The sequence below is a fragment of the Mercurialis annua genome, linkage group LG5, assembly GCF_937616625.2.
Source record: "Mercurialis annua linkage group LG5, ddMerAnnu1.2, whole genome shotgun sequence".
Lineage (NCBI taxonomy): Eukaryota > Viridiplantae > Streptophyta > Magnoliopsida > Malpighiales > Euphorbiaceae > Mercurialis > Mercurialis annua.
The window spans coordinates 2260218-2401688 of NC_065574.1; the positions used below are offsets into that span (position 1 = coordinate 2260218).

The 141471-nt window shown below is 30.9% G+C and overlaps 17 protein-coding genes, 1 long non-coding RNA gene and 1 other non-coding gene across 28 annotated transcripts; 7 read left to right on the forward strand and 12 right to left on the reverse strand.

Annotated features, from left to right (window-relative positions):
• Nucleotides 1-690: 690 nt before the first annotated feature.
• On the reverse strand, nucleotides 691-3766 carry LOC126682639 (protein NRT1/ PTR FAMILY 1.2). The gene is made up of 4 exons (XM_050378375.2): nucleotides 3437-3766; nucleotides 3031-3248; nucleotides 1795-2345; nucleotides 691-1709 (listed from the first exon to the last, which is right to left on the reverse strand). The coding sequence occupies exons 1-4, from the start codon at nucleotides 3549-3551 to the stop codon at nucleotides 782-784; spliced, it is 1812 nt and encodes a 603-aa protein (XP_050234332.1). The 5' UTR covers nucleotides 3552-3766; the 3' UTR covers nucleotides 691-781.
• Nucleotides 3767-12275: 8509 nt separating this feature from the next.
• LOC126682547 (uncharacterized) lies at nucleotides 12276-13430 on the reverse strand. 2 transcript variants are annotated; one of them, XR_008790753.1, is made up of 3 exons: nucleotides 13042-13368; nucleotides 12653-12782; nucleotides 12276-12560 (listed from the first exon to the last, which is right to left on the reverse strand). It is a non-coding gene; the product is annotated as an uncharacterized LOC126682547 (long non-coding RNA). The 2 variants fall into 2 exon arrangements; XR_007641463.2 differs by having other exon boundaries at nucleotides 12653-13430.
• A 4607-nt stretch (nucleotides 13431-18037) lies between these two features.
• LOC126681174 (probable inactive nicotinamidase At3g16190) lies at nucleotides 18038-26524 on the reverse strand. 3 transcript variants are annotated; one of them, XM_056105772.1, is made up of 5 exons: nucleotides 26242-26524; nucleotides 26033-26146; nucleotides 25162-25396; nucleotides 24967-25083; nucleotides 18038-18393 (listed from the first exon to the last, which is right to left on the reverse strand). In XM_056105772.1, the coding sequence occupies exons 1-5, from the start codon at nucleotides 26461-26463 to the stop codon at nucleotides 18320-18322; spliced, it is 762 nt and encodes a 253-aa protein (XP_055961747.1). In that variant the 5' UTR covers nucleotides 26464-26524; the 3' UTR covers nucleotides 18038-18319. The 3 variants fall into 3 exon arrangements, with proteins under 3 accessions (XP_055961747.1, XP_050232564.1, XP_050232562.1); XM_050376607.2 differs by lacking the exons at nucleotides 24967-25083; nucleotides 25162-25396; nucleotides 26033-26146; nucleotides 26242-26524 and adding exons at nucleotides 19335-19451; nucleotides 19531-19765; nucleotides 19927-20037; nucleotides 20134-20333; XM_050376605.1 differs by lacking the exon at nucleotides 18038-18393 and adding an exon at nucleotides 23178-23528.
• Nucleotides 26525-30473: 3949 nt separating this feature from the next.
• Nucleotides 30474-34891, reverse strand: LOC126683317 (transcription factor bHLH68-like). 2 transcript variants are annotated; one of them, XM_050379170.1, is made up of 9 exons: nucleotides 34472-34890; nucleotides 33811-34102; nucleotides 33628-33711; nucleotides 33397-33462; nucleotides 32874-32939; nucleotides 32376-32435; nucleotides 31632-31676; nucleotides 31337-31381; nucleotides 30474-30854 (listed from the first exon to the last, which is right to left on the reverse strand). In XM_050379170.1, exons 1-9 carry the CDS (start codon nucleotides 34663-34665, stop codon nucleotides 30720-30722), a joined length of 987 nt encoding a protein of 328 aa, XP_050235127.1. In that variant the 5' UTR covers nucleotides 34666-34890; the 3' UTR covers nucleotides 30474-30719. The 2 variants fall into 2 exon arrangements, with proteins under 2 accessions (XP_050235127.1, XP_050235128.1); XM_050379171.1 differs by lacking the exon at nucleotides 32376-32435 and having other exon boundaries at nucleotides 34472-34891.
• A 3230-nt stretch (nucleotides 34892-38121) lies between these two features.
• LOC126683169 (peroxisome biogenesis protein 2) lies at nucleotides 38122-42417 on the reverse strand. Its single transcript, XM_050379003.2, has 8 exons — nucleotides 42039-42417; nucleotides 41696-41809; nucleotides 41189-41342; nucleotides 40367-40503; nucleotides 40174-40274; nucleotides 39810-39927; nucleotides 38644-38810; nucleotides 38122-38435 (listed from the first exon to the last, which is right to left on the reverse strand). Exons 1-8 carry the CDS (start codon nucleotides 42153-42155, stop codon nucleotides 38312-38314), a joined length of 1032 nt encoding a protein of 343 aa, XP_050234960.1. The 5' UTR covers nucleotides 42156-42417; the 3' UTR covers nucleotides 38122-38311.
• A 2567-nt stretch (nucleotides 42418-44984) lies between these two features.
• On the reverse strand, nucleotides 44985-45863 carry LOC126679786 (protein THYLAKOID ASSEMBLY 8, chloroplastic). The gene has a single exon (XM_050374766.1). The coding sequence runs from the start codon at nucleotides 45788-45790 to the stop codon at nucleotides 45092-45094; it is 699 nt and encodes a 232-aa protein (XP_050230723.1). The 5' UTR covers nucleotides 45791-45863; the 3' UTR covers nucleotides 44985-45091.
• Nucleotides 45864-46277: 414 nt separating this feature from the next.
• On the reverse strand, nucleotides 46278-46359 carry TRNAS-CGA (transfer RNA serine (anticodon CGA)). Its single transcript has one exon. It is a non-coding gene; the product is annotated as a tRNA-Ser (tRNA).
• Nucleotides 46360-58815: 12456 nt separating this feature from the next.
• On the forward strand, nucleotides 58816-61526 carry LOC126680985 (auxin-responsive protein IAA27-like). Its single transcript, XM_050376322.2, has 5 exons — nucleotides 58816-59406; nucleotides 60424-60653; nucleotides 60788-60929; nucleotides 61032-61093; nucleotides 61241-61526. The coding sequence occupies exons 1-5, from the start codon at nucleotides 58817-58819 to the stop codon at nucleotides 61276-61278; spliced, it is 1062 nt and encodes a 353-aa protein (XP_050232279.1). The 5' UTR covers nucleotide 58816; the 3' UTR covers nucleotides 61279-61526.
• A 397-nt stretch (nucleotides 61527-61923) lies between these two features.
• LOC126680984 (uncharacterized) lies at nucleotides 61924-65043 on the reverse strand. The gene is made up of 4 exons (XM_050376321.2): nucleotides 64600-65043; nucleotides 63226-63670; nucleotides 63013-63128; nucleotides 61924-62511 (listed from the first exon to the last, which is right to left on the reverse strand). Exons 1-4 carry the CDS (start codon nucleotides 64994-64996, stop codon nucleotides 62090-62092), a joined length of 1380 nt encoding a protein of 459 aa, XP_050232278.1. The 5' UTR covers nucleotides 64997-65043; the 3' UTR covers nucleotides 61924-62089.
• A 1197-nt stretch (nucleotides 65044-66240) lies between these two features.
• LOC126680172 (protein JINGUBANG-like) lies at nucleotides 66241-69636 on the forward strand. Its single transcript, XM_050375228.2, has 2 exons — nucleotides 66241-66839; nucleotides 68187-69636. The coding sequence occupies exons 1-2, from the start codon at nucleotides 66369-66371 to the stop codon at nucleotides 68916-68918; spliced, it is 1203 nt and encodes a 400-aa protein (XP_050231185.1). The 5' UTR covers nucleotides 66241-66368; the 3' UTR covers nucleotides 68919-69636.
• Nucleotides 69637-71429: 1793 nt separating this feature from the next.
• On the forward strand, nucleotides 71430-76970 carry LOC126682607 (uncharacterized). The gene is made up of 14 exons (XM_050378340.2): nucleotides 71430-71539; nucleotides 71760-71829; nucleotides 71929-72073; nucleotides 72240-72439; nucleotides 73012-73049; nucleotides 73129-73208; nucleotides 73391-73458; nucleotides 73977-74271; nucleotides 75240-75352; nucleotides 75439-75504; nucleotides 75722-75812; nucleotides 75987-76054; nucleotides 76477-76514; nucleotides 76635-76970. The coding sequence occupies exons 1-14, from the start codon at nucleotides 71502-71504 to the stop codon at nucleotides 76816-76818; spliced, it is 1494 nt and encodes a 497-aa protein (XP_050234297.1). The 5' UTR covers nucleotides 71430-71501; the 3' UTR covers nucleotides 76819-76970.
• A 4274-nt stretch (nucleotides 76971-81244) lies between these two features.
• On the forward strand, nucleotides 81245-83617 carry LOC126680443 (aquaporin TIP2-1). The gene is made up of 3 exons (XM_050375562.2): nucleotides 81245-81447; nucleotides 81551-81801; nucleotides 83024-83617. Exons 1-3 carry the CDS (start codon nucleotides 81321-81323, stop codon nucleotides 83390-83392), a joined length of 747 nt encoding a protein of 248 aa, XP_050231519.1. The 5' UTR covers nucleotides 81245-81320; the 3' UTR covers nucleotides 83393-83617.
• Nucleotides 83618-84041: 424 nt separating this feature from the next.
• LOC126680444 (photosynthetic NDH subunit of subcomplex B 3, chloroplastic) lies at nucleotides 84042-85991 on the reverse strand. The gene is made up of 6 exons (XM_050375564.2): nucleotides 85650-85991; nucleotides 85432-85542; nucleotides 85256-85312; nucleotides 84770-84832; nucleotides 84605-84667; nucleotides 84042-84332 (listed from the first exon to the last, which is right to left on the reverse strand). The coding sequence occupies exons 1-6, from the start codon at nucleotides 85875-85877 to the stop codon at nucleotides 84237-84239; spliced, it is 618 nt and encodes a 205-aa protein (XP_050231521.1). The 5' UTR covers nucleotides 85878-85991; the 3' UTR covers nucleotides 84042-84236.
• Nucleotides 85992-86953: 962 nt separating this feature from the next.
• LOC126680442 (tRNAse Z TRZ4, mitochondrial) lies at nucleotides 86954-93354 on the forward strand. 2 transcript variants are annotated; one of them, XM_050375560.2, is made up of 12 exons: nucleotides 86954-87384; nucleotides 88048-88137; nucleotides 88975-89019; nucleotides 89163-89217; nucleotides 89399-89442; nucleotides 89562-89939; nucleotides 90032-90300; nucleotides 90380-90527; nucleotides 90640-90690; nucleotides 90829-91232; nucleotides 91333-91978; nucleotides 92854-93354. In XM_050375560.2, exons 1-12 carry the CDS (start codon nucleotides 87013-87015, stop codon nucleotides 93163-93165), a joined length of 2814 nt encoding a protein of 937 aa, XP_050231517.1. In that variant the 5' UTR covers nucleotides 86954-87012; the 3' UTR covers nucleotides 93166-93354. The 2 variants fall into 2 exon arrangements, with proteins under 2 accessions (XP_050231517.1, XP_050231518.1); XM_050375561.2 differs by lacking the exon at nucleotides 86954-87384 and having other exon boundaries at nucleotides 88045-88132.
• Nucleotides 93355-94655: 1301 nt separating this feature from the next.
• LOC126680581 (protein MODIFIED TRANSPORT TO THE VACUOLE 1) lies at nucleotides 94656-99839 on the forward strand. Of its 3 annotated transcripts, XM_050375726.1 has the most exons (6): nucleotides 94656-95264; nucleotides 96029-96778; nucleotides 97032-97187; nucleotides 97751-98716; nucleotides 99445-99535; nucleotides 99750-99839. In XM_050375726.1, the coding sequence occupies exons 1-5, from the start codon at nucleotides 95058-95060 to the stop codon at nucleotides 99484-99486; spliced, it is 2121 nt and encodes a 706-aa protein (XP_050231683.1). In that variant the 5' UTR covers nucleotides 94656-95057; the 3' UTR covers nucleotides 99487-99535; nucleotides 99750-99839. The 3 variants fall into 3 exon arrangements, with proteins under 3 accessions (XP_050231683.1, XP_050231682.1, XP_050231684.1); XM_050375725.1 differs by having other exon boundaries at nucleotides 99445-99839; XM_050375727.2 differs by having other exon boundaries at nucleotides 95187-95278; nucleotides 99445-99839.
• A 404-nt stretch (nucleotides 99840-100243) lies between these two features.
• On the reverse strand, nucleotides 100244-105316 carry LOC126680583 (uncharacterized). Of its 3 annotated transcripts, none has more exons than XM_050375729.2 (14): nucleotides 105019-105307; nucleotides 104051-104459; nucleotides 103703-103794; nucleotides 103295-103453; nucleotides 102868-103204; nucleotides 102445-102563; nucleotides 102281-102353; nucleotides 101950-102206; nucleotides 101814-101870; nucleotides 101571-101739; nucleotides 101155-101253; nucleotides 100897-101067; nucleotides 100661-100720; nucleotides 100244-100573 (listed from the first exon to the last, which is right to left on the reverse strand). In XM_050375729.2, the coding sequence occupies exons 1-14, from the start codon at nucleotides 105060-105062 to the stop codon at nucleotides 100427-100429; spliced, it is 2193 nt and encodes a 730-aa protein (XP_050231686.1). In that variant the 5' UTR covers nucleotides 105063-105307; the 3' UTR covers nucleotides 100244-100426. The 3 variants fall into 3 exon arrangements, with proteins under 3 accessions (XP_050231686.1, XP_050231685.1, XP_050231687.1); XM_050375728.1 differs by having other exon boundaries at nucleotides 101155-101259; nucleotides 105019-105305; XM_050375730.2 differs by lacking the exons at nucleotides 100244-100573; nucleotides 100661-100720 and having other exon boundaries at nucleotides 100895-101033; nucleotides 101155-101259; nucleotides 105019-105316.
• A 353-nt stretch (nucleotides 105317-105669) lies between these two features.
• Nucleotides 105670-108484, reverse strand: LOC126680040 (uncharacterized). Its single transcript, XM_050375076.2, has 4 exons — nucleotides 108131-108484; nucleotides 107283-107371; nucleotides 107024-107121; nucleotides 105670-105904 (listed from the first exon to the last, which is right to left on the reverse strand). The coding sequence occupies exons 1-4, from the start codon at nucleotides 108138-108140 to the stop codon at nucleotides 105778-105780; spliced, it is 324 nt and encodes a 107-aa protein (XP_050231033.1). The 5' UTR covers nucleotides 108141-108484; the 3' UTR covers nucleotides 105670-105777.
• Nucleotides 108485-111289: 2805 nt separating this feature from the next.
• LOC126680390 (uncharacterized) lies at nucleotides 111290-114499 on the reverse strand. Its single transcript, XM_050375516.1, has 9 exons — nucleotides 114272-114499; nucleotides 113652-113728; nucleotides 113115-113343; nucleotides 112830-112984; nucleotides 112647-112692; nucleotides 112471-112562; nucleotides 112221-112317; nucleotides 111747-111803; nucleotides 111290-111636 (listed from the first exon to the last, which is right to left on the reverse strand). The coding sequence occupies exons 1-9, from the start codon at nucleotides 114419-114421 to the stop codon at nucleotides 111526-111528; spliced, it is 1014 nt and encodes a 337-aa protein (XP_050231473.1). The 5' UTR covers nucleotides 114422-114499; the 3' UTR covers nucleotides 111290-111525.
• Nucleotides 114500-130575: 16076 nt separating this feature from the next.
• LOC126680045 (ethylene-responsive transcription factor TINY) lies at nucleotides 130576-131604 on the forward strand. Its single transcript, XM_050375080.1, has one exon. It carries the CDS (start codon nucleotides 130704-130706, stop codon nucleotides 131388-131390), a length of 687 nt encoding a protein of 228 aa, XP_050231037.1. The 5' UTR covers nucleotides 130576-130703; the 3' UTR covers nucleotides 131391-131604.
• Nucleotides 131605-141471: the final 9867 nt, after the last annotated feature.

A 141471-nucleotide genomic window follows, 5' to 3' on the forward strand; every position in this document is an offset into this window, starting at 1 on the left:
TAAGTTTTAACACTTAATGTATCATTAATTTTACCCTAAAAGATAAATTTATTTAACTAAAACGTCATTAATTTGATAATAAGAAAAATGATTCAAATGTTTTGCCAACTAACTAATACACAATATTATTTCTCTGCAAAGAATGTCCATTATATCTAATATAAATAATTGAAAATATTATAGTATTAATGGTGTCTAAATTTTTATTTCTTTTAAATTAATATTTTAATTTTTAAAATATACATCAGATAACAATAAGCCAATATTTGTTTAAGTTCCACTGTCATATTAGCAAAAAGTAATTTTAATGTGCAAATGATAGTAATTATTTTTTAATCCTTTTTTATGAATATTATTTTTTAATCCTTAGTAAGTAATTTGGTGATTGAAAAGTGATTTAAAACATTCATTTGATATACTTTTTAAAAGTTTAATTATTAACATAAAAAAAATTCAAAAAAAGTTCAAATACCATTGCTATAATTAACTTTTACAAAACAATCATAGTATTAGTTAGGGAAAAAACAGTATATAGAAAAAGGCAATACATATTACAATATTCAACCACAATTCTCAAGTCAAGACACTGAATTTCAGTGAAGAAGAAAAAAACTATGCTACAAATTTGTATATGTTGGGGGTAATATGCTATAACTTAGTAATAATATAATATAACATGAGACTCAAGGCTATGCAAAAATGAAATTTTAATGCTTCTCACTATCACACAAAACAAATCACATAATCAAATGAAACCACCAAAACAAAACAAAACAATCCTCTAAACTCTTGAATCTTCTTCTTTAATCAAACTTCTTAAATTAAACATTTCTTCCTCTTTCTTGAATCCATTTCCTTCATCACTAACTTTGGTTATTTGCTCTTTACATGGTCCATAACCCCAACTACATATTACAAAATATATCAAATTCACACCACTCATTATAGCAAGAAGAAAATAATATTTGTCATAATGACCTTGGTTTATATTACTTGGAACCCAGCTCTGTTTGCTTCCTTTTGAAGTTAGGTTATTCACAATACTTAAAATGACTGTGGCCAGCAAGTTTGCAACTGCCATTCCGAGTCCGAAAAGAGCTCCAGCGATGCTAGACATGCTCTTCGGTAACTCGGTGTAATAGAATTCCGTTTGGCCGATTGCGTTCATCGCCTCTGCCAAACCGTTCAAGCAATACTGTGGTGCAAGCCAGAATGCTGACATGTGGACTACAGCATTGGCGTTGTTTAAGTATCCTTGTTCGATGGCTTTTCTTCGTCGGACGTTCTCGACGATACCTGCAACCACCATTCCCAAGCACGAAAGAACTAGGCCGAATCCCATCCTTAGTTTAACACTGAATCGAACTGGTTTACCCTTAATTTTTGATGCCAACGGAAGGATTGCACGGTCATAAAGTATAATCCATACTGCCATAGAGATAACTACAAATGTAGAAAAAGAGCCCGCTGGGACTTGGAAATTTGAGGTTAGGCTTCGATCCATGGAACTCGCTTGAAGTACTTGAAACGTACCTTGGCTAACATTTATCGACATCATAATCCCCGTAGACCATATTGGGATAACCCTAATAAGAGCTTTGAGCTCTTCTACTTGCTCGATTGTGCAAAGACTCCACGGGTTTGATGCCGATCCATCTGGGGCTAAATCTTGTTCTGGGTTTTTAACGATGCAAGCCTTATTCAAAAACCTAATACCATATAATTATTCAAAGATATAAATCATAGTGCTCATTCATTAGATGATTGAAACATCATTTAATGATAGGTTCATACCTGAGATTCTCCGTTGGTGCAATGTACTCGGAATCCTTCCTCCGATGATATTTAGCTTCTGAATTTGTAGGAGGGAATGGAACGTTTCTGTTTCTGTAAGAAACCACAAGAACTTGTACAAATCCAGCAAGCAGACTCTTGCTTGCTTTCTGCTTAAGGTAAAGCGGAGAAGCAACAAAGAACAAGAAAAGCGATAGGAATACGAGAATTGCAGGAACTCCGAAGCCAACTCGCCAACCATGATGGTCTTGAATATATACAATCCCTGTCAAAGCAATCAGAACAGCAATGGCGGTTGATGCGTAGTACCAACCAAAGTAGCTTTCGAGAACCCTCTCGTTATTCGGATTAGCTTTGTTATCCAATTGATCAGCCCCAAATGCTAAAGAGCAAGGCCTAATGCCGCCAGCTCCGATAGATATGAAGGCCATTGAAGATAAGAGCATTGTCATTTGTCCTGATGTCGGGGATGTACAGCTTTGTGTCATTATATCACAAGTCGGAGGCTTTGCTTTCGGAATCATGGTTGTTAACCATAACAGGATTGTCCCCTGCATCAAATTTCATGTCCTTTCATTAACTAATTATCGTCACAAAATAAATCAGTTCATTATAAACTATACTGCATATAGCTATTTTAGATTGGAAACGAAAACGTCAAAATTGGAAGCTAAAATTCGATAATTTTGACAAGAAAAGCATTTACAGAAATGAAAAGAAAGCTCCCATACATAATTAGACTTGGAAAGTTCCCGTGCAACATAGCATACAGCTCATCAACTTTAGCTACTTCTATAAAGATACTGCATACTATTTCATAAACCTAAGCAAATTAAAGAAAAACACAATCTAATACAATTATGTTTGTTCCTCTAATCTACTATAATTAAACTTAGGATTAAGTTCTTTTATGTAAAAACAAAGTTCAAGGAACAGGATTTTTTAAAAAACAACAGGATTGAATTTTTTGTGGTCCTGTTTAAGACAGTCACTTTCAGTGTTAAAAGTCTTCAAGAAATTGACAACCAACTAGTTTAAGAATATGCAAAACTAGACAACACACACCACTAAATTATGCTCTAATTTCAAAAGTAAACTAATAAATTAACAATCAAGAGATACTAAACCCAATTTTAAGGTGGCTTCAAAACTGAGTAAAGCTATCATTTTCACTACTCAAATCACCATCATATTGAAAAATCAAAATTGACCCAAGAAAATGAAAATCATAATTACCAAGAGACTGAAGATTGAACCAAGGCCAATTGTGAAATAACGACCCAAATATGAATCAGAAATGAAAGCACCCAACAAAGGCATGAAATTGGTAGCAGCATTCCAAAGAAAGATTATATTAGCACTCTTAGCAACTCCTAAACCATAATCTTTCATCAAATAAAATATCATATTTGGTAAAAGTCCATAGCTTGAAACCTTCTCAAATGCCTCATTTGCTGCATTAAAACAAGAAAGTAATCAACACCCAATTGAAATCAAGATCCAAATCACATCCCCATCAAGTAAAAAATGTAATTCAACTCAAAAAAATGTAAAAAAGATTGAATCTTGATTTTCTTGAAAGAAAATCAAGAAACTTCAAGAAAATACATTTTGAGTGGATATAAACAAAAATTTTACATACCTATAATGAAGGGGAGAGTAATGAGGCCACCTTTTCTTGGTTTGGGAATGTGATGGGTAGTGACATTATTGGGTTGAGTTTGAGCTAAAGCAGTTTCTTCCATTTTCTTCTCCATTAGCTGCACTGCTATAGCTTTTCTTTTTTGTGTTTCTTTCTGAAACTAAAAAGAAACTGAAAAGAAATGAGAGAGAAGAAAAAGAAAAAAAGACTTACAAAATCTTTTGGCTAAAGAGTGACATAGTTTATATGGGGATTTATATTTGAATATAGAAAGAAAAATCTTTGTGTAGTAGTAGTAGTACTGTTACTACCTGTGACAGCTGATAAATGTAGGCAAGAAAAAAATGAATTATATAATGATTACATCATGTATAAATAAGGGTGTAATCAAGTTGGGCTATTTGCAAGTTACTCGAGATCAACTCGAATTTCGTTAAAAGAATTCAAGTCGAACTCGAGTTTCAGCTACTCAAACTTCATCTCGAGCTGACCTCAAGTATCAATTGAGAAAGTTTGCGAGTACATCATATATAAATAGTGGCATACATGAGTTTGGTTAGATGCAAATTACTCAAGATCGATTCAATATTTTTAAAAAATATAAATCGAGCTCGATCTTAAACTATTCAAACTTCATCTCGAACCGAGTTTAAATATCAATTAAGAAGGCTCATGCGGCTCGCGAGCTTAAAAGAGCTTCATATATATATATAAAATAACAATTTATTTGTTATTGTATTGGTTTCTTATAGTTTTAAATTTGAATATATATTATTTCGAATACTGTATTTTATAGCAAAAATTTAAGATATTGTCAAATTTTATAATTTTTAATTATTATTATTATTAATTGATTTGGATATGGCTCGAGCTCGAACTTCAAAATTTAAGCCCGTCAAGTTCGAGCTCGAGTTTGGCCTAACTCAAACTCGGCCCACCCGTTTATAGCGCAATGTATAAAAAATAGAATTACTTAAAAAACATCTTTCATCTTTTAGCGATTTAATCACACTTTTTAAATGTTGTATAGAAAAGTTCATTTTTTTTTTGTATTTTTAACATTTATGATATAAAATTATTTTTCGGAATGCTTCAATAGTAAAACAAATAAAAACAACATCGTATGGTGAAGACAAAACGGTGTTGGACGAAACATTATTAAACTTAACAAGCATATAATCAGGAATGCTATGTTAAATATTGTGTTTAAATCGCTTCATACAATAAATAAAAGTTCAACACGGTTTTCGAATTTATACGATGGGATCAATTAATTCATACTTAGCAATTTAATCAATTAATTCATACTTAGCAATTTATAAAAGGTCAGGGAGTGCAACTTTTTTTTTGTTCAAAAAATATAGAAGATAAAATAATTGAAGTGGAATGGAAGGAACAAACACACCATGATCCTTAGCTTGTTTCTGCTTTTCTTTCTTGCCTGTTACACTTTTCTTTTTCACTTTTTTTATAATTTTTAAATTGGAAAAAATTATTACTTTTTCATATTAAAATAAGCTCTGAAATTAGGGAAAAGTAGGAGTACACTGACAATACCATTTTGAGGGGAGATAAGATGTGGTGGGGACCATAGTAAGTAAAAATGGAGCCCACAGATTTAGGTTTTCTTCTTAAAGATGTAAAAACTCTCTCAAATCAAAATTTTATACACAAAACAAAACAGAAGAAGTGAGCAGTTAAAAAGGAAAGAGTTGAAATTATGATTTCTGTAGTTTCAGAGAATTTGTGGAAAATGGGGCTCTTGCACGTGGATTGCCCTATTTTTCTTTATTATTTTTATCTACTTTTTACATTTTTTTACTATAATTTAATGATTTTAAAGACCGTTTGATTTGTTTTAAGAAGAGAAAAAGGTCATTTATACCTTTAAAGTTTAACTCGAAAATCAAATAAGACATTAACGTTTAAAAAAGTTTTAAATATGCTCCTAACGTCTTAGAAAGTGAACAATCAGGCCTCCGATTTTGACAATCAGGTCCCCAACGTCTCATTTATGAATCAAAATCGGGACCTGATTGTTTATTTTTTAAGATGTTGGCGGCATATTTGAAAAATTTCAAACGTTAGGGGTTCACTTGATCCTATAGTCAAAGTTTAGAGGCATAAATGACCCTTTTTTCTTTTAAGAAAAAGTAGTTTTGTCAAACTTCGGGGAGTTGAAATTGAAATTATAGTTAGTGTTTAAAAAATAAATATAATGCTTATAAGTCTTTTTTTTGGAAATTTTTCCTTCTTTTGTTTATTTGAATATGAAATTAGGAATGACAAATCAATTGTGGCACTTTTCGGCATGATATATTTAAAACCGAACTTAATTGATTGTTGGACTATCCTTGTTTGCTCCAAATTGAATTAGCATAAGTTTTATACATCAATTCCCAATTTGATTAAAGTTTTTTATGAATATTTAAACCTGGACGATGAGTATGGAATAAAGGTCGGGTATTGGTTTGAATTTCAAATTTTACATGAGATTTGTTGGAAACATTTGACCGAGCTACTAAAACTCCCATTAAGTGGAAAGTTCGGACTGTGGGATGTCATTATCAAGTGGTCGAACTCCGCCTCAAAGGAGTGTTCGGACTCCGCCAAGAATTTTCCTGTCATACGAAAAAAAAAATCATTGTCCTGATGGAACCTTTTATTTCCTATAGAATAAATCCATACTATCGAAAGAATGCATAAAAATTAGGATAATAGTAACACTTTTGCGGCTGGAATATTCTTTTTTATTTTAATTTTTTATATACAAATATATATTGTATTAATGGACTAATTCCACTCTTGTAATTTTTTGATGTATAGAAGAGATTACCAAAAAACAAAAGTTTTTTTTTTTCCTACTTTTCTTTTAACAAGCCGTTTTATTCTCATTGAACTCATTTTAAAGAAGAAAAAATGAACCTTTTTCACTTCCTGTTTAGACTACTTTAAGAGAAATAGTTTGTTGTTTTGAAATAAAGTCGGTTCTTGGTTTGCACATTGTTCAGTTATTTATTGGAAGTGAGATATGGTTCGTGAATCGTAAAACTGTTACTAAGTCTTTGGCTTTCTTGATTCCCGATCGCTGAGTCCTTCTTTTTGGGTTTCATAAATCATTATTAAACTCCACCTCTTTCTTTTTCTAATCATTGCTTATTCAATCATTCATTAAACTTAAGGTCTAATGTTTTAAAAAACCCCGACCTTTTAGCCCCTTTTCAATCATACTCTGACGTTGAAAATTTGTCAATTTTACCCTATTTTGCATTTTTGTGTTTCAATTGTACCCAGAAAAATTAAATTAACGTCTTTTTCGTTTGGAAATTTGTTTAAAACATTCTCCATGTCTAGCATATATTAATTGTACGGTTTTAAAATTTATTTAAATTTAGTTAAATTAATTAAGAATTTAAGTTAGTGTTAATATGATTATGGATTTTAGTTAGTTTTTAAAAATAAAGGACTTATTTATACTTTTTTGAATAAAAAAGAATTTAATTTCATGTTTAAATTTAGTTGATTGAATGATTTCATCATTTAAGTTATAAAAGTAACAAAAATTAAAAAATTGGGGTACAATTGAAAACGGAAAATTTAAAAGTGGGTAAAATTGACAAATTTTCAACGTCGGGGTGGAATTGAAAAACAAAATTAAAGGTGAGGGTTTTTTGAGTGATTAGGCCTAAATTTAATTCGAGTTTATAGATTATTTAAACCACTAGTAACTACGTTTTTCTCTTTTAAGTTGATAGTAGTAGGAGTAGTAGTAGTACCTTAGAACAAATACTAATTTTTAAAATTTAATATAAATAAAATATGACAAATTATAAAATAATATAATTATCAGGAAAAATAGAATACTGATTTTTAATTTTGTGTTGGAAAAATAGAATACTGATAATATTTTTTATATACAATTAATATGTTTTAAAATTCGTGATTAAATTAAAAAAATAAATATTATTCATAAATTTAGTTAACATTAAATTTGTTTAAGGTATGAACAGTTCACTTCAGCAACATTGGAAGACAAATGTTATGTTTGATGTAATTCATTGACTGTAATGAAGGTGTTTTGTGGGTTTTTGTTCCTTTCACCTGCTCATCATGATTGTCCATTAATATATGCATGAACCTGATTTAGTACGATAAACTATTATTCAAATAATATAAGCACTTAGTTATTTTACAAGCACCTTTTTTTCCAATTATATATATAAACAAACTAATCTTCATCAAAAAAATTACGAAATTAAATTTGTTTTTTGTAATTTAAAAATATTTAAAAACATTATAACCAAATTATCAATCACATTATTTGCGAATAAATTCATTATGCCACCAAATAATAATTTTAATTCTTATATAACACCATTTAATAATGTAAGTAATATTTGGTTGTCTTAATTTACTCATGGTGTAATGAATATATTATATTTAAAAATTCTTTTCTTCTTAGAAACTTAAATAAATGTGTATATTATTTTGTTAAAAAAAAATAAGATTGAGTCAACTTAATCCGATGTTCACATTAATATCTTCATTCCATTCCATTCTGTTTTTTGAATTTGTTAGAAACACAAAAAGTGGATAAGAATATTGATGGGGGACTAATAAATAATAAAATATAAAATGGAGTGGGTTTAAACTTTAAAGTTCAAACTCCACGCCCGTTTTCACATCAATCTAGCAATGTAGAAGTACTACCGGATAATCCTAAAAAAAAAAAAAAATACTACAGGATAACCCATTGGTTGAAATCACAGACACAGTAGGCTAGAATAGTATTGTGGTGAATACGTAGAGATAAACCAATGAGTATAGGTATTTAATTATTTGTTTTTTTACCTTATATATATACAATAAGATCTTTATTTTAATATTAAAAATTACAAATATATATACAAATTATTGAGTAGAGTTCGAGTCCCAAATATTATGATGAGTTCAAACTCCTAAAACAAAACTTGATTGAATTTGAATTTGAGTCGAGTTTCAAATTTCAATTTTTATAGTTGAACCGAGCTCAAATTTAGCAGTATTTCAACTCGACTTAACTTTATAACACTCTAGGTGGTCATGTCAAAGATAAACATCAAAAACATTACTGGAAAAGGATCATGAATATTCACTGTGACACTTAAATCAGTATAAAAAAGAGCAAAAGAAAGAAAATAAAAAGATAATAGCTAAAAAAGAGAGTCGTATAAAAACTAGAGTGACATATATATAATTCTCTTTAACTTATATTGATGTTAAAATGTATTTCTACTTTATACTTTCTAGGAGGACGTGTCAATAAGTGTGATGCATATTTTTCAAAAAAGATGATAGCCACTATTTTTTTTTTTTGGGTTAATTCCATATAAAATCATCATTTTTTACATATTTTTTCATTTTAATCACGTCCTTTAAAAAATGTCAAATAAAATCACAACCTTTATTTTTTTGCAAATCTATCACGAATGTGAAAATCCGGTGTATGTTTGTTAACTCGACAACCGGAATCAACAAGAAAATAGTAAGAAGAATGTATTTTGTGTGTTAATAGGGCATTTTTCAGATTAAACTATTTATTTGGGAGGAAAAAGACATCAAATTTTACTCATCGATGATAGATTTGCAAAAAAATAAAAGGTGGTAATTTTATTTGAAACTTTTTAAATGACGTGATTAAAATGAAAAAACGTATAAAGGTGGTGATTTTATATGGAATTAACCCATTTTTTATTTAGTCTTTATTCAAGCTACTCCGAGCTCAGATCTTTGATTCATTCTAATCCGATCTAGTCTTAGCTCGTGTCTCGATCTTTCGATGATTCAAGCTACTTTTAATTCACTTTTTGGCATGTCCTTATTTAAAGTTAGATCGATAATTAATCTAATGTTAATTTGAGTTAGTTTTAGCTCGATTTTCTGATATATCTGTTGTCTGATTATATATGTTGGATTTGTTTTACCTTGATTTGATAATTTTTTAGGGCTTTATTGCACCGTTATCACCATATCCGTGATAAAAAAAAACCTAACCAAACTATTTGGTTAAATTAAAAACCGACCACCTATTCAGTCCAATTGGACCTTAAAATTTGAAATCTGGTCCATCCTAGACTTGTGGACCCGGACTGAACCGGCGGTTCAGCCAATTAGACCACACACTGTGTCTAAAAGTTTATTTATATATGTTATTAACTCAACCGACTAAATAGACGGTTTTATCGGTTGAACTGGTTGAAGTGGAAACCAATGGTCTCACCGGTTCAGTTTTTAAAACATTGCAACACAATACACCCACTTCTACTAAAATCTAACAATGTAGAAGTACATGATAACACATTGATTGAGTGATAGTAGAGTAAGAATTCTTTTATAGTGAAGTAGGCAAGATGTTACCTCAATAGTCACCTCACTTGGAATAAAAATTGGAAAATAGTCAAAAAAGAAGGGGACCCAAAATAGCTTGTAATTGTTGATTGAGAAGTATGAAGACAAGGGTAAAACGATACATGACCATGTCCCTAGCTACATGTATTTAAGCCTTTTGCGTGTTGCAGAGTGGACCTATTTCCACATTACATATTTTAGACTATAGTCTACTTTTAATAATAATGCTCTTTATTTCTTATATTATATATATATATATTATTTTGGATGAATTGATATTTATATCTCTATGTTATAATTATATTATATGCATTTCCATGTGAATAAAAGTGAAGGAGCTCGTGCAATCTCTCAAAAACCACTCAGAGAAAATTAGGTATTTACCTAAAATAAGAAAATAATAGGAAAAATTACCTCAGCATTGAAAAGATTTTAAAAATACATCAAGATTTTAATTTATTTAAATTTTTACTCTCCGTGTCTAAATATTTATCATTTTACTCTGAATCCACAAATTGACACAACCCTCACTCAAACAGACAGAGCCTTTTCTCTCTCTAAAACTGAAGCAATCCCTTTCTCTCTCACCAAACCATACACAATAACATATTCATGTTGAAAAGATCGAAAGTCTCCGAGTCAAGCTGGAATCCAGATCTGCGACGGTTGCGGTGCGAAGAGCTTGATGGAGGTGAAAACGAATTCTGGTTCAGTTGTGATGATGGTGGGTATAGAGAGAAGTTGAAGCGTAGGAGAGGTGAGGATTTTGTGTTGTTGAGCGAAGGCGAGAGCGGAAATGATTTTAAAGGGGAAGAGGATAGATTAACATGGTTTTGTTGATAGGGAAAATTAGTAAAGAGTGTATAGAGAGAACATTTCGGAGAAGAAAAATGACATGGACGACGGAGAGTAAACAAATTTGCTCATTTTTTATGTTCTGGTTCTGGACAATATTTGTAAGCTTAGTTAGAATAGTCTGGTTTCAGGGGCATCTGGTCTTGATGGATACTAAATTTTGGTGTTTTGGTATTTATTTTATTTCTTGTTATTTAGAGATAAATTATGATCATGTAACATAATTATTTGAAAATATATTTATTTATAATTTTAAAAAACTAAACCTTGATAGCAAATTGTATCTTTTTGTAATTATTTTTTGCAGCTGAAAAACTTAACTTTAGACGCAGTGGAGATTATTACAATGTTGTCAATTCTGCAACCTTTACTGAGGAAGTCATTTTGTTTTAAAATCTATCTTTTTAATTGACACTTAAGATCAATTAATTTTTTATTGTAATATTATCATGATTTTATTATTTACATACTTTTATCATAACCTTACAATTACATTATTATATAATTATCATTATATTATTATAATTTTATCATAATATTATCATTAATTTTTATCATGTAAACTTATCATAACATTATCATAAGTATTATCATTACATTATCATAACATTATCACTACATTATCATACATATTTATCATAATATTATCATAAATAATATTATCACAGTCTTCTCGTAACCTTATCATTACATTATCATTATATTATTATAAAATATTATCATAACTTTATCATAATATTATGATTATATTATCATAACCTTATCATAAGTATTATCATTATATTATCAATAACCTTATCATAAGTATTATCATTATATTATCATAATATTATCATAACTTTGTCATAAGTATTAGCATTATATTATTATAATATTATCATATTATTATCATAATTTATGCGGAATTAAATATTATTATCATACGCTTATTATAATATTATCATAGATCTATCATAATATTATCATAGGCTTATCATAATATCATCATAGTCTTTTCATAGTCTTATCATTGATTTATCATAATATTATCATAGATTTATCATAATATTATCATAGATTTATCATAGATTTATAATATTACCATTACCTCATTTTAACCTTATCATAGGTTTATCATAATATTATCATTACCGTATCATAATATTATCATAACCTTTTTATAATTATATTTTTTTTATCATAACTATATCATAATATTGTCATAATTTCACCATAATTATGTTCTTATCATAATGTTTGAATAACCTTATTATAATTTTTTTATAAATTATCTACGTAATTTATACAAAATTAGATGATATTTTTATAAACAATATCGTAATAATATCGCAACCTTATTAAAGTATTATCATAATCTAATCATAATATTATCATAATCTAATCATAATATTATCATAATAAATTTTCATAATTTTTTCGTAATTTTTACATAAATTATTTTATAAGGGTTATTAGTCAAATGATCTTCATTTCAATATAAAGTCTTTAATTTAATTACCACTACCACTAGGAAATCCAAGATCTGAATTTGCCATTTTAGTATTTAAAAATAAAAAAGGAAATGACATTTCTTTTGCCAAATAACCAGCAGCCTCCAAACCAAAAAGTATTCACTAATAATATCATCTTTAACTAACTTTATCATAATATTCTAGTACAAGCCATGTCTCATATATAGCACCTACGACTGTGCTCAAAAGATGTAAAAAATGAATTCGGTTAGAGCCTTCTTTCCCTGGCATGCTTCCTATATTTATGCACTCTCACTTCTGGACTCTAATCTCCACTTGCATTGGTAGCTAACTAGCTGTTAATAGTTATCAATGTCTTAAGGGCAACAAACCATTCTTCAGCCTCATCTTTGTCTTAATCTGTTCATGAACTTGTCAAACCAGAAAACAAGTTACTTTTATAGAGATGTTAATCTGAGTTCTCGTATCATGATTCTTTAATTTGAATTTGCAACAAAAATACCTTGTCTGCAGAGGGAAGCTTCTCAAAACATTTATCATATCTTTTCACATTCTCTTTGGCAGTATCTGGATAGCTACATAAAAAGTTGCCGTGATTGCAATGTAGGATATGGCAAACTCCAATCTATGGACTTCATGGAATTAGAGGGACCACAAGGTATAATAACAACCCATTTGCAAACAATGATCCTTAATCAGTTGGTGAGTTTATGGGAATCATAAATTGTAATAAAAAGAGAATTCCAATCCTTCAAAAGAGATACGAACATTTTTCTTGAATAGTTGAGGAACAAGTGCCTCAAGAAAGCCTAGACCTTAAAATTTCCATAACTACGATTCTTAAAATAAAATCAAAATCAACATAGAAAATAAAATGAAACTCCACTTTACCGTTCACAGTTGCCGCCGAAGATCGCCTCCACTTCACCGCCGAATATCGCCTCCACTGTCGTCAGCGGAGATCACCTCTACCTCTCCTCCTCCTCTTCTAAACTCTCTTATATTGCTGGCCTAATCGAATCTATTACTTATCCATTGTTTCTCGTTCCACCGCCGCCACAATCGTTCCCCGTTCCGCCGCAGCCACCGTCTGCTGCCAAGACTGAACAAATCAAACTTAGATTTAAATATTCACCTAATTGAGAGAAACAGGAGAAATTGTGAAAGAGACAGAAAAGAGTATAAAAATAAACGTACAGAGTATTAGTTTTAAATTAGACAAGTAAAACAACAATTGTAATAAATTTCAGAGTAAAAATATAAAACTTAGAAAACCGGGAGTATTTTTCTTAACTTTTAAGCGGTGAGGTAAAATTTACAAATATTTTAAAAATAGGAGTACATTTCCTAATTTTCTCCAATTTGTTGCCCTATATTGGTTAGGCCCATGAATCTCTACCTTTTTCTTTTTTTAATTGTCCTACATTTTGAAGAAACTTTACACTTTATTGTTTGGCTTGTAAATTTAGTTATCCCCTTACATAATTGTATGTTATTGTTAAAATTAAAATAATAATTTCTACTATTAAATATTATATACCGGCTTGACTATAATTATTTTATAGATAATATCATGGTATGCAATGACAGAATCAGCCGGGACAAAATAGAAAATCATCTTCTAATCGTCGAGTTAACTAAGAAAGTCTATCTACCACTTTCAACTAGCATTTAAAAATTGAATCGGTGGATTAACCAGTGTGGTCATTGGTTGTTAATTCAACCCTTTGTTAAATCAATCGAGTAAAACTATATATAAAAAACATATTTAGGTTATATTGTTTGTGTCTCTTTCAGTACATTTTATGGTTCAATATTAAAAAAATTTAGGTCAAATGGAAAATAAAATACAAGTTTTTTGCGTGTGTTTAATATTTACATCAAACTTTTTAATTTTTGTAATGTTAATCCAATTTTATTTTTCATTGTAGTTCTTTCTAATTTTTTTCTAATCAATTTAATTGTCCTAATTTTTGGTCAAATTTATATACTAACTCCACAATTAGCAACTCATTTTTTAAAGTTTAACTTTTAATCTAAAAGATCAAGTAACATTTAAATATAACATTAAATTTTCTAATTTTCAGTGATCGGAGTAAAAAAAGGCAAATTTGAAGCTAAAAATTATCAGAAAGGCCAAATAGTGCAATTAAATATTGTGCTGAGATGAAAGTTTTAAAAAAATTAAATTAATTAAAAATGGATAAAATTACAATGAAATCGTTAAATTGGAATAGTATTAAAAAATTAAAAAAAATCGGTTTAAATTGTAACCACTTGCAAAAGTTTATTTATTTATTTACAATTAGGCCAAAAAAATTAGCCTAAGTCGTTCAATATTGAAAAATTTAAAATAAAATTGTCCAATATCAAAAAATCGGCCAATTGATTTTTCAAAATTTGTCGGTTCGGTCCAAATTTTTCGGTCCAACTGGTTGAACCAAAATTATATTTTTAAAGAATTAGTTGGACCGAATTTTAGTCTAACCGTCGGAACCAATACGATTTTTCAATTCTTACTTTCAACATCATTTTTATTTTTAACCGTCTCGTTTCGCTTTTTTTTGTTTCCCTTCATTCTGTAGTTGTTTCCTTCTAATATTCCGTTTTTCTTTTTTAATGATTTTCCGTCATTTGATTAAATATAGGATTGATTAACATATCCATAGCTTGGTAGTTAGTAGATCAGCTTGTTAGTTAGATTTCTTAATTTGATTAAATTAATAAAATTAAGCACAAACTTTAGTACTAAGAAGATGGATCATAGGTCAAATTATGTATAATGGGGACATGAAACAAGAATGGACTTGCATAACATGGCAGCCATGTTAGTGAAAAAACACAGGACCTATAGTTGTAATCATTGGTTTTCATGGAAGTTGTTGCAAATACATTGATCTTGTTTCTGCTTCCATGCCTAAATTAATAATATAAAACTAGTTAACAAAAAATAATACATTCCATGCCAGACAGACAATTCACCTATCTGGCTTGCACTATATGATTGTTCCTTAGTTTAACAATATCTTGAATTTAGAGCTTAAAGATGAATTCCAACAATGTTGAGGATGTTTCTCGTACATCTTCCATCATTTTTTTTCCTTCTATAATTGGAGACGAGAGAGCGTTTATGGGAAAATTTGAAACCACGACCTCACAGTTTGCTTACTTGCTACTCAACGCTTATACCATTTAAAATATAATCCATTGGTTACATGTTGCATAATTGGACTCCATAAAATTTAAAACAATTAAATTTGTAAGGAAATCTTTATTTCAGTGACTGAATCCAATGTTTTAAAAATAGAACCAATGTGATGACTAGTTACAAGTTCAATTTGTTCAACTAGCGTGGCCACCGGTTATGGATTCAATCGTTGACGATACAGTCTGGTTTTTCCAGTTGAACCGACATTTAAGTCTGTTTGTTCGGGTTCAGCTAATAATTCGGTCTGATTTGTTTATGGTTCAATCTGGTCCAATTCGATTGAACTAGATTTTTAATTTTTTTAGGTTAGTCGGATCGAACAGCTGGCATGTTATCAGTTCAACTGATTGGTCCGGTTTACTAATCACCCGCTGAATCATCCCTGAGCTCATCAATCGCTACTCATTCAGTTTCTATTTTTCACCTATCAATTACCAAAATTTAACTACTGTATCTATTATTCTACTAAAATCTTAAAACACATTATGTTTCCAACTCAAGTAGTCTAAATAGTTATAATTTCATCTTTATAAAAAAAAAAACGGCTGTTCATCCAGCTCCTTTAATAAATAGATAAAAGTTGATGGAAGCTTTGAAAGTGTGCCAATTCCAAGAAAAATTATGATGGAGTCAATTTGTAATTTTGTAGTAATACTACAAGAAATCCCAAAGACAGAATTTTCTACCATTTTAAAGCAAGTTATGTGCATCAACAGTTTGTTTTCATAGTAATATATGGAGTGTCCTAAAACTCAGAAATTAGAGCATGCCTGTGTCAGTTGTTTGCTTGCATGCTACAGCAATTTTCGTGTTATTGAATCGTCACTTAGATCTTGCAATTTGTAAGGATATCTTTTTTTATTCATTATGTATAATACTATGCCTAAAATGTTATAGGATAGAAGCACAATGGACGAAACCAAGATTCAAATTCAGAAAGGTCGAAATTTTCATGTTCGGCGGTGGACAACAACGGTTTAAGTGAAGTTTCAAAAAATGCAACCAACACTTGTAGGGGCGGTTATAACCGCCTATTTCTGTATCATAGCATTAATAGTTTTAAAAATTTATCCGGAGACCAAATAAATTTATTCTCGTCTATTTTATACATACAAATTTCATTAATTCAGTTATCAGTCTAGTGCTTCTTTAAATAATACAAATATGTTTTTTGTATAAATAATCTTCAAATGTAAATTATTTTAAAATTAATGTTTCAATAATAAATTAAACTCTGAATTAGTGAAGCAGGCTAGTAATTAGACTTGATGATTTCTTGAACTTTTTGTCATTGGGGATGGAAATGCCAGCGGGAGAAATTTAACTTAACCATTTAAGTTATAACTCATTGGTACATTCATGAACTTTAAATCATCTATAATAGCTGCAATTGATTAACATTAGTCAATTGAAAGATGCACTTCTAAAATAAATTCCCATAATTAATATATAGACTAATTATTTGCATATGATTATTGTAATATTGGAGTATTTTTCATCCATAATCCTTATCTTTTCTCTCCTATAAAATCTTTTTTATTTTAATTCGTAACAGAAAAAATTCCTTGATTTTTAATTGAATTTTTATAAAAATCTTTCTGATTTTATATACACACACTGTCCATAAATAACATGTCTGTACAGGTTACACAAAAAAATGAAAAATAAAAAACATGTAGCATAATTAGACACATCATTGACACCTGGCAGACAATTTATCAAAACTATTATTTTCAGGTCACTAGCGGTTCAAACAAATAAACATAAATCTGAAGTCTTAAAAATATTGAAAAATTGATCAAATCAGCTTAAATATTTGTTGAAGACAAGAGTCAATAAATCAATAATTCAAAATGCATGCATTCATGTCAGGTATCTGTGCATCAAAATGCTGTTTGCCTCATACAATCCGAAGTTTCAACTCCTAAAAACAGATAAGTTTTAGGGATCATAAATACAATCTAGCACAAAATGTTTGTTCGATGTTAGGTCATCGAGAATGGTTTTCATATTATCCTGAGTTGATTCGGATTTGAGTTGACGGAATATACTTATGACTTCAACTTCTGTTTATTAATGAATGTTTTCACTGTCTTGCATAGAGGAATTTATACAAAATGTTTTTAATTCTTTTTCTCTCTCTTTAATTGGTTGATTATTCTCCATTAAAGTATTGCTAATATCAAGCATCGAAGTAGTTCTACGGACAAAAACCTAGACCCTTCTCGTTTTTACATTTTGCAGTTTATACACAAATCAAAATCATTGACATTTATCACCAATGTCGACATCAGAATTCCTATCACAATGGTTTCGTTATTTTTATGTCAGCGAATATGACTGCTCATATGATGGCTAGAGAGCCAAATTCTATATTTGATGTCGACTATTGGATCTGAATATTCCGGCCTTTACGTACTTTGTATTCCGTTTGCTTTTAATTAATACAAAGGTTTATTCTAAAAAAAAAGTGCTACCTCAGTTTTCTTAATGGGCTTCATCATATCCCATAAATTGTTGGTTTCCAGCAGACTGGCCTCTCAAACAATTAAACATGACAGTGCTTAGTGAAGCCTAGAGTGCTTGCATTCGGTAATTATCATGATCAAAATACATGGGACTTGATCAGGAAAAAAATGTTAAAATCATTCAGAACTTAAGCGGAAAGTGCAGTTACAATTGCAAGAAACCAAGTGTATATTCATAGTCGGAGTAAACAAAACAGCGAGTATTACTTTTTTCAGCATCAACCATATTAAACATAGTACTAAATGCGAAGTGCAATTATTTCATTGCATTTTATTAATCGGCAATGATAAATTAGAAGAATTACATAGAGATGGTCACCTATGATGATTTAATAATCAGATCAAGCACATTACGGCCAGGAGCATAAGACAGATAGTGATTGATGAAAGGATCATAAGAGAGGCAGACCTTGTTTAGTCTTCAGGTAGATGATCAGGCATCAGTGTTGCACCACTCCTGTAATGTTGGGGTCGCGACTCCAATATTTTTCATGTCAATAATATTGGCTGGAATGTGAATAGAAATCCACGCTAGTTAAATGCTGATTTTTAACTCAATAGGTTCTTTGCATATAAATTAACAATCACAGATTTTCCGAACAATCAATATAAATGCAAATAGCAATAAGGCTTCTAGTCCTTCTGCAGTATGCTAAAAACAGGATATTACATGTACAAAGGTTATGGTGTTATGATATTGGAGTTTAAAGTTCCATCTCATTGAGGTATACTTCGTTTCTGACAGAAGATATGTTTTATTGCTATATTCAGAATTCAGATAATACCATGGCTTGATAGCTCAATCCAGTTACAGTCACAAATCCTTTCATCCACTTTTTCCGTAAAATAGTATGTCTTACTATTGTTTTTATCCTTGTACAACAACACAATCTTTTTACTCTATGTGCCGCAGACACGAGGAGTATTTGTGACATGCAGTTTGAACTTAAATTTCTCAATCTATGTGATGCAAACACAAGGACTATTTCTAATATTGCATGCTAAAATAAAATGATTGTGGGTACAGTTTTGTCTATAGCAGTGTTCTAAAAAACGAACTGGTGGCCAAACTAGCAGTGATTCTCAGCTCAACAAACATGGCGGCTTTTATATTATAAATGTTTTTCTAGGTTATTTCATAAATAAAAACAGAAACCAAGCCGTCCATTCTTTCTACTATAATCTACAAGTTAAACAGACAGGGATTGCTTTACTTTGTCATTATTTTGATTATAAAAGGAATTTGAATTCATTCTCTTGCACTAAGCTATATGTTTGTTTTCTAATAAGGATTTCCCAACTCTTCTTTCACCTAACAATGTAATTTTTACTATTTACCATTATCATCATGTCTAGAATTCTTGAAAAGTTTTGTGTCTATTAAATTAAAGCATGCAATCTTTTCTAGAACAAGCGGTGCTAATCTCAAGCAATTATAGAATACATACCAGCATGTATATCAGGTGTAGCAGCCGCCGTGGCATCAGCAACAACAATAACATCCTGGTAATCTAGTGCCACAGCATCAAACACAGTCTGCCTAATGCAATTTGGAGTTTGAACACCTAGACATCAAGCAATAACTCAATCACACATACATCACGAATGCCTAATGGAACTCTGGAGTCCTAAAATTGCACTTACCAGCAAACACCAAACTCTTAATTCCCTCGGTCTGAAGAAGCGAATGAAGATTAGTGTTCATAAATGCACTAAACCGTGTCTTGGCCAGCTTATAATCCTCTTCTTTGATCACAAGGCCATCAACCAGCTCTGCACCCGGGGTTCCTTTAGCCGCAGGAGGCAGTTTCCCGGCAGAGAAATAATGCCGGCGGAAAAGCTCAACATCTCTCCCAAGCGGGTCATTTTCGCGAACAACCTAAACATAAAACTTCCCATCAAACTCACCTCCAATGGAATACACAAGGCACCATGAAATTATGAATTATGTTAACCAACCTAAATTCATCAGTAAACAGTTCTAATTTCAAGTTTACCAGGAAACAAACAGAAATTGCATAAAGGGGAGTAGAGAAGTACCCAGATGACAAGGATATCACGCTGTCGAGCAACTTCAACAGTCTTGATCACATTTGGGATAATTGCTTTACCTCCATTAACTCTGGTCAGCCCATTAAGTATAAAATCATTCTAAAACAAACCAAAATCATTACAGAACAAACATGAAAGTTTTATAAACCCAGAAAGATAAAGATAAAGATAAAGATAAAGATAAAAAGAAAGCACCTGCATGTCAATGACTAAGAGAGCAGTTTTGTTAAACTTATCTGCCATGTTAAAGCTTCCAAAAGCTACGATCTTTTTGTTCTTGGAAGATTGTTGGGAGGTGATTTCTTGTGAAGAGTGATTGGTTAATAAAGGGTGAAGAAAGTGAGTGGGTGACTCTCAACATCATGCTCACCTTCTTTCGCTAACAGCAAGCTCCAGTATCTCTGTCTCTTCGCTCAAAAATGTGTTTAGTGTTAAAAACATGTTACTGCATCTCTCAAAATAAAGGCACAAAGTACAAAAAAATCCTTGACTTTTTCTTAAAAGCATAGATTATCCCTTTTACTTTTTTTGAGTACAATTAAGCCCTCATATTTTTAATATTGAACAATGAAACTCTTGTTTTAAAATCGAACAAATAAACCCTTTTAGTTTACTTTTGTCCAAAATAAAATTGTCCACTCCCACTTTATCTTTATCACACACAACACAATTAATACTATAAATTTTATAAGTTTTTCTCTATTTTTTTTAAATTGCACTCTATACTATAAAAAACAAAAAAATATACAAATTACTATCTCTTTAAAATTATTTACAAAAATATTATCTTTTCTCTTCATCTCCTTCATCTCTTATTTTTTTTAAACCCTAATTTTTTCTCTTTCTCCATTATTATCCACCACTACCATCAACTTTCACTTTATAAATCTTGCTGTCGCTGCCGCTCGCCACCTCCTCAACACTGCTGCCACCACTCGCTACTCCTCCATACCGTTGTCGCCTGTTGCTCCTCCACGTTGTCGCCAGGCCCGTGTCTTTTCACGCCGCCGCTCGTCGGCCTCCACAACGCCACCGCTTGTCATATTCTCATATCTAAATTTTTTAAAAGAAAAACATATACAATTCGTATATAATTTGTATCATATGAGGATTATAAACAATAAAATTATATATACATATATATTATCTAATTTGTATTCAAAATTTATACTGAATGTATACGAAATTGTATTTTTGTATACAAAAAGATAGTAATTTTGTAAATATTTTTAAAAAGATAAAATTTTCTCTAAATAGAACTTTGAGGTAGTATTTTTATTAATATTTTCTATTTTTTTGGTATTTGTGTAAAAACCTCTTTTTCTTAATTTTTTTAGTGTTTGGGTTAAATTTGTACCTTAAAATTTGAAGTTAGGCAGACTTCACCCAAGAGTCGAATTTCACTTGATTGAAGTTTGGCTCTTAATTGATGGTACCTTAGTTTATCACTCATGAGTTGCAAGATTTAAAATTCATATCTAAGGTTAAAATTTTAGCACTTAGGTGAAATTCGTACCTAAAATTTGAAATTCATACCGAAAATTTAAAGTTTGGCACCTAGGTGAAAATTTTGCGTTTTGGTAAAGTTCGGCACTTAGGTTAAATTCAATATGGTTCAGCACTTGGGTGAGGCTCGGAACTTGGGTGAAGTTCGGCGTTTTAGGAAATTCGGAAAAATAAATAAAATTCGGTACAAGAACCAAGTCATCCATAATTGGCCAATTTTTTCTTAATTGTCGAACCAAAGTCATGAACCACTCGGCATTGGTTCGACCAAGTAATGTCAAACCATTTAGCATGGGTTTTATCGGCAGATAGTGGACTAGTTAATGCTAATAAAACCAATGAGGTTTGTATACTTTTTTCCATGCTTTGCCGAACAAGACATTTAAGTGAATAATAAGACATATAGTGGACTTAAAGTGTGGACATAGAGTGGACTTATGTCAATTTGTTTGCCGAATTATGAAGTGTCTTAGTTCTGCAAAAAATTATTAGTTCGGCACCAAAAATAAGTTCGGCAATTACCCGATGGCTATAGGTTCGGCAAAGTGAAAATTTATTAGATCGGCAATTTCTTGGCATCACTGGTTCAACAATATTGACAATTGGTTCGGCAGAAATAATTGAGTTCGGTAATTACTTTCTCGGACAAAATGACCGATTATTAACTAGGGAAATCACAAATATATAGTACTATTTAAATAAGAAATAACAAAAATACACAACAGCCAAATAATTTATATTGATACCACAAAAAGATAAAAATTTACATATTCTAATCAAACAACTAAATAGGAGACACATGTCACACTCAAAGCAAAAAAGGGTCAAAAAACGTGTCATAACTGGTCAAAAACGCGTCTGACACGCACGTCAGTTACGCGTCAACGCGTATCAGCATGTCAAAATATTTAAATATGTGTCATCTACGTATCGGCTATGTATTGGAAATGTAGCATTAACATATCTTCTTATATTTCTAAAACATATTCAAAAAATGGTTTAAAACTGAGAAAAACATGTCTTTCTTTTATAAGTTTAGGCTTTAAAAAATAAAATGGCTATTTTTGTATTATTTTGTTGTGATTTAGTTGGTGCAAAGAGTTTTGATTGTTAATTAGTCGATTTTGATGATATTTTGAATTATAAAGGTTTGTTTCTTTAGTTATTGAGAAATTATTGCCGCCAATTGAATTACATCTATGATGTATCAATGGTGTATTTGCGATATATTAACGATGTATCAAATATGTATCTACAATGTATTGGTCATTTTGAAACAATCTAACTACATCCTCCAAAAAAATTCAGATATTTCTTAAAAACAAATCATATACATCCTCCGAAAATAAGAGGATACAATTAACTTTTAGCAAAGAGAAAAATATTATCGAAATCCTCAACTACAAAAAAAGAAAAAAAAGCCAGCAACCGAAAACAGAATTATAAAAATCACAAAATGCATACAAAATATATAAACAATACATATTTGAAATACTATTGAAAATGTATTTGTATCTACGATGTATCAGTGGTGTATTCATAATGTATCCAATGTGTATATATGTGATATACACGAAAAAGAATGAAAACAATAGTAATATAATACGTTCATTAAACAATATCAAATTTTTTATTTTGCATAATAAATGAAATTTTAGAAATAATTTAATTATATCCCAAAGACATGTGACAGTGCAGAGTGCTGCTTTCAGTAATTAACAAGATCAGAATCATGAAACAATTGTCAATAACATTCATAACTTAAACAGAACTGCAGCTGTGATTGCAAGAAACCACTGTACTAAAAGTGAAGTGCAGTTATTTCATTGCATTTTATTTATCGACAATGATAAAGCAATTTGATGAACCACAGAGACATGACATGATCACATATGATGAGTTAATAATCAGTTCAACCACAAAGCTGCACGAGCACGCACGAGCAAGAGACCAGTAGCCATTGATTAAAGGATCATAAGAGAGGCAGACCTTGTTTAGTCATCAGGCATATCAGTCATCAGTGTTGCACCACTCCTGTAATGTTGGGGTTGCGACTCCAATATTTTTCATGTCAATAATATTGGCTGGAACGTGAATAGAAATCCATGCTAGTCAATAAGGCATCTAGTCCTTCTGTAGTAGACTAAAAACAGAATACTACATGTACAATTCATTTTTTTTAAATCTATATTCCGAGCTTAGCAATCAGAAATGTTCTCAAATTTACCAAGAGGACAGTCTCAACAAAGGTTATGGTGCTATGATGGAATTTTAAGTTCCATCTCATCGAGGTACACTTCATTTCAGACAGAAAATGTGTTCTATTACTATCTTCAGAATTCAGATAATACCATGGCTCGATACCTCAAACCAGCTACAGTTACAAAAAAATTTATCCAATTTTCCCATAAAAGATTATGTCTTACTATTGTCTTTTATCCTTGTAGAACAACACAATCTGCTTACTCTATGTGTCACAAACACGAGGATATTTGTGACATATAATTTGAACTTAATGTGATGCAAACACAAATATCCAATATTGCATGCTAAAACAGAATGACTCTGGGTACAGTTTTGTCTATAGCAGTGTTTTAAAAGCTAAACCGGTAGTCGAACTAGTATGTATGGCCATTGACTCCCGGTTCAACAAACAAGTTGGCTTTTATTATGAGAAATGTTTTTCTAGTTTATTTCATATATAAAAACAGAAACCAAAACATCCATTCTTTTGATTATATTTCATAAAATTTTCCACCAAAGCTTGTTACTCTAATCTAATCGAACCATCCATTTCTCGATCTAACAAAGCAGCAACAGAAGGAAGAAGGGAGAACGGGAGAGACCGTGTGTCGTGTATGACAAGTCAATTCTTTGTGAATTGCAGGCTACCTGGGTTCTTGCTGGATTCATTTCCTAGTTTGTGTTTTGTTTGATTCTTATGATTTGGAACATTTTTTTTTATTTTGTTAAACTGACAGGTTATTTTAACCCGCCGTTTATTTCCAGGGTTTTGGATCCAAAATGGTTGGACCAGCCTGTCCAATCCGTTATTTAAAACATTGGCCTGTAGATACCTGACTGAAGTGAAGTTAAACTCTAATGATGAAAGAATAAAATCTTCTAGTTACTTCACTGCATATTGAAATCCATCAACTGATTTTGACAAAAACATAAGGAATGGGTAAATTGCACAAAGTTCCTAATGCAGTAAAACATTGATTTTAAACTACAAATGAATAACCCTAACGGTCATAGATTTCGGACTCTGAAAATGAATGGGAGCCAACTTAAATAATATAACCAACCTTGAAGTAATAAGATACCAAATATTTAGCAAAATGAACATAAGCTTTATGCATAAGGATTTCCCAATTCTTCTATAACCTAACAATATCTTTTTAACTATTTATCATAATCATCAAGTAAAATTCATCAAAATGTTTGTCTCAATTAAATTAAAGCATTTTATCCTTTTCTAGAACAAGCAGTGCTAAACTCGGGCAGTTATAGAATACATACCAGAATGTATCTCAGGTGTAGCAGCCGCAGTGGCATCAACAACAACAATAACATCTTGGTAATCTAGTGCCACAGCATCAAACACAGTCTGCCTAATGCAATTTGGAGTTTGAACGCCTGCACATCAAGCAATAACTCAATTACACATATATCACCATGCCTCGTGGAACTCTCAAGTCCTGAAATTGCGCTTACCAGCAAACACCAAATTCTTAATTCCCTCGGTCTGAAGAAGCGAATGAAGATTAGTGTTCATAAATGCACTAAATCGTGTCTTCACCAGCTTATAATCCTCTTCTTTGATCGCAAGGCCATCAACCAGCTCTGCCCCGGTGGTTCCTTTAGCCACAGGAGGCACTTTCCCGGCAGAGTAATAATGCCGGCGGTAAAGCTCAACATCTCTTCCTTGTGGGTCATGTTCGCGAACAACCTAAACACAATGCATACACGAGGCACTATGAAACAAGTTCACCAACTTAAATTCATCAGTAATAGTCCTGATTACATTTAATAAAAGAAATAATCTGAAGCAAGCACTAGTTCGTGGTTCCTAAAATTGTTTACTCATAGTCATATGACAGCTAGGACTACAATAATCTTGCAATGGTTTCACAATTAATAAACTTCAATGACATTTGCACAAATAAAGACAGCCAAATTTTTTTTTCATATATATTTCTTTTTTTTTTAGGTGAAGAGGACTCATTCCCCTAAGCCGAAGGATCTGGAACGCCGGCAAGCCCACGTACATGGCAATTACGAGCTATAATGGCCAGCAGCCAAGTCCCAACCACTCCATGCATTAGAAAGGGTGTAGCTGGGAGTTGAACCCGCGACCATGGTGCCCAGATGACTGAGACTTAGACCACTAGAAGACCAAACCCGTGTGGGCTTCTTTAATATTTTCTTAGGATACATCAACCAAAATTGGATAATTTTTTTAAAAAATTCGAATCCAACTGTATCAGAAACCCTCCAGACTATTCCCATAAAACTTCAAATTTTGCAAGAAAACAACTTTACCAGGAAACAAACAGAAATTGCATAAAGAGAAGTAGAGAAGTACCCAGATGACAAGGATATCACGTTGCCTAGCAACTTCAACAGTCTTGATCACATTTGGGATAATTGCTTTACCTCCATTAACTCTCATCAAGCCATCTTCAAGTACAAAATCATTCTAAAACAAAACCAAAATCTTTCATTTTAATGAAGAACTATACTTAAAACATGAAATATTAAAAACCCAGAAAGAAAAAGATAAAAAGGAAGCACCTGCATGTCAATGACTAAGAGAGCAGTTTGCTTGAACTTATCTGCCATGTTAGAGTTTGCAGATTTAGCAAAAGCTGCGATATTTTTGTTCTTCGAAGGTTGTCCGGTACTGGGTTTAAGATTGACGGGAGCCCAGACAGGTGAATTCGTCGGAAAAGAAGTTTTGTTGAGTGATTGATTGGTAAAGGGTGAAGACAGTGAGTTAGTGACTCTCAAGATCATGGTCAACTTGTTGAGCTCAAGTTTCCGTCTCTATCTCTGCTGAAAAATGCGTTTGGTGTCTTTCGGTAGAGGTGGCCAGGGCCGGGTCAACCCGTGAACCGGCCCGGAACCGGCCCGGTCAAACCCGGCCCGGAACCGGTCAAACCCGGAACCGGACTAAAACCGGCCCGGAACCGTACAAAAGGCGGTTCCGGGCCGGTTCCAAATTTGTTGAACCGTGAACCGGCGGTTCCGGGTCGGAACCGGTGGTTTAAGGGTCGAACCCGTTAATAAAAAATATAAATTATATATTTAAAATATATATTATATCTTTATTATATAATATATTTACTTTTATAATAAAATATATGTTATATTTGTTTTAGTTAAATTTTTGGTTAATATTATAATTTAAAAAAAAAATCTTTATTTTCTTGTAATACTATCTCTGTGTGAGTTATTTTATTGTTAAAATACATTTTTAGTAATTAAATTTTAATTTTAATTTTAATTTTTTTTTAAACCGTCCTAAACCGGAACCGGAACCGGAACCGTCCGGTTCCGAACCGTCATGGAACCGTCTCTTAGGCGGTTCCGGGCCGGTTCCACTTTTTCTTGAACCGTGACTCGGCGGTTCCGAACCGGAACCGTCGGGTTATGAACCGTGGCCACCTCTATCTTTCGGTCTTTTAAGTTTGAGCAGTAACATAATATTGGTAGTTCCTTTAACAATTAATTAGGTACTCCCTTTTAAATAATTTGATATTTTATTTTTGATTATATTAATAAATTTAATATTTTATTTTTCATATAACTTAATTAACATATTAGGTTTGATGATTTACATTGGCAGTCAACGGGCAAGTGACACTTTAGATTTAGAAGGCCGATGTAAGAAAAATTTCATAATGTTAAATATTTTCGTCGAAAAAAAAATTCATGAGAATCTATATTCAAAACCGAATCAAATGTAAGAGTCCAATATATACATTTAGCTTTTAATAATGATATGATTTTATATGTACTTTTCAAGAGAAAACTATCTAATTTTTAAATTAATAAATGAACTCATTTTTTGTTAACAATAGTCTTAATTATTGAGATTGCATTTCTATTGAAAAGCAAATAATACATACTCCTTTTATTCCATTTAAAAAGTTGTTTTGTCATATCTTTTATGAATAGGAAGAGGGAATGAGGATTTCATCGTGAATTTAGCGGGTCAACAATTTATTGCCAAGAGATATGCAAGAGTAAAAATTGATGACGTGAGAGCAATGATAATCATCAAGGAGTAATTGATGACCTCGTTATATTGTTCTTGTCATGAAGTTATGTTGTTATCAGTTGTGTCGTTCGTGATGATAGATATCACTTTCTTCAAGTAAGTAAGTGAGTTTGCTCGGATCATAAAATACTATGCATTTGAATTCTCAGGAATTAGAGTAACTCTTAGTTGGTTAAAAGAAAGTTCTAATATGGCCATCAACGCTAACACTAACCTGATTAGCGCCATTAGAAGCATTCTGAAGAAAGATTGGCAAGTTAGTATTCGTCATGTTCATAGAGAAGGGAATCGCTGTGCGGATTGGATGGCTAGCTACGGCTTTAGCCACGGGTTAGGTCTCTCGATTCATGACAATTTGGTTCATGGTGTGTCGAGTATCCTTATGGAGGATATTGCGGGTGTTTCGTTGCCTCGCATGTTCAGACCCTCTAGTTAGCCTCTAGGCCTTGGCCTATCTTCCTTTTCAAAAAAAAAAAAAAAAAGTTCTAATATCAAATTGTAAACTACAGAAGTAGGAAATTCGGGTTTTCATATGAAGATATTTTGATTGTGAGGATTGTATTTTATTAGCAAAATTGTTTATTAATTTGTCTTTTGTCTTTATAATGTGATATGTGACTCATACATAGTCAGAATTAGCATAAAGCATCTGTTTTTAACTGATCATCGGAATAGCTTACTAATGTAAGTATTTAAGAGTTGTCCGAATGAGATTTGATAAAAAAAAATTAGCAGATATACAACTATTATTATGTTAGTTGTTAGCGTGAGTTATCGAAAATTAATTAGTACCATTATTATTTTTTAAACAGACAAACCACAGTCTGCAAAATTAGAAGGTCGAATCTCAAGATGCAAGTCTAACGACCTAGCCACTAGGCCAAGTTCTCATCTGCGAATGAGATTTGATAATTAAGAAAGAAACAACACTCTTAAAAATATTTCAAAAAATATGGTAAATGGACTTATAGGGCCTATAAATATTGATTTATGTCCAAAGACATCATATTCCAAAACTTAAAGCCCACACCGTAGACTGAAAACACAAATAGGTTTTTTCTTTATGAACTGAAAATACAAATAATAGAAGTAAATTATATATGATAAAATAATTATGTCACGGTGACGACAGCCGACACGTGTCAAAGAGAGAGGCAAAGGGGTGTGAGGCTCCATGTCACTTGAGTGCACATTAAAAAATGGGGTCCATATTTGCATATTCGGGTCAGGCAGGGATGGCTGGCAGTGAATTATTTCAGTTTATTTAATTATTTTCAGTTAGATATGGTTAAAGAACAAGTATGGATTGCTATTTTCAAAAGGAATGTTCTCACAATTCTTTAATTTTTTATTTGAAGATTTTTTATGAATAAAAACTTGTGATTCGAAATAAAATAGTCGATTTTCAATCATTTTAACAAATTGGAGATGATATTTTTTATTTTTAAATCAATTATAAAATTAGTTTATTTTGGTTTTTAATTTTTTTTCATTTTATATAATTTTATCTTTAATCGACATAAAAACGAAAAATATTGTCCTCAATTTATTAAAGTAGTTGAAAGTGAGTTATTTGATTCCGTGTCACAAATTTAAAAACCGGATTGATATTTTACTCTAATTTTATTATATACAATATAATAATAATAAATATAATGAGAATAGTCTTTCTGCTATGCTAGAGATTCATTTTATTTGGCACAGTTTTTTTAAAATTAATTTTCTATTTTCTGACAAAAAAATGCATTTTATTTTTCAAAAAAATATATTAAATCGCAAATAAAAATTGTAATTAGTGCTCTGAAAAGCTGCTAAACAAGGCCTACATCATTTTCATACAGTTGTGTCCATAACAGTCCATAAACCAGGGGAAAATATTCATAGAAGTGTATTGTGTATATATTATGTATTTCTGTTTTTTTATTGGAAACTACTCTTATGATAATTTAGTTAATCTTAATTAGTTATATATGTTGCTGTTGTATGTAAGTGTGAAAAATAAATAAAAATACTTAAGATTTTATTTTCATATTTAATCCATAATGAGTATGATTAGCAAAAGTTAGCTAATATTGCCAACTAAAAATAATTAACAACATAAATTGAAAAGGAGTGGTGTAATGCTTCATTCCAAAATGTTTATATCATAACTTGATAATTTTGGACGGTAGCAGTTTAATGTGCTAAAATTAATGAGTAAAGGATCATTTCAGTCTTTAAATTCGTACATCAAGATCAATTAAGTCATATTTATAGCTATTTTAATTTGTTAAGGACGATATTTTTTTATTTTGAGTCGATTAAGGATAAAATTATACAAAATGAACAAATTTATAAATTGCAATAATTCATATTTTTTTTAATCGATCTAAAAATAAAAAATATTGTTTTTAATTAATTGACTAAGTGTGAGTTTGTTGAACATGATGCACAATTCAAATACCCCTATAACCATTCTTCTAAAATTAATGCTTCAAACTCTTATATAGTTGTAGTAAACTCTGCACCATGTTTGCATGGCGAAATTATTTTTCCTCTTAAATCAAATAGTACTATATAAGAGAATTGAATTTATAAAAGATTTATAGAATCTTTTGTAATAAATTTAACCAAGTAATGGGAAAAGGTAATTAATCCACAAAATCATTAATTATTTTCTCGGATAAAGAAGTTCAAACTAATCGAAACAATACTAATTAAGCTTCATATATAGGACATGAAAAAATGGAAATTAGAGGAACAATTAAAATCATAAAATTCTTAATTAAATTAGATAATACATGAAAACAGTAATTAAATGGAGGCATGCATGCATATATATATCTAGATATATGCAGGTGCAATGTTGTTAATTAGAATGCATAGCATCATGAGCAATCAATCTTTAAATTGCAGCAGATTGACTGCTCATGATGTTATATCATTCAATCAATCAATAAGCTCCAATTAAAATTCTAATTAGAAAAAGAGAAAACACGACCGGCGATAATTAAAACCCGCCGCCGATGGCCGGAGCCCAATAGTCAGCACCATTATCACTTCCAACATGCTGAGTGCAAGACACAGGAACTAAGCACAAACCTCTGCTCTTTAAATCCTTTGGCAGCTTATTATCTTCACTATCCTGATATATGATCAAATAATAAACAAATTTAATAAAGCTAAAATTACCGTTTGGATTGAGAGATTTAACCTAAAATTAACTAATTTTATAAGTTTAATATATTTAAATAACATTATTCGTTTACTAAATTAAAAGTTTTAAAAATCATAACATCTTAAATTTTCATTTAATGTTCCGCTTCCAATGTGGAAAAAATCTAAATATGTCATTTTTTTTATAATTAATGATTTTTTTTTAATATTTATTATTCCAAATTTATTTTTACAAATCTATTGAACTTATATTTAATCTAAATGATGAAAAAAATAAATTCATTTTCTTCATATTTTAGATTGTGCAAAAGAAAGAATAATGATGATTGTAGATTAACTATAATGATTAATGAACAAATAAGTCAAATGAAGGAGAAACAATAAGTTTTAAAGTATGTAAAAAGATTAAAGATAAAAGATAAAAGTATGTAAAAGATTTTTAAAAAGTACCTGATTAGGACCTCCTTTTCTTTTCTGGCATATGTCATTCACCAACTAAATGAGAAAATAAAAAAATTATTAGTGTTTCTTAACCCTCTTCTTGATACCAAATTAATATTTACTCTTCAATTAGTCCCCAAATTATTCTTTTAATCAACTTTTATTTAGATTAAAGTTGCATAAAGCTGAGAACCTTGTTCTTGTGCTAGCTTAAACTAATATAGATGCTTTAAAGAATTCTCTTTTCAAGGTTAATTATATAAATAATTAAATTGTGGATCCAATAAAGGCATTGCAGCAATACCTGACCTGGGTCTTCAGGGAATACACAATTCCTTTCTCCTTGAACCTAACAAATAAAATTCTCTACAATTACTTAACTAATCACTATTTATTTAATTAATACAATTACCCATACAACATGTGCATATATACTCTTTATAAACAAATAAGAAATAGAAAGATAAGAGGATCTTTGTCTTGCATCGATAATAGAGAATATTAATGTATATATATATTTGTGCAAAGTTTCCTCCCGTGATATGAGTTACCACAAATTAATATATTTATGATTATCCAACTATACTATTTTTAAAGAACAATTAATGTGATACGAATAAATTTACGGTTAGCCAATTAATATGGTAGACAACGGGAAATTATTCTATCAATCCAGGCTCAATTTTATTTACATTAATGCAATATAAATACACATAGATAGATTTAACATGATTTGATCGAATTGAAATTTAGATAAAATTATCAAATATATTCATAAAAAAATTGCAAGTCGGATTCGTTAATTTATAAATTGGAATAATTTTATTTAAATTTCAATCAAATTAAAATTATAAAATTTATCTTTTCCAACTGTATCAATCTACGTAAATTTATAAAAATGATTTACTTGGGACTGGATACGTTCTCGATCTATTTTCAATTTATAGAATTAATGGATCAAACCGTCTATATTTAACTTTGAGGATATGCTTGATAAAATTATCAAGGTTCTTAATAGAATATACATATATATATGAGAGTTACTTACAGAATGTTGGTTCCTCATGTTTGATGATGCAGAATTACCCAAGTAAGGAGAGCTAAGAGCCTACAATTTTTTTTATAAATTTTTGAAGAGAGAATAAGAATTTATATGACATAGTATATAAGTAAAGAATGATTAGAAAAGGCAAAGAATGAATAATTGAGGGCATGCAGCAGCTTTAAGTGCATGCTTATTCTCATCACTGATTCTCAAATCTCAAGTGTTTTTATTTTTAGAGAGAGAAAGAAAGAGAGGTAGAGAGAGAAACACATATCACATAATTAATAAGGAAAATGCTATTTAACCCACCATTTTATACCTCCTTCATTGTCCCTCCTTACATGGCAGCATTTAATTCGTCCAATTCCCCTCCAAAAGTGTATATCTCAAAAAACAACTTATAATACATCCACTACTTTGTTGCCACGTCAGGTGGGTTGAAGAAGGTGGGTTAAAAAGGAGGGTTATATAGTATTACTCAATTAATAATTAATAATTTACCTCAATTTGAGCCTGAAGGAATCTGATATATCCAATAGCTTCTAACAAGACAGAAGCTGTGTCAGTCTGCAAAAAGACCAACATTTCACCACACAAACTCTCTCTATTAATTATTACTATAACTCATCTTTTTCATTAAATCTCATCATCTTCTTTATTCATGTCAAAAAGAGAGATCCAAAATAAAGAATCACAGCTTTATATATGATCATGTATATATAATTGAAAAATAAATTAAATTGGCTTCATGCTTTTATCTTATTACATAAGTATTTTGTAAGTAATTGAATTTTTATTTTTATATCAACGAGAAGTTACTATAGCAATTCATATCAAAAATATTCCTTATGTGGCAATAAAATTTTGGATGGTTATTTAACGTGCTCGTAGCCGTATAAAACCCCGAATTGCTATAGTAACTTTCCGTTAATGTAAAAATGAAGTACACTTACAAGCGCATAAAAATTTAACCCTATACATTCAAATTTGAAGTTTTTTTGTGTCAACATATATAAGTTGTTACCTTTCCAAATGGGGAAACTAGCTGGTGAAGTGCAGTGATTCTATCACCCAATTTCTCCTTCCTTACCTAATAAGAATAATTAATATATAGCATTAGGTTCTGCTAATTACCTTAATTATTATTTAATTAGTAAACAGAATATAGATGAAACATAGCAGAAGAATAACACATGCTTGCAGAAATAGACAAGCAAGAAAGACACTGTAAACTGAAGTCATCATTATTATATACCTTCAAAGGTGGTTGGCTTGAAGACGGCGCCTGAACCCTAGCCTTCTTGCACACCCCGCCGCCGGTGGCCGCCGTGCTATTACACTGGTAAGAAGTAAAAAAGAAGCATAAAAAAGAATGAACTTATAAAATCTAGATAAATTAATTAAATTAATTACAATATTTTTTTTCTGTTTTACCAACCTCAGATGATTGATCGAAGTGTTGACTTATTACATCTGGCTTGTTGTTGTAAGAGAAGTCAAGAATATTATTACTTGTAACACAAGACCTAGGGGAAGAAACTGGCATGACTTGCTGTGACCAATTAGGTCTAATTAGGGTTTGAAATTCTTCTTCACCACCACCTTGACCATACAAATTACTATTTTGAGAAATTTCTTGTTTTACATCGTATGGATTCAAGAATTTTGGATGGAAATGACTCGCTCCAAACCTATATTCTTCTTCTTGTTCTTCTCCTGTCAAACCACCCCTGAAAAACACATCGTAACGAGTACGCATGTAAGCAGAAATTCACCGAAAATCATTTAATAACTCGTCGTTGTTGGTAAAATATAAAAATTTAAAAGTAGGTAACCGTTCTATAAAAAAACTTCAGTGAACTATATCGAAAACTAAAGAAGATTGTTTTTAAACCAAGCAAGCAAAAATTCACCAAAAATCACTTAGTAACATGCCGTTGTTGGTAAAATCTAAAAATTTAAAAATCGATAACCGTAAAAACTTGAGTGAAGTAGACAAAAAAAAGTAAAGAAAGCTTGTTTTTGAATCAAGTAGGCATGCTATTTAATAGTATGAGGTTAATTAATTAAAAAGTGAATTATAGTTGAGATTTAATTACATAAGTAGTTGGCTCCATGACTGAGGAAGCTCTTGGTTGTGATCAAGAAAATAATTAAAACCAAGTGATGAAGATGAAGGAGAAGAAGATGAAGAAGAAGATCCAAAAACATAAGGAGAAGAAGACAGAAAATTAGGGTTTGCCATCAAAAAACAAGCTTCAAATTCTTGTTTTTCCTTCAAAAAAGATAGCATTTATAAAGAAAAATCATCTCCTTTTGATCTTTAATTTCTTGTTTTTTTTTCCTATTCTTTTCTATCACTTTCTTGCTTTTTTTTTTCTTTTTTTCCTTGTTTATGCACTCTTACAAGCCCTTTGGTAAAGGGTTTCAAAGTTCTGTTTGGTTTGTGAGAAATTTTGAGTACATTTTCTGAAAGAATGTTGATAGAGATGTGGGGTTAATGAGCTTTGTATAATTTTATTTTTTTCTTCTTTCATTCATTTAATAACCTTTTTTATTCTTTGCTTTTGCTTTATTATAAAGTGTGTGGGCAACAAAAAAGCTGGTGGGCTGTTTTTTCACTCCATAAACTAATGTAATTTGTACTGTCTAATTATATAATTATGTGATATATTAATTATTAATGTTTCCTTGATTTGGGGTGGTACATTGGGATTGTTTCTTGAGTTAGGGTTAGAGTAGGATTAGGGTATTTCGCATTATTATGTCGTTCTCTTTTCTAGTGCAATAATTGATCAAATCAATTACCAAAACACTAGTGTTTTAAAAATCGGACCTCACCGGCTGGTTAAACCGATTCAATCACATATTGAAGGCTAGGCTGGTTAGAACCCTTTTAAAAATCTGGCTCATCCACTTTGAATTAGAAAAAGTTGTATGATCCGATGAGCCATTGAATGACATGTTGAACCGTAAAACCAACCGGTTTTCATAAACTTAATTATAATTTCTTTAAAACTATAAAATTTCATATAAGAAGTATAATTATATATTTTAGGCCTAATGGTGCCAAAAAGACGAACCTTTTCAACTTTTTAAATATATATATTCAAATTTTTAAAAAGTTGTAGATTTATTCAAATTTGATAATTTTGTTGTAAATCTATCAATTTTAAAAGATTAGATAGATTTTTAGCGAATTAGTCAAATTGGGATGAATTTATAAAAAAATAGTCACTTTATAAAAAAATAGATTAATTACCTAGAAAGCATCAGAATTGCTTCCATCAACTAGTAGTAAATCGGGTGAACCATCAACTGGTGGCAAATACCGGTCCGGTTTTAAAATAATGCCAAAAATAAAGACATCCAATTTCATTCAAGTAATAATTATTATTATTTTTAAAAAAATATTCTACTTGAGATTTATTAAACTTAATGTCCGGATAAAATGTTAGTTTCTAGACTAAAATAAAGCCCTAAAAATGAAATATTTTATCAAATAGTTGGAGATGGAGGCTACTAATTTTGCAATAAGTGCACATGCCTTCCAAGCAAAAAGGCAATATAAACTTTTGTTGTTTTTTTTCATTTAATTTAGACTTTCAACTCAGAGACAAAATATAATGATTGAACATTTTTAACTTTTTTTTTTCCTTATTATCAAAAATTGAAAAAACAGTATCCTTTTCTTTTCATAATTAAATGCATGTATTTTTCTGTTTAGACTATTAAGTTTAGAATGTTTTTCTATGGTACTTTTACAGATAGTACACAACATGATAAAAACAAAATGAATGTGATCAGTCAGATTGATTCTAGCTCTTGTAGAATTATCAATGAATGGGGCAATTGGGCATGTTTTTGTGTTTTTTTGGATGATTTTGATTTGTTGTTTTGTAAGATGAAGAATTTCTTAAAATCAGTCAAGGATTTTTATTTCAAAAACACATCCAACAGTGAAAATCATAGGATTTGTAAATATCATTTGACTATATATTTGTAATACATCCATTAATGTAAAGTAATGGAGGTCCACAACCATTGTAATTTGAATGAAAATGATTGTTATGTGGAATTTCAAAATGTGGATGTAGCATGTGAGATTCTACTTCACTATGTAGTGATGTAAAATTAGAATCAGCTGAATTCGAACAATCGAGCGGTATAATTATTTGGAAAAAAATATATAAAAAATAGAAAATGTATTACAAAAACACAAAAACTTTATATGATATGGTAAATGCATGTATCTACGGAGGAATAAATAGTTTACGAACATCAAAAATCTCATTCACATATAAATGAAATTTTTGATTTACTAATAGCATAAATCTTATTCACATATTAATGAAATTTTTGATTTGTAGCATTTTGAGTTTTTGTTTTTCATGAGTTGTAGACTGATGTGGGAGGGGACAAGTTATGGACAAGGATCAGTTGACTAGAAGTGGATAGTTCCTTGTAGTAATAGAACAACTTGATGATAAGGTTGAATTTAGCAGGGTTGTACAATAATGGAGGTGAAGAATTTGAATTATAAATTGTGTTATTGGCAGTGGCGGAATTAGAAAATAAAGAGAGCGGAGCTAGATAGAAGTAAAATGACTAATGACTAAAAAACAGAATAAAACGATTTAAGAAGAAAATTGATGTCGATAAAGATATAAAGACGATAAAAAATAATTGGTGACTTGTGCTCATCTACCCTATCTCCATAATTTTACCCTTGTAGCTATAGCAAAGTGTCGAAACATATTGGCGTATCATGTTTACGTTGTGGTACACTATGATGATATGATTAGAGTCGATGCGTATAACACTCATTTGATAATCACGTCAACATGATATGAAAACAAGGCGAGTTACGTATATCAATTCGTATAACCATGTGATCTAGTGGGTCGATTATGGATCGTTACAACATGTTCCATTTAACTCATTTATTATAATGGAATGCATATTAACACGACAAGTTTAACTCATTTATTTAAGCGAATCGAATATAGGTCATATAAACACAACACATTTAGCTTATTTGTCTATATTAAGGGTAACACTAACACAATATATTTACCATATCTATTAATAATATGGCAGATCGGGTTGACACTACATGAGACGATACCACGTCTTAAATCGTGCCATAAACAAATTCACATGTCAGTCTAGACTTTGACATGTTTTATGACGTGTCGCAAACGGATTGACCAATTTATGACACGAACACGTGGATTGACCAATTTATGACACAAACACGTGGATTGACCAATTTATGACACGAACACATTTAATCTCAGCCTTAATCCATTTTTTTTCGTATTAGACTATCGTATTCGCATATCATGATCCATTTTGACGTACCTAATCATAGATTAACTTCGACTATCGATTAGGCGCTAAGAAAGAAGATGCATGGAGTAAGACCTAAAAGCTCTTTTAATTATCAAGTAAAGCAATATATATGTGTTCAACGATCGTTACAGCATGATACAATTATTTATATAAGTCACTACAATACTGAAAGTATACAGAAACCTATTTCAGGACAAGAACCTATTTCAGGACAAGGCAACAACGTATTATTTATAATCAATCAAGTACTTTGTCCCTCAAAAGGTTTAAAAATTACATCACTCTTTGCCGACACGCTTCCACTCGGAAAGAAATGCTTAATTGACATGAACCATATCCATATGATCAAAGCATCCACCAAAAAAAGCAGCTGAGCTTTTCAAGAATTTATGAATTGAGGAAAGGAATTTCTAATTGCAGAAAGATGACAATGAATGATATTCCCAACTAAATAATGGGAATAAATAATTCTACAGATAAAACTTTTGATTTCTTGATTTGATTATATGCCTAATTCAGGCACATTATATAATACAGTACACTATGCTGAATTTCTTTCTATGTTTATTTCTGTTATTGATTGACTAGGTTTTCTGTTGGCTGCCTAAACCACCATGCCGCTGCATAGCTACCACTGGCTCGCTGCATCTAGGACACCGGAATAACGAAGATGCAGCACATCTTGTTCTAAGGCAGTAATAGCAATACCTGACAATATGAAATAGTTATCCTGAATAATAAAGTGATTAAGCTTCTAATTGCACTTTCCATCGAAATCCAGTAGGCTACTCAAAAAGTTTGGAAATAATGGTGATAAAAGAGAAAATAGACAAAAGACCGACATTTTAGGCTCGGGATGAAAGTAACTTTCTAATAGTTGAAGTAAAGAAGGAAAGGGGTGAAGTAATTTATGCACCTGTGCTGACATGGGAGAGCGAGAAATGGAATGGTTGGAGTCGTCTGGCAAATGGGGCAAGTGCTATCATCTGCTGTGGAATTTGAGGATTTATCCTTTGAAAATGGGCTCAGTAAGTTTTTAACTGATGATGAGTTGAGAAGAGGAAGAAGCAGTAATAGCATCTCCTGCATATCAGTCAAAGGACGTAAGTTTTAGAAAAGAATTATCATATTTGACTAAACATTTTGGAACTCCCACTACCAGCCTAAGGACAGAAAACTCCAAGAAGCAACCAAAATAAAATAATGAAGCATATCTACAGTGAAGGTGAATCGTCATAAGACTTCAAAGATACGCATCATCAACCTCAGCTTATAAACCTAGACAGGTTTCAGCAGCGAAAGCATCAAATAGAAGACTTATTCTAGTCAATTTCAAGGGAACGTAAAGCCCATGCACAATTCACAGTAATATCCATCTTAACAGCAATGCTTGAAGTTCTACAGCTAAATATTAATTGTCTGCATAACTTCCATTTCCCAATTTTATTAACAGGTCAGTGCTAAGAAGTACAATGGTGAGTAGTAGGAACATACTAGATAATTGATAACCAAGTTCTCTGCATAAGACATCTAACAGGTGGTAGACAAGGGGCACTTGAGTTCCAAGTAGCATATGCAAACAAGCTAAGGACACTTACTTGGCAGGGTTCAAGTCTTCAAGGCACAAATGTTGCAAATATTAGCAAATAAAAGATTATATGTGCTGAATGTACATCACAGCCATATTGTTTAGTGACAAAGAAATGTATTTCATTGTTGTCCAAGACTAAAAATGTGATCCAAATCTAATTGGCAATTCCATTCCCTCCCCAGCCCTACTATGTTGCTTTTCCTTTTCCTCATTTCAATCATGAAACTAAAAGAAAGCAATTTGGCAGGAATCACCAATGAAAAGCATTATTAGACACCAAAACAAAGACAACGTCCAATATTTCAGAAACAAAAGAAACGAGTTGAAAAGACCAGCGAGCATAGACCTTTCAGATTAGCACAAATACACAAACCCATTAGAAAATGTTATTTCACGATATTTCCTCGTATCAAGCTTTGGGTCAAAATAGCCCATACCCATAAATCTTAAGAACAAATATTTATAGATTTTGATAGTTAAGAATTTATTACCGAAAATTCATTCCACACTAATTGGCGATTCATGTACTCAAAGCTAACTGCTCGATTCATATGGGGACTTCCATAGACAAGCCTTGCTTTTAATACTCTTTCAACAAGATTCCTAAATCTGCATCAAGCAATTCCATCATTCAACTCCAAACAAAGCAGAATAATCTTTTCCAATCTAAGTTTTTTCCAAGAATATCTAACAGAAAATTCAATATTTTGCATGACCTTTTGGACCATTTTTAGAGAAGGTACACTGCACTTTCCCAGTTGCACCTCTTAATGTAGATGGACTTTAATCTAGTAACATTCATACATAAAATTAACACTTAAGTTATTCTTATGAAAAATTAGACAAAATTGATACCTTCCCGTGTATAGAAATATGAGTAGGTTGACACATGATGCAGCCTTATAAATTCCCTCAATACGTTGTAACAGAATCCACGCACGTCGTGCTAGAGGCCTCTGCAAAATAAGAGAGGAATCAATGCTCTGACCTCTGAAAATTTTCCACTTTAATTTGAGGTTAAAAAGAAAATGAAGTTTGAAAAAAAAACCTGCTCAGAATCACCCCATCTACGAAAGGCGGAGAAGGACTGCAAACGAGCCCATATATATTGACCCCCAACAGTGGCGATGCAATACCAAAGTTTCTGAGCCATAGTCAGTCCAGGTCCTTCCAAGCCTGTTCTGACTGTAGGAAGCACAGCATGCCAAACAGATAGAAAGAGCTAAGAAAATAATTTCTAATGGAAATTTAAGAAGAAACCGTTACATGTTGATCACTCTTTTTTGTGTAGGAATGGTATGAATTGTTTATGTTCCATATAAGATAAAAAGAAGGCATCAAAAGATGGTTGTATGAATAGTGTATAAAACTTGCATGTAATTTTTCTCATTAGGTACTCGGGAAGGGGCAATTAAAACTAAATCCATAGGATATTACAAGCACGCTCAAAATCTATTTGGGTCCAAAGGAGAAACAATATTCATCTATAACCATTAAATTTTTTATAGGAGAAGTTATTACGAGCTATGAAAAATAATGTGTAACGTTATAATCTCATATCAGCAACAAATAAAACTTGAAACATAATCCGGTAGAATATAAATTTGTATGTTAAGTAATTCAGACAGGAATGTTTGGGAAGCTTCTGTTTTTACAAACTTTATATAGAAGACGTAATAATAAGTCAGAACAGATTGTAACAAACACGCAAGAAAGGAAAGCACCTCTTCCTAATGCATCAGCAGAAGAGCAAAAAAGTCAGAGCACGAGATATTCAAAATATGCTTAGACATAAGATATAAAAAGGTATAGAGCCAGTATTTGTAAAACAAGAGCAAATGCAAGAAAAAAGAGCAGACCTGCATACTACCTTTTTCTCTAAATTCGACTGCGCGTTCGTCTCTATAGCGGAGATTCATGAGAGCATTTCCAGGAGTAGGCTTATCTACCCAAATAGAGAACCTCCAAATAAGAAACTCAAGGAAAGCATCAAGTTCTGGCTCATATTGAAATAGCATTCCTGGCTAATCATAACAAGTAAAAGTGAAACAAATTAAACAACACTCTCATGATGAATGACTGATTAATAGACAACCAACATAAAGAATAATTATACAATGCTACAGTTGTGCCACATCATTCGTGCAACAAACAAACGTTTGTAATGTTAGGATTATAGGATATTTAATGATAAAAAATAAAGAATTGAATATTACACAACTCCAAATGCTCACTGGCTTGTTGTAAAAATGAGGTGGCACAATCGTTGCATGGAATAAACCATCCCGACATAAAAAATACATAGATTTTCAAAATAATCGCAAAAATAAATCAATGTTCTGATGCTAAACACAAGAGAAAAATAATATTAGTTTACCTTCATTAAAGAGAAAACCTTAACCAATTGCTCTTTTAACATGGCTGACATTTCAATATCTAATCTCCCAGCATCAAATTGATTAACTCTAGATATCGAAATCGGTATTATTGACTGCCACACAAAAAATATCAAATCAATTCTCTATGAAACAGCTAATAAATACCCAATTCAAAATCAGATACAGCTGCATACGTTTCCAATCCAATAATTTAGTTAGGGCAAACAAGTATCTTACTATTTAAACGTAATAACCATACTCTACAATAAAATTTTAACTAATTTAAAAAATTTAGCAAGAAAAAAAGTTTGCCCTAGTCGATAGTAGCAAACTAAGAATGACCTGGTGAGAAAGAGTGAGAGATTGCCATTGAGGAAGCAATTTAATGTAAGTGTCGATCCATTCATGCTCAGGCGGCGGAACAAGCAGCGGCGGTGAAGAACTAGAGGCGGTGCTCATTTTCTGAACTGCGGTAATTGTTGAATTGAGTGATTGCTGCTGCTTCTACTAGTTGCTATTGCAAATCTAGTAGAATGCTATTTGCTTAATTTTTAGTGGGTTTTTTTGTGTTGATTCAATTTGGGAAGGGTATTTTGGTCTTATTTTTCAGTGTGTTTTCCAGAGAATCGGAGCATGTTTTCCCTTTGCTGATGAGGTGAAGGCGTCAGAGACTCACAAGCTACCAGTTCTCCATATATTACGCAATTCGAGTTCTATGATCACAATTTAATGAACTTATTTTCTTTTTTAAAAGAGAAAATTAGGAAAAATACTCTCTTTTTAAAAATAATAGGATTTCCTACCTCAAGAAGGAAAAGATAGAGAAAATACCTCACCCTTTTACTATAATTATTTTTTTACTCTAAGACATATTTATATTATAATTATACCTACTTTTTATTATTATTTTACTCTAATTATATTTTTTTTACTCTAATAATATACCACCTGTTACTCTTTTTTTCCCTTTCTCTTTTTTCTTCTTTCTCTTCTCTGCTTTCTTCTTTTTTCGTCATCTTCTTCTTCTTCTTCTTCTTCTTCTTCATTTTTATTCTTTTTTTCATCATCGTTCCTTCATCGATCCGTTGTCGCTCCGCCATCATTTCGTCGTCGCTCCGCCGTTCTTTCATATTTGATTTTAGCGATTTTTTTCTTAATTCGTGGTGATAAATACAATTCATTTTAACTTTAAGATCTAAATAAATTAATCTTGATTTTTTTCAATTTTAGATCTAAAAAGCTGCATGAAAAACGATTTTATGATGAAAAAAACGATTTTCTGCAAACAAAACAGCATCTGATTATCATATGAGTATCACTGCATTATCATCACATTATCATAACACTGTAGAAAAAATTATTTTTTTTATAAAAAAACAGCCTCTGATTATCATATGAGTATCACTGTATTATCATGTAGTTATCATAACATTGCGGGGAAAAAAATTCTGCATAAAATAATGTTTGATTATAAAATCGTTATCATAATATTATCATATTTCGTTATCATAACATTATCATATGATACCGAGATGATATTTATGGTATCAAGATGATAATGTTATGATAATATCTATGATTATGTTATGATAAAACAATATTTGATTATCATGTCAGTATCAGTATATTATCATGTTGTTATCATAACACTGCAGTAAGATAACTAGATGATAATGAAATATGATAATGTTATGATAATATCTATGATTATGTTATGATAAAACAGTATCTGATTATCATCTCCGTATCAGTATATTATCATGTTGTTATCATAACACTGCAGTAAGATACCTAGATGATAATGAAATATGATAAGATTATGATAATTGGATGATAACGTGCGCAAAAATATAATTACAAAAGGATTTATGATAACCAGATGATAACGGAGTAAAATCATAAATATTTTTAAACCCAGAGTAAAAACATAAATCTGAAAAAAACGTGAGGTATTTTCTGCAACTTTTCAGTGTTGAGGTAAAATGTACAAATATTTTTATTTTTGGAGTAAATACCTAAATTTCCCTTTTTAAAATGACTAATACTCTCAAAAACTATGATCTTTTTTTTTTCAATAGCACTATGATTTTGTAATTTCATCAATTACACCATATTTTATATTTTTACGTTTTAATAATACCCTACAATATCAAATTGAACTCTTTTTATCTGGATAAAATTAAAAAAAAAATGCTTCATATTTTTCAAAAGTTCTAAACCTACATAACTCTTTTTAGATTAAAATAAAAAATAAATTTGTGTAAAATAATTATAGAGTCGAACACTTATAAAAAATAAATTTTAGAAATAGATACGATTTTGAACTCGGATAATTTTCTTAAATTTATACCGGACCAATCAAAATTGTGGATATTAAAAAATATTTTACCTTTTAAACTTGCATGATTAAAATATAAATGTATCATAAATTTTGAAATTTAATAGGTGAAGGATCTTAAATGAAGCATCCGAAAGTTTTGAAGTTACAAATGATGCATAATTTTATCATTAAATTCTTATTTTATTGTTTTAATTTACTTCAAAATAAATTTAATATTAAACTAAAAATTATAATGTATTATTTATTTCTTATCTATTAAATTTTTAATGTATTTAGTTTTATCTTTGATTAAATTTCTTTGGGAGAAAAAAAAATACAGTTTTATAAGGATTTGTGATAATTGAAAAATCAATTTAGAGGATGATATTGCAAAATATAAAGTAAAATCACCACAATTTATTCAATATTTCTTCCTCAATACCAAAAACTAGGGGTATAAACAACTTGCACTATTAAGGCATTATTCAAAACCAACTCAAAAAAACAAATTATTAAAGTTATAACCCCTTAGCAACATATGTTAAAGTTATAAATTTCATTCCTTCCACAAACGCTTTCTTTTATCAATTATTAAAAAAAAAAACTCAAAAAACATATTCAAGATTGAGCTTCAAAATTTCGAATTTAATCTCAAATTAAACTTGAATATTTAATAAAATAATTCGTAAAATTTACAAGGCTAAACAAACCTTTTACACACAGAATAATAATTTACTCCTATTATATTAACTAATGCATACACCGTTTTGATAAGTTGAATTTTATACTTTATGGTAACTTTTCAAAAACACATCGTATATAATTAGTTTTTAGTAAATAAGTTTTTAATTCAAGTATACTCGAATCATGCTCGACATTGAGTAATTATGATGCCGGTTGAACTTGACTTTGAATTAAAAAAAAAATTAATTTGAATTCAAGCATGTATAACACAATTAAAATCGAGATTTAACTCGAAACTCGTTTATACCCCTATTAAAAATATCAATAAAGGGCATAAATTTGTATTACAATTAGTCAAATTTAGTTACAATAAAAAGAAAAAAATACAATTTTACACACTTAATTTATCCAAATTACCTTTAAAAACCCCACCAAATTCCTTATCGACCTCATCAGCCAAAACCTCCTCACCCATCCTCCTCAACCCTTTACTCAAAACCCCAACAATATACGCATCAGCAGGCCACGTGTCACCACATCCACTCCTCCTCAACATCTGAACAATCTTGACCGTCGATTCCTTCCTATCAGCATCTACCACACCTCTAACCACTCTCAAAAATCCCCTGTCGCTCTCCCACATTATCTTCCCCTCATCCTTCCCCAAATCGTCAATCAAACGGTCAATATCGCCCTCCAATTTGTTTCTCGTGAGCGCTGAGATGACCTCGCCGTACAGATTTAGGTCGATTTGGTCGGAAAACTCTGACCGGAGAATGGTGAGGACGTGGAGAGCGAGGAGACAGAGGTCTTGACGGAGAAGCTCTTTGAGGATTGCTGAGAGGTCGGATTTGAGTAGGCGAGTGAGATCCGGGAGATTTGACGGTGGTGATTTATTGTATGAGCGTTTTAGTGATTGGACGGCTAGGATTGCTTCTTTGCTTAGTATTCTACCTTTAACTAATGGTCCGCGGTTGGAGCGTGGACCGGAACCGCAGCGGATGACGGTGGCGGTGGTGGTGGTGGTTAGGGTTTTGGATAGGGTTTTTGGAGGGAGAAATATGAGATTTTTATGAAGAGATAAAGCCATGAGAAAAAAAAGTGTTTGTTTAGTTTTGAGTGGTGTGGAAAAATTAATTTGGGTTTGTTGTTTGGGAATTGAAATACTTTTTTCCCCTTGGTTGGAGATTAGGCACTTGGTTGAAGTAAAATCTCATCTTTACTAAAAAAAAAAAAAGTTTAAAATTTTAAAAATAAAACTTCATTTTACGTAAGAAAAAAATCTTAAAATAACATGATGTCAATGAGTCTGTATTAAAGTGTTTTGTTACTCTGAGTCCGTGCTATTTTGAAAATGTGCCGGATGTTTGATATTTCGAACATAAAATTTTATATTTACACTAAAAAAACTTTAAAATTTCGGACATAAAACTTTAATATTACATAAAAAAATAATCTTACAAAAACATTGTGTCGACATGCCTGTATCTAAGTGTTTCGTTTTTCCGTATCCATGTAATTTGACAATTTGTAAATGACGTTGCTGAAAGTTGCGTTCTAGTATAAAAAAATTGAAGCGTCGACAGCAGGATTCGAACCTGCGCAGGCACAGCCCAACAGATTTCGAGTCTGTCTCCTTAACCACTCGGACATATCGACGTGTTATTCTACAACTCTACAACGTCATATAATACTTAATAAACAATGAGAGCTGAATTTTGTTTCAAGATAGGCTCAGTTGCTTACTGCTCTAGTAACATTGCCCAAGTCCATCTCATTGCGGTACCATTTGACCAAGAAGAAGCCCATCATTTTAGGACATCATTGGACTTGACTCCAATCTACTCAACCTTACAACTCCTCAAGCCTAGTGGACTGGACACTTGACTATCTTCATAGATCATTATAGCGGCCCATAGCAAAGGTCCTACTTCTACAATTGGTAGGTCATCGGATTACAATTGTTTATTTTTATTACGAAACTAAAAGTTGAATAAGTTAGTTGTTAGATGCTAGAAATAACAATTTTTACTTAAATCAGCTGAAACTACAGACTGTACTGTAGAGGTCGGAATCGAACCCACAACCTCAAAAATCTACATAGGTGAGCTTAGCCACTTGAACTAAAACTTATTTGTATCGAATTATAATTTGACATGAGAGTCTCAAGATTACAATAAGAAAAAAAAACCACTCAATTTACGTGTCCAATAATGGTTTCAATTCCTTCTACATGGCTCTATTTGCTTGTTCAAAAAATGGTTCTATTCTCTTCTACATGATTATTCATTTGTTCAAAAAAGTAAAAATAAAATTCTACCATCTCCTCACCGTCAATCATGGAACATTGTTTGTACCACTAAAAATCAGATAAATAATTCAATGAATCCAACATCTTTGAAGTGAATGGTGGCTAATTTTTGTTTTGACGAGTGATTGATAAGAAACATATGTGGTGATAAACTTTGTACCACTCACTTTAAAATGTCATTTCTAACTTGGCACTTAAATTATTTGCCTAATGAGTAATTTGATCCTCATATTTAGCCTGATTTTTAATTTGAATTTTGATTAAAAAAAATTATTTCAAACCGAGACCTAATATTACTAAAAAATGTTAAAATGTACCCTTTGTTAACATCGTTTTACTTAACCACAATCTCCACTTTAATGAACGACTATGGTGTTTCATTAAATTTAAACACGAGTAACCTATTTTTATTTAGAACTTAATATTATAAAAAGACGATTGGTCACACCCTGTCAATGCCACATGTATGCCATGTATTATCCTCGTCAACATGAGTAATATTAAACTACAGATCTTGTAAATGAGGGTCGAATTTGATTTTTATATAATAATACGATCGAAGTGAGAACAAACAAAATTATTAAGGTCCAAAATAAAAATTGAGTCAAACATGAAGAATCAAATAATATATTTACCCTAATTCATTCCAACAGTTTTACGTATTATCATCAAGCTCCTCAATGATAGATTATTTATTTATGTAGCTACCTCCATTATTATATATATACACATAAATATATATATATTATTAAAATGAAAAGGGTTAATTACATATAAAATCACCGCCTTTATACGAAATTTCAAAAATAACACAACCTTTAAAACGTGTCAATTCAGGGCATCACCTTTAATTTCTTTTCAAAAACAACATGGCCCATTTTTAAATAAAATTTTGCTGATTTGGACACATGATGGGAGTGCCACGTGTCATGTCACGTCAGCAAAAACGCCACTAAAAATGTGCTCATGTTGTTTTTGAAAAGAAATGAAAGGTGGTACCCTGAATTGCCACGTTTTAAAGGTCGTGTTATTTTTGCAATTTCGTATAAAGATGGTGATTTTATATACAATTAACCCAAATTAAAATCATCTCTAAAACATTAATGAATGTGTTACCACAACATTTATTATCAGTAGTTAGCAAGATCATTCAATTAACATCACTCTTTTGCTATCAATCAGCATATAGAATAAAAATTGATTAGATGGCCACTTAATTAGGTGTATTAGGACCACATGTCAATCCTCAAAATCCATACACTTAATTTGTTATAATTACATGTTTTTTTTTTCATACCAGAAATTATTTGATAGCTAATTACATGGATTTGACAGTTTTTCCAGCACATATTTAAAGCCCTTTTTAAAACAGAATTATGTCAAATTAGCAATGTTTTTGTTTTGATAATGAGTAAGTTAAATTTTGACTGCTGAATATATAATGTTGCCAGTAACGAGTGCACTATTATTATGACCACATCATTGTTTTTTAACATTAAAAATGTTTGATTCAAACGATAACTTCTGCTCTAAGAAACCTTTTCACTTTAAACATTGATGATAATCCATGCTAAAAGATCAAATTAATCATATCTTTCATAATGATTGGCTTTGATTCTGTAACCTTAATTTTTAGCTCGTATATGAGGGGTAATTGATTCTCATAATACCCAAACTATTGCTTTATTACAATTTGATGATTCAAATTTTGATTCATTTTGTTCCCATTACTAAACTTTCAAATGCATATTTAGCAACCATTCTTTGCTTACTTTTGCATGAAGAGTTATCATATATGCATTTTTAGCCGGAATTATTTTTTTTCCACGTAAGCTTCAAGGCAAAAATAAACAAAAATTGATTGATGTGTATGTTTTTTTATCCAGAAAATCTTTTGTAGAAGTGAAATTAGAATTTAATAACTAAAATGAAACAAATCAAGATTTGGTCATCAAATTGAAATAAAATTATAATGTAGATATCCTGAGAATCAATTGTTCTGTCTTTATATATATAATCACTAATGTATATGATTTTTCATTGTTCATCTCTAGATTTTCAAATATAAATTTGATTTGTTTTAGTTCAGATTATCCGACATTTTGATATTTTATACTAAAAAACTTTATGTTTTGATACTGTATCATGAATTTTAAAACTATTAAGTGGTGAATATTCAATTTTATTGAATTTTTAATATTTCTAAATTATTTAAATTGTTTTATTTGATATGTAATTACTCATATTATCAATAAATGGACAGGTTGTAATGATAGACTTGATAGTTGAATTAAGATGAGGCATCCGCATGACAGCTTAGCATATTAATTTTTGTTAATTTGGATTATGTTAATATTATTTGGAACTAATATTGCAAAAATATGATAAATGGACCTACCATTATAGCTGTCTTGAGTAAGGTCTCACTAGTGACACCAACACATGCAATGCAACCTTAATTAATGGAATTTAATGATAAATTTGGGCCTTACCAAGTGCAGTTTTCCCCCTAAAATATATAGACCAATTTGCACATGTAGGAGGAATTTTTCAGTTCTTGTTGGTTGGCTTAGAGGATACTAAAAGGGTACCAAAATAATATAGAATTTGCCAAAAAAATTAATGTTAGTTTGAATATGTGTGTTAATCTGGAATTAGTGTGCTAAATGAAGAAAACAAAGTTTAGCAATTAAAATGTACATGCAGATTGGTAGTTTAGTTTAATTCCGTCCGGTTCTGTCATTTTTTATTTTTCAATTATTGATTATTTCTATTAGTTTTTATTTTTTTAATTCCACCACCATAGGTTACTCTTATTGCGGCGGAAGCGGCAGAAATCAATGGACTCGGCCGGCGACTGGACCATCTTTGCGAATAAGACTAAACCTAGCATGCATGCGTGCAACAGCCACATGCATACTAGCTATAATATCACCAATTTTATAGTTTATAATGTTAAGCCAAAATAAGATTGATTGGTCGCATACGTATAATACATGTATATAATTTTAAAATTGTCAACTTTATTCAGCACCTATAAATTTACCAACTAATTTGACGTTTATAATATAAAGTGAGAATAGAAAATAGAAGAGGTAATTTGTGTAGTATGCGACATTCAATAAATTAGCCACACCTACACGTAAAACACTTTACTTTGATCTTGATTAGCCCCTTACAAATGTTAACATGTGATGAAAAGTTTTATTAAGTGGATGGTGAATGTACGCAATTTGGCTTGAAATAATTCATCCACAAGTCATTTTCACCCTTTCACACAAATTGGAGAATCTTTACATATATTTTTTTAATAATTGAGAAAACGGAGCGCTTGTGGAAGAAATTGAACCCACGACTTAAACAGTTTATCTGTCTAGCGCCTATACTATTTAAACTACAGCTCGTTGGTAATCTTTACATATATTTAACGAACATAATTTTAATTTTGAAGAATAAATTGAATCTCTATTTTCTTGGAGGTTTCGTATTACCTTAGATTAGCTTAGTTTATCACCTTTGCCAACTTATACTCTATGTAGCTATGGTGCCCGGCAACTTGGTCCTACCTTTCATTTTCTAATATTATGAATATAGAATATGCTACAATTGCATCTTTATCAAAGAAAAATGCATATGATATGGAAATAAAAAAAATATGGATTTTTCATTTTTATTTATTTATTAATTGACATTCATCAATTAATTTTGTTTGGTGGAAAATTTTCGTAATATAGATAAATTAGTCAATTTTGATAATTTTTCTCAAATATAGTATCATTTGAATTATTCAATTAAGAAAAGATCACTAGTTCTTACTTTTATTTAGAATTCTAATTTAATATTTTTGAAAACAAACATTAAATGTATGTAATTTCTGATAATCACCTTTTTAATCTTATATATTAATATATGCAAATTGCAATGCACTATACCCACAAGTAGTTATCCATAGGATATGAGCAAATCTTATTCTTAATAATTAAAGTGATAGTCCAATTTGAACCTTTATACTGGCGTGGGGAACAACTGGGTCACCTCGCTCTATCAATCCTAATTAATCAATTATTTTAATTAATTGTTCAAACTTTAATTAGATTCCAACTATTTATTTTTTATTTTTTGCTGTGAAAAATAAACAATGTTTATCTTAGAAAAGGAAAGAAAAACACAAAAAAAGGAACTTTCAATTTATTTTTATACACTAGCAATTTTTTAAGAACGTTCGAAGAAAAAATATTATTTTTACATAGTTAGATTTAGTTTTAGAAATGAGTTTCAAAGTTGCAAAGCTTAATAAAGCCGTAAAGAAGTATGCTAAAGGATGAAAGAATAAAGGGACAATGTAAATGGACTGATTCATACTCTAATTTTATGAAAATTTATAAAAAATCAAAACTCAAAATTTTAACATTTATTATTTTTATGATAAATATAAAGCTAATTACATTTTATTATATAATCATGCTCACTGAGCCTCCAAAATCTATATCTAAAGAAAATAATATTCATTTACAAAATTACACTTATTACTTTTTGAAACTTAGAAGTGCAAGTGCAACTTAGATTCTGAAAGAGATTGCATGGATTCTTTGGTCCTGTAAAATTATAATTGCAACCTTTCAAATGTTCCAAAAGTCGTTTAACAACATTTATGTTGAGGGCCGGTATTGATTTATATTTTTTTTGAAAATAAAATAAAAAAAATAATATATATATATATATATACTATGAAAATAAGTGAACGGGTCGGAAACTTTTTTTGTTATTATTTCTTACCTTTATTTCTTTGATTTTAAAATTACTCATCGTCAGATTGTACAGGTACATTGATGATTTATCATAAAATTAAAGGTTAGACATATTGTAGCTATAAATTTAGATACCATATTGGAAGATGAAGAAAATTAAATAATCGGTAGTTAACTTTTTCCAATAAACTAAGTGCCTCGTGTAATTACGTGAGTTGGAAAAATGTATTATTTTTTCAAAATCAGAATTCATTTAAAAAGATGAAAGTATATATAATGAAAACTATATCACAAAGAGTAAAATATGATCTTTCAAAATTAAAACACTAAATATAAACACCAATCTTTTTATAAAAATCCAATTAAATCCCAAAAAGCTAATCTTTTTTTGGGGGGGTTAGATTTAATTTAAAATTGCAAATCCATAGTTCAAGAATGAGATGATGTTACTAAAGAAGCAGCCATTTGCAATTTATTTAGCAAAGAATTGATGATAATAAAATAATTATAATGATGCATATATTACCTACCAATTTCTTCTCTAAAAAGTGCATAAATTGGCGGCTTCTTCATTGATTCAAGGCTTAATTACTCAAAAACCCCCCACCTTTCACTTTGTTTTCGTTTATACCCTGACCTAGGAAAAATGTCATAAATACTACTGACCTTGTCATTATGTTTCGCCCGTACCCCAAATTTCAAAAAAAAGATGATTTCTTAAAAACAACTAAATTTAAGGATTATTTTATACCTTTTTCTATTAAAAAATGTACAAACTAATACTTCATCTTTAAAAACGTTCAAATAAGTCCTAAAATTAATTAATTTTTTAATTTAAATAAAATAAATAAATAAAATAACATAGTTTTATTAAGTTCTATTTATTACCGTACTCCTATTTAAAAAAACCGCTAATATTATTTTTTTCATTTTTTTTTTTTATACGAAAATAAGCTCCTTCCTCCATAGAGGAAGGAGCTGCTCCTTCCTCCATGTGAGGAAGGAGCTCGCACTGCTCCTTCCTCACATGGAGGAAGGAGCAGATCTGCTTCTTCCTCCATGTGAGGAAGGAGCAGCGTGCTCCTTCCTCATGGAGGAAGGAGCTGCGAGCTCCTTCCTCCATGAGGAAGGAGCAGCGTCCTCCTTCCTCATGGAGGAAGGAGCTGCGAGCTCCTTCCTCCATGGAAGGAAGGAGAAGCTCCTCCTCCCATGGAGGAGGAGCTATTTTTTTTAATTTTTTTTTAAAAAAAATTTGAAAATAGATTTTAAAATTAAAGTACGGTATTATGTTGAAATTAATTAGTCTGATGTAAAAAAATTTACGGATTTTTATTTTTAACAAATTATTGATAATTAATATAAATTAAATTATTATTATTATTAGTTGATTTTAAAGAAGAAGGTGTTTTTGTATAATTAATAACATTGACGTGTAATTAGAATATATGCTAAAAATGAAGGATTATTTTAAACTCTTTTTCAAATGAAAAGAGATCAATTTAATACCTCGAGGGTACGGGCGAAACATAATGACAAGGTCAGTAGTATTTATGACATTTTTCCTAGATCAGGGTATAAACGAAAACAAAGTGAAAGGTGGGGGGTTTTTGAGTAATTAGGCCTTGATTCAATGTACCCTTAGCATGACAAAAGAAACGAAAAGGAAAGGAAAAATGTTTCTTATATGATTACATTTCACTAACTTTTTGAAGTAACCTCAATAAATAAAATAGAAATATTTTTCTATGAGCACACTTTTCTTAACTGTTTTTGACCCTTTTATTAAATTATTATTATTATTCCTTTATTTTATATATATACACTTCATTGTGTTTTTGAAGTAACATAAATGAATAAAAGATCAATCTAGTTTTTAAACTCGTGACCCAGATTCAAATAGTTTATTTTCGACTATTTTAATTGATAAAGACAATACTTTCTATTTCTAAATTAATTGAAGATAAAAGTAGTAAACATGAACAAAATTATGAATTAGAATGACTTTGTTTTATCTTTAATTGACCGAAAAAAGAGTATCTTTTTTAATTGATCTAAATATATAAAATATAGTACTTCATTGATCAAAATGGCAAAAAATGAATTATTTAATTTTGAGATACAAACACAGGAGTCAGGTTGACCTTTTATTTTAAATAAAATAGAAAACTTTTCTTAACAATTAGATTTATTTTTAAGCTAGATTATTATTTTATTTATTTATTGTTTGTTATTTCTTAATACTATATATCTTATTTAGACATATGACTATTACTATATTTATTAGAAAACAAGTATTTTAATTACATTATTTTATTTTAATAACTCTCAGAAAATGTTAGATTTGGTCCAAATTTTTCTAAATTCAATCACAATGAACCACTGATTAGTTAGTGTTGGAATCAGAAAAAGTGCAGTATACAATATAACAATAATAGCTCTATAAGGACTTTTTTTTTTGTGATGAGACTAATTCCTCCGAACCGAAATCCAGAACAATGGTCAAATCTCGAAATGCAAAACGTCTGTAAATCTATATACCTGGCAAATTCAGATTATAGTGGCCAGCAGTCCAATCCCAATCACTTTATTTAATAGAAAAAGTGTAGCCGGAATTTTAACTTACGATCCTGATGCCCATATGACTGAAATTTAGGTCATTAGGCCAAATCCGTGCAAAAAATAAATCTATTTTTAATCAAAAACTATAATCAATCTAAAATTATAAGCTAACATGCCAGCTTTTTAGCTTTATTTGTAATTTTTTTTATTTCTTTTATACCTTTTCACAATCAAATTTTAATCGTATTTGATATTTAACGATCTCCTCATCAAACATAAATTTTTCATATTGACAGCCACTCAACTATGCTCAAAAATTGACTTCAAAGGAACTTTATTTATAATTCAAACACTACATTCGATTTAAAATTTTAAGATAATGTGATAATGAGTTACTTATATTTAGTAGATGTTTTTCACTATATTTATTTATATTTTCCAAGTATGAATTTTTTTTTCAAGTTTGATTGTCAAGTTCATTAATTTCTACTATCTTTTATAAATTCATTAATGTTAAAGAAACAGAATATATTGGAAATATTAAAGACAAGATATTTGAGGTCTTCTTACCTTTTAGGAGACCCACGGTAAATGGTAGAGTGAAATTACCGTATTACTTGACCGTTTACTACAAACTGGTGGTCAGTGAGTCAACGATACCAATCATGACGGGATTACTTCCGTCAACTAACAAGTAAACGCCGTTATGTTCTTCCAGGTGTGACGTGGGAGAATCGTGAGCGTTGAATTGATATACTTGGTCATTGACTGTCGCATCTGTTGCGCGTGGTATCTACTTTTTGGATTAACACAATAATTACGATAAGATACAGGCGTGGGTAAGAAATAGATTCACCCTCCCGACATAATTAACCTTAAAAGAAATTTTCACCCGACATTTTACTGACACAAACCAGTAAAAAATAATTTCAGAAGTAACCCAATCAGAAAAACCATTTCTCTGAATTTGCAGATCGTACCACTAATTTTTCTTTATAATTGAATTTCACCCATGGAGTATTTCTTTTTCAGGATATATTTTGATGTCTGGATATTTTTTAAATGAGGAATTTAAAATTTTAAAACTCTAACAAACTGGTATTTCAATATACTTTTGATAAATGGAGTATTATTATAATTAAAATTTATTGATATAATCTATTATTTTAAACATATTATTTGCACGCATTATTATTATTACTGTAAAATTAAAACAAATATGATTTTGTTCTTTTTTGGCTTTTTAGTATTTGAGCAAAAAAAATACTTATTTCATATATTTTTTTAAAATAAATACTCTAACTTAAAAAAAAATCAGACATCACTGATATAGTTATTCAAAAATAAAACAATTGTTTGATATAATATGAAATTATGAATAGCTAAAACGACTCCAAATTTAATCTTTGATAATTTATAAAATTAATTGAAATAATTTTTGTATTATTAATTAAGATAGTATAAGTATATAAAGTTATTAAGTTATGGTTTATGCATCAAACATTAAGTATTTATGTACCAGAGTGGAATTCATCTAATTTATTGGCTATTTGATCGTTATATTTATTTATCACTATAATTGTGCCAAAGGTAGACATTAACTTGTTGTCATTATAGAAGGAGTAGTGCTATATAATCTTTCTTTTTACCCCTCCTTCTTTAACCCACCCGACGTGACAACAAACTAGTAGATGCATTAAAAATTGCTTTTTGAGATATATACTTTTGAAGGATAATTGGACGAATTAAATACTGACATGTAAGTAGGATAATAAAGGAGGTACAAAATGGTGGGTTAAATAACATTTTTCTTATAGAAATGCTAGCTACCTGTTTATTAAAAAATTTAAAATATTTAAAAGCTTTATTTTATACTCTTACTATCCGTAAAGAGACATGCCATAAAAATAGACCACTTTAGTAAATTTCTTTATCTGGATGGAAATCAAAAATATATAAAATTCGAAATATTTCTATAGAAAAAAAAATTATTTCCCTTAGCACATATATCTTGACGCAAAAGTTAGAATTTTAACTCTTTCAGAGTGATATTTCAGTGATGGCTCGGAATGACATTTCACCCCTAATCATAACTCGTTCGATGATTCTTCAACATCGGCTGGTTCGAATTTCCACTTAATTTCACTCAAGTTTCATCATGAACATAATATCGTCTTATTTTTATATGTAAACCATTTAAAATATCTATGTAGGAGTTTTCTGCTAATTTATGTTAAATTTTTCTTTTATTTTTATTTTCCTTTTAAAATCAATGGCTATAATTCATTCGACGATTTTTCAATTCAAATGTCCACTTAATTTCACTTAAATTTCATAATGAGCATAACATCGTTTTATTTTTATATATAAACTATTGAAAATATATGTGTAGGAGTTTTCTGTCAATTAATATTATTTTTTATTTTCTTTTTAAAATCAATGGTTATAATTCTAAGTACAATTTATAATATTACAAATAATAGAAATAAACTAAAAAATATTTTTTAATTTATATATAAAATAGATATATTATTTTTTAAAACGAAACGGAAAGAGTATTTATTTCCACCAAACAAATGAGCAAACCTTAAAATACCAAAAAGAAAAGGAAAAACAAAATTCAATATTGAGGTGCTATTTTCAGTCTTAACTTTGCTGTGGTGCTCTGATTATCCTATGACAACTTTCCAGCAATTCCCCACTACAAAACATGCCCCCACACGAACAACAAAAACAGATTAATATTATTAAAGTAACATATTTAATACTATAAATTATAAATTATAAAATTATAAAATTGTTTTTGTTGTATATCATTATAATGTTATAAAAATGAAATTAATGAGAAGAATAAACTGGAAATTTTTAAAAAAGATGATTAATGTATTCAAGGATGCCGCTAGTTTTGAAGTTGTAATTGATAATAACAGAATATTTTTATTTTGATAAAATAGCCCTCATATATTAAGAAAAAAAATCAATAATTTATTTTTAAATGGTTCAATTGTTTCACAAATTATAAATTTATAGCATGGTTTATCATTTTAATACGAACTTTACAATTTTAGTATCAACTACAATTAATTTTGACATTTTTATGAAATATCATTTTAGTTAATAATAAATTTAATGCTAATAAAGTAAAAGAAACATGAAGCACTGTGTAAGAGGTTGCCGGGTACACTCAGTGACTTGTCGGTGGATATCTATTAGGAAAAAGGCCAAAATACTGAAACAAGCTTATAAATTATTTTTAGATGGGACAGAATCTAGCATCATAAATTAATTTTTTTATTAATCTCTTTACATATGTTTTTAATTTATTTTATAGTAAATTAATTTATAGTAAAAGAAATTCTACCTAATTTAAATATTATAAATTAAAAACATATTAATGATAGCTAATAATTATTTGTTCATCTCTCACTTCTATTTTTATTTTTTTAATTTGGTCACTCTATGGAACTGCATGGCTTGATATGTACCGATACATTCTCTACTGTTTATATCTATATATTGCTTAACATTCTTTACTGTTTATATCTACATATTGCTTATTCTTATTAATATCAGACAAAAAGAGACGATTTTAAAAGAGGTATAATAAAATTTACGAAATTCTTTAATTGGTTAAAAAAATTAGGGACAAATTTTACTATAGGAATTTCGCAAAGACAAATTTAATTCATCTCTACTTTACGAAAGTGTGAAAACTGAACTGGATTTCAATTAAATCCAATGAGGAAGTATTTATCTTTCTTTCTTGCCTTTAGATTGAGAGGTAAAAGCTTGATTACCCAAAATAAAAAATGGAATGTTTTTTTTATGGATATTATATATATATATATTTATAAAAGACATGTATAAAAAAGGAAATTGCATTAGGCATGTGCATCAATTGGTTTGGTTTAAAATCGGTCAAAACCGATCAAAATCTGATAAAATTCCAAACCGACGCTAATTTAAAAATAAAAAAATTATTATCTAATAAAGTTTTATAAATTAATATGTTTTATTTATTATATAAAATTTATTAACTTATTTATTAAGTATATTTAAAAAATAAAGATTGAAAAATATAAATAAATATATTTGTATTAATTATTAATTTTTAGTTTTTTTAATACCAAAATCGAATTGAAAACCAAAAAAACTGAAAAATTAATTTTTAATATATGTATATATAAATCAAATCAAAATATATTAACCAAATAACTGAACCATTATTAGATTTTAAATTGGTTTGATTCGGTTTTACAGTCTACTTTGATTTTTACACATAAAATAAAAAATAAAAAAATTAAATTGTTTTACTTTTAATATTATATTTTGTTTTTAGAATAAGTTTGGAATAGAATAAATATTATTTATTTTATTTATTTAATAGTACTTCAATAAAATTATAATTTCATAATCTTATGAGATAAAAATTATTAAAAAAAAAATAAAGAATAATTATTTAGGAATAAGTATAGAAAGGCCAAAGAAGCTTCTTTTTATGCATAAACAAAAAACCAGTTCTTCTTATCAGAGCTTAAAAAACACTCCCAAACTGCTTCTCTCTGTAACTAACAACCATTTTCATATTCTTCTTCATACTAAGCTCTTTGTTCAACTTTTTCAAATTATTTTTGCAAAGTTAATGTCTTCTATACCAAAGGAACATGATTACATAGGCTTATCAGAGACCACTTCCATGGAGAATATCTCTGCCTGTCTGAACTTGAAGGAAACTGAGTTACGCCTTGGTTTGCCTGGTTCTCAATCTCCTGATAGAAAGCCATTGTCTTTGTCCAATGGGGTTTCTCTTTTTGGCAAAGATATTGAGACCAACTGCCCATTGAAGAACTTGGTTTCTGGTGCTAAAAGAGGCTTCTCTGATGCCATTATTACTGATGGGTCTTGTAAGAATTGGGTGTTTTCCGGTAGTAATGGATCTAATGTTGAGCTGAATAGTGGTAATAATAATGGTAGTACCACCCACAAATCTTCTGCTGATGGTGGTGGTGGTGGTGGTGTGATTGTTCAGTCTTCTAAGCCAATTTCTGAGAAGAACAGTAATGAAAACTGTAGTGCTCCTGCTGCAAAGTAAGTTCATCAATATTTTTTTATGTCTTTTAAGTTATAATTTTTCTGTATTTTTTATGAGTTGTTGAGTGGCCAAAAATATGATTTTAATGGAAAAACTAATTTTAGGTTTACCTAAGGTAGAATAGTGTTGTTGTTTACTGTGTTTTGAGTTAAAGAATGGAAAACAAACCAGAAAAAATGTTGCCTTTTTATTTCATTCATTTTTTTAAAAAAATTTCAATCAAACTATCAGGAAAATACATGAATCATGATCCAGCTAGAGAAGAACATGACTGTAGTAGTTGATACTGTTCTATTTCTAATGGAACCTGACTTTCATCAGATTAGTCGTGGGACGGTGGTGGTCTGATGAACACTCCTTTCGATAAGCCGATAGCTTTTGAGCTTAATTGAGATTATGAATATACTTGGTTTTGATGTGCATACCTTAGCCCTTCATATAGGCGTAGAATGTAGAATCATACCGTAACGAAGAGTGTGTAATTGCGGAAATGAGTTCAACTATGATGTCGATGTTCTGTTCTTTTAGATAAGGAAAATCTTCATCCATATATGTTGGAATTAATCGGAGTGTCATAATTTATGAATCCCGTTTGATGATAGGGTTCGATTGATGCTTGTTTGTAAATGTCCTAATCCTGACAAGGTTATAATTTGGCTTATCCTATTTAAGGTTGACAAGCCGAATCCTAGCGGTGATAGGATTCGGTGTCCATCAATTCCCTTGTCTTTTTCTTGTTATATCAAATATCCTTACATGCAAGTAATCTTGTTTGGTTGTTGTTTTCTGCTGATTAAGACTTGCTTTTCTGTTTAGTTGTCACTTTCAATAATGAACATTGTGGATTTTTTGGATCTAAGCAATTCATTATCTGTCAAAAGTTCTTGATTTCTCTCTTCAGTTTTACTATTAATCCTTACTTTAGCAGCTTTTAAACCTTTCTAAAGACTAATTAATTCAGTTTCAAGGGTATGATTATATTGGTGAGTACTAACCAGCTGCTCCTGTAACAGGGCACGAGTAGTGGGATGGCCGCCTATTCGTTCATTTCGAAAGAATACCATGGTATCGAATGTTACAAAAGATACTGAAGATGCTGAAGGAAAATCAGGATCCGGCTGCCTCTACGTAAAGGTTAGCATGGACGGTGCTCCGTACCTCAGGAAGGTTGATCTCAATACCTACAGCAACTATACAGAACTCTCGTCCGGACTCGAGAAAATGTTCAGTTGTTTTACAATCGGTATGCTTTTTACATTTACACACGTATAGAAATGTGTATGTGCATCGACATTTGCTTGCTTCCGTGTATATTTACAGTTAGCTGGTTTATGATGTTCCATAGTTTTGTTGACTTGAGTAGTGATTGTGATTCAGGGCAATGCGGATCTCATGGTCTTCGAGGGCAAGATGGCCTTAACGAGTCTTGTTTAAAGGACCTTCTCCATGGTGCTGAATATGTTCTCACGTATGAAGATAAGGATAATGATTGGATGCTCGTTGGTGATGTACCGTGGGAGTGAGTGCAATTCCTATATTCCATTTCATATCATCTTTATATTAGCAGAAGCTAATCTTTATGCATTACTCCCTTCTAATTTGTTGTTCTATGTGATCACAGGATGTTTACCGACACTTGCAGGAGACTGAGGATCATGAAAAGTTCCGATGCAATAGGACTCGGTAGGTCCTTCGTGTTTTTATGCATGTTCAAACATATTGTTGTTATTATTATTATTGCTATTTTAGGTAATCGTCAAATAAACCATCATAGTCTTCTTGTTACCAGATTTAGTGTTTTACGCATATTCTTTCGATGTGTTTTTGCAGCTCCAAGGGCCATGGAGAAATGCAAGAGTCGTAATTAGTGTATAAGCTTAAGAAAATTCGAAAGAAGTTTCTGAAGTTCCAAGGATATGTTTGGAAATATTTTTAAGTTTGTTGTGTTTAGTGAATTGGAAAAAAAAAAGTCAAAGAAGAAGAAACTGGAAATCATTTTAAGTTTTCTTAGTTTTACTTATTCTATTAGCTTCTTTTTGCAATTGTACTTCAATTTCTGTGTAAATGAATGGATTGCTTTCAATTCCATACGGTACAGACTCGTCTTGAATTTAAATTTCTTGGAGTTAACTAATGTACAAAAACCGAACCAAGCTGAATAATCTAACCATATAAACAAATTATGTTTGTTGTGATTTGGTATTAAGAAAATAAATTAGTTTTCTGATTCAGATTTTGGACATAAAAAAAAATCAATTACATTTTAGTGCAAATCGAACCAAAATAAATGAAACAAACTGAAAAAATAAACCAAGCCGACCAGTTAGTTCAGTTTGGTTTAAACTTTTTAAATTCCTTACAATTTTGAAAAAAAAAAATCATCAGTTTAATTCGGTTCGGTTTAACCAATGTACACCCCTACATTCTACCATTATTAAGTAATGGAATTTGACAACAGCAACCATAAGAACAGATTTTAACAGAAAATTGCAGAAGCATGTTAAAGTAAATAATGAGAACAAGTAAAATTTAGAAAATTGAATGAACCTGGAAACAGGAGATGAAAAAACTTATGTCATGTTCATTCTAGACAGCTGAGTGTGGAAAAGCAATCTATTAACAAAACTCTGCGTTTCAATCTATGTAAATCTAGCCAGTCATCATCTACTGTGAAAAGCTTCAAGATTTCTGTTCAGAGATTTGAAGATAAACCATCTGGGTATAGCCATTAAATACAGAAGTCTCCAGTCTACCTAGTCCAAGCCGCTGAAATAGGCCATAGCGACCATCTTCGACGATAGGTGGAGTAGTTCGAGCAGGGTCATATCGAGTTTGATGAGTAAGAGAAGGACCAGCTACCGGAGGAAGCTCCCAATAAACATCGAGAATTGATTCAACATACCGGCTGTTCTGAAAATGTTCTTCGTAGGAGAATGGTTTATTACTGTGATTAAAATTATCGCGCATCCAGCCTCTTACACCCCACCATGCTTCATTTGGGCCGCATAGTTCATCTGTGTCAACTGCCTTCTCCCAGAATTTCTCCCTTTTGGATCTAAGCCTGCTTTCGTCGCTATCCCGAAAGCAGCTATGACCACCACCTAGAAAAGGGGAAGGCCAATAGGCTTTAAAAGCACATAAATGATGCATTGTAGAAACTAAACAATGGTTTCGTAAAAGTGAAAGAATGCGTGTTTCATGCCAACGACTTAAAATGTAGGTTGCAATAATATTTCAATTACAAAATAAATTGTCGACTACAGTTGAGAGAATCAATGCGTTAAAACGACCCATCGTTGTTCAGTTCCATACTATTTGGCGAACCAACCCTCAAACACAGAGTATAACTCTCTCCTTTTTGCCAAATACCAATTCCCTTCTCTATCCCGTTTCAATAAAACTAAAGTTTTACGTTAAAATACAAGCTTTTTTATTTAGAGGTAAAAATATAACAATGCTAATATCTATGTTCTGTAAAAATCAACCAATTTCTTCAAAAGAGTTACACCTAATGAATTGATTTGCTTATGTAGGCATTAATAATACTATATAATAAACCATAGCCATGAAACTAGCTGGAATGCAAAGGAGAGAAAACACACCTCTTATATAGGACTGGTCACATATCTGTCTTAAGGAATAATGATCTCCAGTTCCAGTGTCATAGTTATCTTCAAAAACAAGATGTCGAAAACCAGCATTTAATGCCTGCTTTATTCTGTCACAGAGAACAGTAACTAAGAAAAATCAGCATGGAAATTACTCTGTAAACTAGCATGTGAGGAACACGATTACTACTTAGATAGCATAAATACCTTTTTAATTCATTTTGATGGTCATCAAAAAAGATAAGAACTCGACTGAGATCACTAATCCCATGTTTCTTCATTACATTCTTCCAGTCTATACTTCCAAAGTCCACAAAATCTTTTCCAGCGAAGTAAGTGCAGTTTCCATCAACATAAGCAGGCCCTTTCTTCAGGTATTTCTCAGGGTGTCTAGGTGTAACTGAAATAATCCGCGTGTCCGGCATTGCTTGCCTTAAAACCCAGGTTGAATGACCTTTAAAGGCACCACTCTCAATCATCAGATCTGGCTTTAACCACCTCGTAATAAACCAAAGCCCAAAGCTGTGGTCAAAACCCATTCCATACATGTTATTTTTGATTGGCCTTGTTTCATATATTGGTACAAACTCTTCCAAGCCCTTGAGCAAATCTTTGGATGTCCACTCAACTGTTTTTCCATGTTTCGATCTGCCTTTTGCCAAGGTTAAGAATTAAATGGGAGTTTCTTATAAGACCTCAAACTCAAGTTTTCAGTAAAAGAACTCTGAATGGTGAAATATAAACAAGAGTAAATAAAAATAACACAGTGCACGAAAGCATAACCCATAAGGAAAAAAATATCATAAGTTAACAAATTTTAGCTATATCCTCTATGCCAACCTGACTCGTTAAGCAAATTGAGTGAAATGCACTTAATCATAAACTTAGCAGATAGATTAAGGTGGTTTCAATGACAATCATGACCAAAAAGTCCCTAAGCAACTGGCCAAAATATTCCAAAACTATTATCCATCTTGTAAAATGTCAGTTAGCAAGTAGTTTCCAGTAAATTCAACAATCACATGAGACAACTAATACGTTAAACTGCTAGGTAGCATGGACGCAGACGGACATGGGGAAACGGGACACTTGGACACGGAGACGGCACAACGGTGTTATTTTAAAGTTTCCTATGTAAAAAAATACAATTTCATGTTCGAAACGTCAAGTGTCCTAATCATTTCCGAAACGGAACACGTTGATTGGATGAAGTATCCGTGCTACCTGTCGTAAAAGATCGTTACATACAGTTGTGGAAAATCATTTTGAAAATAAATAGTCCCCAAACCGCCATTACCGCCATTCCGGGAACACATTACAAAGAAAATGCAACTAATACAATGGCATATCAATTCAATGATAAAGATCCAATCTTTAACTTGAACACAGTTTGTATTCGAACTGATCTTAAACAAACGCTAAACATGAACTAACAAATGCTAAACATGAACTAATCCAAGTTAACTCTACTACGATCCAATTAATACAAATACTATACCAAATGAACATAAAGATCCAAACTTTATCAAAACCCAGATCTAAATCTAATCCATAAACATAAAATTGATTCAAAAAACTTACACCAAGGCACACCAAGTACACCAAAGTCGGATTCAAGACCATCCAACCCAAAGAACCCGACCCGAGTAGCAGGATCAAATGGGGAAACACAAACAAAGCTTCTCGAATGAAATAACAAAGACCCAATTGAAATTGAAACCGCAACAAGGCAAAGAATCAAACACGGTGTCGGACAGGGGCATAAGTGAGATAAACGGGAAATGTAATTGGTCACTAATAAGGACAGGCTTTGTTTCTTGGTTTTTGATTCGTCGCCGGAAATTGGTGACGTGTCGGAGTCGGGAACGTCGTCTTCTGGGTAGGGAGATGCGCGGCGGGACGAGAGGGTTCGATCTAGCATCTTGACGGTGGCCGTGGTGGGGGTTTTGGGACTCAGTGTGGTCTTGTGAGTGTGCATAGTGAAAATAGTTTTGCTGTTTTTTTTTTCTTTTTTTATTTTGTTTTGGTTTTGTTTTTGGATAGGATTATTGAAGATTTTGTTTTGGGTTAAGGTACAAAAATGGCCCAGATGTTTACTATGTGGCTCAAATACCCCCCTAATGTTTGTTGAGTCTCAAAAATGACACCAATATTAACAAAGTGGAACAAATATACTCTACGTCTAACGATAGTGTGTGTTTTGATGTTAATTCGGCTGATGTGGCATATAATTCGCCGTTGCCCTAATATGTTTCGAGTCTTAAAAATGACCCTGACATTAACAAATTGGAATAAATATAACTCTAACGTTACTAAAGTGGTACAAATATACCCTCCATCTAATGATGGAGGGTATATTTGTTCTATTTTAATTAGGCTAATTCATTTTTTAGATTCAAAAAATATTAAAAGGCCATTTGAGCCACATAATAAAACCTTATCTTTTTTGTTTTTGATATATTATTTTTATTTTCTTTGATTATGAAAAGATTTGTGATTATCGTCAATATAAAATTGCAATTTAAAGAAATTATAAAATATTTAAAATAATAATTTGATGATTCTTCAATAGATAAATAAAATATCAAAATTGACATTAAACATTATTTACATATTTTTATGAGACAATGACCTAAAAAACATACTACAATATTACATGACCTAAAAAACGAATCATTCAATGATATTATAACAACATGTGTTATTATGCATAACATATAACTGAGAATGAACAAAATCTTAGTACGAAAATTCAAAATGCATTATAAGTACAGCATTAGATGAGCATATTGAAAAAACAGTAGATGCTCGTATCTAATTTTAGCAATTTCTAAGCCGATATAAATAATTTAGGGATAAAGATATTCATATTGAACTTTAAATGAAAAGCGTTTATGAAGACAACAGAATATTTATGAGGATTAAAAATTATATAGTATTCACTAATTTTGATTTTATTAATTTTAATAAATTAAATAATATTTATTTTCAGTAAATTTTTATAATTAAATATTGCAAAAGTATTTTATTTTTAAAATATAAACAATATTATACATATAAATTGGAAAATATATAATAAAAGTAACAGGTAATTAAATGTTTTTTTTTTATGAATAGGTTAATTAAATGTTTGAATTATAATATTTTATTTAATGCTGGATTTGATGATTTAAGTTGGAGTGAATTTCACCTAATAAGTAATTACCCACACCAATATAACAAATATTGGAATAAATGTGGTTAAACTTTCAGCTGAGTTTTCATTCATAACTCAGCTAACCAAATTACTCCACAATTATACACTACTCACTGAGTTCCCATTTCTCTCTTAGCAATTCCCAGCGAGATACATGCAAATGGCCGCATTAGACTCGCCCAACTCGCCCAACTCGCCACCCAACCCATCTTTTGCAATAAGAGAACCAACTCACCACGAGTTCACTCGAAGCCTCTCTTTAAAACAACCACCGTATACTCCAAACTCAAAAACGACGTACACTTGTCTAGCTTCAGTCCTCAAAAAGGACGGTCAGATTCTGTCAATGGCGATATCCAACGGTGTTATTTACACCGGCGGTAATACTAACGTGATACGGATGTGGAAGATGCCGGAGTTCAGTGAGTGTGGACAGCTTAAGACGAAGGCGTGCGGTGTGGTTGCGTTGGAAGTTTCGTGTGACAGAGTTTATGGTGCGTATGGTGACGGGAGGATTCGAATTTGGAGAAGAACTTGGGACGGAGGGTTTAAACATGTGCGGTTGGCGACTGTACCTGACACCGGAGGTTTTGTTCGGAGCTACATTGCCGGAAAAGAGAAGACGGTAATGATTTTATGATATTAGTTCCGTAAATTAATTAAATGCAAATTTAAATTATCTCAGTCAAACCGATAAATTTGGTTTGGTTGGATTTGGCATTATAAAAGAATTTCGTTTTTTTGTTTATTTTGGTTCCAAAAGTAAAGAAAAAAAAATTAGTTAAATTTCGGTAGAAACTTAACCAACTGGTTAGATTCGGTTCAGTTTTAAAAAAATTACATCCTTATACATTCCATCAAGTTCCATTGTTAGAAATATAATTTTTTTGATTCTGATCGGTTCAAACCGAATACACATCCTTTGAAGTATAGATAAGAATTTGTTAAATTTATCGGTTGCGCTCGAGGTTTAGTCTAAGATTTCGTAGCTCTCCTTTTCGGTGTCAATTGAGCGTTATTTGCGTAGAGACTTTAGCAACATGGACGCTCATTCATTCAATTTAACATAGAAATTTTTTAAAATAATACCGGCTCGCCGTGTCCAAGTGTCACGTTTCTTTGTATCATGTATGTACTCTATAGCATAAAATAATATGATGGGTTATTGTATAGGGCCAAAAATAGTAAAAATAGTGAACTTCTTGAACGTACTCTAGTTGGCAAGTGGGTGTGCTCTTTATGTTATAACCAAAATACAAAGTAGGTGAAAAATGTGTAAATTTGAAGTTATTTTGCATCATATGAAATGTTGAGCCCTACCAAGTGAAGCACACACCAACCTCTTATTTATATCATGCACGGACTGTCTGAGTTTTCCTTGTACATAACTCTATGCACTTACCTGAGCTAATGGTCATATAGTTATATGTAGGGGTGAATATTCGGTTCAAACCGAATCAAAACCGTACTAAAATATTGATATTTTAAAGTAAACTGATTATATAAAAAATCAAAAAATTTCCAAACTGAAATAAATTTGTCGGTTTTTGCACACCCCTACTTTTATGTGCCTTAAGGGCATCCACATGATTAGTTTTTTTTGGAAAATGCTATTTAACCCACCATTTTGTACCAACTTCATTATCCCTCCTTACGTGGCAACATTTAATTCGTCAAATCCACCTCCAAAAATGTATATCTTAAATTCCAACTTTTAATTCATCCACTCTTTTAATGCCACATAAGGTGGGTTAAAGAAGGTGAGTTAAAAAGGAGGGTTATATAGCATTACTCGTTTTTTTTACCAAGAAGTTGTTGCTGAAGCATTTCACTTTCTTCTGGACCAAGACTCGACTGAAGTTGTCTGCTATAATTGCTTTAGAGTTGCTATGATGCACATAAATTTCATTCTATTAAAAACGAAATTTTTCGTTTCGGAATTGAATGTTTTGATTTATATGAATTTAAACAGATGAAGCACATGGGGCCAATAACATCATTAGCTATCAACATTTCTGATGACATTCTATACTCAGCTTCCCTTGATAAAACAGTTAAAGTATGGAGATTATCAGACTTAAAATGCATAGAGACAATCCAAGCACATTCCGATCCAATCAACGCGATAGTCGTGGCAGACGACGGAGTACTCTACACAGCTTCAGATGATGCCACAGTCAAAGTCTGGCGTCGCAACTTTTGTACCGGAGACTGTCCGCATTCCCTTATCATAACCTTACCTGCAAAATTCTCCCCTGTAAAAACCTTAACCCTTACTTCAGATAACAGAATCCTCTACGGCGGATGCACTGACGGGTACATCCATTACTGGCTTAGAGGTGGATTTTCGGGCCAATTACAGTATGGTGGTGCTGTACAAGGTCATACACATGCTGTTTTGTGCATAACAAACGTTGGAAGCTATGTAATAAGTGGATCAGCTGATTCAAGTAGCAGAGTTTGGCTAAGAGATCAATTAGATGGGCAACATAGTTGTTTAGCAGTTTTAGTTGGTCATAGAGGACCTGTTAGATGTGTTACAGCATTTTTGGGTAGATTAGGAGATTATGATGAAGAGGAAGAAAATTGCACAATTTGCTCAGGAAGTCTTGATGGTGTCATAAAATTATGGCGCGTTACGCGTACTAGCATAGACAGCGGACCTCTCTCGCCAACTGGTTACGAGTACTTTGAAATGCAGTAAGAATTCTATTCGTTGCGTTTCATAGTGTATAGACGGAAAAAATGCAGAACGGAAAAAGGCGAAACAATATTTTTCTATAAGAATACGATATAAAATGTAAAGTTTTGTAGTTTCAGAAGTGTTTCTAGAAACGGAAATAAAACTGTCAAAATGTAGGATTTGAGAAATGAGTATGCCTAGTTCCGTGGTGCTGCATTTCAACCCCATGATCATGTCGTGGCTCGTCACTCTTTAACAGTCGATAGACGGTATAACAAAAGATTCTCAAACCGATGAGAATGGCTATGATCACCAGAGCTGATACGACGTAGTCCACGACTGAACGGTGTTTCTTGCACCCAAAAACAACTCCTAGACAAACCATGGCTAGATGCAACTATATTTATTTTGTGTTCTAGATAAGTTTTTTCTGGTATATTCTTGGCTTAATAAGAGTCGAACATCACTTGCTTCTTTACCAAGTTTGGTATATACTATATAGTGATTGTAAAAGAAGAAAAGTTCAAGAATCCTGAAGAACCAGAAGCATTAAAAAGAAAGAAATTCAAGAATCTCTTCATCTTGGACAAAGCCTAAAATCCATTATAGTCAGCTTTTTTTTTTTATCTTTGAATTTATATATGCTTTATCCTAGGATTCACCAATTTTCTTATCTTACTTTTGGCTACCATGTGCTTCTTTACAGAAAATTATTGTGGAATTGTAATGACTTTTTTTTATGCACCAATGCTAATGAAAGTTCTTTATATTTCTGATTAAACTTATACAAAAGTTAAATATCTAAAAAATGTATAGTTATACTGTTTTACAGCTCCTGTTGCATTTAGCTTTTGCCCTGCAATTTCTTATAATCACTTGGAAATCTAAAATCAATTACTTTTTTTTTTCAACGATAATTCTATTAATGAAGATAACAGTACAAAAATGAAAGCTATATAACAATGATATTTTTTTATATGATCTTTTAAGGCTGTAGCAACAAAATAAAAGGTAACAAACGTGATACAAGCAAAGATTAAGAAGAAGCTTGATTATGGATCCCGTAAACTTGACACTAAGATAGACCGTCGAACGGGAATTTCGATCTTTTTCTTCCGATGAGCCGGAAAATCCACTCGAACCGTTGAAGCGTAGTATTTTTGCCAAACAATCAATCATTTTCTTCATCTAGATCTATAAAGATAAAAGTCACAAATCTCTCTATTGTTAAATCTACAAAGACATGACTTTGAAAAACGATTAAATACTAAAGATACTTGGTAGATCTAAAAATCAAAACAAAAGAGGTAGCAAAAACCTTAAAATTTATTCCAATATGATAAAATTAAAAATGACCCAATTCGAAATTAAAATTTTTGACAAAGATTTATTGAAATAGAGAATATATCTATAATAATTAGTAGTTTGGGCGGAGAGAAGATGATTTTCCGGCTAGCCGGAAGAAATCTTTCCCACCCATAAGTGAATGAAAGTTTCTTTAGAAAAAGTGAGAGCACAAATAAGAAGCACGGAAACTTCGATAAAGTTGCGTTTCCCGTTTCGGAAACGTTTCGGAAACCGGAAACTCTTGGACACCCGTACGAAACGTTTCGGTCCGTTTCTGTAAATAATAAAAATTAAAATTTGTAAAAAATTTAAAATTATTACCCACAAATAAAAAAATCTAACTAGTTACCCATAAATTTTACATTCGCATTGCCCACAATATAACAAATATACTTATTTGTGTTGAATTGTATTATATTTTTTATATATTTATAAAATTTTAAATATTTAGTACATTAAATTGAATTATTTTGTTAATTATCAAAAATATTTAAATAATATTTTTATAAATATATCCCTAAATTTTTGTTATTTACACGTTTCCCCCACGTTTCGTGTCCTTCATTTTGAAAAACTTTCGTTTCCCCGTGCCCGTTTCGTATCGTTTCCGTTTCCCGTTTCCGTTTCCGTGCTATGTCTATCTAAAATCAATTACTATTCATACAAAAATCATGTAAAAAATACTGGATTTTATTGCATTGGCAATATCATCGGATTACATTTATATATGCAAATTCAAATTTGATCCGGGGTCAGTTTGGGACTAACATTATTACACAAGTTCGGTTCCAAAAATTATATTTATCCGATCTCGGATTAAATTATTTTCGGACCTACATGTAATTTAACTAAAATAAAAAATTTACATCCGCACATAAGATAAATGAATTTAAAATACCAATGAGTCGTGGGTTCACTTCCTCCTCCATGCGCTTCTCCATCCAATTATATATATATATATATATTAAAAGTGAATTTAATACGGATTTGGTCTCAAATCAAACTTGATTAAAAAACAATTAAATGCTAAAATTCAGCTCAAGAGAGTTGGTCTGACTGATCATGTCCGAGTAAATGATGTGCTATAGCTGCTGTTGCTGATGTGTCCTGCTACATGGATCCCTTCAATGACGTGTCCAGTGCCACATCAGCATGTTACGCCAGCTAGGCCGAGCTGTTTCTTCACAACTCGTTAATGGCATCACACGTGAGAAGTAAGCAGCTGTTTTTCCAGGATTGGAAGAAGAAAAAGAACGGATGTTTGGTTGTAGCCGCAGGTGTATCTTCCTCTCCAGGTACTCCCTGTTTGTTTCCCGAGAAAATCCCATACAATCGCACTCTCTATTTCTTTTAATATTTTTGATAGATAGTTTCTTATTGTTCGATTTGAACAGAAAAAAATAGAGAATAATTTTTTGCTAGGTTATTCTTTTCTTAGTTATAATCCGAATTTCTAGGGTTTCCTGTATTGGTTTATAGCAGTGGCTGATTTAGTTTTACGTAATTTTTTTATAGTTACAGAGCTGATCAATTGCTCAAATTTGTGAATCCATGTGTGAACTCGGAGCTACCTAATTACCTTCAGGTATTAATCAGCCATTTTAAACAGTTCAATATTTGTCTGGAGTCATCTCTCGTCTCAGCTGGATTATTTATTTTTTCCGGTGGTGTTTGATTGTCACAGGGACAGTGTTGTTATTATAGTATGAGCTATAATAAGAAGATGACGGGGCCAAAAGTTCGTTTGGAAGGATTTGACTGCGGTAATAAGCAAAAGACGGTCACTCGTCTGTGGAGACCAATTTCTACTTTGTCCAATTCTATGGATGGTAATTTTCAGCCCTTTTTCATATTGGTTGAAGATTAGATTAGAGTCAATTTCGTTTGAAAAAATTGGAGTTGTTTTAGAGTATTATTGGGTTTTTAAGGTGTTCGTAGAGTGAGTGATGTGTGAATATGTTGAATGCCTGATAAAAGATGTTACTGTTGAGTTAGATGGAGGTCGACTTCGAGAAGCACAGTGTAGTGCATCGAGCTCCATGTCAGATTCTCAACAAGTGACAAAGGTTGTTGAAGCTGTTACGGAAATAATTGACTCAACTATCAGTTTAAGCGAGCTGGGTGATCGCATTGATGACAGATCTTTAAAAGAAGAGTCTATCATTTCTCCTGAAAAGCATTCACTTACAATTGAGGTAAGTTCATGTTTTACTATTTAAAGTTTAGGACTTTATTGTTTTTTAATCTAAATTATTTGCAATTAAGGTACGGGTTTTTGGCTCAGTCATATGGTATCTGTGACATCTAATATTTTCGGCTGCTGTTATGCTACTGTAGTGCTCTTTTTCTCTACATATCATCTACCTGTCTGTCCGCCTCTATAAAATTTTATCTCATTGAACTAAGTTGTAATGGTATCAACTTGTATGATATCTAGTGCTTTTTTTCTTGTAGCCCCAAAGAATCTTGATGTATCATGGTTCTGCATGTCTGTTAGTCGTTAGGCCTACATAGTTAAAGGGTAATTGCCATTTATATTGTCGATACCTGCCTTCATGTCCAGTTTTATGCAATCCTCGGGCATTATTTCTTCCACATGTTTATTTTATCTATGAGATTATACCGCTCATATCTATTATCTCCTGCTGCTGCAATGTCGAACATTGATTTTATGCCTTCTTTCCTAAGCTGTTGTTATGGTTGGACAGCACAGGTCATTTCTGTTGTTTTTTTGACTTCATTGCACTTTCCATACTCGAGTTTGTAGGTGGGTGCTTCTCTAATTCGGTTTATCAAAGGAAAAGGGTATGAGTTTCATCATATGAACGTTTTAGAGGATCAATTAAATATGTGTTTCCTTATACTTCTAACTTTCCTCCCCCAGAGGATCTAGACAAGTAAAATTTGAAGAGGAGATGGGGGTTAAGATTACCCTTCCATCATCAAAGGAGGATGAATCTGTTAGTAAGTTTATCTTAAATTCTCTGCATATGTATACTTCTCCTTTTTGTCATTTTGGTATGTCAAAAATGATCTTATGGGTAGCGTTTCTTTTATTTCCTTGATCCTTAGCCCTCTAATTTGAAGAGTTTCATTACATTCTACATGCTAAATGCTAAAACGGCGATGGCCTTTTATTGTTGCAGTCATTGAAGGCCACTCAATTGATAGCTTAACCAGAGCATCTGAAAAAATACAAGCTATTATAGATGAGGTATGTGGCAATCGCCATTAGCTTAACAATATGTGTATTATTCTACTGTCTTTGCATGGTATATATTTGAGTCGCAATTTTGCTTTTTGTCATCTTCTATCAATTCTAGTAGTCTATTGCGTATGCATGTGGAATGCTGGAAGCTGCACCCTAATACAACACCCGCTTAAAAATATGTTTATTGTTCTACTGTCAAACATTAGCTTAGAAATATGTGTTATTCTACTGTTATATATATTTCAGAGGCAGTTTTGCCTTTTGGCATTTTTAATAAATTCTATCAGTCTATTGTGTATGCGTGTGGAATTCCAAAATCTGCATCCTAATACAACTGATTGTGCTTAATTGAGGGCGTAGTTATTTATCTGATCATCTCTTTAATTGTGCATGTTAACTGTAAATTCAATTTTCTTCCCCGCACACCCCTCCCCTTGTTTTAGACATCTTGCTGATGGTCTTTCTTTTCTTTCCTTTTTCCTCTTCCTCTTCTTTTTTCTCTTTGGAGGTTCTGAAATCAGGCAGTTAAGAGCCCGAATCTTGACTATTCTCACTTCATATCTCTTCCATTGGCTTTACACCCAGAATTGGTTGATAGGCTAATCAACTTTCAGAACTCCATATTGAAAGAAGGAGTGGAGAGTAATTCCAATGAAGATACAACTGACAATGAAAAAAAGGACCAAGAATCAAGCAAGGGGAATGATGTGGCAGTTGAACTTAAAGTTGAAGATGACAGACTTGTGAAAGTGGATCTGACTAGTATACCTATGGTTAGTTATGCACCTAAAGCATCAAGGTCACCTACTTTATCTGGTAAGGCTTAACAAGCATGTTGTGATATTAGCTTAAAATCTACTTGGAATATTCATTCTTTAGTTGATGCATGATATCAGTATATGGTCTCAATTTTTTATTAAAGGCTGTGCAATATGTCATCTGTCATTCTTATGAGAGGTGATTCTTTCTTACTACCTGTTAAGTTGCTGAAACGCATGTTTTTTCTGTTTCTTTTGATATCCATTTTGTTTTTTCCTGCTATTTTGTGTCGTTTATTTGAACTAGTTTCTATGTCACATGCACGGTACATACTACATAGGTAATATATTTATTAGTTTTGAAAAGATTAAAATTTAATCATATTGTAATTAAAGTTATGGAAAATATTTATAAAATATAAATCTATCATTGATTTCATCAAGTAAAAAAAAAAAATTGCCTTCCGTTTGGTTCACCGGATATGTTTTCTTGGAAAACATTTTCTTCATTTTCCACTCTTTGGGAAGCTAAAAGAAAAAAAATTCAAAGTAAAATGCTTTCCATCAATGAAAAATAAATTCACTTTTTTGGAAAATGATTTCCCCTTTTAAGAACGGGAAGTCATTTTTTCAATTTTTTGCCTTGATATATGTGATGTGATCCCATATGAGACATTAAATTTCACTTTCTCTATATCTTGTTTACTTTTTAGTTATTAATTTTGTTTAATTTGGTTTTCTATATGGCAACCAAACAATGGAAAATAATTTATATACCTAATCCTAATAAATGTATTTCTAGAAAAATAATTTATCTTAGATAGAATATTTTCCTGAAACAAACGGAACCTTAGTTATATTGTAAGGTATAAATTTAAAATAGTTAACACAACATTTTAAAATGAAGTAGCAAATGGATTGAGGTTATCTCTGTCAATCTATGAAACTATATTCCCATTTTCATCCAAAGATGTAACATAGATATGTTTAGGAAAATTCTCACTGATTAATAGTTGTACTTCACAGAATTGGGAATAGACAGATCCATATTCATCAACCCTAAAACATTCCACTTAACTGTGCTGATGTTGAAGCTTTGGAATAAAGAGCGAGTTAATGCAGCTTCAGAGGTTTTGAAGGTATAGTGTTGTTGTATGACATAAATTTGTGGGCAATGGCCGAGCGGGCACTAATTGATGATGATATGCCATGTTTTGAAATTTAGAGTGTATCAATGAAAGTGATGGAAGCCCTGGATAATCGACCTCTTACGGTCAGGCTCAAGGGGCTGGTACGTAGAAAATGTCTTCATTCTCCTGGTTTCTGTTTGCCTTTTGAACCTTGAACTTTCTTCACAGTCGATTAATTTCAAATGATTTTAAATTTTAATGAACTTTCTTTGCAAGTGTGTAAGACTAGGAATTCCTGTCACTTTTCTCACGATTTTATGTTTACCGGTTGTCATGTTTTTTTTTCTTTACCTCTTAAAGGATCTGAACTATTTGCAGGATTGCATGAGAGGTCCCTTATCAAAAGCTCGTGTGATTTATGCTACTGTGGAAGAAATTGGGAGTGAAGACAGACTTTTAAAAGCTTGTCGTATCCTAAATTGAGCATCAGTAATTTATTGCCTTGTACTATTTTCTCATCTGCTGCATTTAGAAACAAGAAAACAAAAAGGGAAAAAAATGCTACATAGTAAAATTAGACTCAACTCTTAAGACATTTCTGTCAATTGAGAGAGACACTGCTGGATTTCTTTAACTTTCTTAGAGGTCATCATTGATGCATTCATTGAGGCGGGACTTGTTCTAGAAAAAGATGCTAAACAAAAGTTAAAGGTACAATCTGTAAACTATTAAATATCCCCCTTTCAGTTTCTATATGATTGTGCTTGAAATATTTATGTTAAAATTGGAAATATGAGTACAGCTGTATAGATTTTAATATTTTCTTTGCTATCACTATTTCTTACTTTTGTCTAGCTTATCAATTAAAGTAAAGGATTTACCCTTGCTTTTTCCTAGAGTTGTCTGTAGTTCTTTTCTATTATTTTGTGGCTCATCTTTTGTCTTATTTTCATTTGTATTGTATATTTTGTATTTGGGATCGGTTAAAAATGATAAATACTGAAATCCTAACTTGACGGGCCTGATGTGCAGCGCCATTGACAGCATTGCTTGAATGTCGCAATATTATTCTACTATATATTTTGGTCTAGAAAATTCTAATGTTGAAATGTTGATGTGTTCTTGGATGGCAGTTACACGCCACACTGATGAATGCAAGGCATAGGAAAGGGTAATAATACTCTTCGTTCCCTGCACTTTCGTTACGTAAACCTGTTTCTCTGCGCTGTATAATTTGATTAAGCTTCTCAATTTAAATGATGGTGTTTATGTTGTACCTCGAAATTTTCAGGAAGTTCAGGAAACAGAATGATTCCTTCGATGCAAGAGGTATATTCAAACAATTTGGATCCAAGGAATGGGGGGAGTATCCTATTGGCGAAGTTCACCTTTCACAGCGTTTTGTATATGATAAGAACGGATATTATCATTGCTGCGCTTCAATACCTTTTCCCGATAACTCGCGAGCAGATTGATTCACAATTTAGGTTTCACACTTCAACTTGAGTACATAACTAGAAAAATTACTCAAATGGAACTTGTAAATCCTTATGCATCTCCAACATTTTTAAAAAGACTTAATTGCTGCTATAGTATGCATGCTTGCAACTAGCTTTTGTTTTCTGCATCTTGAGGGTTAAATTTTGTTGAATTTTTTTACCAACAATGCAGGTCACTAAATGTATTAAGACAAAAACTGTTAGCGTACGGAAAAACACACGTCTTTCTAATTTTTTACATGTCATTTAAAAGTCACCATATGTTTTGAGGTAAAGTATATAGTTTGATAACTTGAAATATGATGAATATTTATTTCTGTTCATGGAAGCAGAAATTCACTAGAAATTATGCAGTGACCATCCTTATGTTGCTAAAATCGAAGTTTGGTTATCAAAATATAAGAATTTCAAAGTTGATAACCTTTTTATGAAAGTACTATAATCTGGTAATCATTTTCTTTTATAATCTGCAACTTGACTACTAGAAGTATCTGCAACCATCCGTATGTTTTATTTTATATGCCTATAGTATTTAATGTAGTTCACCGTAAAATGTGAAAAAACTTAATTTTTGCTTTGAAAGAATTTCCAACCTTATCAGTCATCTGTTTGCGCTTTGCAATTTCAGATTGAAAGCAAGCCTAATGCATCCAAAATGTACAAATATAATGTTCAGTTCATAGTACGAAGTTGCATACAGGTAACTTATTGTATGTATTCATATAATATTAAAGCAATTTAGACAAGTCCATGTGATGTTTCACTGTGTCTTGAAATGAAAGAATTTCTTTTTTTATGCAATTGATTTTGCTCTACCAAATCATATGAGTACACAGTCATCAATTATGAATTGTCTATATCAACCATTTAAGGGGAAAAAATTGAGTTGAAATCCGGTACGATTTGCCAATTCACTGCCCCAAATACATGCCTAATGGTAGGTAAAGTCGTGCATTCTGTTCGAATTGAATCAAACAAAATTAAAATTTTGCTTTTAAAATTTGCAAGGATGTAATTTCAAACTAGATTTTTCGATTTGGTTTGAGTCAAGGACTCAAGATTATTATTTGTTTCGGTTTTTCGATTTTATTAGGCTTTTTTTTTCTAACCTATCATTATTAGGTACAACGGAATCACATAGTGGGATATCCAAAATCCCTTTTTCAATTGGTTAAGATGACAAAAGAAGGAACAAAGAGAGGAAAATTTCAAAAAGAAAAGGCAAAACAAGAAAAATAATTACATTCAATTTTTTTTTGATGGAATACAATCAATTGATTTGAACACTAAAACACAATAATAAATAGTGCAAACAACCCCATCAAGTCCTAGAGATTCCTTTCTAATTTTTTTCTAACAATTTAGCCGGCCTCATTAATTAATCATATCCTAAGTAGAATTAAGAGTTTAATTTAAAAAAACTTGTGTTTCAACAAATATGTCTTATTTACTTATGATTAGGATTAAAATATAATCTCAACAATACATAATGTGATATACAGTCGACCCTCTGATAATTAATACACATGGTGGATCAAAAAATTATTAATTATTAGAATTATTAATTTATTGAATTTGTATAAAAAAAATTATAACAAATATTTTAAAGCATCTACATTAATAGACCTAATATTAATATTATATTATAAAAAAACTAACTAAATACACTTTACAATCACTCAATTTAAAAGAAATAATTTTATATTCAATTTAAAAAATATCAATTGATATCAAACCAAAAAAATAATTATTAAGAATTTGTATCCATAAAGTAAAATAATTTTTAATATTTTTTATACTAGAAATACTTTACTTATAGTAATTTGTTTATCTAATAACTTCTTTTAAAATTTCTCAAAAAAATAAGAAAGTCATAATTTGATGGTATTTTAACTTCCACTTTATGAATTAAGGTTAGTATTGCCTCAAATAAATCATCAATTGTTATATATTTTTTTTAAAAAATATCTCTAATAATTAATATTCATATAAAATATATTTTAAATTTTTTTAATTATTAAATAATAGAATTATTAATTATCCGACATGGAACGAAGTTGGTTCTTTCAATTTTCTATTAATTATTAGAATTATAATTATTAGAGGGTCGACTGAATTATTAATTTATAGAATATTAATTATTAGAGGGTCGACTGTATTCTCAATTATTATTAGACTAACAAAATAATTAAAAACAGTTACACTAAGACAAAATGAAATTAAAATTCTGAAACATATATTTATGATATTAAAGTCCCACAATTCTATCCATTCAATTTTCAAATCCTACAATAAGCTATTTAAGTTGCAGCCAATATTTCAGAACATGGTCGGTGCCCCTTTGTGGTCCAAAGTTAGTCATGCCCCAATCACTGCACTTTTCTAAGGGATATTTGAAAAAAAAAACACCTATTTACGTTTGTAGCGATTTAAGTACGGTTTTTACGATTTCACCAAATGATATCATTTTTTGCTGTTTTTAATGAATAAAATGATATTGAATGATGGAATAAGAGTATTAAATACTAAAAAAATTAAAAAGAACAGCCATTTTGTAAATTTTTAAAAAATGTGTTTAATTACAAACTTGAAAATCAGAGTTTTGTTTTTACAAATAACCCTTTTTTATAACAGTCTTAGTTCTCTCACATCACTCGACCCTATCCGCTCCCTACGGCTGTATGAAAATTGAATCAAACTGTATAATCGAAACAAGCAAATTAATTTCAATTCGCTAATTATTATTTTTGGTTTCGTCCGGTTATATTTTGAATATAAAAAATTAATTGAAATTTACTATAAACCAAACCAAAAAAAAATCAAAATCAATTGATTTTGTTTGATAAATTATTTTCGGAAAAAATAAAATTTCAAATTTTAGGTTGGGTACCAACTTAATACACACCCCTTCCACTCCCTCTCACATACTGAGTTGGTAACATGGAATAATAATAATTGATATGCATCCAGACAGTTCTATTAAATAAAAGTTAATGACAGCTAGGACTGCATTCAGCAACCTGATTGGATATGCATGTCCATTACTATCTCCCATATTCCCTCTATCCTTACTCACTTATATAAATTAATTTAATACTTTCATAGTTAGACTTATATTTAATAAATAATATTTCTTAGAGATAATCCGCATATACTATGATTGATTTCTTCTAGTATTACATTTTAAAAATTAATGCTACCATAACAAACTTATATACCTATTCTATTAGGCTTAATGGCAAAAAAACTCAAACCTTTACGACTTGTTGCAATTATATTCAAACCTTTTAATTTTTACAATAATATCAAAATTGCATTATTTTGTTGCAATAATATCCAAATTGCACTTTTTATGTGAATTTTTTTGAGTTTTTTGCCATTTTTAGGGACTTTTACTATATTATTATACATCAAAATATAATAATATCCTAATATTTTAATTGAAAACAACAAATTTAGCCATCAATTTGACTATTATTGCTACAAAAAATACAATTTGGATATTATTGCAACAAAAAAATGCAATTTGAATATTATTGCAAAAATTAAAAGGTTTGGATATAATTGCAACAAGTCGTAAAGGTTTGGGTTTTTTTTTGCCATTAGGCCATTCTATTAAGCAATTCATAACTGAGAAAATTCATTTACTAATGATTAGGGTATAAACCTAACGAAACGAATTAATTGAAATGTCAAATTTGGTTCGGTTTGATATTATATTATTTTTTAAGTTGGTTTGGTTTTGGCCATAACAAAGTAATCTACTTGCTCAAAAATATTCAATTTTTTTTTAATTTATAGCCAAACTTTTTAAAAATAGAACTCTTATCTAGATTTTGATAAATTTATTTAACTGTAGCCAATTATTTAGTTTATGAAAAGGCCAAATTTTCTTTTCTTCTTCTTTGTTTATGACTATACATATTAATTCTGCCAATTGTAGCCTAAATTGAATAAGTATATTTCGATTAGAAAAGGCTAGGTTGGATCATGAATTAAAAAGTAAATCAAAAAGGTTTTTTTTTTCAATGAATATGTCTAATTGGATACAGCTGAATTAATTTATTAAAATTTTGTTAAATTTACCTTTTTTTAAAGGTCTCATAAATGAACAAAGGAAAAAAAATGGATATTTTTAGTGGTTACACATAAAAATTCAATTAGGTTGTAGTACAAAATAGTCTGAAATAACCAAATCAAATCGAAAAATCAACCGAACTAGCTAGTTCGGTTCGGTTTGAAAAATTTAACATCTAAAAACTTTGGTTCAATTTGATTTTAGGAAAAATTACTATAATACCCTTAAAAACAACTCATGACTCCATTGAATAATATACCTAATTTTTGGATAGGCTTCTACAATGTACCAACTCATTGTATATAAATATGTGACTTGATAAAGCCATTCTTGTGCTATTTGAATACATTCTCCATTATTTCTCTCATTTTTTCCATTTACACTATAGTTTTTTAAAAAAATGGCAGGAATTGCATTTGGTCGGTTCGATGATTCATTTAGTTTAGCTTCATTTAGAGCCTATCTTGCTGAGTTTATCTCAACTTTGCTCTTTGTTTTTGCTGGTGTTGGTTCTGCCATAGCTTATGGTTAGTCCAAAAATATATAATTAAAACTATATAATATAATATATACATTACATTAATGTTAATATATCTTTTGAATAAATAATGATTTTTTTTTGTTTTGTAGGTAAATTGACGGCGGATGCTGCTCTTGATCCGGCTGGTTTAGTAGCGGTGGCTGTGTGCCATGGATTTGCTCTATTTGTTGCGGTGGCTGTTGGTGCTAATATCTCCGGTGGCCATGTAAATCCAGCTGTCACTTTTGGATTGGCTGTTGGTGGCCAGATCACCATTCTGACTGGTATTTTCTACTGGATTGCTCAGCTTCTTGGATCAGTTGTTGCTTGTTTCCTTCTTAAAGTTGTTACCGGTGGCTTGGTAAGTCGTTAATCTCATATTATAATGTTAATTAACTTCTAATTTATATAACTAATATACTGTTCCCATGCATGTATAAGACTATAAGTCTATAATAGCAGTTTAGTTTACTTATCAAGCACAACATTACTAACAAATTGAGGTGTACTTTTGGTTCAAATCGAACCAAGCCGAACCGGATCAAATTTTATTTTTTTTAATCGATCCGGACAAATTGAAACTGAAACTATAAATTATAATTTATTTTTAAACCGAATAGAACTAACTTTAAAATAATCTTTAATATCTCGAGCAGAACCAAACTGAGCTGATCCTAGAATAATTTTGAATATTCTATGGTGACCCGAACTAAACTAGTCCGTTTGATTATTATTTTTGTTCATTTTCGAGTTGCATCAAAAGTATGTCTTTTTGTTCCTTCCAAAATTGAGCTAACCAAAAAATTGTTTATTAATAATTTTAAATAGAGTTTAATTTATCGATTCAATTATGTTAAATTTTAGGCTTAATTACTTAAAAACCATCCACCTTGAACTTTTTTTTCGTTTATACCCTGACCTAGAAAAAAAATTCATTTATACCCTGACGTATGTATTTATGTTTCACCTCTACCCCGAGGCACTAAATTAACCTCTTTTCATTTAAAAAAAGTTTAAAATAGTCCTTCATTTAGAGAAAAATTCATTTCTAATTAAACTCTAATTAACTTAGGTTAAAAATGAAGAACTATTTTAAACTTTTTTCTTAATGAAAAGAAGTTAATTTAGTGTCTTGGGGTAGAGGTGAAACATAAATACATACGTCAGGGTATAAATGAATTTTTTCCTAGGTTAGGGTATAAACGAAAAAAAAGTTCAAGGTGAGTGGTTTTTAAGTAATTAAGCCTAAATTTTATTCGGTTTTTGCACATCGCTACAAAAAGAGTCTACTTAAATTTTTTTCCTATGAACTATATGCATTATAAGGTAAAAGGATATATACTTTCCTCTTATAAGGACTTCATAAATATTGATTAAACAAAATGTATGCAAGTATTATAAGTGAAATTTGGCTTTATTATCACAAATTGGGAAAAGTTTGTTTTCATAATTATGAGTTTAAACTTTAGTGAAAACCCTTTAAAAATGGCATTATATCATTAATCGCATAAAACAAAGTATCCTAACAATTTAATACAATTTAATTAATTATCTATAATTGTTTGTTAATTATTGTTTTACAGGCAGTTCCAATCCACAGTGTGGCTTCAGGAGTTGGTGCAATTGAAGGGGTAATAATGGAAATAGTGATCACATTTGGGTTAGTCTACACAGTCTATGCAACTGCAGCTGACCCCAAGAAGGGTTCACTAGGCACCATTGCTCCCATTGCAATTGGGTTCATTGTTGGGGCCAACATTTTGGCTGCAGGCCCATTCTCTGGTGGATCAATGAACCCGGCCCGTTCCTTCGGCCCAGCTGTCGTTAGCGGCGACTACCACGACCATTGGATCTACTGGGTTGGGCCTCTTGTTGGTGGTGGGCTTGCTGGGCTTGTCTATGGAAACTTGTACATGGGTGGTGATCATGCACCTCTATCCAATGATTTCTAGGTTTTGATTGTGATTTGGTGATGAGTTTGTGTTTCTAATTTATTTTTCTTTGTAATAAAAAGAAAGGAAAGTAATATTTTTGCTTTTCTTTCTTTTTTTATTTATTTATTTTGTGGTTGTTATTGTAAAGGTTTGTTGTGGTTAGCTTTTGCTTTTATGAGTAATTGATGAAATTGGTGATGTGTAGCAACTTTTTTAAGCATGCTCATGAATTGCTTTTGTTTTCTTCTTTTTGTTATTGGAGATGGGCATTTTCTCTCTAATTTTTTTTATTGGGCATCATGCAATTTATGGGCATATTCAAATTTTAGATGCTTTTAGTTAGGAATATGCATTGAGCGGTTCAGTTCGTAGAAATGTGGAAATCATTTAGACGTTTTTTAAAAAATAGAAAACAAATCGAAAAAATTTGGTTTGATTCTATTTTCAATTTAACTGAAATGACTATAATATTCATAAAAACAAAAATGAATGAGTATATTGTCTGAGTTTTAAGTAAAGAGGATGTAAGCATGAATTATGATATATGTGAGGGTTTGAGAGTAATTTGCTCTTTATTTATACATCACTGGAAAATTGGATTTTTATAAAATTTGATGGCCTTTGATTACATGCATGATAACTTGAAAATTTGCATAAACTAACTTAATTTACAGGGCTATTTACACTAATTTATTAAAAAATTAATATAATGTCTCACATTTTCATTTCCATCCTTCTGTCGACCCTATGATTGTGTTTAGTGTTCCATTATCAGAAAATGAAAATGAAAAGTAAAAAATTTCCATGACATTATAGATAAAAAGACATAACTAAATTAACAATAAGTACATAAAAATTGATTTTACTTGGAAAATTCAGGGGGCAATAACTCTTCAGACAATAGTTTCTCATACTTCCATTCGTGAGCTTTCCACTCTGGCAATTGCTGGATCACAACCTGCAGTTTTAATACATTGAGGTCTCACTGAAGCCGGAGTTGACTACGTCATTCACAAATTAAAATGGCGTGTTTTAAAAAAACTGGTATTTACATCGTCAATTTTCACCGATTTTGCAATTGGTTTATTGATTTGTCAAAAAATAATAATCTTTATATATTTATTTATTTCAATGTGATTAAATTGTAAGAACGTGTATATCTTATGGATATATATGCAAATAATCGTAAAATTAATTAGAAAATTTGAGAGTGAGCTCAATTGTACTGACCAGCCCTCTAGAATCTGGATTACCGACTGTAGTTTGGCAAGCAAGTCTCCAATTTTTTGGTTTCTTAATTAGAGAAAAAAATACATAAACATGTCAGCTCTTCAATTAAAATCTATAAAAAAATTAATAATACTAATCATAAAGATGAAATAATGACCATTATACCCTTTTGAGCTTTTCTTTCTCTGTTTCTGTACGAGGGTTAAGGAGCTCCTTCCCCATTATAACCTGACAACATAAGATTAACATTTCTAAATTAAAAACTATTTCTTTTTTTTCATCCATTAAAATTAAAATATCGACCTACAAATATAAAATTTCAAGTCAAATGAATCTGAATTTTCTAATTATTATATTTTGATTTTGATCAATTGACATGATTCTAGAAATTTGTGGTGTATACTTGATTTTAATCTATCCATTAGCACTTATTTGATTCCACGATATAATTTTATGCACCTAAATAACCTCTCTCGTTATATTAACAAAATATAAAGAAATAATATAATATCTCATATCGAAAATGTGAAAAAGATAGTTTATAACTTTAAGTTATTAAAATTAACTTGAATTAACTAATTTGGGCTTGTTGAATCCGAGTTGGTACAATTTTTTTAGAAAAAATAGTATTTTAAATGAAATTGAATTCACCTCCACCATGCAAGATGCACAAGTTCCTGCTCCTGCACAGTTTAGCAGAGGTCTAGCCTGCATACATATTCACCAAATCAAACTATACACATAAACCACATAATCTAAAGTATCAATAAATAGAATGTTATAACCATATTGACGAAATGACATAAATAAAATATACAATTACTTACATACGGTCCATATAAATCAATATTTGAATCCAACATTATTTCTCTGAGTTTTTGACCACCACACGTACTACGAAAATGAATATCAGGAGTTCCATCCGGTAGTAACACGGACTAAATAACAAATAAATTAGTGATAAAAAGTGTATTGAAAACGGAAATGAAATGTCGAATTCGTAAAATATTAATTAATGTGAAAGATATGTTTAAGGGATTATTACATGAACAAATGCAAACTTGACAGAAGGTGGTTCTTCAGGAGTGTCATGTTTGTCGTCCGATTTACTTTCGGGAACGTTACCAACGGCTCTGATCTTCATTTTACAGAAACTATTGATAGGTTTATGGATTTGGCAAATGTTATTGTTTGCATAAGAAGAATGTTTGAAATTGTAAGAAGGTTTCAAGGAGGCTAAATTATAGGAGTTAAGCTGAAGAGTTGTGTTCATTATTTTCTTGATTTTTCAGGATTTGGAAATAAAAAATGTTAGTTATTTTGGGGAATTTGCATGTAGGAAATGTTTGAGAGTATGGTGTGTGGTGGCATTTAGATTATCTTATCTAACTAGCCGTAAGATGTGAGGGCATAAAAGAAGGTTTTGGGCCAATAGTGGCCATCTTTTTCTTGCATTTGGGTCCAAAATTTTATTTATTTTGGTGCTAAGAAGAAATAGAGGGATTTTATACAAAAAAGGAAGAAATATAGGAATTCAAATTCAATTTTTTTTAAAAACTAACATGATGAGCATAATTGAAGAAAGAAACACAATAAAAAACTAACATGAGCATTTGTATCTAGAAAAAGAATATCTAAGAACTTATTTCCATGATTCTTGTGAGGAAAGAGAATTTGGGATCTAATTAGTTGGAAAAGTTAAAATTGAGTTATTTTAATTAACATAAGATTATACAAATAAATCCTTATGTTAAAATTGTTTGTGATCAAACGTCTTCTGAGGCAGTTATACAGTCAGAGTTATTAGAAAAAGATTTAAAGACGCCCTTAATACTTTTAATATCTTTCAAATTAATCCCGAAGAAGTATTTTATCGGCAAAAACTTTAGATTAAAGGTCAATTGACATTTTTTTTTCATATTCATCTTCTTCTTCCTCATTTCTCTTTTGCCAAACACCACCTTGCCACTGTCGCCATCCTTTCACCATCTCTGCAATGTTTGAGACGAATTTAGACGAACCAACCTCCATTCACCAGGGATTGTCTTTTTAAATATTGATTAATTAGTGGTGTTTAAAAGAAAAAGGAGGTGAAAAAATGTTAAAAAATCCATAAATATACAATTGATGAATATTATAAATATTAATGAACCTTTTTTATACGGTTACGAGAGACACGCCGGCATTTAATGAGTTTTTCTAACGGTATTATATAGAAAAGGTTATTTATTCCATTTTGAAAATAAAAAGCCCTTAATTGTTTCTAAATATAGTTTAAGAACTAAGTTGTATTTTATAAAAAATACTAGGGTTGTTTGCATCTTTTGCCAAAAACAATAACTGGACAATTTTCCGATCCAGATTATCTTCAAACTGCTAAAACCCTTGCAAACCCTTGCAAACTTGAAATGCCCCAAATTTCAAGTTTGCGCTTCCTTTTCTCACCGCTAAAACCCTCAGTTTTCTCCAAACCAACACCCTGCTCCATCTTCACTCTCCTCTGCTCCTCAAACCGACGCCGTATAACTCCCACCCACAAGTCTCTCAATTTCAGAATCAGAAAAAACTCAACTTTTACCAGTACAGAGAAGAATAATAATATGAAGCAGAAGGGTAACGAGAGGGACGAGAAAGGGACTGCAATGGAGGAGAAGGGTAGTGAGAATTTAGGGTTTAATAAAAGAAGAGCTGAGGGTAGAGATAAGAGTGATAAACCTAAGAGAAATCTTCAGTTGAAAACTAGGAAACTTAATCCTACTAATACTATTTCTTATGTTCAGGTAAAGATGCTGTCTTTTTTGGTTTTTGGATTATTGGGTTGTTTTAGATTCGTGGGGTGGAGTTTATTTGTGATGAATTTGAGTAATCTGTCATTTGTTTCATTGTTGTTTTGAGTGTTTGAAAGCAGGCACACGGGGAAACGGGACACTTGGATACTGACTCGGTGAAACTGTGTTATTTTAAAGTTTCCTATCTAAAAAAGAAGTTTTGTGCCGTAAGGTCGAGTGTCCGACGCGTTTCCGAGACTTCGAGTGTGCAACGCGTTTCCGGAACGTCGAGTGTGCGACGCGTTTCCGGAACGTCGAGTGTCCGGCGTGTTTCCGGAACGTCGAGTCTCGAGTGTCTGACATGTTTCCGAAACGGGACATGTTGATTGAATGAAATGTCTCTGCTAACTATAATTTCTCAAGGGTGTCGTTAGAAATTGGTTAATGTGAAATGCTTTTAAATGTTAATATGTTTTCAGTGAATTTTTGAATGATAAAATATTTGAGTTTTGAAGTTAGATTTCATTGGATGTTGTGATTTCTGTAAACTGTAGTTGTATTAAAGCTGAGATTGCTTGAAGCGCAGAATTATGTTTGTACTAGCATGTTCTAGACTTCTAGTATTGTATTGTCTTGAGGTTTGCCATAGTAATAATCTTTTTCTCTGTGTTCCAGATTCTAGGGACTGGAATGGACACACAAGATACTTCACCTTCAGTTTTGCTTTTCTTTGACAAGCAAAGATTCATTTTTAATGCTGGTGAGGTAATGGTGATGCAAACTTTTTTTTCCTTTTTTAAAAAAAATTGGAATGCTTCTTTGTTGCTTATTATTTTATATCTGCGAGACTGTTACTATTTGTTATTGAGTTATTGTGTTTAATAAAAGGCGTCTCAATCAGAGTGAATTAGAAGTTTTATCTGCATTCTGGTTTATCAAAAATATTTTGTTATCTAATACTGTTGTGTCCTCAGCTCCATAAGTTATTCATTTTTTGGTTAATCTGATGTATAAAACTAGTTCAAATTTTATACAATTTGCCAGATGGGGAAGTTAGATATTAGCTACCTCAAAAATAATGACCTATTATTATTATTTTTCTCCTTTGAATTAGAGTTAAAGTTGCATAAATCTTCATGTTCTTACAAATTTGTCACTCAGACTCAACAAGTCATGTGAACTATGAAGTCCTTACTTGAGACATTCATGCAGAACAAAATTGTAGTTAAAATGACTTGAGCAATCTGTATTATATGCTCTAACTTACTGTTCCAAACAGTCCGCATTAAATCATTCTCATATTTTTCTTTTGATTTGTAATTATAGTTTCTATAGATTTACTTTAAGTAATCGAAATAGGGCCACATATTGTCGTTGTAAATTCTATTGAGGAAGGGAGATACCATTTTAGTTAGAGGGTAACATTCAGAAATCCTAGTAACATTGCATGCAATCCCTTATCTTGAAACTTTCACCGAAATTGGCATGATAGTCTTTGGACACTATTCTAAAGTATTGCTCAATGTTGAAGTTGGTTAGTAGCTGTATGATCTATGACCCCTATTGATCTTTTTGTTTTCTGAACCTACAATTGGCATGCAGGGATTGCAACGGTTCTGCACTGAACATAAGATTAAACTATCAAAGGTATGAGATTTCTCAAGAAAAACACTCATGGACACACCCACATTTATCCATGCTTCACATCATAATGATTCTTCTGTGTTTATCATTCATCAATCTGTGAGCATAGTGTCGTGTACAATAAACATGGATTTACACTTTTTCAGATAAATCACATCTTTCTCTCTCGTGTCTGCTCAGAAACTGCCGGTGGAATTCCAGGTATATGTCATTATAGATTAATGATGACCTCATACTTGTAAATGCTGTTACTTTTAAGCATAAATACAAATCTTAGCATAATGCACTATTGTCTCCTAGTGTCAATATTACCTGATATTTGTTACATGGTGCAATTAGCATGTGAGAACCTAATTTTACTGGTATTTATTTCTCCTCACAGGGCTTTTGTTGACTTTAGCTGGCATGGGAGAAGAAGGATTGTCGGTGAGTTTCAATTTCAATTGATGTACGTAAACACTTTGTCTTTTCCTAATAGATTATCCTAAATTGGAAAAGTGTGGCATCTCTAATCAATTACACGCACGGTATTTGATGTTATGCAGGTCAACATATGTGGTCCTTCAGATCTTCAGTATTTGGTTAATGCCATGAAATGTTTCGTCCCTCATGCTGCCATGGTTAACACAAAAAGCTTTGGTTCTGATACTACTGCTCAGTTTGAAGCAAATAGCTTAAGTGATCCCATTGTCCTCGTTAACAATGAGGTTGTCAAAATATCAGCCCTTCTTTTACAGCCAAGCAGCTCAAAAGAATCAGCAGTAAAGCCCGGTGATGTGTCTGTGTTATATCTTTGTGAATTGCCTGAAATTACTGGGAGATTTGACCCACAAAAAGCTAAAGCTCTTGGTCTGAAACCTGGTCCAAAGTACAGTGAACTGCAATTAGGGAATTCAGTAAGGTCAGATCATCAGGATATCATGGTGGGTCTCAAATTCAATAGAACTCCCGTGTCTCAATACTTGTTATCTACTGTAAGTGTTGACACATGATATTTGCTTATTGCAATTTGCAGGTTCATCCAAGTGACGTAATGGATCCTTCAATTCCAGGTCCAATTGTAATTCTTGTTGACTGCCCAACGGAACTGCATGTACAAGAATTGTTAACCATACAAAACCTTGATAGTTACTATGTAGATTACTCAGATAACCAACCGGAGAATAAGAAAACGGTGGCTTGTATCATTCATTTAAGTCCTGCTTCTATCATAAGCAGCGGCAATTACCAGAAGTGGATAAAGAAGTTTGGTTCAGTCCAACACATTATGGCTGGACATGAATTGTAAGCAACTTTTCTTAGCTCTTCTTCTTCCAAAAGTATGTTGGTATTGATAGTACTTGATAAAGATGTGTTGTGGCAGGAAGAATGTGGAAATTCCAATTCTTAAAGCCAGTGCCAGAATTGCTGCAAGACTTAATTACCTGTGTCCTCAGTTTTTTCCAGCTCCAGGTATTTGGTCACTTCAGCAGATTAACAGGTCGACTGAGGACTCTGCTTTTTCCAGCCAGGTTTGTTGCACACCCTCAAGGCCTCTTCTGGTTTGAAGTATACAGCTTTTAAGTTTTAAGGCTATTTGAATGTTTAGATGGCTAAAGTGCTTGTTCTGAATCCTTGCGCCAGGGTTGTGGCTCAGAATTTTCTGAAAGGATATTAGCTGAAAATCTTCTTAAGGTATATATCAAACCGTTTTTTCTTAGACCATTGGCCTTGGTGTCTCACTAGGCCGTATTTAACGTCCGCAAATTTCACAATAGTTTTGAAATGCCTGTCCATTTTCTTCCTTAATCTTTTTAATCCAATGTTGAACAGTTTACTTTGCGTCCTCATGCTCATCTAGGACTGGACAAATCCAATATTCCAAGTCTGATGGCTCGCTCAGAAGTTATTAATGAGTTACTTACAGAACTTCCAGAAATTGTAGATGCTGCTCAGGATGTCGGCCAGTTCTGGAATAGATCTGGACAATTGAAAGGAGATATAGCTCTTGGACCAGACAGTAATGCTATGATCGAAGAGCCATGGTTAGATGAGAATAGTCTTCCTAGCTGTTTGGAGAATATCAGGAGAGACGATATGGAGATTGTGCTTCTTGGAACAGGTTCATCTCAGCCATCTAAATATCGAAATGTTAGCGCTATCCATATTAATCTCTTCTCCAAAGGAGGTTTGCTTCTAGACTGTGGGGAAGGAACACTTGGACAACTGAAACGAAGGTAACATGATGCGAAGTTATAATAAAGCACTGTTCTCGTGCTTTCTATAGTATTTTTCTTCCATTTTTAACATGTAATAATTCCAGTTCTCTGAAAACAGGTATGGTGTGGAGGGTGCTGATAGTGTTGTGAGAAATCTATCATGTATCTGGATTTCTCATATTCACGCCGATCACCATACAGGATTAGCAAGAATTCTCGCACTGCGGCGTAATTTGTTGAAGGATGTGGTCCATGAGCCATTACTAGTTGTTGGGCCAAGGCAGCTTAAGGGATTTCTAGATGCATACCAAAGACTGGAGGACCTGGATATGCAGTTCCTCAATTGTAGGAGTACCGATAGCGCTAAGTGGGAAGCTTATGAGGGTAATAGCGAGTTCAACAAAAATTATTCAACCCCAGGAAGTCCAAATAATCTTGATGATGCTAACAAATCCACACTGAATACTAAACTAACTTTGTTCGCTAAAGATAGGAAGAAACCGAGCAGTGTAGTTGACAATCCTATGGCTTTTGTACGTTTGAGGAATTTGAAGAGAGTGCTGAATGAAGCAGGGTTGGAGACTTTGATTAGTTTCCCTGTCGTGCATTGTCCGGAGGCGTTTGGTATTGTGTTGAAGGCAGCAGAAAGAATGAATTCTGTTGGAAAACCGATACCAGGGTGGAAAATTGTGTACTCGGGTGACACTAGGCCCTGTCCAGCAATGATAGAAGCATCGGATGGAGCAACAGTCCTTATACATGAGGTAAATTATCAAAATTCAAATATATCTAATTTATTTTTCTTGGAATCTAATGCAATATAGATTTAGGAGTGTAAGTGAGCCGAATTGAGTCGAAATATTGTTATGTTCGAGTTCGACTCCATTATAAAATTCAAAACTCAAAATTGGGCTCGAACTCGAACTCGATCAAGTTTTGTTTTAGGAGATTGAGCTTGAGATCGGTAGAATAAATTGAAAATCAAGTTCAATTTCGGCTTGGCTTATTATTTGTATAAATTTTTAAAAAATTATTATAATAAATTATATAATCATAAATGATAAAAAATCAAAATAATCAAAGTTTGTTTAGGCGCAAGTTTTTCGAGCCGAGTATTTTGATGTTTAAACTCGACTAGTTTGAACTCGAGCTCTACTTGATTAACATCAAGTCTATATCAATTTTTTTGAGTCAATTCCAAGTAGTTTGCGAGTTAGTTTGACTCTGTTACACCCTTGTCATAGGGTATCACATTGTTCATCTTTACATGAACTTTAAATAATATCAAAATAAGGGTATTATTATGTATGTATAATTATATATAAAAAATGTAAATTAATAAAAATTTGATTAGTCTCGCGAGCTTGTCTACTGGAGTAGCTCGAACTCGACTCGAGTAGCTCGAACTCGACTCGAGTAGCTCGAACTCGACTCGAGTAGCTCGAACTCAACTCGAGTAGCTCGAAGTCAGACTCGAGCAGTTTGACAGTTGCCTCGACTTGATTACACTCGCCGTCATAGTTGTTTCACATTGGTAGTCTGCAGTTGAACTAAAAGTCTATAAATGACGTCTAATATCTTTGGGAAAAGAAAATAAAGATGATACAGTTGAAGATTTATATATGTGAATATTTTGCAGGCAACTTTCGAAGATGATTTGGAGGATGAAGCCATAGCTAAAAACCATAGCACCACAAAGGAAGCCATAGATGTCGGAAATTCCGGCGGTGCGTATCGGATAATTCTTACCCACTTCAGCCAGAGATACCCAAAAGTACCAGTTTTTGATGACACTCATATGCACAATACATGCATAGCTTTTGATATGATGAGTGTTAACATGGCAGATTTGCCTGTGGTTCCAAAAGTGCTCCCCTACCTTAAATTGCTCTTCAGAAATGAGTTTGAGATGGTAGTTGATGAACCAGATGATGTTACTGCAATTTCTTGATAATTTATCAATTAATTTATTTTTTTTAGTTTCATAATTGGATTGTTCTTGTGCTAGAATTTAGTCATTCAATTAATGAAATTTATACAGGTACAATTGTTTCTGTTGTATGCCATGAGATTTTGTACACCATTTTCTATAGCTATACATAGGGTTGAACCTCAATCGGTTCGGTTCTGAATTGATTAATTTTGTTTGACCTATCTTTTTTGTTGGTTAGGTTTGCTTTTAGTTTTTATTTGGGTTGAGTTAATTGTCAACTCAGAATTTTACGATCCAAAATCAACCAGAAGCCTTTAATTTTTTTAGACAAAGTAAGAGAAGTCCATAAATTTACGTATAAAATCAAATACGGTCCTCATTATTTTGGAAAGTTAAGTTATTTCGGTCTTTCTGAACAACCATAAACTGATTCACCGAATAATTGAATCAAAAAATAAACTTTAGTTCATATTAGTTTAATTTCATCAGCTAAGTTCAATTTTGCACAGTGCAAGCTATATATAGGAGTGTGCATTCGGTTCAAGTATATATTGAACCGAACTGTAATTTTTCATTTTTTCAAAATTGAATTGAATTGTACCTTTAATGAAATAGATTTTTTCGAAATGAAATGGCAGATTAGGTCAATTTGTTTTGTTCAGTTTATATTAAACTATAATTATATTTTTTCATGTTAAAACTTAATTGATTTTTTTTATTAGGAATATCAAATTGAATTGAACCGAATTTACCGACTCGGTTCTTTTCTTTATTAGTATTTGATTTTCCGAACCCCTAGCTATACAACCATGTAATGGAAAAACATAATTTGCAAGCACATGGTAATCATTTACTAGCATTTATCATATCAAACAAAAACTACAGACTATTCATTTGAATCATTCATTTTGTAAAAAATTGATTGAACATGAATCATGATAAATTGTTTAATCCAGATCTTGATTCACAAAAAATTGTGAAGACACATGTAACTTTAAAATTATACTAAACTTGATTTTTTTTTTGGAAAAATGAAAACTTGATTTTATTTATAACATTTTTTTTCACCAGTAATATTTTTCTGATGATAAATATTGTTAATAAAAACAGTTTTTGGCATCTTACTAAGCTCAAACATCAAAACATTTTGGCATGTTAAACGTGTAATAAATCCAATAACAGGAACAAAAAATTGAGTAAAGTGTCATTCTGCCCTCAATTTTTGTCTTGTGATAAAATAAATTATTTTAAACTATTTTTATTCAATTAGATCTCAAAATTTATATCTCAAAATTAAATAAATTACTTTTAAGTTTTTTAATCAATTACTACATCTTAGAATTTCTTAATTTAAGTCTAGTAACTTGAAACGTGTGATTTATTTGACAACAAGATACAAATTTTAAAATCTAATTAACTAAATTTTTTAAAAATAATTCATTTAATCTCAAGATATAAATTTGAGGACCCAGCCTATCTTTTCTCAAAAATAAAAAAATAAAAAGAAATTGCATTATGTAGAAACTTAACACCACAGACCACCTCGCTGACCTGTCTTCTCTTTTCTTCTTCCTTGCAAAAATAGCAAAATTTGTCCTTCTGCACTATTAATTTTCCCCTCTCTCCGTCGATCCAAAACCCTAGAATTTTCAATTTGTCCAAATTCCCCATCAACTTTCAATCTCACAAAGTTCTTTTGATTTCAACTGCAGTTTAAATCCACCAATTTAAAATTTCATCGCCGGATCACGAACTCTAATTTCATCTAATTTATTTTTTTTCTTTTGCTAAATTTACATCTTAGAAAGCTTAATTAAACAAACTTTGTGAATTTTTACGAACCGGGTTTGATTAATTGGGAAATAAACATTGTAATTGATCGATTTTGTTTTGTTTTCGGGAGATAAAAAATGGATTCGAGCAGGAGAGCAGTGGAATCATATTGGAGATCGAGGATGATCGACGGCGCAACTTCCGACGAAGATAAAGTAGCGCCGGTTTATAAATTAGAAGAAATTTGTGAGCTTCTAAGGTCTTCTCATGTTAGCATTGTTAAAGAAGTTTCTGAGTTTATTTTAAAGAGGCTTGAACATAAAAGCCCTATGGTCAAACAAAAGGTGTGTAATGTTCTGTAAGTTATCTTACTTTCTTTTTATTTTCCTATGTTTTATAGGATTTGTAATAGATTTGATTGAATAATTTGACTGAATTTTGGTTTAATTGTGTTTTTTTAGATTTACTTTGTATGATGGTTATGGATAGTAAGTGAAGGTATTGGATCCTTTGATAGTTGATGATTTTTTTGTTTGGTTTTAGTAGTTATAATAGCGGTTGTAGCCCGCACGGATTTGGTCTAGTGGTCTAACCATCAGTCATCTGGGCGCCATGGTTGCGGGTTCAAACCCCGGCTATGCTCTTTCCAATAATTGGAGTGGTTGGAACTGGAATGCTGGCCATTATAGCCCGGAATTTACAGGTATGTGGGCTTGCGAGCGGTCCACATCCCGGGATTTGAAGGGCTTCTGCACCGTGGAGTGAGTTGTCCTCACCAAAAAAAAAAAAAGCTGTTGTATAATCTAATCTGGTGACTGAAACTATGGGGTATTTTTTTTTGTGACGCTGAAAATTAGCTGGCTTGTTAGGTCTGTCGCTTAGTTGAGTGAAGAGTCTGTCCTTTTTTATTTGTTTACTGTTTCTCTAATGTATGTCAGTTTAAGGCGTTGAAATGGATAAGATTTAATTCGATTTCATCTATGATTACTAGAGGATTTGATGTTTCTGGCAAGGGTGAATAGCATGTAATGGAGTTTGTGAATTGTTTCCCGCGATGATAAGTTAATCAGATTTATTGATGCCTTTTATGTGTTTGATTCGTATACAGGCTCTGAGGTTGATAAAGTATGCAGTGGGAAAGTCCGGTGTAGAGTTCAGGAGGGAAATGCAAAGACATTCTACTGCAGTACGGCAGTTATTTCATTATAGAGGTCAGGCGGATCCTTTGAAGGGTGATGCTCTTAATAAGGCTGTGAGGGACACAGCCCATGAGACTATCTCTGCTATTTTCTCGGAGGAGAATAAGGCAGCCCCTGCAGATGATCTTAACAAAAGGATACAAGGATTTGGTAATACAAATTATGAAATGCCGACAGAGGATAGGAAATCGTTTCTTAGTGAGGTAGTTGGTATTGGAAGTGCTTCTATTAAGCAGGGCATTAGTAGCTTTACGCAAGGCCATTCACTAAAGAAGAATGACAATGGAGGCTACAAGGGTCCTACTCTTCGAAGGTCCTTGACCATAGAAAATGACAACTCAGATAGATATGAACCAGTTCAGTTACATAATGAAACTCAGGGTACTTATGGAGTTCCAAAGAGTGGGACTACTAGTGGACCTTGGGGCCAGGAAACTAGGGTATTGAGTGCAGGGACGAAAAATGAGGAGTCTAATTCAAGTTACACGCAGAGTAAGACTCGTGAGGAGAGATTGTTGGAGACTATTGTAACACCTGGCGGTGTACGTCTGCAACCCACCCGTGACGCTATTCAAGTTTTTCTAGCAGAAGCAGTAAAGCTAGATGCATTGGTCTTGAGTCGAGCCCTTGAATCTAAGCTCCAATCTCCTATGTGGCAGGCATGATCTTTATGCTTTCTTGTAATGAATACTTTTATTATCTCAAATTTATACCCTCCATTGCAAAAAGGACATTCTGCAGAGCATTTCATATTAGTTATGAGTTTTATTGATGTCATATTGCTGGATATTTTGGTACAGTGTTTTATCACAATATATATTATGGGGAAAAAGAGAGAAATTTAGGTTCTAAGTTCTTATGCTTATGGAGTGGATTTATTTTTAATGTGTTTCTGGTGGTTATTGTTTTCAGGTTCGTGTCAAAGCTCTGTGTGTGCTTGAGTCTATCCTGAGGAAAAAGGATGATGATCATTTTGCAATTATTGCTTCATATTTCATTGAAAATAACAATACTGTAATTAAATGCTCTGAGTCTCCTCAATCTTCTCTCAGAGAAAAATCTATGAAGGTATGCACTTTGTCATTAGGTTCTGCTTTTCCTTTGCTTATTTCTTTGCCCCTTCTTTCCCCACAGGGAAAAATTAGGGGAAACTGTGATTATTCATAGATTTGATAAAATATTATCATGACACAGGTTCCATTAGATGCTAGGTTTTCATTCTAACTTTTGTAGAGAAGTAAGATATTTGATTGCTAAACATTAGATCATGGAAGAGCAATTGCTGCCTTGAAATTGTAATTTTTAGCCTCTTACAATTATTTTTTTAGATCACAATGGTGCTTCTTTTTTAGAAGAACATCTTACTGATCTTTTGTTACTTCATAGTTCTTATGGTATTTTACTATTGGTTAATAATCCTTTTAGATTTCATTTCAATCATTGGATATGAAATATCTGATGATTTTTTTTGTTCTGGTGATTTTCTTTTCTGCTTTGCTCCTCCGCAAATCATTAATTTTATTGTAGGCCGAGTATGATCTTATATATTGGAGAATCTGAAATGCTGATGTTAGATCACATAGGGGCAAGATATATGCAATGGCTTAGTATGTGTTTCCTTTGATGAACAGGTGTTGAGTCTCTTAGGTGGCGAACAGGCAGGGGGCTTGACTAGCAAGTCAGTAAAGGCTGAGACGCCTCCCGTGCAGATGCCTGACTTAATAGACACTGGAGATGCAAATGATTTTTTCGGAACAGATGATCCTACAATGAGGCCAAGTGACCAGGCAGGAAATCTGACGGCACCTACAACGAGTCCGTTAATAGATGATCTATTTGGAGATGGTTATGGTCCTGGTGTAAGCTCGAGCGAGCAGAAAAGTGAGGATGATCCATTTGCAGACGTCTCATTTCACCCCAGCGAGAGTAAAGAACATCGAGATGATCTCTTTTCTGGGATGACTTTTGATGGTAAACAGGATACAAGTGATAATCATCTGTCAACAATAAAAAATGCACAAGAGCCGTTTGATATTTTTGGGTCAATTTCCGAACTTCCATTGGAGCAAGAAAATCATAAAACAGATGTTAATAATTTAATGGCTGGAATGTCCATAAATGAAAATGTCCTAAAGGAAAAGCTCCCGGAAATTGCTTCTGGGGTTCTTCCAGAAAATATCTTTTCAGTGCCGACTAATCTTTCTGGACATCAGCTACCTAATGATGCTTTAACTAGCATACTTGGTTCACAAGTGTCTGGGATGAATGTGAATCCAGTGTTTCCTTCTGGTAGTATGCCATACAATGTACCTCCGGGCCTTATGTTAAACCCAGCTTTTCATACTCAGCCAATAAATTACGGTGCCATGGGGAATTTTCTTGCTCAACAGCAATTTCTGGCTACAATGTCCAACTTTCAACATTTAAGTACCCTCAATGCGCAAAACTCTGGAGTTGGTCATGCTGTTGGCACTAATGGAGGTGAATATTCGTCGGCTCTTCCTGATATTTTCCAACCAAGTTATCCAAATCAAGCTCCTGCTTCTACTGTGAACAATTCTAAGAAAGAAGATACCCGTGCATTTGATTTTATCTCGGTAAGTTCTGAGTTCCTGCAATATTCGGTGACTTTTGTTATATATATATATATATGAAAGTTTTGCTTCTCATATAAGACTATTATGCTCGCCATCCTTTTGTTGGATAACGTATTGATAGATCCAGTACAAAAGTTGAATGGGTAGGGAGTTGTATTGGATCTTGATATCAAATTATGTAGGTTGACAAACACTGGATGGTGGGATCCATGATTAGTAAATTACACTCGCCCTGGTGTGTAGCTAAAGAATATATGTCCTAGTGATGCAAAATAGGAGCATAAATTATTGAGGGCACCTGTGGTTTTGGTTTTAGTATTTGCTTTAGGAATTTGGTGGTCCACAATTGTATGTTATGTTGCAAGGGAACTTGTCGAGTTCCACATTTCAGCATTTCGTTTCCATTTTCAAAAATTCTTTGAAAACCTTATATTTTTATATTTACAATCTACTTCTATAAAATAACTGTTTTGCTGTGTCCCTTTCACCATTTCACCGTTTCCATTCTATTCAAAGAGAACTACAAAATTAATTCTGGTGATGCAATTGTTGAGAAACCTGTTGTCATCAGTTGTCTTTTCTTCTATCATCTTTTGATGAACAAGCCTCAAATGTTTGTTTTACCATTTTAAATATATGTTTAATCTTGCATGATGTATATGTTATTCTGAACAAGATGAATAATATCATATTGTTATACAGTACTAAGTATCCTGTCTGTGTTGTAGGATCATGTTGCAGCAGCCCGTGATTTAAAACGGGTGGTTTAAGTCCGAGCTTGTAGAGCTCAACCATGACAGGGCGAATATAGCAGAACAGGTAAAACATTTTTGGCCAATAATGAGCTGTTGGTACCATGGCGTGCTTCCAAGAAAATAGGATTACGAATGATGGTGTGGGGATATCCCGGAACTAGATATCTATACTTCAGAAAGAGAGATGTTATGGCTTTCAGTGTTTCTATTCAGTCAATTGTATCTTCTTTTGCAATGGATTTGTGAAGCATTTGGTGTTTTTCTTTTTCTTTTTTCAGGTTGGTTTTGTATTTCCCCACTCTCACAACAATGCTACTGGTACATGTATTTGAACATATTTAATAATAAGGCAGTGTTGTTTCTCTAAACTTGTCTATAGTGTTGAGTCAACCCGTGACTCGAAAAATACTTAAAATTGGCTCAATGTTAATCCAGTCAATCGCTGAGATGAGTTTAAGCATCAGAATACTCAACAAGTTTGTGAGGCTAATCGTGTTCGGATTAATTCTTTTTTATCCTTTATAATTATATATATTCACAATGCTATCATTAGTTTTATATTAAGATTTAATTTAAAATTTATATATAGACAATTGTGTTGATTTTGAGCATTTCAATCAAGTTTGAGTTGAGTTTCCAACTTTGAATGTTACAGTCGAGTGAGCTCGATTGCATCTCAGTTCAACTTGATTACATTTCAATTTTAGAATCGAGTTAATTTCGTCTCTATTTCGTTGACAATCAGAAACAAACATGGAAAAACAGGTAGTAGTTTGGAACAGAAAAGGATTCCTAATATAACCGGTTGAGTATGGAAATAATTTACTTCATCATCTTTGCGGTTATTAATGGACGCCTAACTATACAATGAAATATGTCATGCTTGTGTATGATTCAGTATCATGTATTAACAGACTCTGCATTTACAATTATGAACTGTAGCCGAACATAAAATTTATTGAACAGGATCTGCAGATTGATCTTTGCTGTCGATCTTAGGTGACGGATCTTGAAGGTTACTCCACGGTCGAACTTTCATGTTCTTAGTTCTGTTCAGTTGCTTCACCATATCAAGCCGCTCATAAGAGTACGGAGAAGGTATCTAATCACAGGCCATGCATACAAGAATCAGAAGATTGTTAAAAGTTACCATTTACCACAAAAGAGAAACAATTGAACAAAATGTTACCAAGTTTGGCATGTACTTCTTTATGCCTGCTAGCATGGCTGCATGGCCGACAGCCGAGACCTGCATGTAGGAAAAAAAAGAAGCTTAAATTGCACGAAAACTTCTCGAATTATACGTTTCAGTGATTCATTTCATTTTCAGAAATGCCTCCGAACTCCAAAACTCTATATCATTTTCCATTCGGCAATTTATATCTTCGTGCTATCAACACACTAACATTAATGACTAGGGCTTACAGGAAGTAACATTAAAATTGTAATTGGGATCAGTGTAGCGATGTCGTTAAATGTTCGCTTCAATTTCTTTCGTTCCCTCCTCGAACTTTTGTGACCACGCAATTGCTTCACGAGTAATTCCATAGTATCCATGATGTCTACAAACAGCAATTGGGTTCCCATCCATATATCCTTTAAAATTAGTTCAGTTAGAAATCTAGCATCTGAAATTTATTTGAGATCTACTCATTGACAACAAAAAAAATTCATTTGGCTTACAGCACTTGTAGATACTAATTTGACACCATATCTCCTAAGTAAACTCTTATGCACAGAACTTGATTTGGTTGTAAATTCTGTCACAGCAGAGCTATCAGTCTGCTCCTACAAGGCATAGAAAACAGTTATGACCAAAAGAATTGCATAGATATGCCGCCTAGTAGATATATACGCGAATGTGTTGCACAAAAACTTATAGTTTTATGTTTCGGTTTTACATTTTCGTTCTCAGAAATGCTTCGGAAACTCAAAAACTTTATATTTATGGCCTATTCTTGTGAAAGCTATTGTTTCACCATTTCCTATTTCAGGGTTTCTCGTTTCAGCTTTTCCGTTTCTGTGCAACATAGAATCCATCGGCGTATCCTTCGGAACCAACATAATGTGGCAAAAAGGCTGTTACCAGCCAGCCGTACCTTTCTTGGCTCGATGCCTTCTTGAGATTTAGCTTTTAAGCACCCCTTTAGCATCAGCTCTCGTGGCTTCGCTTGTGTTAACAATGCCACTGAAAATTTGTTTGCCTCCCTTATATCAATAAATTGAGTGTGATCGGAGGAACCTGCCTCCCCAATCTTTCGTAATTCACTGCAAATAATTCTTACACATTCCATCTCCACTTGCAATTGTTAACAATATATCATCGAAAATAGAAAGCATACCAGGATCTATCATAAACTGCACGGTAGTCCTCGAGACACTCAGTTAATAAGCTTTGGCTGAAAAAATGAACATACCAGCATTAAATCAATTAGCAAGAATAGCAAAAATAAAAAACTGACATTAAGATGTTTCAACCTCCGGAGCAAGAATTGAAGTGATTCTGCATCTAACGGATGTAGAGATGAACGGCTGAAGTGAGCAAAGCCAGAGAAAACGTCGTAGCAAACAGTAAAAACCGTAGATAGGATAATTTCTTTCTCTGCTTGAGTTGCATGCTGCTTTGACCGTTTTCTCCTTCCCCTCTTGTTAGAATACGACCCTTTCTTTTCTCGATTGTTCATTGGACTGCATGTAGCGTAAAAATCAATCCATCCAATTTCTTCGGTTACTACCTACAAATATAAGTTCTATAAGATTAAAATACTTCATATAATGTACTTTCTAAAAAATTACTACAAATATTTACCTCCATGAAACATTCATATGCTGATACAGAAGCAAGTTCAGGGTAAATAAAAAGGATGCCACACTCCAAGTAACTGCAGACAAACAGCATTCGACGTATTACAGAAATTTCCAAGGAATAAAAGAATAGATACTGAATATTCATTGTCCAATTCATGAAGTTACTTGAGGAAGTCTTTAACTAGTTCGTCAAGATCCTTAACACTCATTCTTGACAAGAACAATCGAGTCTTCCTTCCCAGATATGCAAAAAGCCCAAGAGTAGCCAAACTGTCTGCCTGAACCTGTTAAAAGTTGACATAATTTTATCTCGTCGTCACTGGATTCACATCAAGTTTTAATAGATCAAACATAGTAACATGAAACGAAATGTAGTCAAACATTAAAAATGCCGAGCCCTCTGAAAGTTTCTGGCTTTAGTTACATACAAAGAAATTACTGTCTGAAAAGACAAAAAGTTCCTGCTTCTGAATGATTTTTCTGTCTTGCAAATAAAAAAATAATATGAATACATGAAAAGTAATATAATATTGCTGTATATAAAAATCTTAAGTACAGTTTGAGAGTTTGATGAACCATAGAATTCACCTTTTCAAGAGATTCGTGTGTGCCTTTAACAACGATTTCTTTAGAGAATGCTACTGAGAGTTTTTGCTGAGCTAACCCGATCCAGAACTCCAGGTCTTCAATTTTGTTGCAAGGCAGAACTTTTGCTCCAAAATGCGACAAGAAGTTGAGTTCAAACCCCGCGTCAATTGCCAAGTGGTGCAGTTTATCCACTTCAACAAGACTATGTGAAAGATCCATCAGCACTACTAATACATCATCTATTGACAACACAAACTTAGGACAGGACGTTCTTCCGGAACCCAGTTTCCCAACAGCGGCGCAGCAGCTTATCGCTACAACTATTCCTGCAACACCACTGAATACATATATCTGTGCACTAAATTTACAAAGCAATAGATAAATGTCAACTACATTAAGCTAATATAAGAGAATTCTTTAAACAAACCTTCCAGCGTATTCCATGGACCATTTCTTCAGCAACGGAACGAAAAAACCTGCTATACGAGGTAATTCCACAACTCTAAACCATTGTACCAGGTTTTCATGCTTCATTTTTAACTGTCCTTCAATGTACTCCTCCACCAAGTTTATTGTTGGGGTCAAGCTATCGTAAATGAACGAGCAAAAGCATTAGATTGAGATACTACCTATAAAAACAAGTGGCTGCAGTAAGATTCAGAAATGTCATATATGATAGTGAGTCCAGAGGTAAAAACTGCTCTTTGTCCAGGCTTAAAGCTGGAATTCTATTTTGGTCAAAATATTTAAATATCTTTTTATTAAACATCATTTTCTGTAATTTATTTAGTTGAAGTAGAATTATATGATCGCAAAACATATATTTATCACTCACATTTCTTTTACCGGTGATGCATTGTTGTGTCGATCAAGAGAAAGCAAACTCTCTACTTCAATTGCCGTTTTCAACAAAGCATAAACAGCAACCTGAACAGCGATAATAGTCAATGATTCTTGTTCCAAATTTTCCACCTCGACTCAATTAAATTATCTCTGATAGTTTTTAAAGGCAAAGAATAAAACATGAGCAGAAATATGGAATGTGCATTATACAGAACATCAGTCATAACTAGTTGAATTCTAAAATTAGCACACATTGCAATAGGATCATCCCGAACGTCAATTGTGTGAAATAGAAAATGGTAAGAACGCTGTAAAATGATAGTATATGATTACTATTTACCTGATAAGCTATACGTTTATGCCATTCATGGACATCCTTCCCATTCCAAGCCATTGCAAGCTCTGCACCATTCCCGCGCAGTCCAAGTGACTGAACTGCAAGGGAAAAGCTTGCTGCAGCTTCATGCAATACCCATACAAGACAATTTACACGATTAAACTTTACGTCATTAGTTTCAACATTCGCCACCATAGCACTATCGTCATAGTCTGTTTTCTCTACAGGAGTAGAAGAAGCTTTAGATGATAATGCTCTCAAAGGAACACATGAAGAAGAGTAACACTCGAATAACAATCCAATTGAATCACTATTGATCTGAAACAGAATTTTTCTACATCCCTTCCTGTTTAACTTTAATAAATTGCGCATATCAACCTTTGTCCTTCTGACTTTTGATCCAAAACACTCTCTGTCACATCAAAAGTGCTGAAATTTACTGCGCGTACGTCTACAATACAATTTGGATATATAATAAATAGTACAACACAAACATAAATGTCCCCAGTTATGTTCTAATCCCGTCGTACAACATTATTAAATTCATAACCATTAAGAAAGAAAAAATGGACAAAATCTAGTATATTTACCCTTTATGATTCATCAATAGAAACTGCATATCCTAAACATGTTGTATTTACAATTAATGAATCAAATATCTCTATAACTAATGAAAAAACAAATATTTTTTCTCCGAAAATTCCTGCATAATTTTTGGTCCTTCGAATCGATGCAATAAGGCAAGAACATTCCTACCCTACTAATTAATAGGCCCATTTAAATATAAGCTGAATTTATCCTACCCAGAAAAACTTAACCTGAGTAAGTTATTAAACAGCTATGATCATATACTAAAGCATTAAATCCTCAATATTTAAGCCATCAACAATAATTTAAACCAAAAGAAGATCAAGAACACACAAGTTAAGATCCTAAGTTCAGAATAAAGATCAAGAAGACAAGTGTCTTACGATTGAAATGGCTTAGGCAGTTGCAGAGAGAATTTGGAAGCCATTAAAGCTGAGATTAAGGAGAAAATAAGTTATGGATAAAAAAGCTGAGAAGCCATTGAAAGATCTTATGAGAAATATTGTTTTTTCAAGCGTAGTTAACGAGGAAAAGTGAGAGGGAGACAACAAGGGAGTTGTTTATCATTTCTTGGTAATGCTTAAATGCATTTTATTGTATTGTATTGTATTGTACTAACTGTGTCTTAGGATTCATCTCCCGCCAGCTTTCTAGCTTTTTGAAGCTTTTTTGGACTGTTTTATGAAACTGTGGATCAATTTATTCTGAAAATTACTTATTCCTCAGAAATTTTGACATGCTTGAAGGTCTTCCAAATGAAACCTTAAACTAGAGGAACGTAAGCACGTAAATTTTTCGATAATTCTCAGTAAGCTCGCAGTCGGGTTGCTAAATGTTTGTAACACAGATGTCCGCGAAAAAAGGTTTTAGAGAAAGTGTTATCATGCGCAAATCTGTCGAAATAATGAGAATTTGCGGCATACCGTCGTAATTCACAAGGAAATATTTAAGCATTGGATTAGCGACAGAAACGTAACTAGAATATCTTCAAAATGCATCATTGGTTCGACAAAGTTGGGAAATTAGACGAGCAATTCAAGAAATATTTGGCATTTAAAGATAAATCCAGAGGTTACAAACTTACAATGCACAAACAAATTTGGTGGTATATCCTGTCAAAAGAATATGAAAGTTCTCACTGTTCAGTAATTTATTCTCTCATTGTTCTTCTCTTCTAAAGCTCTCTCATTGTTCTTCTCTTCTAAAGCTCTCAAATCCTGTTCCTTTCGGAATCCAAGTTCTGACATGTCTTGCCTTGCCATCAAGTTTCTGCATAGAACCATAAAAAATTAGGCTAATCGCACAAAAGTATTTGCAATAACAAACATGATGAAAAAACCGATCTCAAGTGCTACGAGTTTTTGTGTAATAAACTAACAATATTTGACAAATTTTATTTCGTTTACAGTTCTTGACAAATATTTACAGAAGTCTTTTACCCTCCCTCCAAGACTTACTAAGTTGCTAAATAGCACTATCATTTTTAGCTAAATAGAATGATTGATCTCCTCAAATTTCATTTTACGCCCCGACAACAAACCATCATGATGAGTACCCACCCGGTTCATCTTACCACGAAAGGAATTAAATTATCAAATCAATACGAATCTGCAGAATTTCAATCCTGTGCTTAGCATTCTAGCATAGTGATCGGCTCGAAGAAATAGCATAATTCTCTGAGAGTACTGAAGATCCGCATGAATAGTTAACTAGCTCACTATATGTTTAGTAGTAGACTCATTTTAATAAACCATACAAGCAGTCTACTGCTTTATGGTTCTCTTTAGCTGTAATGTGAAAACTGTTGTGTAGATTGTACAATACTTAATAACTGTTCCACAAATACCATCCAACAGAATATTGAAAATAGCTACTGATGGTTATGTAACTAAAAACTCAACGGTCAAGGTTAACTTCTGGCTTAACTAAACAGTTGCAAATCAATCACATCAAGGTTATTCATAGAGCATATATGCCTGCCGATTTTTCCAACCTGATTTACAGAGACTAAACAGAAGTTGATATTGTTCCATAGAAGATAAACAAGAATAATCAGCAGCTAATAGAATCAATGTGATTTGATGAGGTCAATTCAAATCTCCAACCACACATACAAAATGGACACTTTTTTTGTCTAACACAAAAAATAAACATTGATTAGACACGATTACTTCAGCTATGTATGTGCTTACTGCTTTGTATTAGCATGAAATCCCACATCATCCACTCACCCCCTCGACATAATCCAAATATATCAATCCCCATGAAATGTACCCAGAATTCCATTTATTGAACAAAAAAACAAAGAAAACAGCTTTAAAACAATTTAAAGTTACATAAAAAGAATAAACATCAACTATATAGATACTAATAAATAGACAAACTTACTTTTCCATGCGACATTCCAGGTACTTTTTGGAGAAAAGTCGACATTTTTCAGATAGATGACCAGAAGTTTTGAGACAATTCAGGTAATCTTTCTTATCCTGTAACCAAACCAATATAGGAACTAAGAGAACCTAAACAAATAAGAACTTGAACATAAACAATGATAACAACAAGAAGATCAATGTTTCATACTTGTCCATATCATTAGTAAGCTTATGCTAAGGGAAACAAGTTTACGATGCCTTCGAAGAAACATTACCAAGTCACATTCATGCATATGATCCAAAGGAAAGACTCCTTTTTCTGGAGGTGCAGGTCTCAGTCCTCTATTTCCACCAAATGCACCACCTGCCAAACATTGCTAATCTCATAAGAAAATATCCAAGAAATATTTCATGTGATAAAAAAAGAATCAATTTTCCACAATTTCTTACCAGAGTTAACCAAAACTTAAGACTCAGAAGAGTTTCAAACATATAGACCATAGTATAAGAGATTGATTGGGCATAGAATAGAGGTGTAACCGAGTAGAGCCAACTCGCGAGCTACTCAGGATCGATCCAAAAAATACTCAAAACCAACTCGATCCATATCGAGTCCAGCTCGAGTTCGAGCTACTCGAGTTAATTATTGAGTCGAGTTTCAAGCTCCAGAATACTTGATTCGATGAGCTTACAACCCTATTCGAGCTAGAGTTAATTTACCTTTTTACCCTTTATATTTATATGTATTTACAATAATGCTTTATATTTTATATTAATTTTTAATTTTTAAATATTTATATAGATAATCGAGTCGAGCTCGAATCTCAATTATTCTACCGACTTCGAGCTCGAGCTCCTAAAATGAAACTTAATCAAATTCGAGTGGAGCTTCAAATATTAGAGTCGAGTCGAGCTCAAGCTTGGCAGTGTTTCGACTCGACTCGATTACTCAACTAACACAATCTTAAAATAACTATCTCACTGTAATCATAATTATTGCAAATGATTACTTTTCAAGAACCCTAATTTTTATTTCAATAACACAGCCAACAAACAATAGCAAACATGGCATAATCAAAATAAACAAAAACTAATTAAAGCAACAAAAAGATGACAACTTTACCAGCACTCATTTGGAAAAAGAAAAATCCGATGCTTTGAGCTCTGTATTTTGTTTTGCAATGGTGATCCGTTTACTGTTAGGTTGCAAGTCCTAATAAGTCGGGTCGGGTATTTTGTGAATAGTAAATCGACACAATTGAGGACCTAGATGTTACAAAACTTTGGCAAATCAGCTAAACGAGAATTTAACTGTATGTAAGGGTAAAAATGGTAAAACAGTAATTCTTTGAGCCGGTTTCTTAACTCGTCGCCGGAAAATGTTACTGTTACTGTTGTCGACGGGAGACGGGAAAAGGGTAGTCGGTGTTGATGATTGGTTTGGAAGAAGAGGATGGGAAGTTTAACCTCCACGACGTAAACGATGTCGTTTTAGTTCATTATAAACGAAGTCGTTTGATGTGAAGCCTACGTGTAACGTACGTGGCAAAGAACTACAGCTTCAATATTAATTTTCAAAGGGCTTAATTACTTAAAAACCACTCACCTTGAACTTTTTTTTCGTTTATACCCTGACCTAGGAAAAAATTCATTTATACCCTGACGTATATATTTATGTTTCACCTTTACCCCGAGGCACTAAATTAACCTCTTTTCATTAAAAAAAAGTTTAAAATAGTTCTTCATTTTTAACCTAAGCTAATTAGAGTTTAATTAGAATTAAATTTTTCTTTAAATGAAAGACTATTTTAAGCTTTTTTTTAAAATAAAAAGAGGTTAATTTAGTGACTTGGGGTAGAGGTGAAACATAAACACATACGTCAGGGTATAAATGAACTTTTTTCTAGGTCAGGGTATAAACGAAAAAAATATTCAAGGTGGGTGGTTTTTAAGTAATTAAGCCATTTTCAAAACATAATTATACAACGAACATTACACCTAGATCGTGGGTTCAATCCCTTACACAAGCGTTTTTTTTAATTAATTTTAAATTTTTTTAAAAAACCAGTCCATATTTATCAAAAATTATAAAAATTAACGAATCAAAATATCAAAATTACATTCCTTATGGATACTTCTATCAATCTATATCTATATCTATATTATAATATAATCTTGAGCTCCAAATTAAGCATCATGCATATTTTGACAAGTGGATCGACTACAAATTGCCATGTGGCAATTACTCATTTAAAATTGATTTATTATTTTATTAAAAAAACTAATAATTAATATTTTTTAAGTTATAAAATATGAAAAGTTAAAACTTGCAATAATTAAATTAGTTTCATAAACTTATTAATATTAATAGTATAAAAAAACTCTTAAGATTTTATAATTTATATAAGTTTAAATTAAATTAAATTAATTGTTTTTATTTTTAATATATAATAATATAAAAATCTTTTAATCCTCATAATTTTAAAATACATCCTATTAAATGTTACATATTTTAAAATAATATTTTTATTTCATTATATGCTAAAAATATGAATAATTTTAAAATTAGAGCTCCAAATTAAGCATCATGCATATTTTGACAAGTGGATCGACTACAAATTGCCATGTGGCAATTACTCATTTAAAATTGATTTATTATTTTATTAAAAAAACTAATAATTAATATTTTTTAAGTTATGAAATATGAAAAGTTAAAACTTGCAATAATTAAATTGGTTTCATAAACTTATTAATATTAATAGTATAGAAAAACTCTTAAGATTTTATAATTTATAAACATGAAAAAACTCTTCAAATTTCATGACCGTCAAATTTATAAAATTCTATTAGTTTAAATTAAATTAAATTAATTAAATTAAATTATTTTTTTTATTTTTAATATATAATAATATAAAAATCTTTTAATCCTCATAATTTTAAAATACATCCTATTGAATATTACATATTTTAAAAAAATATTTTTATTTCATTATATGCTAAAAATATGAATAATTTTAAAATTAAATTTAGTTAATTAAAATTTAAAGTTATAGATTTTTATAAATGTGATCGTTACAAAATTTGAAGAGTTTCTATTTATGTTTATAAGTTATAAAATATTAAGAGTTTTGAAATATTATTAATATTTTTAGGTTATGAAATTAAATGTATTAAATATATTTTTTACCTTTTCATATTTGTTTAAGAACGTTTTGTATAACATCTAACTTTTCATATTTTTCAGTTAATTACAACTTCTTTGTAATGAAATGTTATATATATATATATATATATATATATATATATATATATATATATATATATATATATATATATATATATATATCCATACACACATCCTTAATCATAAACAAACATGGTTTTTTAGAGTTTCTTATATCTATTTCTTTCTATTTTTTTATACTTGATATTGTCTTATGCAACTCTTTCCCGCTATAAAAGAGTTTCATAATGAAGTACGCTTATAGTAAGTATTGTATATCTTTTTGATATTGTTTAATTTATGTGTATGGTTGTTGTTGTTGAATGTTAATATATTTTGTTGACATTCGACCTAAATTGCTAAATAATTCAAAGAAACGAGAATTGAATGCCATTGAAATATATATGTTTTAGACATGAACTATGCTATCGTAATTATATGATTTCAATGAATATGTTGATGTTATGAGGTTCATCAAAACAATTCAACATAAAAGATTTATTTTTTTTTGCATTAAATTGATTTAAGACTCACATTTATTTTCCGTCAAATGTCTTTTTATTCATTTATATTACATATATCTAATTTTTTTATTATATTTTTAAAAAAACAGTATGTTAATAAAAACATTGATTATGAATTTTAAATGTTTAATTATAATATTATTATTAATATGTTATGAAATATGAAATGTTTTTGAAATTAAATAGAAATAATTAAAATTTAATCTTATTATATTTTTTAATTTTTTGGTTATGAAATTTAATGAATTTTTGTTAAAACTTAATGAAATTTTCTTAAACTTTATGAGTAGTTATAATTTATGTTTAAAAGGTATAAAATATGAAGAATTTTTATTAATGTATTAAATATATGAAATTTAATTTTTTTATTATATTTAAAACTTATGAAATTTATCATATTAATAAATAATGATATTGAAAATATTTTTTAAATTATTAAAATCACCCGCGCAACGCGCGGGAATCGACCTAGTTTAGTCATAGTTATGAAATATATAAAATTATTTTGCCTTCATATATAAGTTGAACATAATACTTTAAATCAAAATGTAGTATATCAAAACAAGTGGAAATAAATTTGAAGATGAAAGAAAAATATATACATTTTTTTTTCTGTTCTTTACAGGATATATATATATATATATCTCTATAAAATGTTCATCTTCCTGTCTACAATTGTTTTTTGAAAAAATCAATTGCTGCTAGATCTTCTTTTTTGTACCAAAATCTGTAATAACTTTTGTTGTATGGTAGTATTATAGCTTATGCAAGCTATGGGCTAGGAGAAGATATAATGGCAGCTGGTAATCTTTGTGGATGCTGAATTATCACCACGATCGGCTCCTCGGAACTTCTATCACAGGATGATGAAGATGAAATTGGCTGCATAAGCATCAACAACATTTCAGTACACAAGCCAACAGATTATTAGCAGGCTACTAACACCGTAAAAACTACTATGGCTAGCTCATGCGGGTGCGGGCTTGACTTACCACTCCGATGTGCCATTGACGACAATTGAAATCTTTAAAAGTTGCAGCATCCATTTCCTGCAATAAGAAAGAGTGAATTATTAGAAAAGAAAAGTGAATGTGTGACTGAATTCGAGATGAAATTTTCCGTTTTCTGTTTTCCGAGCGGGAATCTTGCACAGAACTTTCTCGATTCCTACATTTTAAAGTTTCCGGAAATTGAAGCACCTAATGCTTGTGAAACTTGAAAATTCTATATTTACAGCCTATTCTTGAAAAGGAATTATTTTCCGATGTTTTAAAATTTGGTTTCTCCCGTTTAAGCATTTCTGTTTCCGTGCTAGATAGTTTGATACTAGTAATGGTAGCATATTGGATGTTAATGTGTTGGAAATTAATGAAAGAACAACCACTGAATCCTCTGTTATGGATGAATTCTTTAATATATCAGGCAGACTGTAAGACACAAATATAACATGAGTGATTACCACTTACCATACGGTAAATTGGAGGTGCCATTATCTCTCCTTTAGATTTTACAGTCGGCATCACGTAGAAACGCGGTGCCAAGTCTTGAGACCGAAAAGTCCACCTGTAAATGTGGCATAAATGAAAAGGAACTCAGTGCATTAGAACAGCTTATAACAAACTTCCACAATGTTTCGTGATAATCTTCCATTAGAATGCGACCATCGAGACTGCAAAAATGAGCTTACGACCACATGGGAGGGTTATTCAAACATACCCGATGTACAGCAATATGCAGAATTGCGCCCATTCTTTAAGTAACAACCGCAGCCAATAATTTTCTGAAGACGTATCCACATTAATGTGAATCTGAAAATTAATATGCTTAGTGCCCCAGTGATCAATGCATACTCTGAAGAATAGATGACAAATGGACAATTGAAAATTTCATACCACAGTTTCAGCCATTACAACTATTTGCATTGCACCCTGAAATTTCCTGCAGATAGACATTGAAGTTCGAGAAAATGTTTTTTCAATTAAATGCAAGATCATCATTAGTAAATATTGTAGACTTGGTATTATTGTGCAATTACCAATATTATCAGGAATTAATTTTATATGAGCAACACATACTTGAACATTAAGTACTTTGTATACACTGCATCATGCATATCTCGAACATCCTCGTCCTCTACAAAGTTTAATTGTTCCCTCAACATTGATAGATTTTGCGATATCTGGTGGAATATCAGATAGAATGAAGTCAAATAATTCAGCAGCAGCAGCACCTACAACGCAGCATACAGGAAAAAAATCAGGGTTTATCGTAGGAAAACCCGGTGAGGACAACAATTCTGCAAAATCAGAACAATGTAGCGAAAAGTAAAAAATAGGAGAATAACAAGATGGAAAACTTACTGTGAAATACGGCACAGAAGCTCTATACCCCACGAGAGTCAAGTAAAAGACACATCCAAGTGCAGCTGTAGCACGTCTCTCAGTTACTGAAAGGCGCTCACACATAATGCAGTAACCATGTGAAATAAGCAGGAATGACACAAAAGAAGCTGTCTGAAAGAGCACTCCGGTTATATAAACCCCGAATGATAACCACAGCGAGCATATTTCATGATAAAAGCAAGAGTACCTGCATGAATCGTACTTGGGATCTTTTATACACATTTCAGCTTACAAATTAATAAAGCAACCCATCACATATAGTCACAATGTCAATGGGAACATTACAATAGTCATAATACACTCGGTAAAATGAAAAATATTTTCAAAATCTTATGCTGCAAAATATTGAAGTGTTCTTCAATAATACGTGCATGAGAAACATAACAAAAGACATCAAGTACCTCCATTTTAACACCAAAAATGTTCATTTCATTATTTTTCTTCTTGCAATTGGCGTAGTTTATGCGTAGTTTTCGCTATAATTAGGAAACCTACCAGAAGAGGAATGAAAGCGTGAGCTGCAAAGCTTTAATCAATGGCACAGATGCCAGTGTCCACTCCAAATTACTCGTCTGTTCTAGTATAATCACAAAACACAGACAAAAATTACAAAGAAATTAATAGTTTATCTTAAAAATAAATACCAATTGCAAATTCAGCTTAAATTATCACAAATTAAACAAAACAAATTATTTACATACAAATATGGTCATCTTAAAATTGCACGAAAACGGGACCAACTTCAAATTCATCCATTCCAAGAATGAAAATAATTACTAGACTAATAGACGGACACAGAAACAGAAAAACAGGACACTTGGACAGTGACACATAAAACAATGTTAAGATTTTATACATTAAAAAAAGTTCCATGTCTGAAACGCCAAGTGTTCGACATTTCTGATTGAATGAAGTTCGTGTTAACGGCCAAGAAATCAAATATTTAACCGGGGTTTTCTTATGTCACTTCCTCAGAAACAGAACCCAGAAAATACCAGCATTCAAAATTTCAAAGTTTACCAAAACTCAAACATTTTAGTTACACTCCATTACCAAAATAACACAAAAAATAAAGAACAAAATTAAAGTAAAGTAAGAGATGAAGAATTAATCACCTGAAAATGGCGGTTTTTAAAGGTATTAAGAGTCCAAGAAAAACCAGAAATTAACCAAATGAAAAGTAAAGCAAGATAAACTGAAGGAAGTGGCCTATAAGACTCGTCAATTACTATTCGAAACGCACCAATACTTTCTTGTAAATCCATTTTGCAAGTACCCACTAATTTTTTCTGATTCAAAATTACTATTACAGAACTCAAAAATTCTGAGTCTTTTTGTTTCGGTTTCTTGAGTTCGTGGTTTTTCAGGTGTAAGTTGTCAGCTTTTATACTTTAGTAGCTATTCCTTATACACGTGTCCTATGATTTTAAGTAACAATAATTTTTTGTAACAAATCAAAATTTAACTTAATATTTTTAAAATTTAATTATATGACCACTGTTGCTTCCGTTAATTCGGAAAATAATTATTAATTAAATCTCAAATTTATTGTATAATAGATTAAATTTATTATAGGGATAAAAATGAACTAAATTACTCTTTTATTTTAACTAAAAGGTTTAAAATCGGATTTGAATATATCATGTGGCATACACCATTTAAGTTTTATTTTATTTTATACTTGTTTTTACATCATATGGCTTCTTAAAATTACAGGTAAAAATAAATGGAGTGGGATATAAGTTTAGTAGTTTGATTATTGAGTTTGTTCACCTAATATTACATTCTTATTAATGATCCAAAACTAAAGAATTATAAATTTATTAGACTTGTTTTGAACATACGTCTTTAAGAAGGTCAAACCAAGTTTGCCTTTCAAATTATAACATTTTTTTTCTTTTTCAAGGGATATAGCACATTACAATTAATTTCAGGTTTAATATTATGCTAAATAAGATAAATATAACTTACAAAAGTAACAAATAATACACCATAGTATTATTTTTTTTGTTATATAATTGGGGAGGGGAGAGCGCTTGTGGGAAGATTTAAACTTACGACCTACCAATTTACTGTCCACTGCTTATACCATAGAATTTATAATTCATTGGTACACTATATTATACTTAACTTCAATTTAGTTTTTTTTTCTTTTCAATTTAATGGTATCACCCTTATCATTTGCATAAGTTTTCCAACTTTCTATCTTTTTATTATAATCAGAAAAGTTTTATCTTGCATCTAAATTTTTTAAGTCGAAGTATAATATTTTTACCGCGTAGAAACTTCTAATATAGTATTTGATTGATTAAGTACATAGAAATATCATTGATTTTATTATGAACAATGAAAACCTTTTTGAACTTTATATTTTATTTTTGGACATAAAATGCATTGCTTGAGTATCGGAGTAGAAATTAATTTTAGGAAAAATGCATATTTGAATCTTTTTACTGTCACATTATTTTGAATTGGATTCTTTAACCATAATTTGTATACATGGAATTCTGATACTTTAATTTTATTGAAATGAACTCCATCACACAAAGTATCGACGTTAATTTTTTTGTAAAAATCTATTAATATATGTGTAATTTTATATTCCATAATTTTAAATCAGACCAAAACAAAACAATCGAAGGGTGTTTTTAAAAAAAATAAAAGTGCAGCAATTCAATTCAAAAAAAATTAATATAAAAAAATAATAATAAAAATATCTCAGACGTAGTAACGATGCGTGAAGTACACCCACTCTATACTGAGAGACCTAATGTGTACAAAACTAAATAAATAGAGACTCAATCTTGATAAATACTAATAGAGGGATCTAAATTAAAAAATATATAATAGTGCATGGATATAAATATATAATTTGCCTTTTATTTTATGGATAATATGTTATTAAAAAGGGCATTAAAGTAATTTGAATGATTTAGTTGATCCTCCAAAGTCGAGGTGGGCAATGAAGGGGAAAGAGTGGTTATATTGCGTGACTACATCACTAAGCATTCTCACCAACTTCATTTCCCTCAAAACTCACACAACTTATTAACATTTACACACTGATTTAATTCTTCATCTCTTATTTATATATGTTATGCTTATCTTAGTTTGATCTAAATTTATTTAAGGTCTAGTTTGGCACAACTTAATAAATGATTTTATGAATTTTTTACAATTCATTTTTTGCACTGGATTTTTTAAAGCTAAATATGTCAGTTTTCCTCAAAAAAAAAAGTTTAGGTTAGCCAAATTCTAAAAACAAATCACAAAAGAAAAAAAAAACAATATCCCAACGTTTTTTAAAGGATGGGTTTGAATAACTATGGTTTTGACCAGCTACCATGGACGGTCATGCACCATTTGAGAAAATTGTTGCAACTAATTTTGGATATTTTAGCCAATTTTAATACATGCTTCTCTCTACCTTATAGTGGCATTACAATTTTTTTTGTACCAATTTATGTATTCTTGCTTACAATAATAAATTATATTAAAATATGTTATGTAGATTAATTTAATAATTTTTAAATAATAAAAATAATATTAAATGTATAAAGAAATGTATACTCTACCTCTTCAAAAATATACTTCCTCCGTTCTAATAGAATTGTCCACTTTAAGAATATTTTTTATCCCGAAATTCTTGTCCACTTTCAAAAATAACTAATTTTAACATTCAATTTTTCTATATTATCCCTGTTTTAAATTTACTAATTAATAGATTGAAAGTAAATTGCAAGTGGATCCTATATTAAATAGGGATATGGCAAAAAAAGTAAAAAAAATTTACAAATTTTATAAACAATAATTGTTATTTTTAAATTTTGTGATAAACGTAAAATGGATAATTTTATTAGAACAGAGGGAGTATATTATTTGGTCAAGTTTATGGTGAAAAACAAATCCAAGAATCAGGAAAAAGAAAATGAATCAATCAAAATAAGGAAAATTGAAAAACAGTTATAGGTTTGTTTTGGACTCAAAATGATAAATACATATTTTCAGATATGGGCTAGAAGCCCAATAATGAGATATCAAAATAAAGCCTTATTTGAAGTAAATTCGGTCCATATTAAATATATCGAGCTAGCATGTGAAAAAACATTAAGAGCATCTGTAATGGCTTCTTTAAAATTAACAAACTCTCCAATTTAAAGAGTTTTGCCAATAAATTAAAGTTCAATAAACTTTTTAAAATTCAAATTTAAAGTAGAGAGTGAAAATGACTCTCTACATGTGGAGAGCCATTTTCACTCTTTAAATTTCAAATTTTAAAATAAGTTAGTTATTTTTCATTTGAAGTATTGTTTTAAATTTTTGAATTTTAAAACTGAATAAATAAATTAATATTATTAATATATTTTATTTTTTAATACTTTTATAAAAATAAAAATAAAATAAAGAGTTAATATTAGAGATTCTATTGGAGTAAAACTAAATATATAACTCTTTATATTAAATATGCTATTTATTTTAATATATATGCCCTTTAAAATAAAGAGTACCATTGGAGATACTCTAAAGATGTTCATGAAATATCCCATACTTTGATTCATGTAATAATAACATAAAGTATAATATATCTAACAACTAATTTAGTTTGGACTATTTATAAAAATTGTAATAATAATTTTATAAAATTGTTTTTTTATAATTTTATAAAATAAATATTATTTAAAAAAAAGTTTTATGGAATAATTATTTTATTTTATGCTATTGTATTTCATTAACTAAACATAGCCTAATTTTAATATTATAATTGTTTAAAATTATTCAGCTAAGCAAATATATTTATCCATAAATATTTGTTCTATTAGGATTTTAGATGAGATTAGTAATTATTTTCAAAGTTAATCTTCCTATTAAATAACTTACAAAGCTTTTGTACCTTAGTAATCATATACTCCATATAATTAACGAAAATAATTAATTAACTAATAAATAAGGTTATATATTAGTCTTTTTCAATATTAAATTTTTTTGTTTAGATGAATAATTTAGAAAATTGAAGGAGTGTATAGTTTTTTTAGAGAGTATATGTTGGATAATGGACATTAGGGTACCCAAATTATTGTTATATTTTATTTTTGGTGAGTAAACTTTGATTTTATTCATATTTTTTTACTAAACTTTAAAACTATTTCAACATAAATTTGTAAGCCAAAATAATGACGTGGCAACTGGATTATACTACTTGAAGTCATCTTTTGTTTATATTTTCATGAAAAATTTGTCAGTTATGAATAATTTCAATTGAATAAGAATTTTTTTTGGCCAAATTATATAAAAAAATAAGTAAAAGTTGACAGACAGATAACGTTTATTAATCAAATTGAAAGAAATTAAGTTTGATCGCTAAAATAATATATTTTGATAGTTTGAATACTCCGTATCGATTATTCTGATATATCTTAGAATCATAAACAAGTGATGTTGAAGAGAAATGTGTAAATAACAATCTATCTTGTACAAACATAAGAAATAAATAAGCAAAAAATGTCATCTTTCCATATTTATGTTAATTAGTTGTTCTTTGGCAAGTTGTAGGTTAGCATGTGCATGGATGGAGTATCTAATGTTATTATTTTTGCACTAATTTAGCATGTGGATCTTCTTGTGTGCTTTCTACAGTTTTGTATTTTGTATATTTAATGATAACTTCAAATTTATATATTACTGAATCTTAAACTAAAATTACAATTTTCCATTAGCAAAGTCTAATAATGGAATGGCCAAATGGTCCATAATTTAAATGGTATATAATCCGCAGGATAATATTCGGCTTAATACATAGTTTGACCTCTGAACTTATACCATTTTACCCATCTAACCTCTAAACTTAACGTCTCACCTATCGAACCTCTGAACTTGTTAAATAATCCGATTTAACCCCTAAACTTAATAAATACGTAAATATTGAACCCCTCCGTGCCACCTGTCACTTGAAACATTCTAGAAGAAATTGTGTACGGAGGGGTTCAATGTTTACGTTTTTATCAAGTTTAGGGGTCAAATCGGATTATTTGACAAGTTCAGAGGTTCGATAGAGGAGACGTTATGTTTAGGGGTTAAATGGGTAAAAGGGTACAAGTTCAGGGGTCAAACTATGTATTCAGCCGATAATATTCTGATAAGATCGTGGGATGAAATACTCCCACAAACGCCAACAATCCTCTTTCTTCAATAATAAAAAAAATTAAAATATTTTTTTTTGATAAATTATTTGTACTAAAAGTTAATTATCATTATTTTTATGGATTTACATATGAATTACTGCATCCCTTCTATTTCAAAAATTAAGTATAATTTCGCAATTTTTATGTTATATATAACTGAAATCTTTTTATATTATAGAAAACTAAAATGTGAGGATACCTAGAAACTTTTTGAAAGTTTATAGCTCAAACGGTAATTTGGACCTAATTTTTTTAGAATAACAGAAATAAACCCTTGTATTAATTCAACGGCACGAGGTTTGGAATTCTGAAGTGAAAGTGAAAAATATAATCAACATTGCTTTCCAAATGATAAAATTAACTTTTTACTCGTTCATAAAATTAAAATAACTTCTTTCTGAATAATTCAACATTGACTTCTTTAGAATTAATTAGGTACCATATGCAAAATAGTTTGCTGATTCAACCTTGAACAAATTAGAGAGAAAACCTTTTCTTTATTAATAACAAAATAACCGTTTTTGTTACAGAAATAAGAGAATCATCTGAGTTCTTATATAGGAACTACATGATCTCACTAATCCGAATCTACAATCAATCACAGGGAACAAACTCCCTTGTAACAGATTTTAACAGAAAACAAAATAACTGCTATGAACCTAAGTATGCAATTCACATGATTCTGACAGCTGGAGTTGCTGAGCTGGAATTGCTGAGCTGGAATGACAAGTCATATTACGCCCCCTCAAGCTGGAGCATAAAGATCAAGAATGCTCAGCTTGGAAATTGCTGTGGAAAATGCAGTAGGAGCTAGAGACTTAGTAAAGCAATCTGCTACTTGATTTTCTGTAGAGATTGGCAGCAGATGAATAAGATTGGATTGCAGCTTTTCCCTAACCACATGACAATCAATCTCTATGTGCTTTGTCCTCTCATGAAACACAGGATTCTTAGCTAATTGAATTGCAGAGTTACTGTCACAATAAAGCTGGAATGGTAGAGAAACACACTGCTGTAGATCATGAAGCAAGTATGCAAACCATTGCAATTCACATGTAAGAGAAGCTAGGGCCCTGTACTCTGCCTCTGAGCTTGACCTGGATACTGTGGTCTGTTTCTTGGATTTCCAGGAAACTAAAGAATCACCAATGAAAACACAGTATCCAGAAACTGACTTTCTAGAATCAGGACAAGTTGCCCAGTCTGCATCAGAAAAAGCTGTGACTTTGAATTCTGGCTTTGAACTGAAGAATAGACCTTGACCAGGAGATTGTTTCAAGTATCTCAAAACTCTATGAGCTGCTTGAAGATGGTTGACAGTAGGGCAGTCTAAGAATTGTGACAACTGCTGAATAGAGAATGACAAGTCAGGTCTAGTATTACATAAATACAGAAGTTTACCTATCAACTTTCTGTATTCTGAATTGTCTTCTAGCAAAGCAGAATCATTCTTGTGTAACCTCTGAGCTGCAACAAGAGGAGTAGAGACAGATTTTGAATCAAGGAAACCAGTATCCTTCAAGAGATCCAAAGTGTATTTTCTTTGTGATAAATTGATGCCTGCAGCTGATCTGGCAACCTCAAGACCTAAGAAATATTTCAATTTTCCTAGATCCTTGATGCTGAAAGCTGAATGGAGATACTGTTTTATGTTTGTGATTTCAGTAAGAGAATCACTAGCCAATATAACATCATCTACATAGATTAAAAGAGCTATGAAATGATTATCAGAAGATTTGATCAAGAGAGAAGGATCAGACTCAGCTTGATGAAAACCTTTGGCTAATAATGCAGAAGTAAGCTTTGCATTCCACTGTCTACTTGCTTGTTTGAGTCCATAAAGGAACTTCTGCAATTTACAAACTTTGCCAGATGATGAACAATTGAAACCAGGAGGGAGTTGCATATAAACCTCTTCACACAAATCACCATGTAAGAAGGCATTATTGATGTCTAATTGGTGTAAAAACCAATTATGTTTTGCAGCTAAACTCAATAACACCCTGATAGTGGTCATTTTTGCAACTGGGGAAAATGTGTATTGATAGTCTACTCCTTCAGTCTGTGTATATCCCTTTGCTACCAACCTGGCTTTATGCCTTTCTATGGTTCCATCTGCCCTGTACTTGATCTTATATACCCATTTGCAGCCTATTGGTTTCTTGCCAGTTGGTAGATCAGTAATGGACCAAGTGGAATTCTGTTCAAGAGCCTGAATTTCCTTTTGCATAGCATCTTTCTAGCATGTGTATTTAATTGCTTCATCATATGTATGTGGTTCAACTGAGCTGACAAGATTGAGAGCAAAGTGTTTGTGTGTTTGTGATAGTTTTTGGTAAGAAAGGACTGTTGAAAGACAGTGTGGACTGGTGTGAGGTTTAGATAAAGATGCTGGGATAGAACAGGTGTAGTCTTTTAAGTGAGCTGGTAAATGAGTGGATCTGTTTGATCTCCTTAATGCAGGAAAATCAGATGCAGGGAAGATTGAGGGTGGTGGTGAAGGTGAGGTGGTATTGGTTATTTCTGCACTCCAAGGACTAGAGTGAGAGCATGCAGAAGGAGAATTTGTGACAATTGGTAAAGGTGATGATGGTGAAGAATGAGTTGGTGTTGACAATAGATCCAGACTTAAGTCTAAGTGAGGATTTGAAGCATTAGTTGACAGTTAAACTGAATAAGGAAAGACAGTTTCATAAAACTGCACATGCCTGGATATGAAGATTATGTGCTGCTGCAAGTCATATATCACATAACCTTTGGTGTTTGGTGGATAACCAAGAAAAACACCTTTAGTGGCTCTTTCATCAAACTTCTGTCTATGAACTTTATTAGTACTAGCAAAGACCAAACAACCAAAGACCCTAAGATCAGTGAATTGAGGTAGAATGCCATAAAGTTGCTGATAAGGTGTGTGATTTTGAATGACAGGTGATGGAGTCCTATTATTTAAATAGACTGCTTGTAAAACACAATAATTCCAAAATTCTAAAGGTAAAGAAGATTGGAACCTGAGTGCCCTGGCCACATTTAGAATATGCTGATGCTTCCTTTCTACTCTACCATTCTGTTCTGGAGTATATGTGCAACTGGTCTGATGTATGATGCCATGTTTGTGATAAAAATCTTGAAATTTGAACTCAAGACCATTATCAGAACGAATGACTTTAACAGACTTAGAAAACTGGGTAGTTGCATATAGAATGAAATTCTGCAAATGCATCCTGGTTTCACTTTTATTTCTCATAAAGAAAACCCATGTGTATCTTGTATGATCATCTACAATTGTGAGGAAGTATCTGAAATCATTGATGGACTGTATTGACACAGGTCCCCAAATATCAACATGAATCAAGTCAAAAACAGAGTTTGAACTTGAACTACTAACTGGAAATGACAGTTTCCTTTGCTTAGCAAAGTGACAAGTATCACAAACTTCTGAAAAATTATCATCTATTGTAGAATCTAACTTCTTCAAAAGTTTAAGTCTTAAATTTGACAAATGTCCCATACGAAAATGCCAGAGCTGAGATTGTTTCCTTTTGTTATCAAGAGATGTTGCTGCATTACATCTCTTCTGTTTGCAATCAGTTGTTGCTAACAGATAAAGCCCTTCTTTCTTTTCAGCCATACCAATCATCCTCCACTTGATCACATCCTGAATGTAACACAGTTCATGATACAAGATTAAGCATATACTTCTATTTTCAGTGAGTTTGCTGGCTGAAATTAGATTAAAATCAAAAACTGGTACATAAAGTACATCATGCAACACCAAGTCTGCAGATAGTTCAACAGAGCCTATATGAGTTACTGCAATATGCTGTCCATTTGGTAACTTAACACTGACATTTGACACAGGTTTGCTGTTTTTGAAGAATTCAAAATTGCACAGAATATGATCTGTAGCACCTGTATCTAGAATCCATGTATTTCTGTAGGTAGATGCACTAAAATAACATGAATGAATTGTACCTTCATTTTCCTTGCTTGGTTTAAAGTGTGACACAAGAGAATTAACTTGAGCAACCTCTGAAGTTTTTAACTGACTGCTTGACTGGATCAAACTCATTATCTTGTTGTACTGTTCAGGAGTAAAGGGAAAAACCTTTCCTGAGGAATTATTATCTGCTGAAAACTGATTATTCTGATCATTCACATTGCCTCCTTTCTCACTGAAATTCTGTACAGAAGAATTATCACTTTGAATTTGGTTAGCATAGGAACTTTCAGCTTTCTTCTCTCTCCTGAATCTTGATTGGAAGCCTGGAGGATATCCATGCTTCTTATAACAAATGTCAACTGTATGATTATCCATGCCACAGTAAGTGCATATTTTCTGTCTATTGTTCCATGATCCAGACCAATTTCCTCTTCTAAAACCTCTATTCTGATTCATTCCTCTTCCTCTCACATAACAAACATTTGACTCATACTCATCATTATCATCTATATCTGATTCTGCCTTTGCAAGAAAAACATTAGACTCTCCATTATTCTTTCCACTCTCTCCAGAATTCTGCCTTTCATGCTGTATTATCATTGCAAACACTTTGTTTATAGGAGGTAAGGGCTCAAGCATCAGAATCTGAGTCCTTACATTAGAGAAATTCTCATTTAATCCCTTTAGAAACTTAATCACTCTATCATTAGATTGATGTTGCTTAATCACAGTAAGCAATCCACAAGAACACTTTGGATTACAAGTACAAGTAGGTAATGCTCTAATATTCAACAATTCATCCCAAAGAGACTTCAACATAGTATAATACTCAGTAACAGACTTAGAATTCTGCCTTAAGCTGTAAATTTCTTCCTGAATATCCCCCATTCTATAAGCATCTCCCTGTGAGAATCTATCCTTAAGATCAATCCAGATTTCTAAAGCAGTATCTAGATTTGATATACTTTCAGCAATTGTGTTGGAAACAGCTCTATATAACCAAGACATTACTAATGTATTGCATCTTTCCCACGCATTAAACATATCATCATCTCTATCAGGCATAACAATAGAACCATCAACAAATTTGTATTTGTTTTTAAAAATCAAAGACATTCGCATAGATTTAAAACAGGAACTGTAATTACTACCATTCAAGACCTTAGTAACAAGATTAAGGGAAGGATTTTCACCAGGATGCACAAAATACGGACTGGAGAGAGATTCCTCTGCTCTAAACATTTGATTCGCCATTGTTGTAGCTTCGCAAGCTCTGCTATAAGCTTTTAAACTTAGAGACTGGTATAATCCAGCTTTGATACCATGAACAAATTAGAGAGAAAACCTTTTCTTTATTAATAACAAAATAACCGTTTTTGTTACAGAAATAAGAGAATCATCTGAGTTCTTATATAGGAACTAGATGATCTCACTAATCCGAATCTACAATCAATCACAGGGAACAAACTCCCTTGTAACAGATTTTAACAGAAAACAAAATAACTGCTATGAACCTAAGCATACAATCCACATGATTCTGACAGCTGGAGTTGCTGAGCTGGAATTGCTGAGCTGGAATGACAAGTCATATTATAGGAACTAGATGATCTCACTAATCCGAATCTACAATCAATCACAGGGAACAAACTCCCTTGTAACAGATTTTAACAGAAAACAAAATAACTGTTATGAACCTAAGCATACAATCCACATGATTCTGACAGCTGGAGTTGCTGAGCTGGAATTGCTGAGCTAGAATGACAAGTCATATTAAACCTTAAAATTTCAAAAAACAATCGTTATTTAATTGCTGATTGAAGTTTAATTTATTTTTTTACAACATCGTCAAGTAAAACGCAATTCAAAGTTTGTGATAACATTAATATGATGAAAATATGAAAATTCTACAATAATAATCATTTGATATTAAATTTATACTACAGATTATAAACTATAAAATGGAACCTGAAAATAATTTTATAATTTAACCATCACTACAACAGACAAAATCATAAATAAAATGATTTAAAAATGATTTATAAGACAAAATATCTAATGAAAAGGTGGGAAATCTAATAATTGGATGACCCAGAAGATCAAATCTTTTGAGTTGTAATATTTTTATTTTTTATTAATAATGTTCTGGCAGATATAATATATGAATGCAGTACTGTACTAGTCCTCGTGCTCGGTGCCTGCATGAAGCTTCTGTATTCTTGCAGAACAATGGAGGAGTTGGTTAAAATTTTCTTTTTCTTAGTCAAGTTTCATATTATATGCATAATTTGGTTCAAACTGAACCAAATTAATTTGTTTAAAATTAAATCGGACTACATTTTTTAAAAGTTTAAAATTTGCAAGTCAAATCAGTCGATTTGATCGATTTGGTCGCTTCAATTTGTATAACTGCTTTATTAATCAAACTGAACCTAGTTTGATTTGGTTCGATTTTTACCCCTTATTCTGAAGTTTAAGTATATGATATATATGGCTGCCACCACATTTTTAATTGGCATAATCAACTGCCCTCGACAACTTTGAGGACGTAATGCCAATGGCTCATGTGATGATGCACTTATAATGTGTCTATATAAATTAATGCAAGTTTTAACTTGACTAAATATATTTTAAGTTTTTAAAACTATTTGCTTTATTTTATGTAGTCTTTAATTAATAGTTTATTAACTATTTATTGTGTACACTCGCGATCTTTTTTTGGCATGAAATTAGAGCGTTTCATGCCAATCAAAACGGTGATATTATTTATAATATTGTCCACATAAAAACCACATGTGTTCAAAATAAATAGTAAATATAAATATAAAAATTTATTAAAGACTGAATAAATAAAAGTTAATAGTTTAAAGATTTTAAGATGGGTTTAGCCTTCTAATTTTTGTCTCTAAAATTAGTCAATCAGTGTAATGAATTTTGTACTAATATTTTGATAATGATGGGATGATTATAGTGTAATTACATCACATAGAGTCCAATTTATTTACATTAAAAGAAAGCCGAGACTCTCTTCTTCTAGAAACAGTTCATTTTTTATAATCTTAAATTTTGAAACATAAAGGGAAAAATAAAAAAAACCTAGGTGAATTACCAAAAATGGGATTATTTTTTAGTTTAAACCAGAAAATCTATCATTTATAACACAATCTCTCTCTAAAAGTAGTAATTGATAAAAGTTTTTTGTATGTATAATTATAGATGTCGACAAGAAAGATAGGAACCAAATTGTACATTATCCTTTCTTATATTGGGGAAGCATAGAAGTTTTTGCACTTTGGTGTTAATGTGCAATTCCAACCACAAAAAATAAAATACTAAAAGATCACAAAAGGGACAAGTTGAAATATATGATAATAACATACTTTAATACAAAATATATAATGCATACAAATAATTATATAATATAATATATTTCCGATCAACCATACTTTTACCAATTCGTGAAATTAAAGATGAAATTGTCTTCTTGCTCCAATTTGGGTTCTTTAAATATGTTAGTTATTTCATAAATAATACTGAAAAACTCAAAAAAGATATGGTGAGTTAGCTTCCTTTTATACAGAATCTAAGAAGATGTTGCTTTTTGTCTTTGTCCTCCAAATTTAACTTCAACTTTTGCACTACTTTAAGACAATCTCTCACAAAAAGGAACTCAAAATCCACAATAATGGTCAGAAAAATTAAAATTTGAAAGTTAAATATCAATTGCATTATTGGCATCAGAGGGCATAATGAAGGGATAGAGCAAGCGGCCATCTTTCTAACTCTCAGTTATAAAACCATCATTTATCTAAAAAAAAAAAACTGTCAGTTACCGATTATTATTTTTAAAAATTCGATTTTATTTTTCTTCTTTTAATTGATTCATTTTATATTATTGTCTAATTTGCAAACATTTTTTTTCTCATGGGTATTAACTAAAAATCCAAATTGATAAAAGGATGAAGGCTTAAAAGGCTCCTTTGTCTAAATAAAATAATTTATTTGTCTAAATTATTTTTTTAATAGTTATATTTATCATAAAAATGTCTATCAATTATAAAATAACTATTCAACACAACTAGGGCGAAGCCAGGATTTGCCCAAAAACCCACTCAACTTCTATTTTTCAACAGAAAATATTTTAATTTTTTTATAAAAGAAAATATACTAATAATTTTGGATTTTTGTACAATTTGCCCCTTTCAAGTTTTTTTTTCAAAAAACCCTTCAATTTTTTTTGAACTATAATTATTAATTTTAAAATTTTGTATAATCCGGTTCCCCTAAAATTCGACTATAGTTTCACCAGTGAACACAACCGTTGTGTTACATCGTTCATACAATAATCTAATGAAAATTCTCAAAAAATAATCTAATGAAACGTTTGCAATATTAATATATTTGATAGTAAAAAGGTAATAAAAATTAGATATTTGTGATATTTACATTGTAATATTGATTAGTTTATTATAAGCAATCTGAAGTTATGATGGAGAGAGTAATATAGAAGGAGACAAAAAAAGTGGAACCCTAACGGACAATAGAATAGCGACGTGGAGAAAGTAATTGAAGAAATAAAATTGAAATTTGTTTGGTAGAATTCAATAGTGTATCATATTCATAGTCCCACCATTAATCCAGCTTCTTCTTCTTTTAACTTTCGTATGCTTATACCCATTCTTCATCGGCTCCCATTCTCTAAACCCTAACTTTTCCCATTCACTTCAATTATATATCTCCCTTTTTGTCTTCTTTTACTTTCCTTCTTCTTTTTACTACATTATTGACTAATCCATCGGATATTCAAAATCGAACTGGCCTACCGTATACAATATTGAAATCGAACTAAATAATTTGATAATTCGATCAGTTTGGTTAAAATACAAAATGTATAAAAATGTTAAAAATAAATTAAATGTTTGGTTTATTTGACCAGTTCGATTAAAAAATCAAAAATCTTAGCTCTTTAATACCAAATCGACTGATATTTAAATTTATCATAAAACTTAACGACCAAAAGTTAGCGATTAAATCGGTTAATTTGGCCGGTTGATTTTTTTTTCTCACCCCTATTGGTAGGTATCAACTTATATTGCATGTTGTTTATTACTATTAATTATTTGTATCATCGGACATTTTTTGTGAACTTCTTTTCTATAAATTGTAAGTGTTTAATTTTGAGGACATGATGGTTTTAGAGATGTATATTTGGTTTAGATCGAAGATGATTAATTTTTGTAAGACGAGGGTATTAGAAAGTGGTAATTTTATAAAATATATGTTCTGATAACTTATTTATATTTTAACCTGTCAAGTTTTGATTTTTTTTCTGATTTTTTATATTTACGAATTTTTTTTTTTAATTTCATAAATACCTTTTTCGGTTTTCAATTTCGGTTTTTGGTTTTTTTGTTTCGATCGACCGAACAGACCGAATCCACCGATTGCACAACCCTATTTTTCATTTTTTAATAATTTTTTTTATAAATTTTTTTCCTGGATTTTTTTTTATATTATGACAATAGTGTATATATGGTTTTTTTATAGTGTAAAATTAATGTATATATAGTGTTAATTATTATTTTTTATAGATTTCTTTCCTGGATTTTTTTTATTTTTTTATTTTTTAATAGTTTAATAATAGTGTATATATAGTGTTTTTATGGTATTTTAATAGTGTAAGATTAGTTTATGTATAGTGTATTTATGACATTTGTAGTGTTTTTTGTAAACAAAAAATTATAAATCTACAATAATTTATTTACAAAATATTTAAATTATTACAAAAAACCTAAAAAATTACACAAATCTAAAAACGAGTCGAGAAATCCATAGAGTGAACGGAAGAGACGAACGGACTAGCGGCAACGGAAAAGACGAACGGAAAAATGACCCGAAACGACGAGAAATCTATCGGAAAGTAGACAACGGAAAAGTAACCGGAGAAGAGAAACTGAAAATCAAACGAAAAGAAAAAGAAAAAAAGAAGCAGAAAATAAGTGAGAACTTTGAGAGAGGAAAAAGAAGAAAGAGAAAAAAGAGTGGATATGTAAAAATTTAACCTAAAATATAAGGTTTTTTTTATGTAGTGTTTATTTTTGATAAATAAATTGGCTTATTAGGTAGCGTAGGAAATAAGGGAAAGATGGCTAAAATGGTATAATTTTTTTTTCTAAAAATAGGTATTTGAAAATAGTCTCTATTAAAAATATTGGTGTGATTAATTGATAGGAATAATTGATTATAAATTGGTGAGAACGTAGTAATCCATATACTTATGAAATGTACTTAGATTCAACCATAACCTAATCACCAGAACTAATTAATAAGTGATTAAACTTTCACATTTATAAATTCATTTATATTTGCATCTCTTGGCAATGTGGGATTATTTTTAATAGAGAAAAAAATCTGTAAGAATTTTGTATAGTTTTTTTTAATTTTAAATCAAACTGAACTGTATTTTTCTTTTTAATTTGCATTAGTTTAAATCAATCAAAATTTGAGATTTGGTTTGATTATTTATTTTGATCTGATTTTTATACGCTCCTATGTGAATAATGTGTTAAATTCTTATTGCTCAAAGGTATATTACAAATATATGTCAGCTATTCAACAAGTGTCTATTCATTTGATGTAAATAAAAATTTCCTTTTTTGTATACTTAATGTCTCAACTTGAAAATATCCAATCAGACATACACTAAAATTAAAGAATTCTGTCAAAATCGGGTATGAAAAAGAAGTTTTTTTAAATGAAATAATTGAAAGGTAAACACATAGAAAACTCGATTTTTTTCTATTTCTTTTCAAACTCTTTTAATTTTATTTAACATAGATACCGCTCTATGTCCAGAGTCACTGCTTCTAAATAATTTGGACGGAGCAGACTAAGTGGTGGTACGCATACAGTTTGAAGTAAGTTCTAATTTGGATTACGTTAGAAATTTTTAAGATTATCGACAAAACTAAAAAAAAGATTATATTCAGATTGTCGAAAAATTAGAAGTGAACTAAATGATTAGATGGAATTTAGTTGAGATTGAAAAAAAAATGAGAAGAGGATCAATTCGGTCTCTTAATTTTTAATTCAGGGTTAAATAACTCAATTCGTCGATTTTGACCAATTAAGTATGATATTCTCAATTTTAAATTGGACAATACTCTTTTATCTTTAGGTCAATCAAGGATAAAATTACATCATTATATAGAAAGTGAGTTATTTGATTTTGACTCACAAGTTAAGGGACCAAATCGACCCTTTACTCAAATATTAATGGTAGGTTAAGGGTCACTATAAAGGAGCGTACACTCTCTTCCAGCAAAAACTCACTTCATCATCTTTCTCTTTCCCTCTCCAATTCTCTCTTCATTTTGTATCCATACATTCCATAATACCTTCACCTACTACACTCCGTCGCCATTACTCAACATGTCCACCAAGAACGCCGCTAAATCTCAAGACCTCGTCGCAGAAAAATCAAGAACATCCTCAAAAAGACCACGAAATAACAGCAATAACGACGACAATAACGGCGGTTTACATCCAGTTTATAGAGGCGTTAGAATGAGAAGCTGGGGCAAATTTGTATCAGAAATCCGACAACCGCGAAAGAAGTCGCGAATATGGCTCGGAACATTCCCCACAGCTGAAATGGCGGCGCGTGCTCATGACGTTGCAGCTATGAGCATCAAAGGTGATTCAGCTATACTAAATTTTCCGCAACTTATCGACTCACTTCCTCGTCCGGTTTCGTTAATCCCCCGCGACATTCAAGCTGCCGCTGCTAAAGCTGCTGCAATGGTCGAGTTTGACTCGTCGCAGTCGTCTTCGTTGTCGTCGTCTTTGATATCTCCTTCAACTCCGTCGTCATCGTCAGAATCATCCGATGATGTGGCAGAATCGGAGGAATTAAGTGAAATTGTGGAGTTGCCGAATATAGAAGGGAATTTTGAGTTGGTAAAACCGAGTTATAGTGAGTTTATATTAATGGATTCCATTGATGGATGGGTTTATCCGCCGCTACAAGATAATATTTACTGTGGAGAATTTTCTGATCAATTACTGCAATTAGAGAGTTTGTTTTCCAGTAACTTTGGAGCTACAGGTTGGGAGTAAATTAATTCGATCTTTCGGGACGAATTATGCGCGTCAATAGTAAGATTCTGTCGAGCGCGTGCACATACTGTTTGAACTATAGCTCGTTAGTTGTCCGATTTAGTTCTTTTTCTTTGATTAGGTTAGTATTTTAGCTTTGTGATGTATAGGAAATGATTTATACTACTATTTTCTGGATGGACATAATTGATAAATGATCAATTTTTTTGTTTAATTTGAGAGCTTTTTGAGTCGGATACATTTGTTTTTCACCTTCAAATTTCATATTTCGTCACAGTTAAAGATAAACTAATGTTTATAAAGGTAGATTTTATTTTCTAGTTAAAAAATGATGACTATTTTGTCTAAAAAGAATTATTTGGGAGATATTCTAGCAAGAGACAGCTGGAATATAAATTATATTACTATCTTGTCGTAATAGATCAGAAATATGGTAATTTAGAATGACTCCAATAATATGGAAAAGTGAGTGAAAAGTAACTAACTTTTTTTTTCAGAATTAACATTCGATTACTAAAAATCTCATTTGTTAGATATTTCATAATTTAAAGACGGTTTGAGCCACGATCTCCAAATACATTTAAAGACGCCTTAACCAACTAGATTAAATCCACACGGGCAATCTAACGAGTACTTTAACAACCAACAAAATTCAATTTGCCCCAAACATTTAGCAAAAAAATCAAATAAAATCAAGTTTGTAATTTTGGAGAAATACACTTTTATGTTACTAAATTTCTTTATATATAGAAATATTTATTTTTGAACCAACAAATTGACTTGATTAAATTTGATATCATTTATACCAGTAATTAACTAAAACATCGTTTTAAGAAATTAATTAAAACATAGCAATTATAGTATAATTAATCTTGTTGATTCATTTAAATGAAATGATTTTCATAGTATAAATTTGACCCTAGAGTAAACTAAATTTTATACAACACATGGGCCATGATGGTCTTAATATAAACTTTTCTATTTTTGTTGTTTTGTCTACGTATAATGCCAATTCATATATTGTGTACAGCTATGCCCTTCGTTTGGAAAGTTTTGATCATTTTGGCACTAAATTAACACAGTTGGGTCCAAATTCTTTTGTTTTGCTTATAATAAAATTATGCAATTCAACTCAAAATTGAGCTGTTAGTACACTTGTAAAATTGAAACAGTCTATTAATGAAAAAATATCACTACCCAATTTATAATTTAATCTAGCTTAAGAATCAATATCAGTTTTAGAATCAAACATACATTGGATGCCAATATTAATTGGGGCAACATACATATATTTGTCCTTTAGCTACATTCCATATTTCATCCTATTTAATATCACATTATGATTAAATAATTATCTTTTTAATTGAACATACCGAGTTTATGGATTTTAATTAGAATCTGCTTAACAAAATTAATTAAACTTTAAAATATAAAACCGAACCAATTGATTTATTTGGTTAATTCGGTGAAACTCATAAATATATAGAAAATCGTAATTATAAAAAATTAATTAATTTAGAGAATCAATTTTTTTTAATCATAACTTAAGTAAATTTTCTTATTAATTGAAATGAATTAACCAAATAAATTAAAAAATTAAAATATTCAATCAAAATAAATCAATTAAATCGATTAATTAATTTAGTTTAAAGATTGTTAGCTCCCCCCTACTCTCAATAGTTACATTTGAAAAATAAATGTATTTTAATTATTTGATTAGATATTAACTTTTTATTTGTCAACTTCTAAACCAAGCAAGCATAGTCTAGATATATCGATATCCAACACTTAGAAATAAAACTGAAATTTCAAACTTTTACATATCTTATTTATAATCATTATTCACAATATTTTATCTATAATGTTTTTGTATCTAAATCCGGCTTATTTGAAATTTAATTATTTTAATATTACAATATGTATATATGAATTTGGACACTTGAAATAAACAGAATAATTATTCAAAACATTGCATACGAAAAAATGTACAAATGTACGATTCTATACGTTAAATGACATAAATTTTGTACAATATAAGAAAACAAAAGGCTTAACCCATTTAGAGACCCCTGTACTTTACAACTTTTTTTCCATAGGTCCTTATATTTTATTTTTGTATTATCTGGTCCTTTTACTTACCTATTTTCAATTTTCAGGTCCTTTTTGAGTTTTTTCCAGTCTCTCTACTTACAATTGTTTTTTTTCCAGTCCCTATACTTACAATCTTTTTTTCCTCCAGTCACACAAAATGACAGGAAAAAACTCAAAAAGGACCTGAAAAATAACAATAAGTAAGTAGAGGGATCAGATAATACAAAAATGAAGTATAAGGACTTACGAAAAAAAAAGTGTAAAATACAAGGGCCTCTAAATGGATTTGGCCAAAACAAAATTGCACATATTTGTACCGTTAGAAGTCGTTGTTGTCATGACATAGGCAGAATGTACCGTTACAAGGGAAAAAAATATTCTTTGACTTTGACATAAAGTATAAGTGAACATTATATGCGACAAGTTTAAGTTGGTTGAATTACAAACACATTTATTTATTGCATTTTTGAAATTAAATGATACACCGTTACATATCACGCTTAAGGTATATATATTCGACCACTAACTTTAAATTAAAAGAGAAAAGAAAAAAAATATCATGTGATTTGCAAGATAGTGGGCTTATTTTATCAATGATGATTTAATTAAACTTTACTTTTTACTATTTATTTTTGACAAAATATTTATATACATCCATAATTTTTAAATGTTTGTCAAATAAATTATAGTTTTAAAATTTTGTCATATTTATCATCATCTGACCTTTGTCAAATAAATCCATAATCAGTTTGTATTTAATATGGCACAATATTATACACATATATGTATAAATTACTTAGTATTATATAGCGTATATAATATCATGTCACGTCAGCTCTACATCGGTTAAGGTATATTTGACCACTGGCGAAAAAATAATAGCATCTATGGCATGATTTTAAAATTAAATATGATATATTTGATAAATAATTAAAATTATTGGTAGATATGAAATTTTGTCTTTACGTTTCATAAGTATGTATTTTAATAAGTGATAAGAGAAAATATACCATATTATGATTTTTTAAAAGTTCAACATAAAAAAATCCAACCTACGTTCCAATCAAAGCTATAACACGTGTTTAAAATTGCGGATGATTTACATAGTCGCACTTTAGAATATGGAGTTAAAGACCAATAAGCAAACCAAAAATTATTCAAATTTTTTTTGGATAAATAAAATTATTCAAAATTCTTAGCAAAAATGTATGTAATTTCTTTATATACCAATTTTTATTAATATAATTAAATTTCTTTTTCATATTCATCCTTTTCAATTAGTTTGACATTGAAATGCTTTCAAAGCAATATAACACTTGTAGATCGCTTAAATAAAAAATCAGTTACAATGTATTTAGAATCATTAATTTTTCTAGCACGCCCCTAAGTAATGTTTAAAATGATTTTTAGGTCTTGTTTCGAAAGCGAATTAGAGGCCAGGCGGCAAGTAATCTTTTTTATATAACATTAACCAATTGTAGTAGTACCAATAATAGAGTCAAAAATTTAAACATAAAAAAAGATTCCAAATTTCTTGAATTGCTATTGTATGAATTGATAAAAGTATATTTATTTTGGTTGTTGATAAAATTCACGTGGCAAATAAATATTAGGCCACGTAAAACTATGAAACCCAATGTGTTATTTTAAACCCATCTTGATTTTCATATGAATTCTTAATTTAAACTTCTTGGTGGCATCCTATCATAAAAATCCTTCATTAGTTATATTAACCAAAGTAGTTAAACAAAGTTGCAATTGCAAATATTTTAAATAAATTAACATAAGAAAAAATTAAAAGAATATAAAAAATAAAGGCTTAAATTTATCATATCATATAAATTTGACATTTGTATTTGAACGGATCCTTTTAAATCATGTTATATTTAGCTAGCTAGCTTGAGGACCTAAATCATAAATCCAAATAATTAGAGACAATGGACTTATATCCACAAGTTTATTCGCCAAATAACTATTATTTTTAAATTTTATTGTTTTTTTTTTTGATAATTGGGGGAGGGGGAGCGCTCGTTGGTTAAATTTTATTGTTAGATCCATCATTTTTATTAACCTTGTCAAATATATCCATGTCTAATTTAGACCTGACGTGGACACAATGCAATACGCGAGCATTATATGAGATGTCGGTATATTTGACAAAGACCATACAAATTGATAAACTAAATTGATAATATTTTCAAATTGTATATTTAACAAACGAGCTATAATTATTGGTAGACAAATTTTATTTTGCAACTAACTAATGCACATTTTCTAGATTACAAATAATGGCACACCCTCAACCAGAGCAGAAAAGCTTGAGTTTGTTCGACCAAAAATGTCAAAATCAAGAACACAATCCTTGCATTATTGGTTTTACTCTGGGAGACAATTGAAAACTATAGAGCATTTAACTTTGAAAATGACATTTTCCTTTGAGACAATGAAAATGACATTTTACTCCTGTTACATAAATTATTTTTACAGTTTTTTGTTTATAATTTTTCATCTTCATAATTATTTAATATTTTTATACTATAGAGATCAAGTACTTTCATATCCAATATATCCTAATTAAAATAATTTTTTCTTATATTTATCAGGCTTAATTACTAAAAATACCTCAATGTTTTCAATTTTTTTCACTAAAACTCCAACCTTTCAAACATATTACTAATTTTGACGAAATTTCAAAAAAATACGGAAGTTTTTTTATTTATGGTGCAACTTTATTCCTTTTCAATAAATAGTTAATTATCACAATTAGGTTGTAATTGATGAGATTAAAGAATGTGATCATAAATAAAAAAATATAAAAATGATTGACCTTTAAAAAAAAATTGGCTACAACTAAAATATAAATATCAAAATTAGATCAAAATTGATATTTTCAAAAGGTTATAATTTAAGTGAAAAAGGATTTAAAAAAGTTGAGATATTTATAAGTGATTAAGCTTATTTATTATAAAAATACTAAAAAATTACTAGTAATTATCGGAAAAAACATTCACTTTAATTATCAATAAGTAATATTATATAATTCACCTATTTTAACTCATATTCTTGTACCACCTGACGTGATAATTAAAGACTGAATGTATTATTATTTTTTTAAAAATATAGTATACTTTTGAAAGATAATTGAACAAATGAAATATTACGAAAGAGTTATAAAAGATGGATTAAATAAATGGGATATAAAGCATTTTTCATTACCAATGGTGCTGTATATATATCTTTATCAATTATAATAGATCCATTCAATTATTGCATTACCTTTTTTTTCTCGATTCTATCACTCTTTTAATTCCTTTTAAATGATAAAATTAGTATATAATATATTTGTTGATGATTTTTTCATAAATTATTATTATTGTCATTGTACTAGTGGTACCACAGAGTTAAGAACATTAAGAAGCCTCTAAGGCCATCATTGACTAGCAAAATGATCATGTAATTATAACGTTCATTTTAACAACTAGTGACATGATTACATGTTAATGTATATATTAATTTCAAGAGTAATTAGCATGATTGACAAAAAGAATACTGTCCACCTCACAGTTAATTAGTTAACAGAATTATCAATGTCACCGTTAATTAATTAAAAGAATTGTCAATGTCTCATCACCTCACAGTTAATTAGTTAACAGAATTATCAATGTCACCGTTAATTAATTAAAAGAATTGTCAATGTCTCAAGTTCAAACCGGAAAATAGATACTACCTCCGGTCCATGATATTTATCGCCTTTGTAAATTTTTTTTTTCGGCGATAAAATTTGTCACTTTAAAATATTAAAAGAGCATTAATTTATAGTGTTTTATATTTACCTCCTATTAATTCATTAAAAGAATATAATATATAATTAAAATAATATTCATAAACGTAAACAAGCTCCAATATAAGATTAACTTAATAAAAGTATTTATAAATTCGAACATATTAATTATTTTCTTAATTCTTGTGTTAAAGCCAAATCTGACAAATATTATGGACCGGATGAAGTAGTAATTTGGTGAAACCATAAAAATGGTCTAAAAAGGGCCAACAAGTTTAAAAAATATATTCTTAAAAATCATTTTCACTCAATATTAAAAAATTCTCACTCATCGCCCAAAAACACTTACTTTGTCCACTTTGTATAAAAAAAATATCAATATTTTTAAGCTTATATAGTATCTTTTAAACTTAAGTGATTTTTTTCAGTAATTTTATGGTTAAACTTAATTATTTTTAATAAGGAACTTCTATAGAAATCAATTTTATTACCATGAAGAATGATGAAATTAAAAAATAAAGTTAAAAAAATGGTGACTGGATAGAGGGTGAAATAAAATAATTGATTAAACAACTGAAAAAATAATTAAAAAATAATCAATAAAACAATTTTGCTCATGTAAAGTATTTTGTGTCATGAGGATCCAACTTGGTGTAATTAAATTTAGAAGTTACATTTTTTCTTTAAAATTGACTTTTTAAAATTAAGGCAGTTTCCATGAGATGTAATTAAAAAAATTACATGTTTTTGGGTTTATAAGTTCTGAGATCACCCACTTTCTGACAATTTGCAATTTTTACATAAACAATCTCCCACTATTTCATCTCTCGCACTTTTTTAACATTTTAAGGTATAAACCTAACCAAATTAAAAAACTGTAATCTTTATTTTTTGAAAGTTAGAAGTTACCTCGTGATTTTTATATAAACTAAAGTCAGAAAGAGACACAAATGACAAAGAAAGATAGCCTAAACTTGTTAGTTAATATAGAAAATCAAAGAAATATATAATCCTCGTGTTAACTAGATCTCATAAATTAATTCACATGCATTTGATATTTCTTTTTGTATATTAAGAAAGCCTAAAAGAATCAAAAAAATATTTTTGAATTATATACTTTCACAATAAAGGCGATCTTAATCTATATTATATAAGATGAAAAAAAATTTAAACTCGAGAATTATAATGTATCTGCTAAAATGACCAATCAGACTAACAAAATTCACATTTCCTATTGCTATTTTATAATATTAATGATTAAGTCAAAAATCCAAAAGTTTTAGGTATGGGAAATTGTCATCAATTGTATAGGAATTCATAAGGAATAAAGATTTATGGATGATCAAGGTCAAAATAAGCGGGTTTAAGAATTATTTATTAAGAAATTATTTGAATTTTTAGGTCTTTATGTATTTTTTCGAAAGAAACATAAATTTAGCAATTAAAATGAGCTTTATTTTTCATAATTTCATCCTTTGATTATGACAATTAATATGGTTAAACTGAAGGAGGAGATTATAGTGAGTTTGATCAAAAGTTATTTTTTTTTATAATTTTCAAATATAAAGGAACTTGGTTAATTTGATCTATAAGGGCTAAGAAGCACGGAAACTCCTATGAAGTTGTGTGTCCCATTTCGAAAATATTTTGGAAACCATAAACTCTCGGAAACTCATAAGGAAATGTTTTGGACCGTTTCCATAAATAAAAAAAGTTATATAGTTATAAAAAAACCTAAAAAGTTCTCAACCAATAATTATTTTAAATCATTTACCCATAATTTTTATTGTCTATTTTATCTACAATCAAATTTATCTTTTTATTTTTATTTAATTTAATTATATTTGGTTTATTTTATAAATTGGCATCAATGTATAAATATAATTTAATATATATATAATATTTTATAATTTCTAATATTATAAATATATCCCTATATTTTTTATTATTTACACGTTTCCCCACGTTTTGTCCTTTATTTTAAAAAATTGCCGTTTTTCCGTGTCTGTTTCGTGTCGTTTCCGGTTCCCGTTTCTATTTCCGTGCTACCTAGCTTAAGGGTTTTTACTAAATATTCCTTTTTTTATTGTCTTTCATTTTAAAACTTAAAACAACTAATTAGAAACAATAAATACAGCCAATAACATTTTGTTGTTACATTTATAATCTGACCACCACACCAATAATTTCCAAGTTGTAAAGGGTCAATATCTTGAGATGCAAATAAAGAAAGTGAGATTTTTGTTATTTTAAAAAATTGAAAAAAAGCACAAGACAAAGACCGAAAAATTAAAAATACAAGAGTGATTGAGAAGGTCTTTTGTGAAAAAGTTTGTGGGTTCCTATATAAATAGACAGAATAAAACATTCATTTATAAGGGAAAGTGACTAGGCAACTGTTAAAATTCTTCAAAAATATTTAAGCATCATTTTGTTTTTGTATTTTTATTGTCTTTTCCTCCCACTAATTTGGATCAAGAACCCTAAACCTTCGGTTGAAAAGGAAATTTATATTTTTTTTCTAGGCAAATGGGATCTCTTTCAATTTCTACAAGTTACTTGTTAGAGCAAGAAACATGCATATGCATGCTTTGTTTAATTAACTTAGCTTTGTTTAAGTTAGTTAACTATTGACTTGCCATTCATTTTAAAAGACAAAATTATATTAGTGGTGTCTAAACTTTTATAAATCTATATATAAACGTCTGTAATTTTTTTAATTAGTGTTTCACTCTTTAAAAAGTGCATTAAAAAAACATATTAGAAAAATATATCATTTATACATCATTTTGTTTTGCTAACATGATAATGAAATTTAAGAAAATTTGACACTTATTTTTATCTTTTCAGCATAATGGTAACCAAAAAAACAATTCTAAATACATGTTTGATATATTTTTAAAAAATAAAATATTGGTAAAAATAAAAATAAAAGTTCAGGCACTAAAATAATATATTAGGAAAAGTTAAAAAGCTATCTAATTTTTTTTTGAAAAAACAAAAACAAAAACAAAGAAAGGCAAAGGAATTGGTCCATTAATTAGTGATGCATTTTCAAGGTGGTTGGAATGATTTGATGGTACTAAGTTGATTGAACAAAAGCAATGAGCCCCATCTCTTTTAAGGGCATTGTCTTGTATTGAATTTCTACACCCTTCAAGTTAAGGACATGGGCTTAATGGCATAGTTGCATGGAGCAAGATTTTTTTTCTCATGTGGTAGACCAAACCAGATAAGTAAGGTGGCAAAAATGATGATGATGCTAGTGGGTCTTAGTTGTGCTTGTGCATGAAAAATATGAGGTTTAAATATGTGCCATTTTTGTTGCAAAATCTGTCCATTCTCTTATATAATTGACCCTCTAAACCTACTACATGGACCCAAATAGGTATTATAGCACATGGTTACATATTTCTCAACTATTTCTTTGTTGGTTTACAGAAATTTTACCCATAAGTTAGGAAGTACTATACATGTATATGACACTACCATTGTGTCATGCTATTGGGTGGTGGTTGGGCATCTGATCCGCCAATTGATTTATATTATTCGATGTCCCGCTGTTATCATTATACTAAAATGCGAGAGATGAAAAAACGGTTGATTACTGAAAAGGAAATTATGAAGTAATTTACGATAAAATAATGTTAAAGGAAATAGAAAAACAATCGATGATAGTCAAATAAATAGCTACCTACACTACCTCTTAGCTCCACCGTTAGTTATATCATTGAACGGTGGGTAAATGAAGAGAGAGAGACATGATAAAACGATTAAAAATAATTATTAAAAGAAGTAGAATGGCAATTAGAAAAATAAATAATGACTGCCATTGTCGGATCATCCATCTTTTATATCTATATATCTGAATTTCAACTTTAAATATATACAATAATGGAACTAAAAAATGACGAGAAAGGTAAGAAAGAAAGAAAATGATAGATGATTGAAGAGAGCGATAAAATAAAATAAATAAATAATATTAAAAATAAATAGAAGAACAGTAAGAAACAACTGGTAACCTGCCCTAATTATATCTATGTATGTTTATAGCTTATATTCAAAATGGTGCAAAATCTTATTATTGATTATTATGTAGATTATACCCACCTATTGATAGGAATTTTGTGAAAGAAATTAAAATGAATATGAACATCCTGTAATTGCAATACCATCACTAGGGTTTGTCTAACCTATAGAAAAGAAGTA

Bases quoted from the DNA above. Each gene is read 5' to 3' on its own strand.
- LOC126680984 (XM_050376321.2), bottom strand. From the start codon at position 64,996: ATGCACACTCACAAGACCACACTGAGTCCCAAAACCCCCACCACGGCC. The intron at 63,671-64,599 runs GTAAGTTTTTTG...CCTTGGCAAAAG, and splicing joins TGTACTTGGTGTGCCTTGGT to GCAGATCGAAACATGGAAAA. The intron at 62,512-63,012 runs GTGTGTTTTCTC...CCCCTTTTCTAG, and splicing joins TGACCAGTCCTATATAAGAG to GTGGTGGTCATAGCTGCTTT.
- LOC126679786 (XM_050374766.1), bottom strand. From the start codon at position 45,790: ATGGCTTTATCTCTTCATAAAAATCTCATATTTCTCCCTCCAAAAACC.
- LOC126680581 (XM_050375725.1), top strand. From the start codon at position 95,058: ATGGATTCGAGCAGGAGAGCAGTGGAATCATATTGGAGATCGAGGATG. The intron at 96,779-97,031 runs GCATGATCTTTA...TATTGTTTTCAG, and splicing joins TCCAATCTCCTATGTGGCAG to GTTCGTGTCAAAGCTCTGTG. The intron at 98,717-99,444 runs GTAAGTTCTGAG...TCTGTGTTGTAG, and splicing joins GTGCATTTGATTTTATCTCG to GATCATGTTGCAGCAGCCCG.
- LOC126680444 (XM_050375564.2), bottom strand. From the start codon at position 85,877: ATGAACACAACTCTTCAGCTTAACTCCTATAATTTAGCCTCCTTGAAA. The intron at 85,543-85,649 runs GTAATAATCCCT...TTTGTTATTTAG, and splicing joins TCAAGTTTGCATTTGTTCAT to TCCGTGTTACTACCGGATGG. The intron at 85,313-85,431 runs GTAAGTAATTGT...ATATGTATGCAG, and splicing joins TTGATTTATATGGACCGTAT to GCTAGACCTCTGCTAAACTG.
- LOC126680443 (XM_050375562.2), top strand. From the start codon at position 81,321: ATGGCAGGAATTGCATTTGGTCGGTTCGATGATTCATTTAGTTTAGCT. The intron at 81,448-81,550 runs GTTAGTCCAAAA...TTTGTTTTGTAG, and splicing joins TGGTTCTGCCATAGCTTATG to GTAAATTGACGGCGGATGCT. The intron at 81,802-83,023 runs GTAAGTCGTTAA...ATTGTTTTACAG, and splicing joins AAGTTGTTACCGGTGGCTTG to GCAGTTCCAATCCACAGTGT.
- LOC126680985 (XM_050376322.2), top strand. From the start codon at position 58,817: ATGCATAAACAAAAAACCAGTTCTTCTTATCAGAGCTTAAAAAACACT. The intron at 59,407-60,423 runs GTAAGTTCATCA...CTCCTGTAACAG, and splicing joins TGTAGTGCTCCTGCTGCAAA to GGCACGAGTAGTGGGATGGC. The intron at 61,094-61,240 runs GTAGGTCCTTCG...GTGTTTTTGCAG, and splicing joins TTCCGATGCAATAGGACTCG to CTCCAAGGGCCATGGAGAAA.
- LOC126683169 (XM_050379003.2), bottom strand. From the start codon at position 42,155: ATGAGCACCGCCTCTAGTTCTTCACCGCCGCTGCTTGTTCCGCCGCCT. The intron at 40,275-40,366 runs GTTTTTTTTTCA...CTTATTTTGCAG, and splicing joins GATGGGGTGATTCTGAGCAG to AGGCCTCTAGCACGACGTGC. The intron at 38,436-38,643 runs GTGCATAAATTA...TCATATTGTCAG, and splicing joins GCTCTCCCATGTCAGCACAG to GTATTGCTATTACTGCCTTA.
- LOC126680390 (XM_050375516.1), bottom strand. From the start codon at position 114,421: ATGGATTTACAAGAAAGTATTGGTGCGTTTCGAATAGTAATTGACGAG. The intron at 112,563-112,646 runs GTATGAAATTTT...ATTAATTTTCAG, and splicing joins TTGTAATGGCTGAAACTGTG to ATTCACATTAATGTGGATAC. The intron at 111,804-112,220 runs GTAAGTGGTAAT...TTCTTATTGCAG, and splicing joins CACCTCCAATTTACCGTATG to GAAATGGATGCTGCAACTTT.
- LOC126680040 (XM_050375076.2), bottom strand. The intron at 107,122-107,282 runs GTAATGTTTCTT...GTTTGGTTACAG, and splicing joins ATATGCATGAATGTGACTTG to GATAAGAAAGATTACCTGAA. The intron at 105,905-107,023 runs GTAAGTTTGTCT...GGTTCTATGCAG, and splicing joins CTGGAATGTCGCATGGAAAA to AAACTTGATGGCAAGGCAAG.
- LOC126682639 (XM_050378375.2), bottom strand. From the start codon at position 3,551: ATGGAGAAGAAAATGGAAGAAACTGCTTTAGCTCAAACTCAACCCAAT. The intron at 2,346-3,030 runs GTAATTATGATT...AATTTGATGCAG, and splicing joins GTTCAATCTTCAGTCTCTTG to GGGACAATCCTGTTATGGTT. The intron at 1,710-1,794 runs GTATGAACCTAT...ATATGGTATTAG, and splicing joins GCACCAACGGAGAATCTCAG to GTTTTTGAATAAGGCTTGCA.
- LOC126683317 (XM_050379170.1), bottom strand. From the start codon at position 34,665: ATGCTATCTTTTTTGAAGGAAAAACAAGAATTTGAAGCTTGTTTTTTG. The intron at 33,712-33,810 runs GTTGGTAAAACA...ACTTCTTACCAG, and splicing joins ACTTCGATCAATCATCTGAG to TGTAATAGCACGGCGGCCAC. The intron at 31,677-32,375 runs GTAAGTAACTCT...TTTATTTGTTAG, and splicing joins ACATGAGGAACCAACATTCT to GTTCAAGGAGAAAGGAATTG.
- LOC126682607 (XM_050378340.2), top strand. From the start codon at position 71,502: ATGTTTGGTTGTAGCCGCAGGTGTATCTTCCTCTCCAG. The intron at 75,505-75,721 runs GTACGTAGAAAA...AACTATTTGCAG, and splicing joins CGGTCAGGCTCAAGGGGCTG to GATTGCATGAGAGGTCCCTT. The intron at 75,813-75,986 runs GTATCCTAAATT...TAACTTTCTTAG, and splicing joins CAGACTTTTAAAAGCTTGTC to AGGTCATCATTGATGCATTC.
- LOC126680583 (XM_050375728.1), bottom strand. From the start codon at position 105,062: ATGGCTTCCAAATTCTCTCTGCAACTGCCTAAGCCATTTCAATC. The intron at 103,205-103,294 runs GTTTGTTTAAAG...ATATGTATTCAG, and splicing joins TCCATGGAATACGCTGGAAG to TGGTGTTGCAGGAATAGTTG. The intron at 102,354-102,444 runs GTAACTTCATGA...GTTTGTCTGCAG, and splicing joins CTAGTTAAAGACTTCCTCAA to TTACTTGGAGTGTGGCATCC.
- LOC126680442 (XM_050375560.2), top strand. From the start codon at position 87,013: ATGCCCCAAATTTCAAGTTTGCGCTTCCTTTTCTCACCGCTAAAACCC. The intron at 89,218-89,398 runs GTATATGTCATT...TTCTCCTCACAG, and splicing joins AACTGCCGGTGGAATTCCAG to GGCTTTTGTTGACTTTAGCT. The intron at 90,691-90,828 runs GTATATATCAAA...AATGTTGAACAG, and splicing joins TAGCTGAAAATCTTCTTAAG to TTTACTTTGCGTCCTCATGC.
- LOC126681174 (XM_056105772.1), bottom strand. From the start codon at position 26,463: ATGATCTTGAGAGTCACTAACTCACTGTCTTCACCCTTTACCAATCAA. The intron at 26,147-26,241 runs GTGCTTCCTTTT...GTTTTGTTTTAG, and splicing joins TCTTAGTCATTGACATGCAG to AATGATTTTGTACTTGAAGA. The intron at 18,394-24,966 runs GTATGTATTCTA...TTCACATTCCAG, and splicing joins TACACCTGAGATACATTCTG to CCAATATTATTGACATGAAA.
- LOC126680172 (XM_050375228.2), top strand. From the start codon at position 66,369: ATGCAAATGGCCGCATTAGACTCGCCCAACTCGCCCAACTCGCCACCC. The intron at 66,840-68,186 runs GTAATGATTTTA...GAATTTAAACAG, and splicing joins TTGCCGGAAAAGAGAAGACG to ATGAAGCACATGGGGCCAAT.
- LOC126680045 (XM_050375080.1), top strand. From the start codon at position 130,704: ATGTCCACCAAGAACGCCGCTAAATCTCAAGACCTCGTCGCAGAAAAA.